General features: G+C 47.6%; 1 long non-coding RNA gene across 1 annotated transcript; it reads left to right on the top strand.

Moving 5' to 3' along the window:
- Nucleotides 1-2167: 2167 nt before the first annotated feature.
- LOC132251161 (uncharacterized) lies at nucleotides 2168-105068 on the top strand. Its single transcript, XR_009463032.1, has 4 exons — nucleotides 2168-2298; nucleotides 94195-94278; nucleotides 95813-100771; nucleotides 101877-105068. It is a non-coding gene; the product is annotated as an uncharacterized LOC132251161 (long non-coding RNA).
- Nucleotides 105069-121195: the final 16127 nt, after the last annotated feature.

Genomic DNA, 121195 nt, shown 5'->3' with positions numbered 1-121195 from the left:
CAAGATTTGGGTTTTCAGCTTCAGATCACTAACCAGTTCTTCCGTACTTTTACTTTCCTTTTGTGCCTCAAATTCAACATATACTGCTCTTATGTTTTCCTTGTACATGGAAAACAACACTCTTTAATGTCTCTAATGTGGTTTTGCTGTTAGCATCTTCTATTCAGATTAACTAGGAACTATTAAAAACGTCAAGTTCTTGTGAAATGGCCTTTTTAAAAAAACAGATGACTTTCTGTATATGTTGTTTTTAATGGCACCTATTGCAAAGAAGTGCTGTTTAAACATTCTCCTGTTGTCTTCCACAATTATAGAAAGTTTCAGCTGCAGCATTATCTTCTCTATTCTTCTGTTCAGGTTTATATACATGATCATTTATTTCTTCTGTTGCTGGTACTATCTGGTATGTAGTTGTTAGGGTGACAATATTTGGATCTTAGAGAGCACTGGATTTGTAACTAAATACAAAGCATGACCTGTGGCCTAGCAAAGCTGCTAACCACAAGGCAGAATGATATATTAAAAATATATTGCAAGATGATTAGGCAACCACATTTTGCTTTTGAATGTTTATGCTAAGCCAGCCATTTGCTTATGCTAAGTAACCATTTTAATGGTGTCAATCATTTTCTGAGGGAAAAGCAGCAAGTAAATCTGTGTGAGTCTGTGTGCTGTGAACCAGCTACAGTAAGGAATGAGAGAAGATATAGGGGACCCAAAAAGGTGGAAGATGGTACAACCTGAAACGGAAAAACAGACTAGAATGTGAAAAAAACAACATGTCATTGGTAACAGAATCCGAGATGAACATATGCAAAAAGGTGAATGGTGAAGAAGCCTCCAGAAGATTCTGGATTTTGGTCAAAGTCCACCCATTGACCAAAGAAGAAAAGTCAAGGTCTTAGACATGTGCTCATAGCAAAAAGACATGTAAATGAAGGAAATGCATAAGCAATTCCATGCTAATGAAACAAACAGTAAACAGAGACAGAGCTTGAGAAGGGAGAAGAAATGGGTGGAACAGAAGGCAGGACAGAGAGTAGAGTGAATGTTAATGAGTATAAACCAAATTGTATAAATATGGCAAAAAACTATTGTTTGTTGCTGTTCCCTGTCTTCATAGACTGGGTGTTTGTGAGGGAGCTTGCCCTAAGCTGTCTCCATTCTGAATAAAGGTGTTGCGAGCAGTGTGTGCTGGTGTTTGCTCCCTGCTTGCTCTGGCTAATGAGTACCAGGATCCATAAGCAATTGGACAGTTGTCTCCCTAGTCATTGGGCACTGCATGGAGTCAGGGTCTAGCAGTAGTGATCATGTTGAAGCAATGGACTTGACAGATCTATTTAAATGACTATGTCAGTTCCAAATACTCTTGCATTATACATGAGTTTATGCATAATATAACACAAACCTATTAAATGTATAGTTCCCAACAAGACAGACAGATCACCTTTGGGACCCTATCAATTGTTGTTTATAAGTAAATAATTTTAGTTAGTGAATAAATACAAAACTAGATTATTAGTAATGGAGTAGGAATTTTTGCTATCAAAGCTCTCCTGGAAAGGAGATTTCATTTTTTGTTTCTATAATACTTTAATAGCCTCACTGAAACGCATGTATTTTTCCTTTGTTATAATCAACTTGATCATAAGGTATGAATCCAAAATAAACATTTAGAAGAATTTTCCATTTTTTTTAATGTAGCCTTTGTTTCACACTTGAAACAACTGTGACTTATTGGCCTGAGTATAATAGACCAGAACAACATGAGATCCATGGTCAAATGATTCCATTGTTTCATTAGTCCAAATTATTTATGTTAGGATGGTAAACCCTTGCTTTTTCCCGCTCTTTTTTCCCACTCTTTTCCCTGGCTGATTTATGGTGAGCCTGAGCACTGAAAGAATTGGTCTTGTAGCTGATGCATTAGTTACCTATGCCCAAGTTAAAGTTTTAACTGGGCATAAGACTTAAGATGCTAAAGTCAGCAGAAGTGTAATGATTATTTTAACTAACATCAGCAAAATGCAAAATTGCTGGACGTAGTGGAATGCAGGGCTTTAAATGGTTAATCATTTGTCTCATCATTTGACTGTTTGTTTAGTTGTGGAATAGAGGTACTCAAACCAGACAGGGGAGGACCCCAGTGGTATATCAAGAGGGAAAATGCAAAAGTAGGCTTTTAAGATGAGTAACCACAAGTGACCGAAGGTAGTAGGGGTGACGGCCTCATGCAGGTGCAGAGTGGAAATTTTCAAGATAATGGGCTAATGCATAGCCAATTCAATGGAAATGAAGGTAGGGGAGGAGTCATGGGCATAACGGTCTGGGGAGAAGACTGGAAATGGTTTAATGCTAATGAGTATGGACTGGAAGAATGCAATAATGTTCTGGGCTGCTCCCTGGCTTGGTGGGGACCCACCCAAAGTTGCCTCCACTTCAATAAAGTTGTTGAATGCAGTGTGTGATTGTGTTTGCTCCATGAGTGATTGTGCTTGTGATTCCATGGGCAATTGATTCATCTCTACTTAGTCGTTGGTCCTCATGAGGAGCTGAGGTTTAACATCTTGGTGTAGTTGGCAGGATTGACACACATTTGGAGAGACTGATCATCTCATCCTACCAGGGTAAGGTCTAGGAGGAATTCCTAGATTCTCTTGGGCTTTCCTCAGCTATCATTCCCCAATCCATCTCCCTTTTCTCAGTAGCATGGCAATGGGTAAAAAGGCTTTTCCTCTGCTGGTTTGGGGTCAGGGTGATCTCCGTGAGTTTGTGGAGTCTTGGGTGAGTTGGAATGGAGGTCGATTGCAGGGGCCCCTGGAGTGTCCATCTAACCCATCTTGGGTGTCAACCCGAGAGTGGGCTGAGGGTAGTTTAAAGGAGAAACAGCAGAAGCCAGACTTCCATAAAGCTGCTGCCCTCCAGGCATTGTCCTGGGGTGTTCAATCTCTATGGCAAGAGTGCCAGGGTAGGGAAACTCTTTGTCAAGAGAAAGATGATCTTATTTGTTAACTTAAGGATGTTGTTGCTGGGCAATTAAAAGTCGCCCATGCATCGGTGCTTGCTGTTGAGATAAAAGAAAGGGATTCAGAGGACTTGTGTAGTGTCAGGAGGGAAATTGAGTCTCCCAAATCTCTTATTGATAAGTTGCATCAGGAGTGTGAGACCCTGGGAAAGGCAGCTGATTCTCGGGGTGTTGCCCTTTTGAGTGGCAAAGCGCTGCCGGCAGTAACTCCTTCTGCACCCCTTTCTTATCCTGCTTTGATCCCTAAAACCCCACCTTCCCATCCTCCCAGTGAACCTCCTGACTATTCAACAGAAGTGCTCCCTGTTGAATGAGTCATAACTTTTGTTCCCTGCCCCGGAGAGGAGGCACTGCTGACCAGAGATTACTCCGTAGAACTGGTGTAGAGATGCCAGAGGGAATCACCCAAATGCAGCAGGTTAGAATCATCTCACCATTCCCTCAGGAGAAAGAGGCACTGAAAGCCTAATTGGGTCTCATGCCTTTGGAGTGGAATTGTTGCCCTGTGGGGTCAGGCCAACTCTCAGGATCTCAATATTGCACTGTTAGACAGGAGGGTGTAACACAATTGCACATATACAAACACATAAATCAATTAGGTGCATACACATGTACCAGCTCAGGTACATACACATTCAAACCAGCCTAGGCACATGAATACCTATTATCAATTCAAGCACATACACTATACACCTCAAAAGTTAGACACAGATCACTAATTCATATATCATGCACACAATGCCATACACACACACTCACACTAGCAACTCAAATACACACACTTTCAAAATAACTAGTCTAGGTTCATGCACACCTATCACCTGTTTAAGCCATACATGCTACACACACCAAATTTAGACAAAACCAGTTACCAGTTACCAACACCTGCACATCCAATACACATATGTGGATTACTAATTCATATACCATACACACATACACAATGATATTTATATATGTATATATGTGTGTATTCAGTAATTTACACACATACCACCCAACTACACATACGCACAAGTGAGTTCCTAAGTTGCGTGTTGTGATGTGTATGTACATATGTGCTTGATGTACTTGGGATACGTGGGGAAAGGTTAAGGTAAGAAACTAGAAGTGTAGGGAGTTAAAGTTACCAGGGCTGGGATTAGAATCAATAGACTAGAGGGGCCTGGGATGAAGAACTGAGGCTTGGGGGATAACTTTGGGTTAATTGATCTTAATTGATTAAAAGATAATGCCCAAAGCCTGCAGAACAGGGAAGCAATGCTGGCACAGAAGCTGGGACTGGAGCCAGAGCTATGGGGGAGCTGAAAAGGTAGGTGGGGAGAGGGAAAATAGGACTAAGGGGAAGTGTGGGTGGTAAGGAGGGGCTCTGGATGTGGGGAGCTAGAGGATGGCTCCAGGGCAGGTAGAGAAGTTGCAGGGAGTGGCAATAGGTACTGAGAGCTGGAGAAAGGCTCCAGCTGCTGGAGAAAACTGCAGGACAGCCACGAGGAGATGGGAAGCTGCAGGGGGTGGTGGTGGATGACTACAGAAGATGCAGGGGAAGCCTGAAAACAGAGAGACAGACAGCAGAAAATCACAGGAAAAGCAGCAGGTGAGACTGAAAGGCAGCAGGGGCAGCAGGAAAGCAGAGAAAGGCAGCAGAAAGTCACAGATAAAAGACAGTAGGAATTGAGAGGAGATCGGGAAACTAGTGGAGAGGGGTGGGCCTGGAGCAGAGAGAGAGAGAGAGAGAATGAGGCTGGAATTTAAGATAAGGAAGGGACTGGGATTCAGTAAAACATGACACACCTTGGGGTTGCAAATGACAGTGGTTTTATTGAACAGGGGAGATGGTGACACAATGTCTTATTGGTTCCCTTGCACCCACCCACCCACCCACCCACCCACACACACACACACACACACACAATGGCAGCAGGGGTTAGAGAGGCTTGGTGCAGGGGCTGAAGTCCACTGAAGTCCAGGAGGAGGAGAGAGAGAGAGAGAGAGTCCAAATTGTAGGAGGAGGTGTTCAGGTAATATCTACCTATCCTAGGCTGGAAAGGGGTCCTTGTCTAGTAGATGTTGTCCAGAGGTGGGTCACCAACAGGGCCTCTGGATGGATAGGTGGTGTGCCATGGTGCTGGTCCAGATGGAGAGGGCATCCCACTGGGTCTGTCTTCACTGACCCTTTTTATAGGAGCAGACCTTGTGTGACCCTAGTGACAGGAGGCATGCCCAGGCAAGGGTCTGCCTCGGTGTACTGAGCATGTGCTCCATGCAGGGATGTGCAGTTTCAGCTGCCTGTAATGGTGAGAGTTGCTGGTTTTGCAGGGTCTTTTGTCTATCAAATGCTGGTCTTGTCTCTGTTCCTGGGTGAGGTCTGTGGTTCCTGGATGAATCAATGTGAGACGATGGCCCAGTCATTACAGGCCATTTAGTAGAGGCCTGCTCCCATTGTATTTCAATCATTCCCAATCATTCTTATTTATTGGGAAACCAATTTACATGGGTATAATGAATCATATTGTTGCAACATGGGATGCCCAGGCACAGGACACAAGATGGAGGTTTTGACATATAAAATGGAAACTTGACATGACTTTGGTTCGCTTACAAACACAGGCCTAAACCATACAATATCCATATGAAACAATAAAAATCAATACGAAAATGATAATAATACAACATACAACAGTAAAAATCAATACAGAACTAATAATTAAACAAGATAAAATGGTGGATCTCCAAAACCAAAAACTTGCTACCAAAATAAAAAAGTTTAAAGCTTATCCTAAGTCTGAGCTCATTTATCTATAGGGAATAGAGAGGGAGAGAAAAATCAGAAATGTTTGAGGAAGGGGAGGGAATGCATGTTAAAATAAATTTTAAAAAGAAAAACTTTGGGTTTTGCTACAGAATAACTGGACTCACTGGTTGGCAGCAGCAGAGAAAGGTCTCGGTTTGTTATTGGAGAATGAACTGACCGATGTTTTGCTAGTATTGATTAAAGGTGTTAGCCCTGCTATGTTGGGAGGTGGTGAGTGGCAGGTTCGAAAATCAATGATCGCCCTAGCCTTTTTGGTATTTATACCCTAGATCAGGGCATTAGGCAAATGCGACTGCTTCCAGGGGAACATCTCCATGCTGTCATTGAGAGGGTGCAAGTGTGGGGCCAAGTTTGGGAAGATCCTTTGCCAGCACAATGGTTTCTACCACCCAATGCTGGAGCCAACCGGGCAACTCACCTTTTTGCATGTTGACTGCAGCTGGTCCCTCCTGAATTACTCCTGATGTTAGAAATGCAGTTGGGAGCATTGCAGGTGGACAATCTGCATCACTATTTTGAAAAGGCAGAGGCTTGGTGGTGATTGCAGCAGACAGGCCATAGCAGGCAGGTTCAGGAAGCAGCTGAGTCTAGACAACATTTGAAATATCTAGAGCAGATGATGGAAAGCCTGGCTGCCAGATTTGCAGGTTCTCTAGCTAAGGGGTCTTATGATCACTCCCACGGCTGAAACAATGTGCAGGGAGGGGATCAAATCAAGAAGGGTCCTCAGCCATACCTCCCAGGGGACTGTGGGGACCAAGGGGTGTGCACAGCTCTGAATTTTGCACGCCGAGAAACCTGTTTCAAGTGTGGCACTCCCTGGCCTGCCCCACGGGTGCTTACCCTCACTTCTGAACCTACACCCCCATCCCCATCCATTTTAGACTGAGGCTGCGCCTCCCACGGTCTCAGCCACTGTTTCCCATTTCAGTTTAACCAGGACGGGAGACCATGGGTCCGGGGCTGGGTAGAAGGAGGGGCACTTGAAGCTTTTCTATTAGATACCTGAAGGTAAAGTTGTATAAGCATAAGTCTAATCAGTCCAAAGAAAAGGACAACTTTGTTTTGCAGAATTTGGAGAAACATGGTCACGACGGAAAAGACAGTGACAATATTGGGCTTAAATGTCTGCTGGATCATCAGTTGCAACCTTCTGCCAATTGAAGACTATGTTAGATTTGCATTTTTTCCAAATCATTTGTTTGCAGGTGATGACACCGATCAGCCAGAGTATGATATTAGAGAGCCCTTTTATCCCAATGGCCCTGAACCCACTATTGAGCAGCGTAAATTGCCAACTGTGCCACCTGCAGCCTCCATTCCAAGTAGTCACAAGTTAATGGCTGTTCAGGCTAATTCCCCCTCTTACAAGTGTTTTTTTGGGGCTTATGGATGTCACCTCATGGATTCTAAATGCTAAATTCCTGGATTCCACTGGGCACTATGTAACAACAGATCAAATTGCAAATTGGCCCTGGTGGAAAAGGTGAACTATCCCTTGGTGGCAGGGAGGCACTTGTAATGGAAAAAGTGGATAGGGCTATTACTGGGGATTCATTTCCTACACATGGGATGCCCCTTATGGAAATGCAAATGGGTGCTCTGGAGTTTTGCCATTGGCACCCAAGGATTTCCCTCAACCAAACCCCACAGTTTATAGATTTCATAGACATTAGGGCTGGAAGGGACCTCAGAAGATAGTTGAGTCCAGCCCCCTACCCAAAGGGCAGGAAGTCAGCTGGGGTCATAGGATCCCAGCAAGATAAGCATCCAATTTTTTTTTAAGGTGTTCCATGTAGGTGCTTGAACCACCTCCGATGGCAGGCTATTCCAGACCAGCCTGAAATGGTCTTGCAGTAGTTTATAACCATTCGACCTCATCATCCCTTGGGGCGCTCTGGTGAACAAACATTCCCCCAGATCCTGGTGGTCACCCCTGGCAAACTTATAGGTGGCCATCAGATCACCCCTGAGCCTGCACTTTTCCAGGCTAAAGAGCCCCATAGCTCTCAGCCTGTCATCATAAGGTCTGTTTTCCTGACCTCTGGTCATGTATGTGGCTCTTCTCTGGACTCTCTCAAGCTTCTCCACATCCTTTTTGAATTGTGCGGCACAAAACTGGATGCAGTACTCCAGCTGCGGCCCCACCAAGGCCGAGTACAAGGGGAGAATGACGTCCCGGGTGTGGAAGAAATCAAACTTTGCATTGTGGTTGTATTAGAATTGGCAGAGCCATCTAGGTTTATTTAAAGCTATACAAGTGATGACAGGGAGAGTTCTCAAAGGAACTCTGATCTCTACAAGTGTACAAGCGTATTTATACTTTAGACAGCGAGAAAAGATGCAGGGTTTAGACAAAGCAACCTTGAGAGAAACAGAAGGATGTTGATTGTTTGTTTGTCACATGTAAGCAGTTTACTTATTCAGGAAAGAAAACACTATGTTTTGGGAACAGTTATCAGCTTCTAGTTGGAAGGAGAGGAGGAGGTTAAAATCTGCACACAAAGCTTAATATATCAAGACAAAACAAGGCATGAAGGATTTTTCTTATCTTAGAACATTTTGAAACACATACCATCAGCATCTTTTTCTCTTCTCTTTCTTTCTCTTTGTCTCTCCTCTTAGTCAAGTAAGAGGCCTGGTTAATCTGATTTCCACATGGGATTTGCTTGAGAAGCATCTATGGATGCAAGCCAGCATTTTGGTCGCTTTACTAGCTGCAGCATCGCATTGCAGGCTCATGTTCATCTTGTGGTCAATGATGACCTCCAAGTCCCTTTCCTCCATAGTGCTAGCCAGCATAGCACTGCTGAGCCTATAAGGATGCTGCAGGTTTTTCCTCCCAAGGTGGAGAACCTTGCATTTTTCAGTGTTAAGCACCATCAGGTTCTCATGTGCCCATTTCCTGAGCCTGTCTACGTCAGCCTGGATCACCCTCCTGTCTTCAGGTGTGGATGCTTTGCCCCAAAGTTTGGTGTCATCAGTGAACTTGGTCAGTCTGCTTCTGACTCCAATGTCCAAATCATTAATGAAGATGTTGAACAATATGGGTCCAAGGAGAAAGCCTTGGGGGACCCCACTGGTCACAGGGCACCATGACAAATGACTTACATCAATTACCACCCTCTGGGTCCGACCATAGAGTCAATTTCCCAGCCATCAGATCGTGGTGGACCCAAGGCCACAATTGGCCAGTTTTACTAAGAGGTGATCATGGGATACCAAATAGAAGGCTTTTTTGAAGTCAAGATATATGACATTAATCTCTTCTCCCTTGTCCAGGTGATAGGTCACCTGGTTGTAAATGGAAATGAGATTGGTCAAGCAAGACCTACCTACAACAAACCTGTGCTGGCTATCCCTCAGGATGTTGGTGTCAGCCAGTCCATTAAGGATGGCCTCTTTAATAAACTTTTCTAAGATATTCCCTGGGATAGAGGTCAGGCTGACGGCCCTATAGTTTGCCAGATCCACTTTCCTCCCTTTCTTGAAGATAGGCACCACATTGGCCTTTTTCCAGTCTTTGGGCACTCCACCAGAGCACCAGGAGTTCTCAAACATCCATGGCAGAGGCTGGGCTATGATGTTCGCCAGCTCCTTGAGTACCCTGGGATGTAGATTGTCAGGGCCAGCTGACTTGAAAGTATCCAGCCTCTCAAGGTGTTCCTTCATGAGGTCAGCATTGATGGAGGGCAGGGTATCTCCCTCACCCGGACCTCCCTGTCCTGTAGTGGGCATGGGCGTCCCATGGGACAGATGAAAGACCGACACAAAGTACCCATTTAATGTGTTGGCTTTTTCCTGGGCATCAGTTGTCAGTTGTCCCATCTGCTTTAGCAAGGGTCCAATGTTGCCCTTGCTTTTCCTCCAGCTCCCCACATATCTGAAAAAGGACTTTTTATTGTCCTTGATACTCGAAGCTAGTTGGAGTTCAGTTGTAGCCTTGGCTTTCCTGATTTGCTCCCTCCAGGACCAGACCAGTACAGAATATTTCTCCTTGGAGGTGAATCCCATTCTCCATCCTTTGTAGGCCTTTCATTTTAGCCACAGGAGGTCTGCTAGATTGCTGGAGAGCCAGGGGGGCTGCTGTGCCCTCTTGCTGCCTTTCCCCCAAGATGGAATAGAATTAGCTTGTGCATTGAGGATCGCTTCCTTGAGGAGCAACCACTCTTCCTGAACTCCCCTCCCCCTGAGGTCGTGGTCCCTTAGGGCCTCACTGACAAGCCTCCTGAGCTTGTCAAAGTCAGCTTTTCTGAAGTCTAGGACTTCAGTGTTGCTGACTGACTTGCCAGCTTTACGGCAGATGGTAAAGGTGATCAGCTCATGGTCACTGTCAGCCAGCTTCCCATCAATCACTAGGTCACCAATTAGGTCATCACTACTGGCCAGTACCACGTCGAGCAGTGCTTTACCTCTTGTTGGCCCATAGACTTCTTGAGTCAAATAGAGGTCATCCACACACCCATTGATTTGCGGGATGGAACAAATTAGAACAGGAATTAAAGGAAGTTGAAAAGGAGTGGAGATGGGGTGCTCAGCTCGGTGCTGCTGCAGCTGAGGCCTTGGGAAAATATAAATTGGCCATGGATGCAGTGGAAAGTTGTAGAATGGGAGATGTTATCTGCCTAATTAACCAGAGTTCACCTCAGGTGCATGCCAGTGCCTGGACCATGATTAGCGTTTTTGCATTTTTTTGTTTTATTGTTCCTATAACTTGCTTTTGCATATGTCGTGTTCACAAAAGAAGAAAATTGATTCAGCTGCAGATCAATGCTAAAGGAAGAACAGGGGATAGTTCCATGGTCCCCTTATCAAGAGTCCGTCAGCGCATTTTTTAGCTCAAGACCCGGTGGTGATCACCCAACCTCAGCGCTCTTTCACTCATCAATTATCATAAGGCAGAAGGGTCAGTCTTTTGTCCGAGTTACACAAAAGCACCACACACCTTGCCAGGCCCAAGTGGTGTATTGTGTGGAGGAAGAGATGACTCCTGGAGATATGGCTGGGTTTCTCTCTTGCTGCTTATTCTCATTCTGCGAAGGAGTGTTAGGATGGTAAACCCTTGCTTTTCCCCGCTATTTTGCCTTGCATTTTCCAGCTCTTTCCCCTTGCATTTTCAAACTTTTTTTTCCCCACTCTTTTCCCTTGCTGATTTATGGTGAGCCTGAACACTAAAAGGATTGGTCTTGTAGCTGATACATTGCTTACCTATGCCCAAGTAAGAGTTTTGACTGGGCATAAGACTTGAGACGCTGAAGTCAGCAGAAGTGTAAAGCTTATTTTAACTAACATCAGCAAAATGCAAAATTGCTGGACTTAGTGGAATGTAGGGCTTTAAATGGTTAATCATTTGTCCCATCATTTGACTGTTTGTTTAGTTGTGAAATAGAGGTACTCAAACCAGACAGGAGGAAACCAATGGTATATCAAGAGGGAAAATGCAAAAGTAAGCTTTTAAGATGAATAATCGCAAGTGACCAAAGGTAGTCCAGGTGATGACCTCATGCAGGTGCAAAGTGGAAATTTTCAAGGTAATAGGCTAATGCATAGTCAATTCAATGGAAATGAAGGCGGGGTGGGGCCATGGGTGTAACAGTCGGGGGAGGACATTGGGCATGGTTTAATGCTAACGAGTGTGGACTGGAAGGTATAAATATATGAATGCAATGATGTTCTGGGCCGCTCCCCAGCTTGGTGGGGACCCGCCTGAAGTTGCCTCCACTTCAATACATTTGTTGAATGCAGTGTGTGCTTGTGTTTGCTCCATGAGTGATTGTGCTTGTGATTCCATGGGCAATTGGTTTGTCGCTCCCTAGTCATTGGGCCTCATGTGAAGCTGAGGTTTAACAATTTATATTGCATGAGAGGAGATCCTCCCACGTGTCCAAAGACAGCTATAGAATAAAAGTTATGGATGATGTGTGTCATTATGTGCTGGTGAAGTCTGATTCTTGTATAATAGTAGAAAAAAACACAACCTAGAATATCATTGAATTCTTACTTTTGCTACTGCACAAGGAGCCCTGCAATACAAAGCTGGACAGAGCTTGTTGAAAAATGTAGAAATCTTAGAAAAAAAATAATTTCCAAACAAGTCATAGCATGCCAGATCTGCAGCCAGGGAGCAGAGGGGAAAGGCCAACCCTGCTGTGGAGCAGAGAGCCCCGCCCAGCCCAGATTGCATGCTGGGATGCTGGGGGACTCTGATTTAGCTTAAACCAGGAAGGGATCTGGGACAGAAGTTGCGTAAACCGATTTGACCCGAATCGGTTAAGTCTGATACTACGTTCAGCCAGGTTTATCTCAAACTGGTTTCAGGTGGTTTATGTGCACTGAACATCTTTTCTGTTACAGGCTTAAACCAGTTTCTGATCACTTAAACCAGTTTATGTTTAATGTCTGTCCCTAGCCAAGAACTTCTATTTACAAAGTCAGAGCATAGGTAGGTACATCTTGCCCAGTATTCTGTCACACAGTGGCAGAGGGTGGATGCTGAAAAGGAGATTGAACTGGATATGACCAGGGGTTTTCTCTTTTTCCTCTCCAACTTGCAGCCTCCAGAATTTAAGGTTGAGGAAGTTCTGATTCAAAGGCTGTACCTCTAACTCCCATATCCCATAGATACTGATGCATTTTTTCTCCAAGAATTTGCCCAATCCCTTTTTGAATCTGGCTAAACTGTCAGCTTCTGTAACATCTTATAGCAATGAGTTCCACACTTTAATTATTCACTGTGGGTGCTGACAGTTATGGGGCCGGGGGGAAGGGGGAAATGTGTTTTACCAGAAGCAGCAGCACATTACTTTGACCCAGCTCTTCAACATCTGTATAGATTGGGCACTTCAGTGGGGTTTTTTTGATGCTTTTATCTAAAGCTGATTCAATCAGCTATTAGTTAACAGCACCAAAAAAGCCCCCGTAAAGTGCCCTATCTGTACAGACATGTAGAGAGTGGGCTGGGTCAAACTAATATGGTATCTCCTCTAGGCATGTGCTGGGCACAGAAGTGCACTGAGTTTAAAGTAAAGTGCCATTTTGTTCCCCCAAATCTGGAAGCAACCTGTGTGGGAAAAAAACCCTTCCTTTTGTTACTTTTAATCTTACTGCTTACTACTTTCATTTTATGACCCCTATTTCATGTATTGTTAGAGAAATTAAATAATAAATTCCTATTTACTTTCTTTTTACAAGTTAGTATTTTGTAAACAGAAAGTAAGTGGAGGAGAAGCCAAAACAAGGAAAGCCAACAGAAAATCTTTAAAGAACTTCTCAACTGAATCTAGCTTTTGTAAACAATGGGTGCCTCTACACATGCTATTAAGGTGATATGATAAATTTTGGCGCAGTCTGTGCTGGAGTCAGCTACTCCTGGGTGTAGAGTCTTTTTGTGTGCCCAGGACAGCAGCAGTTTGAGCTGGGGCAGAGCAGCCCTGAGCTGGCAAGAGGTCCTGGGGTTCAGAGTTGGGTGGTCACATTGGGTGGTGGAGAGGCTGGCTGGGGCACAAGAGTGCTAAAGTGCAGAGGCATGTGGCAGGCAGCCTTTACACTTTAGCACCCATGTGCTCCAGCCAGCCCCTGTCACTGTCTGCACTTGAGTTTTGTTGCACCTAATTACTCTACCATAAGATAGTATTGTCCCCAACAATATTATCTTACTGCGGAGTTAATTAATTTACTGTGCCCTAACACCAACACATGTGCAGACAGTGATGCTTTATGGTGGACCTAATTAGTCAACTCCACAGTAAAGCACATATGTAGATGCACCCTGGGAGACATAATAAACAGCCAAAAGCCAATTCAATTTTTCTTAGTGGAGAGGTGAAAGAATCCATTTTTTAGAATGTCTGTGCCCTTACTAAAGATCTTCTACCTAAAGGATTTAACAGCTCTTTCTATAAGAGCGCAACAGTTTCTGCAGATCTGCAAGGGTATCTAGAACTCATTTTGCTTGGCATAATTCAAGATCAAATTGGATACTCCATTCAGAAAACAGTGTTTTCTTACTTTTTGCTTAGCATGCTCCATGTACTAGGGTCTGTTAGTACTATCTCATCTCTCTTAGTCATATCAGGATGTTACTTGCCAAATTAATTTCTGATCTCCAAATAGATTATCATGTCTGATATGTGTAGATCTGATCCTTGTTCCCTTTCTCTAGTGGAATTAAGGGTTATATATTGAGTCATGGAGGTTCTGAGGGGCAGCAGGAATGCTGGGGTTCTTTGCATGCTAAGTTCTAAGTACTTATTGAAAGTGGGGTGCATACATGTGCTCTTGCAATAGCTACCTGCTTTGACTGGGCTGTGGAAAAGGGCACTGTCCTCACTTTGAGGCAGTATGTTCACAGAAGTAGTGTTACTTTGGTAAGTAAATTCTTTGTTCCTACCTTATAAATATCTTGTACATCAAGATATGTTATATGTTTTAATTCCAAAGCTTCCTACACTCAGCCTGAATTTGGTGCATGCTGAACAAGTGGTGAAAAAAATATTTGTATGGAATTGAATTTAATAAAATAGAAACGAATCCCATATAGATTTAATGTTCCAATATGAATAAACTTATCCCTCATGTGGACCTGTCTCATGTTGCACACCCAGGTTGAAATGTATGTTTTATTAATAACTTATTATGGTGTAACCCTCCACCCCATACAAAGATCTATTTTGAGTCAAACGGGTGCATGGCATGAGATTTTATATTCTGAACCATTGATCATAATTAAAGGATACTTTTCCTATTTTGTAAGCAAAGCTTTTAGTAATTTAGATATATATTGAACATATTTTCTGTGTATTTTTCCCTAACCTGTCCTCCTAATGTGTGGATCAAGCCCTGTGTTAACTCAGCTTTAATGTTGTATACTTAGAAAAAATTCCCACCCTTCCTTTGAAAAGTTGTAACATCTCTGTGGCTTGCAGCAGGGGCATAGTGCCGGGATGAAGAGGCTGTTTTTTGCTGTCCCCATAAAAATCTTTTGAGACCTATGCATGCAAATAAAGTGCATGTTTTCATGCATGTAAGGACATGTAGGACAAGATAAAATTTTCCCAAGTGCCAAATAAGCTAGGCCAGGTCTACATTTCAAATTTACTGTGCCCAGCAGCAGCACCTTCAAACACTTTGTACACATGTTGTTTCTTGAATTGGAAGTGCTGTTGCCACATTTGCAGGGTCCTTCAGGCAGACTGGCTAGCACGTGTGTGGGTTAATTGCCCCTGTAGCACAGTAGTACTAATTAGTTTGCTCGCAGCACTGTGTAGGGCTAGCTACACTACTTGTGGTTCAGCAGGCAGCCTATGTGGAGCCTTGTGGTGTGTATGAAAGCATCATTGTTTGATACAGCAAGTTTTTAGAATAGGTGGGGGCCTCAGACATGTAAATTTTGTTTTCAAAGGTGACAGGCACATTTTATTTAAAATACTTCTCACTGACACTGAATGGGATTTAGGCTACTCTATCATTCAAGCAGTTCTGTAAATTGTACCATCATTTCTGGTAATTATAAAGGGAATTTGAGCCCTGGAAAAACAATAGTTATGACTATCCTTGCCTGTCTAGAATTGAAGTGTTTGTCTTGCCTGCATCCTGTTGAGGTGAATGATCAGCTGCTGCTTCCTTTCTTGGATGTGAGAAAGAAAGGGAAAATAAGAATTCTCACCTGCTAGTTGAACAGGTTGTCTTATTATTGCCTTTCCACATTAAGCATGGTGGGATAAAGCTGAGACATTGAAGAGTGGTGTCTTTAGTGAATAGAATTTTGCAAGAGCAAGCAGATCCCACCACTTTTTGGCTGGGGCAAGCTGGGTCACGGCTGGAGTGAACTTGCTAATTAAATCTTGGTGGAGCAGAGAAGCTGTTTCCACTCATGTTCATGCATTCATTGAAAACCTCATTATTAATGCTGGGGGAGGGTCAAACAATCATGGATTTTGTCAGTCTCATCTCCATTCTGCAGTGAGGAGCACAAAGTTTCTTTTCACAACTTTTTCAGTGCCCTCAGCCTTCACTCCATGCTTCTGTGAAGGGCCAGAAAGGCCGTATGGCTCCATTGATAATTATACTTGCATTTCTCATGCGTATGAGCTACTTTTATTCTAACCTTTGGGTGCATGGCTTTACAACAGCAATGATGTTCTTATAACATGTTTATTTTTAATGAACTGTAAGTGAACATATATATATAACATGTGACAGCTACATTATTAAGGTTTCAATATCAAGTACTCAAAAATTAGGGTTGCCTATGCAACCCTAATTCGGTCCCTTTGCAGCATCCATGATGATTTAGTCTTTTGTTATATGATTGCATACTACTTTTTTTCCCCCCAGAACCCTGCTTGACAGAAGATGTGGCGGTCACTGAATAGTGATATTCAGTATTTCTTGTAATACTCGTCATTCAATGCCTAGCCCATTATTTGATTAACTGCACACTGTCTAAGCCCTACTCTGAATACAGAATAATTACCTCATGGGCTTTCTTATGGAACTTATTACTCTGTGCTTACAAACATTAATTTATATTCACAGTAACTGAGTTAAGTGAAGGTGAACTTACTGGGAACCACATCATAAAGAGATCCAGGTGAAAAATGTCCAGTAATTTTGGGCATCCAAGATGATTATGCTTAGAAATTGATTCCCCCCTGCCCCAGAATTCTTAGCATTATGTCTGCTAAGCAGAATTCTTAGCATTAAGTCCCACCGCTCACGCAGGTTTCTAACCTGTGTACAGGACCTCCACCTGAAACAGGAGGTACATGGTCCCACTAGGGGGAATGCCATACTGGATCTGGTATTGGCAACGGGGGATGACATGGTAGGGGACCTAGAGATCGGTGGCCATCTGGGGGACAGTGTTCACATAATAATAGAATTCACCATAAGACGTCGAGTGGGTAAGGTAACTAGTAGGGTGAAAGTACTAGACTTTAGGAAAGCTGATTTAAATGAACTCAGCCGTTTAGTCAAGGATGCACTGAAGAGTAGGAGTTTTGAAATGATGGGAGCCCAAGAAGGGTGGCTGTGCCTTAAGGAAACGATCCTTCGGGCACAAAGCAAGACAATCCCCGTGCGAGGTAAAAGAGGGAAAGGGGCCAGGAGTCTTCCCTGGCTGACCGCAGAAATCCAGGGCAGCCTAAGGGCCAACAGGGGAGCAAACAAAAAGTGGAAACAAGGAGAGATCACCAAAGACGAATATACCTCCTCTGCTCATGCTTGTAGGGAGGCAGTTAAATGGGCCAAAGCTACCATGGAGCTGAGGATGGCATCCCAAGTAAAGGACAACAAGATATTGTTTTTTAGATATATAGGGAGTAAAAGGAAGGCCCAGGGAGAAATAGGACCCCTGCTAAATGGGCAGAAACAATTGGTGACGGACAGGGGGGACAAGGCTGAACTCCTCAATGAGTTCTTTGCCTCAGTGTTCCTAAGTGAGGGGCAGGACAAGTCTCTCACTGGGGTTGTAGAGAGGCAGCAGCAAGGCACCAGACTTCCATGCGTAGACCCTGAGATGGTGCAGAGTCACTTGGAAGAACTGGATGCCTTTCAGTCGGCAGGCCCGGATGAGCTCCATCCGAGGGTGCTGAAGGCACTGGCTGCCATCATTGCAGAGCCACTGCCGGGAATATTCGAATGCTCGTGGCGCACTGGCCAAGTCCCGGAGGACTGGAAAAGGGCCAATGTGGTCCCCATTTTCAAAAAGGGGAGGAAGGAGGACCCGGGCAACTATAGGCCGGTCAGTCTCACCTCCATCCTTGGTAAAGTCTTTGAAAAAATTATCAAGGCTCACATTTGTGAGAGCCCGGCAGGACAAATTATGCTGAGGGGAAACCAGCATGGGTTTGTGGCGGGCAGATCATGCCTGACCAATCTAGTATCTTTCTATGACCAGGTTACGAAATACCTGGACACAGGAGGAGGGGTGGATGTCGTATACTTAGACTTCAGGAAGGCCTTCGATACGGTATCCCACCCCATACTGGTGAACAAGTTAAGAGGCTGTGACTTGGATGACTACACAGTCTGGTGGGTGGCGAATTGGCTGGAGGGTTGCACCCAGAGAGTCGTGGTGGATGGGTCGGTTTTGACCCGGAAGGGTGTGGGCAGTGGGGTCCCGCAGGGCTCGGTCCTTGGACCGATACTCTTTAATGTCTTCATCAGTGACTTGGACGAGGGAGTCAAATGTACTCTGTCCAAGTTTGCGGATGACACGAAACTATGGGGAGAAGTGGACACGCCGGAGGGCAGGGAACAGCTGCAAGAAGACCTGGACAGGTTAGACAAGTGGGCAGAAAACAACAGAATGCAGTTCAACAAGGAGAAATGCAAAGTGCTGCACCTAGGGAGGAAAAATGTCCAGCACACCTACAGCCTAGGGAATGACCTGCTGGGTGGCACGGAAGTGGAAAGGGATCTTGGAGTCCTAGTGGACTCTAAGATGAACATGAGTCGGCAGTGTGACGAAGCCATCAGAAAAGCCAATGGCACTTTATCGTGCATCAGCAGATGCATGACGAATAGGTCCAAGAAGGTGATACTTCCCCTCTATCGGGCTCTGGTCAGATCGCAGTTGGAGTACTGCGTGCAATTCTGGGCGCCGCAATTCAAGAGGGATGCGGATAACCTGGAGAGGGTCCAGAGAAGGGCCACTTGTATGGTTAAGGGCCTGCAGACCAAGCCCTACGAGGAGAGACTAGAGAAACTGGACCTTTTCAGCCTCCTCAAGAGAAGGTTGAGAGGCGACCTTGTGGCTGCCTATAAGTTCATCACTGGGGCACAGAAGGGAATTCGTGAGTATTTATTCACCAAGGCGCCCCCGGGGGTTACAAGAAATAATGGCCACAAGCTAGCAGAGAGCAGATTTAGATTGGACATCAGGAGGAACTTCTTCACAGTTCGAGTGGCCAGGTTCTGGAACGGGCTCCCAAGGGAGGTGGTGCTCTCCCCTACCCTGGGGGTCTTCAAGAGGAGGTTAGATAACCATCTAGCTGGGGTCATCTAGACCCAGCCCTCTTTCCTGCCTATGCAGGGGGTCGGACTCAATGATCTATTGAGGTCCCTTCCGACCCTAACATCTATGAATCTATGCTTCAAGCACAACTCCCATATATTTCAGGTGCCATCCTTAGTGCTCAGCATTTCTTCAAATCAGAGTCAAGGGTCTTAAGTCAGGCACCCAGAAAATGAGGAGCATGCACTTAGTAACTGCCTCTGAAAAGTATAAATGATTTTTTTTTCTCACAATATCACAAAGACAAGCTGTAGCAGAGGCAGGAATAAAAGTCAGTCCTCCAGGGCCTATGATGTTAAAAACAAATGTGATGGAATAGATGTAATATGCCTGCTGACACCTATATAGCCAAATGGCATTTTGTTTTGTGTGGGCGTGAATGAGGGTGGCAAGACCATCTGGTCACCCGAAATAGGAGCATCCACTGAGAATATCAGTATTTATAGAAATGAAGTAAATCTATTATGTCATTCTCTACATTCTAATGTCTTTAGTTGTTGGTAGTCCAAAGAATGCTCTGCTGTGGTTTCCTTTGTCTGTCAGGTCACAGTTACAACCCCAGGTTGGAATCTGATCTCTCTGTCAATGATAATATCAGTTACATCTATTTGTGTGCATGATAAGTATTTGTGAATTATATCCAACTAAGGAAGTAGTACCCCTTTATTTCCAAAACGTTCAGGATGCATAACAGCAGTACAAATACTTCACTTAACTCAGTCAGTGTGTCTTGATTCTGAAGGGCCCTGTAAAGCAGATGTTGAATCCAAGCATATTCAGGTCTTGGCCTGTAATGATACTGCAAGTTCTTGGTGTGTAGTGTTTTGGGGAATTTTCTTTTTTCTTCCTTGGAAGCATTGGATTTCAGCTACACTTTGAGATGTAATTTTTTCCTGCTGTGTGCTTGTGACCCTGGTGGTATATAAAACCACCGAAGGACTTGCTCATGTACAGTGTCAAACTGCTCACCAGATTTGGGATCAGGAAGGGATGTTTTCCCTAGGTCAGATTATCAAAGTTTTTGGCCTTCTTCTGTTGTATAAGACATAGTCTTGTGCTCTGGTCTTCTTCATTGGCTGAATTCATGCTCAAATACAGACCTTGTCATTATAGTGGCAAAACACCAGTATTGGTCCTATCTCCTTGGCACCTTGTGGCTCTGGTGCGTGATGAGGGAATGATTTTGTGGACTCTTTCAACAAAAAGTTACCTGTGATCACAGAGGACTGGACTTGATGGCCAAGAGGCTTCTTCTAGTTTTACGTTCAAGTATGTGCTGAAACTGTTGGGGTGATGATGATGGTTCCCATACTCATATGTTGGAAGCATGAAGGCCAGAAAGCCAGCAATAGGTAGAATGAACAATGTCAATAAGGTCGTAAGTGCCTGAAGGAGGACCATAAGGGCATTTGTAGATGATGTGGTCAGTCATCTGAGCTTGAGCACTACAGCTGCAGCTGGCATCATTGAAGAGGCCCCAAAAGTACATGCTTGCCTTGAACCATCCAATGTCTGTTCTAAGATAATTAATAGTAAATCAGGCCCCACAGGGTAGCTGCCATTCTGAGGGGCAGAAGCTGGTGTTGGGATGAAGTTCTTTAGCTGCAGTTCTTGTGCAGCATATTTCCTGCTCCCCGATGACATGCCATCTACAGGTTCGATGAGCTTACTGGCCTGAGTGGAGAATGGGTTCCGAGACTTCAGGTGCTAATTGGTTTTCTGACTTGTGGCTACTGGGCTGGAGTGCACAGAATGGTCTGGACTTTGGGCTTTGAGGCCAAAGCTAGGGTAGCAGCTTGTCTTCAGATGTCGGGGGAGGGGAGGAGTGCCTGAGAGGACTGGTAAGTAGTCAATGGGGTTGGCATAAGACATCCAGTAATGGTCCTCATGACACTGTTCAGGTTGGAATCCACTTAGTGTGTGTGCTCTGGCCCCATACTGGTGCATAGTGCTCAGCAGAAACATACACAAATGCCAAAGCGGAGGTGCCAGCAAGACGATGGATAAAAGCTCCTCTGCTGTTAGAGGAGCAGAGGTTCGTTGGGGTTATTCATAGTTATTATTCAGGGCTATCTTCATCTTTGGCCTGTTCATTGCTTCCTTAAGGCCATTTTCTTTCTGGGCTTTACCTGTTTAGGTTATTCAAAAGTAGGGTGGGGTTAAAGCAGTGGTTTCCAACCTTTTTGTGGTGAAGATCACTTTTTGTAAGTAAAGGGCACCCCAGGATCTACCACCCCTACCCTGCCTCACTCCCCATGTCCCAGACAAGCTACCTGGGCTCTGACCCCACTCACCCAGCCTGGCCTGGCCTTGTGTGTCCTGCCACTCCCGATCAGGGAGCCTCTGACATAAACTGTCAGAGGCTCCACAATCAACCACTGGGTTAAAGGGTTGCATTCAGTTTGCAACTCAGTGCAATTTTTTCCACAAGGAGTGAGTTATGTTTAGCACCCATTGAGATCTGTTTTCTCTTAGAGACAATGTCCAAATTAATCAGTGACTGGTTTGGTTTCACAAAGCACAGTAGGATCTGTTTATATGAAAAATATAAAAGCATTACAGATATAATGCATTATAAAATAGTAAACAGTTTACATATATGTGATGCCTACCTGGTATTACCCATTATCTACATATATGCCTGGCAGGTAAAATACATAAGTTTGTCAGTGTTTTATTGTAGAGTAAGTAAGTTGAATAGCTGTTGCCTCAACAGTCCTCTTGAACCAAAACAAAGTAGTAGGTATTATTTTTCCTAGGAGATTAGACATCTTCCTTCCTTTAATGATTTGTGTTAGTTATCCTCCAGTGACTTTAGTTTCCATAGGGAAACTATCCATTTATCCAGATATATTTAACACTTCTTACCTTGATATGACTGTGTTTTCAAAGGTTCCATGTGTCCATTGCACATGTCATATCTCAATATAACTGTCTATGCTTTCAAAGCATCACATCTGTCACAACACCTATTCAGAGGTCAGCAGGAGAGCTGTATGAAGTACGTGTCTCAAAGCTTTTTCAATACAAAATGCCTGTTAAGTGGGTTGGATGAATTGGAAGCTATTTTGCTTTTAACAAAATTCTGATGGAAATTTGCAAAGGAATTTTCATTTGCTGTTAGGACAATGTTGATTTTTTTCTTATTTTTGCCTAACTGTTTTTTAATTTCAAGATAAAATGATTAAGAGTGATTAGCTGCATGGGTTTGATTCAGGTTTCCTAAATGACTCTGCCATCCTTGTGCAATCAAGAAGATTGGCAAGAGCAATCTAGCTTTATTTTCTCAATGAGGGTAGAAATACATGTGTGCTTTCTAGGTCAATGAGGAAAACTATGAAGATCCCTGCTGTGTGCCTGTTCCAAAAGTTGACCTGATTTCCACTCTCCCTCCCCAACACTGGGATCTTTGAATCTGCCTAGAAAGCAATATTGTATGATAATTATCAAAATGAAACAGTGACAAAGTTTTATGTGAGATTTCACAAAAATGTTAGCTCACTTGAGTTAGGAATTTGCTTCTTAGAAGTGCTGACAAGTCAGTGACTGTTTCTGTATTATTGTGCAGCTCAGTGATAGTTTGGACAGAGACTATTATGGGGACTGGGGAGCAACAGAGATGAGTTGCAATAAGAACTGTCATTAGCTAAACTTTCTGCTTGTCTTACTAGTAGTGTAAAACTAGCAAAAGTTGAAAAAGCACTTATTCAAATTTGATTTTGGACTATTAAAGCATTCCAAGTATAAAATTAATGATAATAGAGAGTTCTCTCTCTCAGTACAATAGACCCAAACAGGGACATCCTATTTGTTCCACAGTTCTCCTAAAATAGAATGATGTTTAGGTAGAATGGTCAATAGCTGGATTACCATTTTCCTTATTTCTCCCCAACAGCTTCCTCATTCTACCTACATATGTGCTACCAGTTGCAACATTTATAATCAGGGGCTTATGTCCACACCATGATTTTTGCCTTTTCATGCATTGCAACTGCATGTCTATTTGCACGAGTGGGACTTCCTGTTGCTTTAAACACCTTGTGCATTAAACTAAAACTTCTCGGACGTAGTTTAGTTTGGCTCACCAGAAATTAAAGCGTCAGATCCATGGATTCATTGTGTGCAAACACAAAGGCACTCAAAGATGTGTAATGAGCCTCTTTGTCCACCAGATGACATTGCAAGTTCTTTGTAGTTCACCCCTTTGAATTGCTTCCACTTTTTTTTTCCTTGTATGGTTTGCTGCCTTCCTGATTCCACAACTGTGTGGCAGGGCATGGGCATGTGGTGGATACGAGGCCCGAGGTTGGGGGGGGGAGGGGCGTGCTGGACTTGTCCCACTCTTCTGTGGTGCTGGCCAAAGATCTGGCTTAATTTGTTAAAAAATGTATTGTGTGTAAACACAAATGTGATGCTCCAAGGCTTAATTTGTTTGAAAACCTAATGCGTGTAACCACAAATGCAATGCCTCAAAATAAACAAGTTTAAATCAGATGGCTCAAAACTGTGGTTTAAGTACTCTGATTAAGGCAAGGGAAGTCATTAATACAAACCTTTTTAAGTGTGGATTAATGTCTTCTCCAAGCTTAATCCAGGTAATTAAGTCTCTGTTTTGGGCCATCCCTAAGTGGGAAGGGTAGAAGTAGCTGCAATGGGGTCCCAGGCTAGATTTGACAGAGCTCTGGCCTGGTTCATTGCTGACAGCAGGTACAGTGCAGCCCCAGCCCTTTCCCTGCCACCTGCCTTGAGGTGCATGTACACCCGCCACCAGTAGTGAGCCAGGCCAGGGCTCCGTGGACCCTAGTGCAGCCACTTGAAGCCTCCCTGCTGCCTGCCAAGGTTGGCCTGGACTCTGGCTGGCAGCAGGGGCCTACCCATAGCTCAGGCCCAGGTTGGCTGTGGCAGGAAGTTGGCAGGCTGCAAGCAGCTGTACTGAGGTCCATAGGGCCCCAGCCTGGCTCATTACTGGAGGCAGGTGCATGCCTGCAATGAGCTGAGGCAGGGCTCCATGAGCTCTGGTGTAGCTGCTTGCAGCCTCCCTGCCTCATATGCAGATGAGATGCAGAGCAACCTGGTCCAGCTCCATTTCATGGAACATGGAGCCACATTAATCATATGCAACAGGTTGAGAGACGGGGCGACAGAGGGATTCTGGATGAATTGCTTGGGGTCCCATTTGGTGATGTTTGCCAAGCATTTAAGGTTTCCTGTAAAGAAACAAGAATAAATGGAAATGAGGAAAGGAAGGCAAAAATCAGCTGTGAGAAGGAATAGGAAATCAAAATGTATGCATGTAGTTTACCTTTTAAAAAGAGTTGGCAGTGAGAGGGACCGGGCTTAATGGGCACTACCATATATCTTATTCAGATGGGCTTCCTATCCTTGTAGTAGACTCCCATCAGTATGTTTGTGTTGGGGCTTAAAGCCCACTTTATGGAAATGGGAGTCTCCTTCCTTGCTTGCTCCTGCAGCTGAGAGCAGGTGAAACTTGGGGGCATCCGAACTCCAAGTCTCTGGGTTTGCACTTGTATGTAGGATGCCCACCAAAAGATTTTGGAAATATCTGAAGCCCTTGGTGGGTGTGGAGGATGTTTGCTGGTTGTAGGGCCACTCATGGTTCTGGACTGACTCACGGATTTGGACTTGATTTGGCTTGAAACACGAAAAATGTCTTTAAAAAAAAAAGACTCCCATCAGTATGTTTGCCAAATATAGTCCATGTGTTTTATAGTTATTCCCAGTGTTACCTGTATTTAATCAGCTTCATAGTTGGTTCCCATTACTGAGTACATACTACTTTTGGCAGCCATTTGATGATAGACAGTGTATTTAATTAGGCTTCCTTGTATGCAAATGTAAGATGAGGAGCTTTTTGCCCCAGTATGGATTATCTTGTATTCAAGCAAATATGGTAAACAGATAAGCTATTTTACTGTCAGGCATGGTCTGTAAATATAGCTTATAATAATACATTATGAACCTGTGCCTGAGACTTTCCAGGAATGCAGTACCACCACCAAGTGTTGCCTCACTGCTTAATCTTGGCAGAACTGTACTGCTACCCAGTGCTTCCATAGGTGGTAGATAATGGAATGACCTTCAGAGAAGGTTAGCTGTGAGATAAGTAGGGGTAACTCTGACAAATAAGCATCCACAGACCAAGCTACTCCAGTACCACCATGATATAGGGGGGGGGGGTAACAGATGGCAATGCTTTCCCTCCTGAAAAACCACATATATCCTTTGACAGTGCTGTGACATGGTGAGTACAGGTCACCAATATAAGCCTGCACAGCCCCCAGCCACGAGTTTCCAAGTCCTCAACAGCAAAGCAGGTAGAAGAAAATGTTAGAATATCAATAGCTGCAAAGACAGACAAAGGCTGCAGTGGAATGAGTTCTCCAGGAGAAGATCCCCCACATCTCAGAAGATCTCCCCTGGGATCCAGTGTGTGGGGCTTCCCTCTCATGTCCAGCGAATGTGGGGAGCACCGGTGATGCAGACTGCCTGGTGGAAGATGCACCTCTCGCTGTGATGTGCAGCACTGGCTGGAGCTACACTCCACTGGGCACCCTGAGCACCTACTGCTGCACCATGGGAAGAGTGCAAGGGGTCCCCACACACCCCCTCCCTCCCTCACACCGCACAAACCCCACACACCCACACCCTGCGCCCACAGCTACCAACGTACCCTATGCTCCCACACACACATAGTCACACCCCCTTACAACTCCTCCCACACCCTACCATACACACACATCCACACACCCTCCACACCCTGAAAATGTCCCATAAACATAGCTTGGCTACTTTTTCCCTGATAGGATAACAACGTCCAGTGGGATCACCTTTACTGCAGTCAAAATCAGTGAAGACACAATCAATTCTGGGACCTGGAACTTCAGGACCCTCATAGACAACCCTAACAATGAACATAATTGTTGCTCAAGAACTTAGGCAACAGAACATCAACATCACTGCACTGAGACCTGGTGAATGGGAAATGGGCAGCTGAAAGAACAAGGAACCTTCTTCTGGAAAGGTAAACACGATGGCTTTACCATCAAGAATTAACTCAGAAATGAACTCAGTGAGTTCCCTATTGGAATTAATGTGCACTTCAGGCTTCTCCATCTTATACACCACTATAATCAGTGCATGTGCCCTGACTTTTGAGGTTGCTGATGAAACCAAGGAGGAATTATATGCCAGCCTTGACCAAGTCCTTTATGGCACTCCAGAGGGAGACAGTCTTATTCTTCTCTGCAATTTCAGTGCCAGAGTCAGAAGGGACTTGAACCTCTGGAACAGAACCACTGGCAAAGAAGTAGGAAAGATCAACTCCAACAGCACCTTCCTCTTTACCAAATGTGCAGAATATTGGGCTCACTGGTACAAACACCTGTTCTGGCAAAAAAGAGGTACAGGACATCATGGCAACACTCATGATCTAAGCATTGGCACCTGCTTGACTGCATCCTAGGACAATATAATAGGACAATAAAATTAATATAAGCCAACAGTGTGCCCTTGCTGCGAAGAAGGCTAACAGCATACTGGGCTGCGTTAGTAGGATTGTTCCAAGCAGATCAAGGGACATAATTATTCCCTTCTATTCAGCATTGGTGAGGCAACATCAGGAGTACTGTGTCCAGTTTTGCATGCTCCTCACCAAGCACACAGGGACCAACCCCTTTGAGACCTAAAGAGGGAGGAGACCTAACCAAGGAAAGGGGACCATCAATGTCCATTGGAAAAAGTACTTTGAAGACCTTTTCAATCAAAACTCTGCTGTTGACAAGGGTGTTCTCAACTGCATCCCACAGCACCCAGTCAGAAATGATCTTGGAGTTTCTCCAACCATTGACAAGGCATGTGGTGCTGATAGAATCCCTGCTGAAATCTTCAAGCAGGAAGGAGAGGAGCTCACATCACAACTCCATACCCTTGTCTTAAGGATATGGAATGAGGAGGAAATCCCAGATGACTTCAGGGGTGCCATGATCATGACAATCTTCAAAAAAAGGAGACAAGTTCAACTGTGGAAATTACAGAAGGATAGCCTCGCTGTCTACCACAGGGAAGATGATTATGAGAACTCTCCAGAACTGTCTCCTTCCACCTGCTGAAGAGCTTCTCCAAGAATCTCAGTATGTGTTTAGGGCATTATAGAAAGACACTGGGGTATGCCAGCTCCTTTAAGGGAGCTAGCAGCCTGCAAGGCTGCTTGCAGGTGGTGCAAGGAGCTAATGAGAGGCTCACCTGACCAGAAGAGGGCTCAGGCTGGAGATATATAAGCCCAGAGCCTGAGGCAGTCAGGGAGTCTGTCCTTGGCACCCACAAGGTGAGGATCTCTGGGCAGCAGGGTTCCTAAAGGGACTGCAACTTATAAACAACTCTGTATGTCTGGGAGCAGAGGCAAGACTCTTGAGCAGAGAAGGACTGAGTTTTTACAAGTAAGTAGCCTTTGTTTTATATTGAGTCCACAGAGGGTCCTGAAGCCCAGCAAAGGGCTAAGCTGGACCAGAGAGTTTCTGAGCTCAGGGAAGGGCTGCAAGGTGCATCAGGCATCTGGGAGTACAGAGAAGGTGTGGCACACAGGACCAAGGGGTCCAGGATCCCAGAAGGAGACTGCCTAAGGGACATGGGGAAGGCCCAAGGGAACCGAGTGTATGAATAGACAACATCATAGAGAGAATATCCATGAGACTTGGGGCATGGTATAGGGAAGGTAAGGAGCCACATAAGAAGCTCTTAAGGTGACCAGTGTCCGGCAGGGGTACAGACAGGCTGAGGGGGCCTACTAGTCTGGGAGCATTAGACTGTGACTGAGGGGACCCAGAAGAGGCCCAGCAAAGATCAACACAGGCCCAGGCTCACACAGAGCTCATAGGCAGCCTCCCTTTTATAACCTTCATTAAGAGCAAGGCATGGCAGGAAAGATTCAAGGGAAGGGCTGCAGCTGAGCCTGAGCTGGGCAGGGGCTGCATAGACACCAGGAGGCATCATGGCCATCCTATGGCCACGGACCTGCTACAGGTATCAAGAGGCACAGTTGACATGATCTCCACTGCTCACCAGCTGCAGGAAAAATGCTAAGAGCTACATAAACCTCTCTACATGGCTTTCTTTGAACTCATGACAGCCTTTCACTCTATAAACTGAGAAATGCTGTGGAGGATCCTTCTGAAGTAAGGATGCCCTCCAAAATTCATCACCATTCTTCTTCCACATCATGACAGTATGCAAATGATGATTCTCAATAAAAGATAAATTGCAGATCCCTTTGAGGATAAGATGGGAGATAAGCAAGGCTGTGTCATCGCTTGATATTCTTTACCACAATGCTACATCTGACCACCAACAAGCTTCCAGTTAGGGTGGAGTTAAACTACTGAATGGATGGTAAGCTGTTTATTCTCAAACAAAGACCACCCTGACCTCAATCATTGTGCTCCAGTATTCTGATGATGCTGTACTTTGTGCTCACTTAAAAGAAGACTTTCAGGCAATCGTCAACTTCTTTACTGAGGCATGGAAGAAAATGGGCCTGGTGCTTAACATTTAGAAGACTAATGTCCTCCATCAACAAGCTCTTAATGAGCAGTCCCCAGCTCTGGTAATTTAGATTCATGGTGAGACTCTGGACAACCTTGACTACTTCCTGTACCTTGGAAGCTCTCTCTCACAGAAGGATGATATTAACAAAAAAATCCAGCATTGCCTGAAACATGCAAGTGCAGCCTTTGGACACTGGAGGCAGCAGGTGTTTTAAGATTGTGACATCAGATCCAAAACCAAACTCATGGTTTATCAAGTAGTCATGATCCCTTACTGTACAGAGCTGAGACACAGACAACATACAAAAGACACCTCAAGTTGCTGGAGAAGTACCATCAACACTGCCTGTGGATGATCCTTTGAATCCAGTGGGTAGACAGATGCACCAACATTAGTGACCTCTCTCAAGCAAACACCACAAGCATTGAGGGAATGATCATCCAACATCAACTTCACTGAGCTGGCCACATGGTTTGGATGTCAGATTCCATATTCCTGAAGCAAGTTTATTCTCCCAGCTCAGTCAAGGCTTATGCTCAAGAGGACATCAAGAGGGCAGAGAAAGCACTTCAAGGACAACCTCAAGACCAACTTGAAAAAATGCAACATCGATATAAACTCATGGGGGACTATTGCCCAGAACTGCCCCAAATGGAGGAAGTCTGTTGCAAGGATCTCAGTACTTTGAAACCTTATGACTACTACAGGAGCCAGAACAATAGAAACAGCAGAAAAGTGCCACAGACCAAACCAAGAACCCAGAGCCACCCTCCCCTCTGAACATAAGATCAAACTGCAAAAGAGTCTGTTGATCCCAGATATGCCTTGCCAGCCATCTTTGGACCCACAAATAAGACAGTCATGGAAGACAGTCATCCTTGACTACAAGGGATTGCCATTGATAATTATGATGACCATGTATATGTATTGAGGAGGCAGGGAATATAACTATAAATTCAGCCTTCTCTGTGAGTCCTTTCATGTTGTGTGACATTGTGTTTCACTGGTTGTCTTAGAAGTGGGTACTGGACAGCACACATGGTTATAACCATATTGTGATCAAAAGCACGAAGCAGTGAACTTGATAGATTCTGGTTGTTTTTCCCAGACTGTTGTATGCAAGACCACTGTAAATATAATTAACATCTGGAAGAGGAATTTAAAATAAAAAGGGAAATGATCTTTAACCAGGCCAAAGGAATAGTTGAGGTGGATAAGGAAACAGTGGAAAGATTCTGAGAGAGCAAGAATTTAGAAAAAAGACATTACCAGCAGTCACATTTTCACATTTCTGAGATAATGACGTTGTTGGAATGAGATGTCACATTTCTGGAATTTAAGAAGAGTTGAATCTAAAGAAATCTGCCCCTGCTCTTCTTTGACCCTGTGAAGAAGAAACTCTGGAGGGCCTTTGTCAAGATACCAGTTTCATAGCTTTTGTCAGCTTATCAGCTGACAGTAATATTTTGAGGATACACTCTGTCTTGGCACCTATACAGTTGGTTTCACAGGGAGAACAAGTGCAAAAATGCCTGATGCAGTGGGTAACAAGCTAAAAAGAACAAATTAATCTGTCTTGAAGAACAAAGGGGACAAAGGCTTTAGATGGGTCAGTGACTTTTTCCAGGTCTGGTAAACCATCTGTATGTCAGAATTGAGATCTCGTAGCCAAGCATGAAGAAGAGGCTCCAACTATCCCACTTTGATTATCCTTCAGCTGCTGTCTGTAGCAGTCAGACTTCACTTTGCTCCTTCCCTCTCTTCACTATTGACAGATAACAGCTCTGTTTGGACAGAGACACAGAAACATTAGCTGGTAGCTTTCAAAGGCGTTTACAGGGATTTTGACTGCACAGTTCCTGCTGACTGTAATGGGAGACATGCAGCTAAATTCTCAACTTGACAACCTTAAAATGTCAGACAAGTTAAATTCCAGGCATGTGTTTTCCTGGGATTTTCCCAGTGCACAACAAAGAAAAACAATGACAGTGAGTTAAGCACATGAATATTGCTTCCATGGAACCTTGCCTTAAATTCTTCTGCCATTTCGCCATAGAAATACTTCCTTTGTTGTAGCAATGGTTGCTTCATATATGTTGGTACAACTGGTGGAGCTGCAGCAGTGATTGTGCTAGGGAGGACAATTTTGCAAAGTTCTATAAAGACACAGCCATGGCAATTATAATTAAGGCTCTGGGGTGGCAGAGGGTGCCTGAGATTCAGATTCAGCATGCTTGCTCATACCAGTTGTGTCTTGCTTGTCAGTGAATCAAAGAAAAGGATCTCAAGGAGAATGCTTTGCACCCAAAGACATTGTTATGGGATTCCCCAACTCAAACTCCCATTGTTTCCCTTTCATATGTTTGTATATAGTGGTTTGTATATAGTGGTGGGAGATGATGAACCCAACTTCTGTTTATCTTGTTAAAAAATACTGCAGAATTTTTCCTCAGATTATCAGCAGTTCAGAAGATTTGTTCAAATTGCTGTTTAGATGCCTTTAATCTGAGAGGATTTTCTAGCCATCATTTCCCCCAGTTTTTTCCCTGCCTCATCTAGTGAGCTACAGATGTTTCTCTTTAAGCACAGGTGCTCTCTCTGGGCTTGTGTCATGAAATATTTAATCATAAAACAAACTGGAAGAAATTAGTGGTAAACTGGACCCTTACTTGAGGTCTACTCCCTTGAATGCAATCACATTTTAATTAATACAAATAAAAAGAATTCAATGTTTATTATTATTTATGTACACAATTTAATTTTCAAGCACTTAGACCTTGCATTTTATTTAATGGGAGACAACATCCAGCCTCCAGGCTCAACCTACTTTTCAGTCTCCTTATGTATAGGCCACTTGATTATTTTCCTATGAGTAGAATACACTTCTATTTCTTTTAAGATAAGGGCCTATGAATGTGTCTGAAATGAGGGGAAGCTGCTCTCTGGGAAGCTGTATTTGAAAGGATAGTGATGGGGTCTGGCTTCTGCAGAATTGGACATTGTCAGGACTAGAAAACTAGAGGCATTCTGTTAGCATGACCCTGAAACTGTAAAACCAGTTTTGGTTTTTGTATTAGTTGATTTTTACTGAGCATCTGGCAGGTGCTGAACCTTCATTGCATGTAATTGGTTTCACTTGGGGCTCAATAACCACAAAAAGAAAACCCATCTCAACAGCTACCTTTAAAGGCAAACATCCAGACAGTTTTTCAGACACAGAAAAATCAATGAAGCTGATGTAAATTAACATCTAGCCAATGTATAAAGGAAAATTATAAAATGAGTGAACTCGGTCAGGTAAGATAGACTGGTTCAAATTTTCCTGTCTCTCAAACTGATTTTCAGTCCTCTTCCTAGATAAGGAATGACTAGAGTAAATACTATTCTCCTGAACTGTGATTATCTCTCTTTGTAGACACTGGTATAGCACTGAGAGAACTTTCTCCCATTCTTCTCAAAATGAGTATAATTGTATTCACAGGAAAGATGTTATCTTTTTACTAAACTTTAATGCGCAGTTCCATGAAGTCTTCTCTGGCCAGTTCATTTAACAAACATGAGATTTCTTGGAGAGGTACTGAAATGCCCCAATAGGTAAAATCCATGCATGACAGGGGGCTGTCTTGTGGCTGGTTTAATCATTGGTCTGCCCACCTGCCTCTCCTGCCACGCCGTTGATGTAACCAAAATAGATGTTTACAAGGCAGGAAGCTGCCCAATGCCAAGGGCATAATACACAGCTCTGTACCATTCCTACACCATGTCCTGTGCCTTGCAGATGGCATCACTATGTGGCTCTGGCCCCGCACTGGGCCCCATTACAGTCCTGTCTGATAAGTTAGACCCCAACCTGGATCCCTCCTAATCAGGCGACCTAACCTCTGATGTTATGTGGGGTTGCAAACTCTTTCATAGTAGCTAGAAGGGTAGGGGCCCCTTTCCTTCTTGGCAGTGGCCCCCTCTGGGACCTTTGGCCACACAGGCTCTGGCCTCCCCTCTAGGCCAGTCAGAACTCCAGGCCCCTGGCTCTGGCCGTCCCTTGCTGTAGGCACTCTGGCCCTTTGACCATTCCGGTCCTGGTCCCAACATTGACCAGTGAAGGTTTCCTGGCTAAGTTCCTGAGCAGCTAGCCCACTCCCTCTCATACAGGTATGCTTTATCAGGTCCCTCCAAACCCAGATCACTCAATCTGTAGGTTGGCCTATGCACAGTCCTTCAGCCCTGCCCACATGGACCCTACTCTATGCAGCCACCTCACTTCTCACACTCCCCATCACTGGGCCCACTACCTACCTCCTCACTGGCTCTTGACCTTATGCCCCTTGGGTCTCAGGCCTGATGGCATGCCTGGACCTCTTGCATGTCCCCTATGTAGTTTTAGGTCATTCCCCAGGATCAAGAACCTCCTCCATCCCCATAGTTCCTACCCTTAACCTCCAGGTGTTTTGGTATCAGTAGCTGTAGCTGGCAATGTTATTGCTCTGGCCCCCTGCAGCAACTGACTGCTTAGCTCTGAGAACCTGAGTTTATACTGAGGCTGGCCAGTCCCATCCTCCGATCGAGGATCCCTTTTGCAGTCATGTGACCACCTCATAAGGCATTTGCCAGCTGCTTCACAGCCTGCTCAAATCTGTTAAGTGGCAGGCACCAAAGGTGTCCTGCCACACCATGTCATTCCATTCTGCCAAAGATGTGCAGCTGTTGCATACTTTAAACATGCCAAGAAAGAGCACTTAACTTCAGATCAGGACAGGACAGTTAAAGTATCTGGAATAATGAAGGAAATATTCTGAGAAGATAATTGTATCTTAAAATTATCTTTCTGAGCAGAAACCCGATTTCTTCTTGTACTTTTGATCATTTGAATAAGTAAAACAAGCAAAAGTTAATCCATGCAAGCGGTACTGTTCAATATTAGTTGAAAATGTATCCTCTTTGGTTAACCATAATTAGAGTTTTATGTTATGCAATTGCCTACACTGAATGTTTTATGAAATCCTAAGCAAGGTGATGCTCTTGACAGGAACAAGTTTTTGGTTTGTTTTTTTCCCCCCAGAGTAGATATGCAACTAACTGCTTGTTTTTTTAATAAAATGTTTGGATGGTGTGGGACAAGGGGGCAATCATATGGTTTTTATGGTTCTGAAAAGGAAATGTGTTTTAAAGCATAACATGGAGTCTGTGCTGGGCCCTATATAATGCCTATTTCCAGTGTGTTAATCTAATTGCCCTGGAAGTCTTCACCTTCAGCTCCTAGCTATTTCCTGGCAATGCCACTGGCTATTTTTATTCTGTTTTAATGTGTAGTTTTTTAAAATATTTATTTTTAATGGTAAGCAACAGATACAGACATTTTTCATAGTCAGGATATAGTTTAACTTCATAGTCTAATATTCAGCAATGACCTAATGCTCACAGCTAAGCCATACTATACTACAAGGACCATAGTTTATCAAAAGTATTGGCATCTAAAAGTGATGCAGATATCAAATTTATGCTCAAGTCAGTGTAAGTCACAATATTTACTGTGCAGTTTGGGTGTGCACGTGTAGGCGTGTGTCCATACTGTGCAGTAATTTCAGTTACTGTGCAGTAAATGCACATGTGTAGATGCAGCTACAGTGTTTCAAAGCAAGACATATAAGAATTAAATATATCAGATAATGCATGGAGTGTCCATTTTCCATATCCTCAGCTAACCACAAGTCAAGATGTAAGAGGCTAGGATTTTTTGGGTTAGTAGCTTTTATTGGACCAACTTAATGGTTGAAATAAAGGTAGACAAGCTTTCAAAAGCTCATCTAACTTCATTCCAACCATTGAGTTAGTCCAATAAATCCCTCCAAAATCCTTGCTTCTTGTATAATTCCTGAACTGTCAAAATGACATCATTCCAACACTCTCAGTTCAAGAGTAACATATTGTAGAAAAAGCCTTCTGTGTCCTCTGTTATAAACCAGGAATTATTACTGAGTCTTCCATGAAGGGGAGAGGAGGTTAGGATCTGAGTATCCTCAGTAAAGGAGTCAGAGCATCTGTATATGAATGAAACTTGATTGAATAAGCCCTCTGAGGAAGCAGCAATCATAACTTCCTTGCCCACATGCTGCCTATTACTCTTCTGACCTTTTTGACTCCATTATACAACCCCGGTGAGAGGAAAGTTTCAGCTGTAATACTGGGCCATTGTCACATTAGTAAAACTGTAAATCAAAGCTGAGAGCAGATATGTGCAGTGCCAGATGAACCCCTTAAGGAGCTTCATGAAGAGATCTGTGCTTTTCTTCTTCAGGGGGTTATTTTTGTTTGCTTTTAGTTAAAGTTTATTTAGTGTTTTGTTTTACTCTCCTCCTTCCTCACTCCCTTTGCTTATCTATGTTGCAATTGATTATGTTAAGCCAGGGGACCTGGGCATATAAATTTAGCATCAGTTGATATGGTCAGCTAAGTGTGACTAAAAGAAAACAACTTGGCTGGTGAATAAAAGCCTTACAGCACTTCTGCCACAACTTCAAAATTTAAATTTGGCCTGCAACTGGATGGCACAGAGGGCTCCTCCTGGAATACATGAACTTTTACCACTACATCACTGTCATGAACTCCCCAGCCAATGTCAGGAGTGCCTATAATTATGTGATAACAGCTCAGCTTACCATTGTGAGCCATGCTGGTGGTCTGAGCCTGTACTCTAGTTGACTAGTGTCTGCATTTGAGAAACTACTTTTCTATTAACACCACTGTGTGACTTTGGCTTATGGTTTCTTTGCCTCCTCGGCCTTGGGCAGGCCTTCAACTTTAGTGGTGGAAATTTTTGAAAATGCATAGCAAAGCCTGGCATGACATCCATCACTGATAATTTGATGCATGAACTTTTAAACAGTTTAAACAAGTCTGTCTTCCATTGTACATCCTGACTTTTGCAAGGTATCTGCTTATAGAAACTTGACTGGGACCCTTCACCAGGACTTTTTGCCTGGTAAAAATTGGAATTGTAGTTTTCACTCTCCTTTCGGAGGAGTATGAACAATATTAGCAGTTGTGTTTTAGAAGTACTGCACGTTTCAGAGGTCCGCCTTCCCTTCCCCTTCAAACAGAACTAGAGAATGGCTACTTTGAGCACTCATGGTGCTCCAGCCAGATCCCTGAGGGCTGGAAAAGGGCCAACATGGTGCCCATTTTTAAGAAGGGGAGAAGGGATGAGCTGGGTAACTAAGCCAGTCAGTCTTACCTCTATCCTTGGGAAAACACTGGAAAAAATCATTAAAGAACACATTTGTGAAGGCCCATCAGGGGAAACAATGCTGAAAGGAAAGCAGCATGGGTTCATCACAGGTAGATTCTGCCTGACAAACCTCATAGCCTTTTACGACCAGGTAACACACTGCCTTGACACTGGAGCTGAGGCAGATGTTACCTACCTGGACTTTAAGAAGGCCTTTGATACAGTTTCACATCCTCTTCTAATAAGGAAGCTATCAGGCTGTGGAGTAGATGCTTACACAGTCAGGTGGGTGGCAAACTGGTTTAGGAACTGCACCCAGAGAGTGGTGGTGGATGGGTCATCTTTGACCTGGAAGGAGGTGGGCAGTGGGGTCCCACAGGGTTTGGTTCTTGGACCAGTGTTATTTAATATCTTCATCAGCGATTTGGAAGAGGGTGTGGAGAGAACCCTGTCCAAGTTCACAGATGACACCAAGTTATGGGGCAAAGTTAACATACCGGAGGGCAGGGATCAGATACAGGCCAATCTGGACAGGTTGGAGAAATGGCCAGAATGAAACAGGATGCAATTCAAGAAAAACAAATGCAATGTACTCCACCTAGGGAGGAGGAATCCCCAGCACAATTACAGGTTGGGGGGTGACCTCCTCAGAAGCTCAGCGCCTGAAAGGGATCTTGGAGTCATAATTGATTCTAGGATGAACATGAGCCAACAGTGTAATGAAGCCATCAACAAAGCCAATCACACCTTATCATGCATTAGCAGATGCATGAACAACAGTTCAAGGGAGGTGATGCTCCCCCTCTATGTGGCATTGTTCAGGCCACAGTTGGAGTACTGTGTCCAGTTCTGGGTGCTGCACTTAAAGAAGGATGAAGAGAATCTGGAGATGGTCCAGAGGAGGGCCACTCATATGATTACTGGCCTCCATGTAAGATCCTATGAGGGGAGGTTGAGGTATCTGGATCTCTTCAGTCTTCACAAGAGACATCTGAGGGGAGACCTTGTAGCAGCCTGTAAGTTTATCAAGGGAGGACAACAGAGAATTGGAGATGTGCTATTTACCAGGGCACCCCTAGGAGTTACTAGGAATAACAGGTACAAATTAGTGGAGAGTAGATTCAGGTTAGACATTAGGAAGAAATTTTTTACAGTAAGGCCACAATCTGGAATGGGCTGCCAAGAGAGGTGGTACTATCACCTAATTTGGAGGTCTTCAAGAGAAGGCTAGATAGGCACCTGGCTGGGGTCATCTGACCTCGGTCCTTTTCCTGCCAGGGGCAGGGTGTCGCACATAATGATCCTTTGGGGTCCCTTCCGACTCTACTATCTATGAATCTATGAAAAACTAGAGAAAGGGCACATTAAGAGCTGGTGTGTACATCAAACACTTTCATAAAAATCATTTCACAGTAGCTTTGCCCTTCGGGATAGAAGAACAGAGTGGACTATAGAAAAATATGGAAGTTAATGTTTATTTAAAAAAAAGCAGCTTGACTGAAGATCAGTTTTTAAAGGAAAATTGGCAATGGGTCTTTGATCAACTCCCTCTAATGTCCTCCAAGCTTTGTAGGTCATTCAGTGTATATGAATTACCAAGACACAGTCTCTGAACTAAGTACTGTTTTTGTTGTTTTGCTTTAGAGCCCTTATTTGTTATTGTAGATTGTGACAATGGTTGATATGCACATCACTGCTGCAGAGTGGAATTAGAAGGGCTTTTTATTGTTTTCCTCTTGTATGAGTTAATACTCTGTAAGAAGGGTATTTAGAAGTGTGCACTCATGTTTTTATTTGTTTGCTTGATGCTTAATTTTGTTTGTTAATTGTGAAGTCAACTTATTTTTCAGTACAACATATATAACGTTAATGGACAACTTTACTTAATAATAAGTATATCAGAGGTTGTCCAGAAGTTAAACAATAGAAACTGGACTCAAAGCTTATTTATAAATACTTTCTGCACCAACCTGAGTAAGTAGGAACTGGAAAAACATAAGAATTCTTTTAGATAGATCGATACATTCCTCTCCCCCCACTCCACCATTTACTTGCTGTCAAAGGCCAGCTGGGCACTGTGAGTGTATCAATTTTATCACAGGCCAACTGGGCTGTTTGATTCAGTTTCGGATCAAGGAGGGAAAGTTGGCAGTGAAGCAAGGGCAAATTTATTATAGCTTACCCACACAACAGGTAAAAGAAAGATAAATGCGATAAGCAGATAATGCAGTATTATAGAGCTAATAGTAAATAATAATAACAGATAATAACAACAGATAGATCAGTTCTGTTGCAAGCCAACTGGGCACTGCGAGGGTATTAGCCACTGGGATGTTCAAAACAACATATAGGCAGACATGGGTTGGCAATTTATTGATAATCCCTCAATGCCAGGTACGCATCAAGTGATTCCAGCAAAGACAGGTGCCCCCAATCGACGCTGTCACAGGGTTGCCTGGGAAGTTCCCTTGATCAGGATCCGATCCTCACTCACACCAGGAGTCCAGGTGTGGAACAGAAATGACCATTCTGTTCCCTCCTTCCTGCTTGTTACCTGATGCACGTGGCTTTTATACCTAGTCTTATGTTAATCTGTTGGCCTCAGAGCCACTCACAATGTTGCCCTGTAGCTGGTACCCTATGGGATTGAAAGGTATTAAAAATTATTATAAAAGGTTACTATCCAAACTCAGGTTTATCCAATAAGCAAATTATGATGCAGCACCTTTAGGTTTGAAATTGACATTGCTCCGCCTAAGCCCCAACCCCTTTTAGGTTTCGTTTGAATATGCTTTCTTGGGACATTTTTTCCTAGAACGTGCTGGGTGTGCCAGGCAGTTGGATCCAGTTTTTATCGCTAAAGCTGAACCTGAGCAGAAACCGTTAGGTCAGCTAATCTTACAGGTACAGCTTTGCCTATGGGGCCCAGTCAGTTCCACGAACAGTTAATTTATCATTTTGGTTAAACTTATGACAGACAAGTTACATTTGCAGTTTACAAACTTACAACCTTATATTAACTAATATTACCTGTTTAGGCAAAATACCAAATGCCTCCAAGAAGCACATATTTATTGCTTATTAATCCCTCTGGTTCTGGCTGTCACAATCCACCCCTTGCTTCTTTGGAGCATTTGGTAAGGCCTACAAATATGATTTCTGCCAGGTGGTATATACATGGTTGGCAGAAGCAACAACATTTACTTTGGCATAAGTATTAGACTGAATTTTATAATAATAACATTTAAAGATTATATTGAATAATATTTTTATGATTAAACTTATTACTACCACAAACCAAAGAAAAGGAGCACCTGTAGTAAAGGTATATATTTGTACAATACAGACCACTTTATACTACTTACACAGTGGAGGAATATTAATAGTGCGTTTAATAATTTTACCTCCCTCTTGAGTTACGAGAGCAAGTTGTTTTCCTTTTTGGGCATTTTCAAACAGACCTTTAATGTAGGTTGCTACTTCACCCCATCTCTTTAGCTGGAACATGTTTACATCTTTAATCCAGGATTTTGGAAGACTTAGGTTGAGGGTGACAATTTCTAATTGGGTTTTTGGCCACATTAAGGTGGTTTTCAGGTCTTGGACATATAGGGTAGCTGATGCCCCTTGGAAATCTTGAGCCTCTGTACTGTTAGGATGATATAAGTGGCCAGGACTTTCCCAGCAAACTCGTTGGGCTAAGGTAATATAGGGAGTTGCTGGTAGGGGTATTACACAATCCATGTTGGGGGGACTAACAGGCCACCCTTTTCATGAAGTTCCCAAGTTTATTACAAAGCCATTTACAGGGTACACCAGGGATTGGGCCAAATACTTGGGATCTTCGGGGTTTACAATTTCCCAAATGGGACAATGTAAGTCCCAGTCCCACATGCACCCCCCTCTAAGTCCTGTTGTCAAGAGATGGGCAGTGGACCATGTGCCATTTGCTACCCCATGTACTACAAAAAAGCATTTTGTCTTGCTACACCCCTCCCAGCCTGTGCTCCATGTGTCTCTGTAAACTAACTGTTGAGCTAAAGCTGGGGGTAGTCCATGGTGCTCTAAGCCAGCAGGCCATTCTTTGTGTCTGAGATCACTCATTACCTGGGAAAAATGAAGGTTACGTGAAAGCTGCACTTGGGCACAAGCAGTGCTCCAGGTTTGATTAGCAGCGGCTTGGAAGGCTGCATGCATCAAAAGATGACTTATTTGTGCTGCTTTTTGGCCAATGGTTGCCACTAGCTCATCAGTGTATTCAAAAGCCAAGTTATTAATTATACCTCCCTGAGTGAGAAAACCTATGGCTCGCCATATATCCATGATTCTTTGGGTGTTTTTTTCTGGGATTTATCTATGTTCCAAACTCCCATGGCTGAGTTGAGCCCATTTCACACACGGTCTAGGGTATCCCTCTTTTTCCGGGAGATTGAAGGCTGGGTGGTGGGTTGGAAAACAGTTGGCTAGGCCCAGCACAGCATATTTTCTGCCAACCAAGCACCGGAAGAGCAGTTAGGAAATGCTGTTCTACAAACTATTGCTTGGGGTTAAATGTGATACGGCATTGAACAAGGAGGCATTAAGGAGGACCAGAGCCCTGGTTCGGGACCTTCACCAGGGAGTGACGTTAGATAAGAGAGGTAGCGGATACACCTTTGGAGACGCCTTTTCGATTAATAAGGTACATCCTTGCTTAATGCAAAAAACGGCTAGGGGTTCTCCTGTTCTGGTGTTTAACCATCTTCCGTCTTCCTTTTGGGATTGGTAAATTTCCCAATCGGGTTGGTCGAAGGAGCGCATTCGCTCAGGTGTGTCCCCATCTGTACACTTAAATGCACACTCCCCAGGTACGACTATGGCTTTGGTATCTTGCAGAAATGATTCTGGCACAGTGCCCCACATGGGCTCGCCCAGTTGTTCTGGACTGACCAGGGCTGTGCCCTGCAGATTTTCCCAGACTGATTGGCAATATGCAACTATTGTTTATTCAATTCTGTGAGCGAGCCCCCCTTCATTCATATGGTGGAACCACAAAATAGCCGGAACGTGGGACACATTTGCCTCCCATTCCATGGACCACCACTTGACAGCATAAGAGCCATTTTTTAAACTACCACAGTACCTTGCTGTATCTGGAGGACTGGTGTATTTGGTGAGCTGAACACCATTGTTCCAAAGTGTCATCGGGCAGGGGAACTGCTGGAGCTATAGTCTCCCATGGAGGTGGGGTTGGAAGTTTTAGTCATCTCCTTGGGCTTCAGGTGGTTGTAGAATTTCGAGCTGCAGGTGGGGTTGCTGCAGTGGTCACATTGGGACCCAGGGTGAGCAGTGCACCTACAGGCAGATTATTACAGCACCAGGGCTATTGGAAGAAACCACAACAACCTCCCCCTGTTTCACATTCATTTTTCCTGATCCTGGCATATGGGAGGAAACGGAGAAACCACCCTGTCCCACAGTAACATTGACAGATTCCTCCTTGCCAGTCCACAATCCACCGTCGCCAACTCAAAGGCCGTTTTGCACTTCTTCAATTGTGGCTGGGCACTCCCAGTATCCCAGCATGTCTGAGGCTTTGGGAGTGGGTGCGATCTGGGACGTAGGAGCACGTGAATGCCCCACAGTAATCAAACAGTAGCAAATGACCAGAAGTCCCGTCATAATGGCATTCCACCCCTTGATTGTCAGGTGAGGGTGGTGCCATCGCTCTGCAGCAGGGTGATGATTCCAGTCTGCCTTGGGGCCACTATGGCTGTGCCCGCGGATGGACCCAATCTGTAGGAACAAGAAAAAATGGAGTCTGGCTCCCGTTAGATGGATCCAACCTTGACACCCACCATGAGTTATCTATGTCCCCTGCCATTAGCACCCCTTCCCATTTTTCCCCCTCTGGATGTTTAACTACTACCTGGTCCCCCACCTGGAGTTTCCCCCAACCACCCCTTGGCCATTCCGCTGCCAGCTCGCGGGGTCCGGCCTGACTGAAGGCTTGCTGTATGGGGCTTCCTCTGGGGCAGGGCTGATTGTTGGCCCAGTTGACTGAGCAACTCAGGTGCAAGTCCCAGTCCTTGAGGGCTGGGCCAGCAGTCATTCACAGGTTGCACTTTAGGATACCGTTGGCCCGTTCTACCAGACCATTAGATTGCGGGTGAAAGGGAATGTGATAGGTCCACAGCACATGATGTCTTGCAGCTCATTCATAGACAAGATGATTATTAAAATGTGAACCGTTGTCACTTTCCAGTTCTATGGGAGGTGGGTAGGTGTCTAGCAGGTCTCCTAGTGCTGCACAGGTGTCCTGCACAGTGAACTCTGTGGAGGCCCAGGCAAACATCATTTTGGTGATTGTTTCTATGGCTACAAACACATACTGTCACTTTCTGGGAGTGTGGGGAAGCAGGCCTATAAAGTCATATAGACAAACTTGCCATATTACCTTTCCATCGTGCAGCAACAAAGGGGTAGTCAAGGCAGGGTTTAGTCAAGCTTTGACCACCTGGCGGGTGATGCTAGAGTTGACTAATTCCTGTGCTTCCCTTTTAATTAGGTGAATGCCCCAGGTGGCTGCTAGGCGAGCAGTGCCATCGCGGCCAGGGTGCCCATGCTGCCGATGCAGCCACTCTGTGGCTAGCACTCCAGGGGTCTGGTGGGAGGGGCTGGGCAGTTTTCCTGGGGGTGACTGAACCTCTGCTTCAGCAACGAGGGCTTCTGTGTTGCCTCTGGCTAGCTCATCCACTTGCCTGTTCCACTTTGCCTCAGGCCCCTCAGCCTTTCTGCTCCCATGCGCTGCACTGACGTGCCGTATGTATAAGGGAAGGCCTCCCTGTGCCGTTTCCCACAAAGCTTCCCACTATTCATGGCTCAGATGTCTCTTCCCTGCCTTTTGAAGATTTCCTTCTTCCACAAGGGTAGCCACTTGGTGAAACTCTCCACTACCATCCATGAATCGCAGTAAATATAAATGGGCCTTGTTGGGTGGCCTGGTACCTCTACCAGTTCATACTTGGCCACATTGACTACAGCGGCTAGCTCAGCATATTGTGCACTTTGACAATCTCCCCCCAGGGTGAGTTGCTTACTATCTTGGATTTGTATGGCAGCCCCCCTCCAGGTACGACCTTTGGCTGAGCTGTCGGTAAACCAGATCTCTATGTCCTCTGACATTTCCATGTTGAATGAAAAGGGGGGTGCTTCCTTGATGGGAGACGGCTTGTCTGGGCTGGCTGTGTCTGAGTATATGTTAATTATGCTCTTTGTGACCTTTTCTACTAATGCTAGACGTCCGTTTGGGGTCACCCGCTGAGCTTGACTTCAGATATAATAGACCCATTTTTGCAGTGTGGTTTCTTAGGCTCAACCCCCTGGCGGGAGGTGTCTGTTGGACAATGCCATTCCTAGGATGGGCACCGGAGTGGTTATGACAGTGGGAAGCTCCCCTCTCAGGGCCTCTGTGACTGTTAAAGCTGTGGCTGCTGCACACAGCATTTGTTCCAGCAGGGTGTATCGGGCTTCAGCCCCTTTCCAGCCTCAGCTCCAGAAGCCAAGGGGTTTTACTTCTGTCTCAGGTGTGTCCCTTTGCCACAAGCTCCAACGGGGCCCCCCTTCAGACATGTTTACATGGAGCCAGAGCGCCCCTACTGGGCACCGTGCTGCTAGGGAGAGTGGGTGATCACTGCCTCCTTGAGGGCCCGCATAGCATGTTGGTGCTCGGGGCCCCATTCCCACTCTGTTTTTTTCTTGCATGGATTATACAGAGGCCGGGCCAACACAGTAAACTCAGGGACTTGCAGGTGCCAGAAGTTAAGCGCACCCAGCTGGGCTTGCAGCTCTTTTACAGTGTTGGGGGCAGGGGTATCTACCAGACTCTGCAGCTCTTTGTCCGGTACGGTGGGTCCACCTCGCTGCCATTGGATTCCCAGGAATTCACACTGGGGCCTGCCTTCTTGGATCTTTTTGCTGGACAGCGTGAACCCAAATGCTTGCACCTTTTCCTTTAGGGAGTCAAAACCAGAAATGGTTAATTCCCAGCCTTGACATCATCAACGTATTGCCAGACACGTACCTCTGGATGACTCAACTGGACTTTATGGACCACCACAGCTAGCACTTTGATGGCCAGGGTGGGGCTGTGCACCCAGACATGGGGTAGGACTGTATAGGTGTACTGCTGTCCCAACCATGTGAAGGCAAACAAAGGCCAGTGATTTTCATGGATGGGAATAACAAAGAACATGTCCTTAATGTCTATGGATCCCATCCACTGTGGGCCATAGCACCTCATGCTTTCCGTCAGTGCAGACATGGATGGGACTGAGGCCGTGAGATGGTCAGTATTGGCATTCAAAGCCCTAAAATCAACAGTCAATCCCCATTTGGTTTACGTACTGGCCACACCGGGTTGTTGTACGGGGGAATGAGTTTGAATGATGGTTCCATCCTCCAGCTCTCGGTTGATGATGTCCTTGATGGGTTGCGTTGCCTCGGGGCGTATGCGGTATTGAGGTCAGTGTACCCCCTTCATGGCTGGAAGGGCGAGTGGGGTCATGGAACATCAGGCTACTGCCGTCATTATATGTCCTTCTGTTTGCCTTCCTGAACCGTGGCACATCCAAACTGCCAACTTTCCTGTTTAAGGATAATCCGCTGCTCCTGCAACATGCTTAGTCCCATTAGGTTCAGACCTCCCCAGAGCATGACAGCACCTGCTGTTACTATGGAGCCATTAGGCAAGGTGAAAGTGGGCTGGACCAAATGTCCTGATCGTCTGGCACCTCCAACTCCTACTACCTGTTAGGGAGTTCCCTGTGCCCCTTTCCATTCTGCACAGTCCAAAACACATAGCTGGGCACCAGTGTCTAGTAGCATATTAATTGACTTTTCCCTTCCATTGAGAGAAATCTTTATAGGTACTTGAATTAAGGGGCCAATATTATTCTGTGTTACCGGTCCCGATACTCTACTGCCTCCACGATGGCCCCTTGCTCTGGGGGTTGGGTTGGCCGGGACTCCTACTGCTGGAGGTCGGGGGGTTCTGAGGGCTCTGTCTTCTTCCCTTTCCCATCCTCATAGTGTTTGGCCCATAACACTTGCAGGACCGGGGTGGGCAGCCCATCAATTTGCTCTTTATTGAACCCTCCTGCCAGTAACTCCCTCCACATCTGTGTCCGCAGGGGTTTAGATTTTCCATTCCCCACTTTCCTGGACTTGTGGGGCCCTGCTGGATCGTCTTTCTCAGCGGCCACTGCCATGGCCTTGGCAGTTCTTATTAGTTTGGGAAGCCCCAGCTTCTGCAAGATGGACAGAAGCTGTACCAACCGCCGGATTGGATTTCATAGACAGATTTAATAGATTTCATAGACATTAGGGCTGGAAGGGACCTCGGAAGATCATCGAGTCCAGTCCCCTGCCCAAAGGGCAGGAAGTCAGCCGGGGTCACAGGATCCCAGCAAGATAAGCATCCAGTTTGCTCTTGAAGGTGTTCAATGTAGGCGCTTGAACCACGTCCGGTGGCAGGCTGTTCCAGACCTTGGGGGCTCGGACAGTAAAGAAATTCTTCCTTATGTCCAGCCTGAAACGGTCTTGTAGTAGTTTATGACCGTTCGACCTAGTTGTCATCCCTTGGGGCGCTCTGGTGAACAAACGTTCCCCCAGATACTGGTGGTCACCCCTGATAAACTTATAGGTGGCCATCGGATCACCCCTGAGCCTGCGCTTTTCCAGGCTAAAAAGCCCCAGGGCTCTCAGCCTGTCATCGTAGGGTCTGCTTCCCTGACCTCTGATCATGCGCGTGGCTCTTCTCTGGACTCTCTCAAGCTTCTCCACATCCCTTTTGAATTGTGGAGGCCAAAACTTACCAGGTGAGTTACTAACTCTTGTTGTAAAGCCAGCAGAACTGAAGCACATTCCATCGGTGCTTGCCGGCAGAACTTCCTCCACATGGCTTCTGTCACCAGTTCTTCATCTAGCGTTCCTCCAGTTCCCTGCTCGAATGATTTCAATTAACGCTAGTTAATACAGACAGTGGATAGATTCCTCTAAGTTAGGCCATACCCGGGGGGGAAGGTTAAGCTCTTCTTCCATGTTATTGTAACCCACAGCAACCACCTGCATTGCAGCAGAAAACAGAGTAATGTTGTCATCCTGCCTGACCCACTGACCCAACTGGATTTTGGGGTGGAGAACTAATTGTGCTGCCTTGGTGCGACTCACAGATACTGCTGAGGCCCCTTCACCATACATTCAAACTAACCAGTCTATTATTTGCTCCCCTGGTTTGGCCTTATGTTGTTTTTGTAATTCTTGGATTTCTGTGCGAGTAAAGGACCGTGTCTCTGTCCAGAGATTGCCCCCTTGTGGCCCTGTATGAGTCACCACTACTGGGAAGGTTTGGGCTAACTCTCCTCCTAAATTCTCTTGGGCTGGTGGGGCATAAGGAAGTGGGATCTCACAGGCTTCTTCTGTAAGCCTCACATACTCATCATCTCCTGGCTTACTTACTGCAATTTCACCATACAGATCCTCGCTCTCTGGGTCATCCCACAGCTCAGTTTTTGGAATTCTGCCATGAAGACACTGCCGAACCTTTTCAGGGGAAGGTTCGACTGATCGTGCCACTTGCACCTTCTGCTCAAGGGAGGTGATTGCCTGTGTGACTAGTATCTTTCCCTCCCGATGCTCTAGTATCTCTAGTTGGTCTTGAGCAGCTCTAACAGCCACGCACGTGACACTGCTAGAATCTTTTTCTTCCCTTAAGTCCCTCTCAAGCTGGGTCACTTGGTCTTTTAAGGATTGGTTCTCTTCATGGAGTTGAGTGCCTTCCTCTGCTCCCAGTCTTAGGCAGGTTGCCAGCAGCCAAGACAGGCATCCATTCTTAGGTCTCCCCCTCTGCATGGCAGTGAATACAGCCCACTGACAGGGTATTGTGGTGGGATCGCTCCAGGCGGGTCTTAACGTCTCTTTATCTCACCCCGGATTCTTAATACCCGTAACCTCTTCTATTAAAGCAATCAATGGGGTCCAACCCTCTGCCTCCTCTGCACCATTCTTTCCCTCTGAACTCTCCATCCTTGATCCTGTTCATGAATGCCAATTTTATCACAGCCCAGTTGGCCTGTGATAAAATTGATATACTCACAGTGCCCAGCTGGCCTGTGACAACTTGCTTATAAGACATTCCCCAATAATTAGATTCTATATATGGAAAAATGATAAATGTGTTAAAAATTTCCAGGTATAGTTTCTAAATATTGGAGGGTTGCTTTGAATCTCCTCTGCCCCCATTGCTACAGCAGAGAAAGCAATGGCTCTGAGGGGTGATCAGGTTGCCCCCTTGCTCTTTACCCTACCCAATTCTTCCCCTTGCAGCCTTCCTGCTCCCCTTTCACCTGCATCCCTCACACCCCCAGCTCCAAACAGACCCTTTCCACCAAATTCCTCCCAGTCTCCGCCCCTTCCCCCCTCAACTCCCCAGTCTTTGCGTCCTCTCCCACCTAACTCCCCAAGTCTCTTCCCCTTATTGTCAGGTGCTGCTCTGGCTGCTCCATCTCAAAGCACAGCACATGGAAGCTCAGCTCTTGCCTGGTATGCAGCAGTGTGGGTGCTTCTGATTGTCTGGGCAGGGGAAGGAGTTTCCATATGCTCCATGCCTAGGAGAGACCCCAGTCCTACCAGGACCCAGGCTATGCCTGACAGGAAGGGGAAGGGAAGGAGGTGGGAGCAGGAGAGAAGTGGCAAAGGGAAAGGGGATGGTTGGGGTGGAGGGGGCTGTGGGTTGCTGTGGGTCTGACCCTGGCCTTGATCTGGGCAAACTCAGGACCAGAGGCAGAGATGCAGCAGCCCCTTGTGCCCCTCTCTGCTTGATATACAAATATAAGGTTGAGAGGCTTTTTCCCTCATGCTGTTGGGAGGAAAAATGTCATCTTATACAGTATTTGAGTAAATACAGTAGGTGAGTAGGTTGGTAGATCTAAATCAAGGGTACTGAATCTCCAGTCCATGAGCCAAAAGCAGTCGACAGAGCTTTGGACTCTGGCCCCTGGACTTGGTAGACTTTAGAACAGAACTCTTGTCATCTGCATCAAGAGTCAGGATTCATACACTGATGATTGTTATATGTTGCCTATTAGTCTGTCAAGGACAAAGGGTCATGATGAACTCATTGATGCCACCTAGACATTTTGACATCTAAGTAACAATCTTGGTCTTAATAGCAAAATCAACACTACAGATGCTTTTTCAGGTTTTCCTTTCCAAAAAAGGTATAGCCACCACACCACCACCACATCTGCTGTGAGATGCCCCTCTCTCACATGTCTGGTCTCACTAAGTGCAGCAATGTCAGTATCAAGTTGTGCGCTGTCCTTTGCTCCAGTCGATTACTGATAGGCTTGTCTGTCAGGATGCAGACATTCCAGGTTGCAAACTTTATTATTTGATTTAGGCTGTAGATAGTGATCCCACTGGATGCAGTTTTCCAGTCCCATGAAATGAGAGACTACATTCAGGACACCTTTTCTAGCCCACTGCCTATATGGGTTGAGCAGAGTGGATCTGAAGTAGGTCTACTCAGTCATGGTGACAGCTGCTAAACTGCACACCTGTCTGAGTTCCAAGTACAAAATGACCATCAGATAGTCATAGCCTCTATATAGGTCAGCAACCACACAATACGTAATGGGAATGAAACCCTAGTTCCCCTGTAGCTTTTATCTGATTTTCCAATCATTGTGAAATGCATTGTACAAGGACACAGTGAGATATGGGCCAAAAGCCCATTGCTCAAGAGGAGTGCAATCACACAGGGGCCAGGAGCCCAGCAGACAAGGTCCGGAGGTCTGGTGATCAGAGGGGATAGATTGAAGCTAATGCCTCAAATTCAGGTCCGACGCAATGGGCCGAGGCTAGAAGGCCTAGTGAAATTAAAGGGGTGGAGGCCAAGGAGGCCAAAGCCGCAGCACAGGAAACAGCTTTATAGTAACATCCATGAGGCTTAGGGTGTGGTGTAGGGGGAAAAGAAACCATGCAGTTTGCCCATAAGGCTATGAGTGCTCTACAGGGGCCTATTCAAGCCAAGAGGTATCTATCAGGCCTGAGGCCTGGATTGAGACCTAGTGGGGATTTATTAGGATTAAGATTCACTCTAAAGCCTCCCTTAATTAACCTTTACAATTAAGAATAAGGTGTGATTGGTGAGCAATATAGGGAGAGTGACATTAGAGTCTGAGATAGACAGGAGCTACAGGGTTGCTAGGGAGTGTCAAGGCTGCCCCTGTGGCCATGAGACTGTCACAATGGTATCTAGCTTTTTTGTTCTCTTGGGAGTGAATAGAGTCACAAAAGGATTAAAGATAATCTGCACAGATCATGACTCTTCTGGTAATTACTCAGTACAATATTTTCCATCATGACATTTTACTTTCAGACTAAAGTATTATTGTCCTTAATTGTTATAGATGTCTAAAAAGAGGAAGTAAGCTCTCCACTGATGTCTTAATTTAGGAGACTTCTACTGAAGTACAAGCACTGAGTAAAATCAGGTTATGAAAATGTAGCAAAATCTGTGAGGGTAGAGGCTGGTAGCACTGGAAATGTGTTCTCAAACTGTTATAGCGGAGGCCTTTAATATTGTAACTGAGGGATAAAGAGTATCAGGCAGTGCTTTATAATACAATACTGTATATTGAACTTTAATGCACTTTAAATTTAGCACTCTCTGATTATTGCACTTATTTAAGGCTGCTAGTTTAGTACCTCTTCAAACAGCTAGCAACTACAATAGTTAACAGGGACATTTTCTGATATGTTCTTACAGTATATTCAGCTAATTAGGCTACAGGGCCTCACCTAAAACTTTGGCCCAATAGGGCTAAGCTGACATTTCATTCAAATGACCACATTTCAAATTTCTCATTTCAACTTTCCTTTTTTCAGGTGGTAGAGTGGGCACTTTTTCTTGAGAGTATAAAACAATTTCTGGCTATACATTTTTAATAAATATTTATCACGGTCTGAACTTTATATCTAATTTATAAATGGAAAATGTGTGAAAGTCATATATCAGCTTAAATTATTATCACTCTAAAATTAAACTAGTTCCCCTTCCCCCCATGACTAGACATGTCTTCTTTTTCTATGCATTGATTTGTTTCTGTTAGGGGTAATCCATGATTTCCTAGGACTCTCATATACTACCAAGCTCATTCTTCCTTCCTCCTACTTTGTAGCTTTAGGTTTTTACAGAGGCATGTCCTATGTTACTGGCAGCATTTCATTTTCCTCACCCCAAAAATTCAATGGCCCTCAGGGGGATCTCATAATGTGTGAAATGAAAGATGTTCTCTCTACATTTTTTTGTTTAATTTCCATCATAGATCATAGTTAGCCCTCTCATTCAGTTGTACCATCTTTGTAGCTATGGGGTTGTTAGCATCATTCCCAGAGAAATCAGCCATTTAATCAGCATATGAGGAAGCTGTGGGATTCTAACTTTTTGGAAAGGATGCAATTAATTGAAAAATTGCAGAAATGTTACTTTTTTTTTAATTAAACAAACCCAAGGATAACAGAAACATAATGCTAAAGGACAGAGCTACAAGGTGCAAATTGGCCTGAAGATCAGAGCCGCTGAGTGTTTAACACTGAAAAATAGATTTAGGGCCAGACCGAGAGACCAAGTGGGCTCTTTACAAAAGGCTGATGCAGCAGCTGTGTGCCAGGCTGCTGGTGGCAGATATCAAATGATAGCATTTATCAAGGGAAATTGTCTGTTCATTCTGTCCCCTCCCTAAGTCATTTTGAGCAAATATGCTGCACATTTAAAAGTATTAATGAGGGCCTTCTTGTCCCACGAGCTATCTTTGGGAAGGTGTAGAGGAGGCAGACCTATAATATTTATCTGTGTTTGAATCTGATGCATTTCCTTTTAGAAATGACTTACAGATACAAACCCAAAGCTATCATTGTAAAATCTTCCTGTAGGGAAGGTAGATGTATCTTACTGAAATCCTTAGCAAAACTCCTGATGACTTCAATGGAAACTTCAATGACTTCAATAGGGTTGACTGAAAATAGTGCTTTCTATTTTTGTGTTTAAATCTACTAGGGTTATGTCTGTGTTATCCCCTCTAATTACAGATTAGTGTTACCTGAGCCCTCTAGAGAGCTGTTGCTCTATTTTTAACAGATACAAAGTTAAGATGATGATAGTCAGATATTAACTTTAATGAAATTTAATGTGACCTCTTTTTTTATTTGTTTTGTGCCCTCTTCCAAGAAAACAACAGTAGGAGTTTCTGCCACTCCAGGGTGAATGAAATGAAGTATTCTTCTTCCTGTAAGCATCTTGGATGTCACAATACTTGCTTATTATATAAATCAGAACTTGGGCTAGATCTGAAATATCCCTAATGCATTCATGAACTCAAAAGTCATTTTGTGGAATTGAACCAGTCCGTAGGACATTGCAAAGGCAGTTTTCTTTTTTATCTTTTCAGTTTGGCAGTTCTTATTTTTGTATTTGGATATAAATAAAGTATTTTATTCCTAAGATTTGATCCAGGTGTTTAATGTGAGGCATTGGGTAGCTTTCTTGAACTTTGTGAATTAAGTGCCCTGTAATCAGCACATACCTCAAGTGTCCATTTGTTGGCTACAAAGGACAAACTCGCACAATCATAATAAATTCTAATTTATTGTACAGGATGTGAAGTTACCAATAAAATCATAAATACAAACTTTGAATTATGAGGGGTATTGGTCACCTTAGCATGCATGCATGCACGCACGCACTCACTCATTCAAACCCATGTAATTTAAACCCATATAGTATATTGTATAGTAGCTGCTGTAGTGATTGTGAGAGCACTGGTGTCAGTATATCTACCTGTCCAAGGCCCTGGAGTCTGCTGTCGATGATCAGCTTCCTTCAAGGTGATGTCTTCTCTAGAAGGGGGTTGCTTGCTTGTTGTTCTGTCTCGGTAGGTCAGGTGCTGGATGGGAGGGTGCCACTGAGTGTCATGCTTCACTGCCTTTTATCCCTTCTCTGGCAGACTTGTATGATCCCCCAGCATCATCTTGGCTGCCCAATCTGGAGGTCACTGTCTCACACGGGTCTTGAGTAGTGCATGACAGCTGTTAGTCACAGTCACTGGGGGTTTTGCCCAGTGGTACAGTTTTGGGAGTCCACCCTTGACTTGATTGATTCAATGATGTGGGCTCCAGGTGGCTTGATTAGCTTAAAATGACTTGTAGAGTTTTGTGATGATAAGTTCCTCTGGCTAGGCTATTGTCAATCAATAGCCAGAGGCTCTTGCTTTGTCCTACTGACTTATACATACTTGCATTCACTCAAAGGACCAGCCCAGTATAGCACATTTTATCACTTTACAATTACAATTTCAATGCAGTTTTTAACAACGGTCCAGGGTGTGACTTCATTCTACAGGGAGTACATTCCTTAAGGGTTTAAAAGCATAAAATATAAAATACAAAATGCCATGGCAAAGATGAGACAGATGAAATATAAAAATGCACCATGAGAAATATATAAAAATACAATGTGAGGTAGTGAGGATCAAAGGCTACTGGGGACAGTGAGCTAGGTTAGCACCATGATATATTTACAGTCCTTGAAGTAGATATTTTAGTTCTTTTGTTTTCTTTAGTGCCACTTAGTTCAATGGATATGTAGATGTAGTTTGTAGGTTTCTCCTACAGAAAGCCACTTCAACTTTCTGGCTTGCTCTGAGTCTTCCCACACTTGTGCAATGAGTGTGCTAGGTCTGTCAATACTCAGAAGCAAAAAGAAATGCACAAAATGGGTGGCGCAGGCAAGAAGAGGCTTCTTGTTACATATTAGGTTTTCTTTTTCTTTCTTTCTCTCTCTCTTTTTCCATTAGGGATGCCCAAAGTAATGAAGATTTCTCAAGCAAGCTAGCTGCAAAACATGCGATGCTTTTACTGCTATCAGAAATGCTAGGGGAATCTGAATTGTGTGCTGTCTTATAAGAATACTCTCTGCCTCAAAAACAGCCCACAGGCTGGGTTGGGCCCGCTGACCTTAGTCATCCTTCCTTTGGACTGTTGCTCTGGCTCTGGACTAGTAGTGGGGCTTCCTGCAGCAGCTACCAGCACCCTGGAGAGAGCAGTGCCAAGCAATTCTGTTGAGAAAAGCCCTTTTTCTGTGGACAGAGTGTGGGCAAAAGACCTGGCTCAGGGGCCGCTGGTTGCTCTGGCAGAGCTTCTGACCATGGTACTTCTGGATCTGCCTGTCTCCTGGAGAAAGCCAGGGCTCTGACTGCCACTGCAGCAAGCCCTACAACCATGGCCAGAGTTGATGCTCTGGGGTTTGCCCGTGTTGCTGCTGGGGCTGCCAGTGTCTAGCTCTTGCTGAGGTACTGGATGCTGCTGTAGAAAGCCTCATCACCATGCCTAGAGAAACCTCTTTCATTCTGCTCACAATCTCTGGGAGCAGAGCAGAGGGAGCAATGGGGCAAAGCCCCCAGTCCCTTCCCCAAATCTGGCAGTGCCTGGCTTGGGTAAGGGGCTGGAGGGTGTGCTTTGGTGTTCTTTCCCCTTCCTGACCCATCTAGGAGGAAGGAGGAGCAGCAGGTCAAATTCTCCTCATACAGCAGCTGCTCCTTTACTCTGCTGCTCGTCTCAGGGAGCAGTAGGGCAACCTCCTGCCTGCTTCTCACTCCAGAAGTAGGCAGGGGGCTCATAGGACTGCTCTTTCTGCTCAGCTCCTGGTGCTGGGAAGCAGAGGGGACAGAGACGTGGGACAAAACTTCCACCAGCTTAGCATACCTGGGATACCCCTGTGACAAGGGGGGGGGGGGAGGCTTTGCCCCATTACCTCAGGGACAGCCTCCTGCAGTCTGGTTCTTTGCTGACTGGCTTCTTCTTCCCCCACCTCCACCTGAAGCTGAGCAGTGAGGAGGACAGAGGGCAGCCAGCAGTGGACAGCATTGGTCCCTGCCCTAAGTGCCCAGGAGCTGAGCAGAGGGACAATGTTATTGTCTTCTTCTTAAGCAGAGAACTCTGTGCAAGAAGTAGGCAGGGGGCTGGCAGCTGACTGGATGAAGCAATGCAACAAAACTTCTCATGCTGGCTGCTCCCTCTTCCTGACCCCCTCCCTCCCCCCATCTTCTCTAGACTGTGACCCTGGTCTCAAGATATTCCCACTCCCACCAACACATACACACACACACACTTTCTATTAGGCCTGTGTAAAGCAGCCAATATTCGCTTCAGATTCAGCAGATCTGGGAGACAGTGATTCGATTCACTGAGCTGAATCACTGTCCTGAATCAATTCAGCTGAATCTGATTTGAAGATTCGGCTGCTGTTGAATCTCTGAATCACCCAGGCCAGGCCCATCCCTTGCCTGCTCTCCCAGCCTGGCCACTCTGAAAAAAAAGCCCCAACTCACCTGATGCTGCTGGGTGGGGGGTGTGATCCCTGTTGCCCCCATGCACGGGCCCCTGATTTCTCCCCCCATTCCCCCAGCCTCTCCCCTATGGCTGCCCTGCCTGCCCCAGCTCTGGCCATATGAGAAAAAAAAAACAAACCCCAAACCCCCAGACTCACAAAACCTGCTGGGCAGGGGGGTGATCGCCGCTGCCCCCAACTACCCCTCTGGTGCCCTGCACCATGTGGGGGGCTCTGCACAAGCCCCCCAAAGCCCTGAGGCTGCTGCAGGAGTGGTGAGTCCTGGGGTTTGTCTTTTTAATAAAGGACTGGAGCTGGGGTGGGCGGGGCAGCCATGGGGGGCTGGGGGACTGAGCACAGGGGTCAGGGGGGCTCGTGCATAGCCCCATGTGCAGCATGGGGAAATGCAGGGCAGCAGGGATTACTCCCCCATCCGGCAGCACCCAGTGAGTGGGGCTTTTTATTTTAAAGCACTGGGAACTGGGGCGGGCAGGGCAGCCATGGAGAGGGGGCTGGGAGAGCAGGGGAGTGTTGGGGGGCTTGTGCAGAGCCCCCCATGCTGTGGGGGGCAGCAGGGGTTGCCTCCCCTGCCCGGCAGCACCTGGTGAGTCAGGGCTTTTTTTTATAGCACCGGCAGCTGGGGCAGGCAGGGCAGCCATGGGTGGGGCTGAGAGAGTGGGCAGGGGTTGGGAGGGCTGGGGGCACAGGCAGGGGCTGGGGGCGGGCAGGGGTCCCCTCATGGTCTCTTCCCCCCATCTCCAGCCTGCCAACCCCTGCCCCCTACTTCCCAGGTCGGAGTCCAGCTGTAGCTCCCTGCTGCAGCCACCAGGGACTGTCTGAATCATCGAAGCTCTCCAAATCTTTTCTTTTTAGAATAGGAGAGCTTCGAATCAATTTGGACCATTTAATTGGTCCCCTGATTCAATTCAGAGATTTGGCCACCAAATTGGGCTGAATCTCCTCTGAGTTGAATCACCACCCAAAGCTTCACATGGCCCTACTCTCTTTCCCTGCAGGGTTGGGGGCTGCTTTCATGGGAAGCTCCAGCACTTCTGACAGAGCACATGGTGCTGCTGGGCCTGCCAGCATGAGAGTTGTGCAGCCCACTGGACGCTGAAAGAGGAAATGCAGTCTTCCAGTCAATTGAGTTTGATACCCTTGTTCTAGCTCTTCATCATTCACAGAGAACATAAAATAGCAGTTGTTATTTCCACTGCATTCTACAGATGCTACTGATTGGGGCTACTTTATACACCTGTGATCAGCTGCCAGGGGACTGCTCCCCTTCCTAAGCAAAACCTTAAGTATTAACCTTTAACTGTACCTCAAAATGGATCAGTCACAGTCAGTGCCAAACCAACTTGGGGAGCTCCCTCCTAGCCAAGTCACTTTGGAAGGGAGTCTCAACCACGACTGCCATCCAGGGATTGTACCACCTGCAGTCTAAAAGAAATTCCTTATTTGAGCCAGTATACTTAGTGCAGTGGGCATGGGGGCTGCCAGTTAGCAGCCTGGCATGAAGAAACCACACTCTGGGCAAGGTCATCCAGGAGAGTGACCCAGTGCCACAGAGGCATGGTGCGGGTGGCTCAAAAAGGATGTGCAATCATAATCTCAGGCCAAACCCCAGTTCCCTTTTTCAAGCCACTATACTTAGTACTAGCACACTGCCCATCAAGAATGATGGGGGGATGAGGGCCAACAGTTACGCAGCCCTGTGCCCCTCCTTCCCCCATCCCAGTCTACCCCCACCTCCCTCCCACCACTTCAAGTCTGACCCCAAGCCACACCCCCTACCACTTTAGGTCCAGCCGTGTTACCCCTCCCCACTTCGGATCCGACCCCCCTCCCCTCCTTCCTCCCGCCACTTCAGTCCAGTCCTGCTCCCACCCCCTGCCCACCACTTCAGGTCCAACCCTGCTCCCCTCCTTCCCCCCACAGATGCTTCAGGTCTGCCTGGCCCATGTCTGCCTGCCTTCCCTCCCTTCCCTTCCTCCCTGCCCCACATCTCCCCCTCTCTGCTGGTTGTTCTGGGGGGCATCCAGGACAGGTGGCCATCATGATGGCCCCATTTGCCCTCAGACAGGGAGGGAGGGGGCAGCCCGGCTGCTTGCACAGCTGGGGCATGTTCCCCACTGCCAAAATTCCCCGACAGTGGTGCAAACTTGGGCCCATGCCGCACATGCCGCCCAGCCAATCACCACTTGCCCTCTTAGAGGTGTATGCGCAGTTGGCTAGAAGCAATGCAGACAGACATACAGGCAGTCATACTAAGCCTTTTATTACATTAGTGGGCATGGGGTGGCTGCACTTAGCAGCATGGCATGAAGAAACTGCACTCTGGGCTGGGCAAGACTCTGGTCAGAAATGTCTGGGGGAGTCAACCAGTGCCACAGAGTGATAGTGTGGTGTGGCCAAGAAGGATTTGCAGCTCTAATCCCAGCTCCAGTAAACTGGAATTATTCAAGCCATTGTATTTAGTACCGTTGCTAAAGGGATTGGGGGGTGGGCTCTGAGTTGATAGCATGGCAGAGCCAAACTGCTTTGGCCTGGACAATACTCTGGTCAGGGATGCCTGGGAGAGTCGTCCAGTACCACAGAATCATAGAATGGGGTGGCCAAACAAGGATTTCCATCTCTAATCCCAGCCCAAACAACAGTTCATTATTCAAGCCATTATATTTAGAACAGTGGCTGGGGTGCTGGCAGATAGTAGCTGGGCATGGCAAAACCGCATTTTAGGCCAGGCAAGTCTCTGGCCAAAGATGTCCATGAGAGTCCTCTGGTGGCACAGAGGTATGCCATGGGGTGGCCTAAGAAGGAATTCTTGCTGTAATCCTAGCCCAGAAGCCAGTTCCTAATTCAAGCCCATATATTTACCACAGTGGCTGGGGTGCAGTCAACTGTCAGCCTGGCATGGCCAAACAGTACTTTGGGATGGGGAAGTCTCTTGTCAGAGATGTCCAGGAGAGCTCCCTTTTGGTACAGAGGTATGCTATGGGGTGGCCCAAGGAGGAGTTCTAGCTATATTCCCAGCCCAAAATCCAGTTCTTTATTCAGGTCCATACACTTTGCACAGAGGTGCAAAGCATTGGGGTGCTGTCTGTTGGAAGCCTAGCACGGCCAAATGGCGCTTTGGGTCAGGGAAGTGTCTGGTCGGAGATATCCAGGAGAGTCCCCCAGTGGCAAAGAGATATGGTCTGGCATGCCCCAAGAAGGATTTCTGGGTATAATCCCAGCCCAAAATCCAGTTCCTTATTCAGGTCTATGTATTTAGCACAGTGGCTTGGGTGCTGTCAATTGGAAGGCCGGCGTGGCTAAACTACATTTTTGGCTGGGCAAGTCTCTGATCAGAGATATCCAGGATAGTCCCCTGGTACCACAGAGGCATGGCATGGGGTGGACCAAGAAGGATTTTTAGCTATAATCCCAGCCCAAATTCCAGTTCCTTATTTGGGTCCATATACTTAGCACAGTGGCAAGGGTGCTGTCAGTTGGTAGCCTGGCAGGGCCAAACAGCACTTTAGGCAGGCAAGACTCTGGTCAGATGCATCTAGTAGAGTCCCCCAGTGGTGCAAAGGTATGTCAGTCCTTTATTTGAGCCAGTATGCTTAGCATTAGTTGGCAGCCTGGCATGGCCAAACCCTGCTTTGGCTGGGCAGGACTGTGGTCAGACTTCTTTGGGACAGTCCCCCAGTGGCATTGACAGGAATTTTGGCATGGGCCAAGAAGTATTTTGCCTCATAATCCTATCCAAATCTGATCTTCTTTTAGGGCTCTGTACTTGATGTGGGATATTATTTTACATATTAAGTAGTACATATGCATAGCTAATGAAATTCTCTCTCTTTAGGATGTGTAATTCATTAATAACAAGCTTTTATTGGGTATATTATAGCATTGAAAAAGGAACCAGGAATAAGGAATAAAGAACTGGGAATAAGGAATAGAGAACCGAAGAAGGAACTGGGAGTAAGAAACCAACTTCAGCCACATGGTAATAGGCTTCTTTTCTTTAGTTTCCTTCTGAAAAATACACCTCCTGAAAACAGTAAGGGTGTAACAGGGAACCCTAGCTCTGTTATCAGGAAGCAGGGTGGCCTCTTTAAATCCAGAACCTTCTGGATGCAACCATCCAGTTGAGCAAGGGTTAAGGATTGAGCCCTGCCAACAGGTTAGGTGACAGGAAGGGAAAAGCCAGAACCGTATAAACTTCAAGTGGAGTAGGCCAAGGAGGCAGCAGAGTGGGAGACTCCTGGTGATTACGGAGCAGTTGAGTCAGCCTCCTTAGGAAGAATGAGCCATACTGTGAGACAGAAGCACAAGCACATGCGAGTGAACACTTTGCCTTTTTTTTTATTTTTTTATTTCATTATATAGCCATAGGGGCCTATGGTTTACGTTTAATGTTAAATTTTGGTAGCATGTTGCTGAGGCTGCAGCGGAGGAGGCAGCCTCATTAGTGCCGAGGGGCACCGTGATAGAGTGCTCAAGAAGCTGTGCTGTACTAGGGGTGGACTCTGGCCATGAGCCCAGAGTCACTTGAAGGGAAGATAGGAGTATTGAAGCCAGGTCCTAGTGGGTGGACCTAGGTGAACAGCCCTAATTATAGAAAGAGAGAGAATGCCAGAAGGGCTGAGGCCTCAACAGCCTGGCACTGCAGGGGCACAGTGTAGAAGAGCCAGTAGGCCTGGTGTCATGGACAGTATGGAACGGAGGGCCTTGAGCTCGAGAGAGCTAGAGCCTTAGAGTCAAGCCCTGCTTAGTGGTTTTTTGACTGACAGGCCTAGCTAGAGAAAGAGGAGGTAAACCCACAGCTGCAGAGACCCCAACATAAAGAGAAAATTATAAAACATCTGCAAGGCATCTGCATGTCAAGGAGAGGTAAAAGCATGCATTTTGCCCTTACAGTGGTGAGCCTAGAGCCTGTCTGAGAACCTGTGGATCAGCCTCCTGCCTTTTTAAGAATCAAGTAACATCATGTCATGGCAGATGAGTAAAAGGGGGGAAAGCTGATCCCCAAGGGAGGAAAATTCAGGAAGACTTGAAGGGTGCACATGCACTGGCTTATAGAAAAAAAATGCAGCTGAGGATGGTGCACTGCCACAAGGGGGTTGAGTGTCCCCTCACACACCCATGTAGATTTGGGATTCTCACAGCCCGTTCCCCCTCTGAGCTGTTCCTCTCCACCAGCACCTCCACATGCAGACAGGGGATTCCCTCTGCAGGCCTCTGTCCCTGCAGTACAAGCCTTTCCAGCTCAAACAGAGGACTTTCCTCTTCAGGTCCTTGACCAGGAAGTTTCTCCCAGCTCCCAGCTAGCTGACCTACCCCTCCCCACTCTTTCTCTGGGTACCTGTGTCCCTGACTGCACAGCTGCGACCCTGGGTAGGGAATCAGCTTCTCCTGGGATGACTCGGGCTCTCCTCTGCCCTGAAGTCTGCTCCCCAGCAAGCCTCAGTTCTGTTCCGTCTGCCTCTGTGGGAAAAGAGGGGGTGAGTCTCTTCCCCTCTCTACAGGCTGGTGTAGCTGTCGTGGAAACACACACAGAGTACTTTGGGGTCAGGTCAGCAGAAGCTTTTATTCAAAAGAAACTACAGCTGTAGGGGGAGTTCCAAAGTGACATGGATTTCCCAAGCACTTGGAAGGGGTCCCCCCCCAAGAGCAAAATCAGGAGGCTTATATACTTTTTAACAGTCACTTACAACTCACGTGATCATATAGTGAAATTAGCATGAAAAGCGGCTATAATATTACTTCATTATTTCTTTGCTGTAATCAGGATGGGAATTATGAGGGAGGTGAGGTTAGTTCACAAACCTCCTTCTTGCACCTGGAAATCTACTTTGTACATACTTTTTTTTTCTACCTTCAAGGCCACGGTGAGCGAAGCATTTGCAGAAGAGTTACAAAGAACAAACACTTGCCCTTATCTGTTCTACTGTACAGAGCCAGCAATTCTACACAAAGCGGTTATGTCATCTTATAACTAAAATAATCAAAGTTTAAGGCATATATTTTTTCTGATTCCACATAGCTTTCCTGCCACTTCTCTCTCCAGCTCTGGGGGCTTCGGTTACAGTTCAAATCCTCCAGTAAAAAGCAGGCATTGTGCACAGCATACCCTCTGTTTGGAAAAGCTATTGCACCCTCTGCAAACTTTTTGCCTCCATTCTTGCAAAGGTCTTAGGCACAGCTCACCCACTCAGCTTTCAGGCAAGCAAGCCTGTGCAGCTGTTACATTATAGCCAGGATAATCTGTTGAATCTTCTATCAGATACACTTTTCTTTTTCTTACTACACCCTTCTTATATTCTTCTGTTTGTGTAAGATTAGTGAAGCATAGAGAATGTTTAATAAAGTTTAATTGCATGACAGCTTAAAAGTGGGAAGGTAATTATGCATTTAATTATTGTGCTGCTTGGTGCTTAAAGTATGCATATAATTGCTCTTTTTATAAGGACACTCCACTTTGCAAGCTTGCATGAAATGATAACAACCTCATACCTTTTTCTTATGTTTTAAGTGAAACTAAGCAAGTAAGGTCAATAAAGACAACAGAAACCTAATTTTATATTGTTCTTAATTCCCCCTGGTTTTCATTTTGAAGAGGAGAATTTTCTCCTAGGAATAACTTTAAAACTAATAATCTTTAAACACACAATTACTTTTACATTATTTTTCCTTAATTAATATTTGTAGAACACAATTGAAATCCAGAAGTTACACATGGAAGTATAAATTATTATTTCCCATACTGTGCTTGTTAATTATATTAACAGGGCAGCCTGCCACATGCCAGTAAGCAACTGCCTAAGGCAGCCAAAGGTTAAGTGACTCACCCTGTCTGACAAGGGGACATTCCTAGTCTGCATAGGAGCTATCCATGGTCAAAAACAAAAGTGATCCTTTTTACAGCAGTTCATTTCTCTTCCCTTCTTGCTTCTTCCTGCAGTGAGGCTGTGCTACTGAATTTTTTGACAATCAATTAACTTTCCAGAGTAACTTAGATTTTCTAAAGATGAGTTCTCTATAGGAGTCTATGGGGAGGGGAGCTGAGTTGTGAGGAAGAAAACTAGCATTTGAAACAGAAATTGCAACTTCAATTAAATTATTTTTATAATTAGATGCATTCTAGGTAAAGTTGTCACAAAGATTAAAGTCCCTCTCTAAAAGGCAGGCAAACTAAAGGACTTCCCTCAAGTCTCCTAAGTTTATTATAGAATTGATTTATGTATGAGTAGTTTCTCTTGCATTTCTTATGGAAGGTGTGGATGGACATATGTTCAATGGTGCCTAATACTAGGAACCAAATATTGATTTTAATTTGGAAAATTTGATGCAACACCACTGAACTGAACTAACTCTGAGCATATCTGTGTATAACTGTGGGCATAGTGCATACTTTTGTAGTGGATGTACTTTATTCAGGGTACTAAGAGACATTGTAGGTTTGTAAGTTCTCCCTCATAGATGGTTTTTAGGAGCGGGTTAGATAAACATCTGTTAGGAATGGTCTTGTCATGCTGCAGCTGCTCATCCTGGACTTCTAGCCCTGTGGGGAGCCCTTTGGACTGGATCTGGAGCACGAAGCCATGCTATCTGACCCATGGGACTATCTGCAGGGCCAGAAATCTGGTGGTGGGAGGAGTGGAAGTAGCCATGACTATAGAAGAAACTGTAAATAATGCAGCCACCACCACATTTCCAGCCCTGTAGGAAGCCCCACAAGCCAGAGGACATGCTCTGGATTCAGCTTGCAGACCAGCTTGGAGGGATGAATGATTTTGACCACCCCAGTTCCAGGTATACTTGATCCTGTCTCAGAACAGAAACTTATGATGTTCTGAGGTCCCTTCTAGCCCCATGTTTCTATAATTCTCTTGAGACGTTTGAAATGAGCCTGTAGTGGAGATTTATGCTTAATATTTTTGCACCCTTCAACTTTGAAGTGGTGCTGTTGCAGGGCACTAAGGTGCCTGCTCCTTTAAGAGCAGAAGCTGCCTAAGGAGAGGGCTCTAAGAGGCAGCCAGAAACTCTGCAGGTGCAGGTTACCATGGTAACAGGTTAACTAGGGAATTAGCCTGCACCTACGCCAGGTCAGGTGATAGGAAGGCAAGGCTCTGGGCACATATAAACCCCAGGCATAAGACCAGCAGGAGTTAGTTCTCTGGCAGCAGCCAGGAGAAGGTGATTCCAGGGAAGAATTGTCCAGGGATGCAGTGGCTGTCTGATATGCTGCATATGGGGGTAATGGGGCTCCAGGAGCTCAACAGGCACCTTGGTCTAAAAGGCACTTAGTGCTGCAGGGGTGCTTTAATAATAATAATAATATATATATATATATATATTTTTTTTTTTCTTTTAAGGGACAGAGCACACCCTGAGCTGTTTATATTATGTTATAACCCAGGTTGGGTCATATTTTAGTTGCTGTTTTCCAGTGGATTGGGCTGAAGGTATTGGGGAAGGAGGAGGCTTCAATGGGGGCCCACTATAATGCGGGTAGCCTAGTGCCAGTGTGGGCACAGAGACAGGGCTGTGGGGAGCCCAGTGATGACTGGTGGCCTAGCTAGTCCAGGGCCTCAGAGAGACCATGTGTTAATGCTATATGTGAGGCTTGGTGCATGGTAAAGGGGCGATTTTATTTTATTTTATTCTTTTTTTGGAGCCACACATCTAGCCCATAAGGCTGAGGGTGCCCCATGAGGCAACCATTTTGTGTAGGACCCAAAGGGGGTCTAAGAGCCCACAGGGTTCAGTGGGGTCTATCAGGACCGTGTCCAAACTAACTCAAGGGCAGCCTCCCTATTTATGATAATTGCCAACAAGACATGGCAGATGAGAAAAAAAGTGCCTATTGGGCAAGATTGGCATGCCCATGGAGCCCTAAGGGAGTCACGGACATCCCTGGGTACCCCAACCTGTGACAGGTGCTCAAAAGGCTGATGGCTGTGTATTCTTTATTTTTAATTGCTATAACTATGGGAAAGGGTAGGTGGGAAGAACCAAACAGAAACCTTGTAAAATTCATTTGCAAGATTGATGAAAAGATCCATTAAAATATGTTGCACCCAATGAAAGGCACTGTTTATCAATATCTGACAAGCCATGCAAGAACACAGGATAGCTGCTAAGGAGCTGGAATATTGTTTTCTTAGGACATACAACATGCCAAGTGTACACAAACCCAGCATTTGCTGAGTCAGATTAAATGTTTGTTTACCCAGATCAATCTGAACAGCAACAGAAAAAAATTAGAATATATATCTCCTGTTATATTTTGCCTTGGAGGTGTTCACACCAATAATGTGGACACAATTTTGATAATTTCCACACTAGTGACTTCCTTCCACTGGAAATGTGGTGCGGCAGGACTGAAAATACCAAGGTAAAGTAACTTAAACAGTAGTTAACAGATTCTTTCATCATCATCATTATAAATGGATTCTTCAAGAATGGGGGAATGGGTGTGGGGAAAGGAGATGATTGGGGAGAACATATATTAGAACTCTGTAGAGATGAAGTAAAGTTGGAACTTGCAGTACTATGTAGTGCTTTGATTCAGTTGCCTACAGGATCTGAAATAGCATGAGACAGTAAAAACATGAGACCTGAGGTCTAACCCTCTGCTGAGAGGATTTATTTTGTGTCATTGCACACAGATGTTTTATACTGTTTCCCAGACTTGGATTAAGTTAATCATTTTCTGCTCTTGTTTGCATCTCTGCTATGAGAATTCTCATGGGCTTTCAGTGACTGGTGTACAGTAGTTGTACAAAGTACATTTTAAAACATTTGGTTAATTGGTTATTCTGTGTGTAGGATTGCTGAAACAAACTGGTTTCTTCTCAAAGAGGCTGGTCATAATTTGGGAAAACAAAACTAAATAACACAGGAACTTGTAATGATTAAATGTGAATAGATGTTAATTGTTTGAGATGCTGTTTGCAATTCCAGATCTGAATCCCCTTGAGTGAAAATTCACCACTCAGTTTGAAGCTGTGACTCTTTTTTGTGCATGGCCATATGTTGTACAATTCCAGTTGGATGGGATTATGTAACAACCAAAGCAGCACTCAGCTCAAACTTTCTCTATTAAGGAAGTATATGTCAATGGCTATTCTCTCTTGGATGGAAAGGCTCACTGTTTTTTACCCCCATTCCTCCACCCTTCTTAATTACTAGTAATTTACATTTCAGTTATTCCAATTTACAGTTTAAGGGCTTTATTTAGAGTCTGTACCTGCAGACAGTTACCTTCTGGAGTCCTGCTGTGGACTGAGGGCAATGAAATAGCAATACAGCAAGATTCTGCTTTTGATACATTATGTAACTGAGGGATAAACGACTCAGTCACACAGAGAGTAAGTAGGCAGACAAATACAGTACATCTCAAGATTGTGGTCATAAAGGAGTCAGGAATAACAAGTGATTAAACTTCATGAAGTGGGTGCAATTTGTAAATGCCTTTTGAAATAACCAATCCAATAACAAACCCATCAGCTGTGGTAGAAGCACAACCTTCTTTCCTAGCCTCTTTTGCAATCTAACTCTCTTGGGATTCTTCCAGCACCTATGTGGACTTTGAAGATGGCTTCTTATTTACATGGTACACAAAGTTAGGTTTTGGGCAAATATGGTCACTTATTTATTTGGTTTTCCAAAATTCGCAATGTTGTTTTTATCTAGCTTCTGGGGTTGATATCTGTCCCGTACTCAGGAAGGGTAAGAAGGAAGTGAAGCTGGAAGGTCAGCTTAAAGAAAAAAAGCAAGATTGCCTAAGTCAGCAGCTGATACTGCTGCCCTTATTCATATATCTATATAGTCACTTGTCTTCAGCTAGATTAGTCATATTTGTCAAGGCTGCAGGATGAAGCCTAGCAGGCCTTTGGCGTATAAGGCAAGATCCCAGACAACGTGTATGCTAAGTTCTATTTTTAATATTTGTTATGCCAGTAAGTGAATTCAGTCTCTTTGTCAATTAATATTGTAAGAAGAGCATGATAAATTATCACAGGTCTTACCAGCCTTTTCTGTAGTGTAAGTCTCTGTGGGAGGCATCTGGTTACTGATTCCCTTTTCATTACTTTAAAGATAGCATTATCCTGGAAGGTATTGAGAGATGGAGAGAGAATCTACATGTTTTCCTCTGTTAGAAACAGGTCCTGTGGACCTTTCTGCCCAGAGTGTCCCTTCCAACCGTCCATTTACTCCTCACTGTGGTTGCAGCCCACTTTGAGAGACAGCCCCTTAGGTTTTATGTGAACACTTAAGTAAGTAACCATTAGGGGTTTGCGAAGTGGGCCATATTTGATTCAGGTCAAATCAGAATCAGGGACAGTTATTCAATTCATTGATTTGGATCACTGTCCCTGATTCAATTCAGCCAAATCTGAATCTGAGGATTTAATGCTGATTCAGAGAATCTGTGATTTGACATAGACACAGCTTTAAAAGTTTTTTCTACATACCTTAAGGTAGCAGGCATGGTTTGTGATAGCTGTGATGCTTTGGTGCATGGAGTGTCCCACAGGAGTGTGGGGGGGACCCTCCACATACTTGGTGGTGAACCCAGAAGTGGACTGGAAGTATTTTTAGTCCACTTCCGGGTCTGCCAGGGAGTATGCTGGGGGGGCTCCCCCATTTCCCCTGGCTTGGTAATTGGCTTCAGGGGGACCCTGGGTGCCCCCCCCCCCCCAGACCCAGGAGGCACTATCCACTGAGCCAGGGGAGTGCAGGGGGGCCCCACAGAATGCTTCCTGGCAGACCTGGAAGTGGACCAGAAGTGCTTCTGGTCTACTTCTGGGTTTGCTGCTGAGCGCACTGAGGACCCCCCCCATGATTCTGTAGAACACTCTATATGCCCCAGCATCACAGTGTTCATAAGCCCCTGCTACTTAGACGTATGTAGAAAAAACATTTAAAGCTAGCTCTCTTTCTGAATCTCTAAATCAATTTGGAGGGTTTCAATTCTATTCGGAGAATTAAAGGGCCCTCTGACTTGATTTAGAAAGTTGGCCACCGAATCTGGTTGAATCTCTACTGAATCAAATCAGGGACCGAAGCTTCGCGTAGCCCTAGTAACCATGTGTGGCTGTCTCTTACAAGCAAGTTATTCCATGTGCACTCATTAAGATTCCCAGCCTCTTGGACTCCCTTTCAGAGTCATAGGTTTTCTGACCACTTTCTATTTAAGCCATCCCACCTGTTATATATTCCCTCCCCTGCAATGACTGGGTAGGGACAGACATTTGGAAAGCCTGAACCTGAATTGATTCAATCTTTGTAGGTTAGTCTAACCTGGCTAGGCTGAATCAGTATGTAACTGTACAGACATCCCAGAAATGCAGGCACATGCCTGCAGTGGCTCAGGCTAGAAGCCATGGGGTGCTAGACCAGCTCTCCCTTCCTTTCTATAGTGCTGAGCTGAGGTGGGGTGGCATGGCCAGACCCTGGAAGGATGCTCTGATTAGGGATAGGTCCCCCCACTTCTGATGAGCCCAGCAGGGAAGTGTTTATCACCCCATTAAGAAAACAACAGGGGGACATTACCAGCTACCTGTTGATTCTGCCTTTGTCCTGTCTGCCACAGTGCAGACTAGCCAGCATGTGGTCTGCTGGCTAATGCTGAGGGGTGTTTAAGGCAGAGGGGAGGCAGGATTCCTGCTTAGCAGGGAGTGGTGAAAGGAGAGGGGGAGCAGGGGAGCTGCAGCCAGGGAGCAGACAGGCCCACCCAGCCCAGAGAGCATGCCAGGATGCTGGGGGAGTCTGGTTTAACTTAAATTAGCAAGGGATCTGGGACAGACGTTGCATAAACCAGTTTGAGCCAAATCAGTTAAGTCTGATACTACATACAACCAGGCTTATCTCAAACGAGTTTCAGTCATTTTCAAACTAGTTTATGTGCACTGAATGTCTGTTCTGTTACAGGTTTAAACCAGTTTCTGATCACTTAAACTGGCTTATGTGTAATGTCTGTCTGTAGCCACTATCCACAACCCATTGCTGAGTTCCCGCAGCAAAACATCTGATCAGTCCTTTGCCCTCTATTACCCCCCAGTAATTAGAGTTTCCCTTAGTTCCTTTAGCTGGAGGATGGACTTCTTTCCATCCCACAAGGAGAATCATCCTATAAATGCAGATTTATGGAGAAAGTTGACATGGGTAATTGCTGTCTATTTCCTGGATTCAAAGAATGGATACTGTAAGGGAATCAGGATTTCATTTAGAACTAAATCCTGCAAGATGTTGACCACCCTCAGCTGCCTCTGACTCCAGTGCGAATTGATGGAGCTTTGTAACACAGAGGATTAAGTATTTACATTAGGGTTCCACTGATAAAGACTTTCTGGGCTGATAACGATAGCCAATTTTTAAGGAGCCATATTGGCTGATACTGATCCAATTCTGATATGCAGCCAGGCAGCTTGGAGACCGGCATTGGACTGGTAAGTCTAGTGTGGGGGATGGAGTGAGGGGAGGAAAGAAGCGTGGGGGGCAGGTTGAGGTCCCCACCATGAGGGAGGGAGTGGGGCTGGGGCAGGGGTTGCTCAGCCAGGGTGGGGCAGGGTGCAGGACGAAGCCATGTGTGGGACGGAGGGGGGCAGCTCCCACCACTGTGTGCACCCTGGGAGGATATGGGGGGCATGTGCCCCCAGATCTGTGCATGGAGAGGGGCAGGCTGCCACTGAGGGCTGGAGCTGGGGCTGGGCCTTTCCTGGCAGGAATTTGGGCCGGGCTTTGCTCTGCCATGGTGGCAGTGGCGCTGGGAGGGAGGCTACGGTGGGGGGGCTGTAGCCCCCTGCAGTCCCCTCCCAGTACTGCTGTTCACCCTGAGCCCAGCCTAGCCCTTCTACTAGAAAGAGCTGACCACTGCCCTGGGCCCAGCCCGGCCCACCCCAGCAGCCTGTCCCACCCCATGCACAGATCCACAGATCCAGGGGCACACGCTCCCCATGCCCTCCTGGGGTGCGTGCACTAGCAGGAGCTGCACCCCACTCCCCATGCCCCCCAGGTGAGCTGCTCACAGCTGCGTCCCTATAAAGTATGTTTCTTTTCCGTTAGATTACACTTGGAAGTAATGTTTTGGGTGTCTTCTGTTTATCTAGGAATATCTATATTAAGCAAATGTTCCTTCCTTCTAGTGGAAGAATACTCATCGTCAAAATAACTGAAGCTGTATGTCTTCATGGAGCAGTGGTTCTATTAGTTTGCTCAGATGAAATCAGTTGAAAACAGTGAATTCTTATTGTACTGCTATAAAAATGGGCATGCTCAATATGCCCTTTGAAGTTCGAATTCTGGTTATGGCATGTTAAAATGCTGTAATGATCTAGCCTCAAGCTTGCTTGGAGCAGTTTTAAAAACTACACACATTTTTACCTAGGGGTATGAGAGAAGTAAATAATTTAATTATGCAGTCACAGAATGTCAAATCCACTTACTCTGGACACTATCTCTTTTAGGCCCATAAAAGGTGAGATACATAGAAATACCAAAGACGGTGGAAGCTTGCTGGTGAATGGCTTTGTTCCCTGTTCAATAGTTAATCCAGGGAAAGCAGTCTGAATAAAAAATGTTGTGAAGTGAAGGATTTTTAGAACTTTTTTTTTAAATTTTTTTTTATTATTCCTTAGCTTTTCAAGAGCATCTCTTTACAGCAGCAACCAGCAACCTTTTTCAAGTCATGGACCAGAGCAACCTGGCTCTAATCTGATATTGGCTGGGTGGCTTCTTCAATACGTGAGCATCATGGAGCTTTTCCTGTGCAGATGTCATCACCATTTCTCCCAGGTTCCCTTTCCATGGCTGCATAACAGGTGCATCTTCCAGCTGATGGGGAGCTGCACTGGGACTGGCAGCTGGAAGCTGTGTCCAAACTGCTGCTGCTTCTGCATCACAACTGGGAGGTGGGTAAGAGGGAAGGACAGGGGGGGAAGGAGAAGCAGCAGCAGTGTAAACATGGCTTCCAGCTGCTAGGCCTACCAGCTGGAAACTGTATTGACACCACAGCCTGGGAGAGGCTATGGTGCAGCGGGGGACAAAGCAGTGACAGCAAGGGTGCAAATGGAAGTTGCCTAGCCCTGGTGCAACTCTTTGTTGCTTAGCCCTAGTATGGGAGCATGCATAAGAAAAACCCTCAGGCTCTGCAGGCCAGCTGCAATGCCTCCACAAACTGTATGTTTCTGACCCCTGATTTGCAAACTCTCAACTAGGTGGTGTTTGCAATGCTTGCTTGTTCTCTCCTTGTTTTCTAGTTAGCATTTACTCTTATTTCCTGCACAGTTTCCCCACTCAATGTTCTAAGTCCACGTAGTAGCTAAACCTCAGGAAGTCTGCCTGCTATTATGGATGTGAGGTGCCACTGCATTATATTGTGTAATGTGGATATTCTTCAACAAAAAGGTATTAATTAAATTAAGTTATGCTGGGTCTTGTAAGGTTGATAAATCTCCACTTAATGTTCTATTGATACATCTGTATTTTTTTTTTTTAATGTTATCAGAGACTTAAATTATTGCCCCTCTTTACATTGGTGAATTGACCAGTTATTCATATGATCAGTTATTTGTGCATAAAATAATAATCCTTTTTCCCTTTTTTTTTTTTTCTTTTTACCCTTACATTTCAAAGTAATGTGCAAAGAACGCTAATTTTCAATATCCCCACTGCACAGATAAAGAAACAGAGACTGCTCTGAAGTGACATGCTCAAGAAGATATAGAATATCATTAGTAAATCCAGGAACAGAAATCATATGCCCTTTTGCCTTTCTTTAGGACAGCCTTACCACAACTTTCTAGGTTATGCCCCATGGCAGTATACATTCAGCCATTCTGCACCCACTTCAGTCACTTTCTCTCTACTGCTGATTTCTCTAGCTACAGATTTGCTGCTGTCATGGAGGGTTGGGGGAGCATGGCAATCCTTTGGGAGTCTTTTGTGCCCTTTGCCCCCCTAAAAGGGTCCTTGTTTCACAGTTTGGGAAATGCTGCTCTAGAGCTTTCTCCTTCTGTGGGAAAGGCTGATGGGAAAGAAGGAAGGGACAGGAGTACAAATAAATTCATTGCAAAACTCTGCTGAAGGAGCAATTTCCAGGATAGTGCATGAGCAATATTTTGGGAGACATCTCCCCCTCTTCCTGGTGAAAGTACAAGTACTAGCATGTGTTGAAATAAATAGTATTTGGCAGTGGAATTGGGTGCCCTCTTTAGGATTCATGTGAATACATCTATGCCTCTGAAACACATTGAGCTGATGAGGCATTTTCTACTGACAAAAGCTACATTTGAGCCATCTGCAGTATGCAGTGCTCCTATAATAAAAATATATTGATTTATATGCCCGTGCATTATTTACTGATTATGGCTGCATACATTATTTACAGAGATATACTTAAGTAACCCCTAGTTCAGGCAATCACTTGTATTTGCATTTATTTTGCAATCTGGTTTAGGTAAAGAAGAAAAAAAAAATTTTCCTTGATGCCTGACTAGAAAACATGATTTATTTTTCTGGTGTCATTGGCACATTGCCTTATACAGAGAACTACCCACAAATGTTTTGGAGGGAAGAAATAAATTTTATGCAGAGTTCTTTCTTCAGTTTGTTCCTCAGAATTGCTATATCATTTCTTTTCTTACTGAAAACCCTCATGATTAAATGTGGACTAAAACTGGGGCCCTAAGAACTTCCCTTTAACTAAGTTATGACTCTGTGGAAGAAATCAAACTTCGCCTTGTGGTTGTATCAGAATTGGCAGAGCCATCTTGGTTTATTTAAAGCTGTACAAGTGATCACAAAGAGGGTTCTCAAAGGAACTCTGACCTCTACAAGTTTTCAAGCATATTTATACTTTAGACAGTGAGAAAAGATGCAGGGTTCAGACAAAGCAACTTTGAGAGAAACAGAAAGATGTTGATCATTCGTTTGTCACACTAAGCAGTTTACTTATTTAGAAAAAAACACTATGTTTTGGGAACAGTTATCAGCTTCTGGTTCGGGGGAAAGGAGGAGGTTAACATCTGCATGCAGAGCTTAATATATCAAGACAAAATAAGGCATGAAGGTTTTTTCTTATCTTAGAACGTTTTGAAACACATACCATCAGCATATTTGTCTCTTCTCTTTCTCTTTGTCTCTCCTCTTAGTCAAGTAAGAGGCCTGGTTAAACTTATTTTCACAACTCTGAGCAGTACCACTCTTAGTATACACATAACCTACAGCTGCTTACTAATTCCACAGGACAAAAGGTTGCCGAGACAGAAAAATTGCAACTACATAATGTAGCAGTCAAATAGAGGCCTTGTAAGTATCATGCAACAGATCCAGCTTGTCTCCACGTATTTTATGCCTTGCAGGCTGCTGTAACACAATAATTAAAGAGTTAATGAAGTCTGGAATCACACATACATGGGCTCCGCTGTAGTTTATGTAAATTGATGTGATCTAGTTGGCTCACTATGCCTAGAGGGTAACTTCCTTCCACCGTGGTAGTTAGATCTTGTTATCTAATCAAGTGATGGTTTATTAAATCTAGGTGATGCTTAGTTTGTTTTTATCTGGAAGGAAGGCAACTTGAGAATGATCGTCATGACTTTTATAGTGTATTGTATGGTCAGACTAACATAGCTAGCCACCTTCAGGAAGAGGACTTGCCAGAAACAACTGGTGGGAGATGTCTCTGCAAAATGGGCAGAAGGAAGGAAGTAAGCAGGTGAAATGAAGCAAGGATGTCAAAGGGCAAGTACTTACAAAGTACATAGGTTACATAGGTTGGGTTTGCAGCTGGTAAACAGGAAAATGCCAGGGTGATATTTCTGATGGAAAAGCCTCTGCAGATTAACAGTAATTAAAGCTAAGATTAATCTTCCCTCAGTGTGTTCTTTTCCTTTTTGGTCTACATGTTTACCCATGACTGTTAAGAGTAAATAACTTTCTTCTTTTAACCAAGACCTAGTAGATTATGGACAAAGCTTGTGCCAAGCAACCCTAAGTTGATTTTTGTTGCACTCACATACATTCCTCTGAGTATTATAAAAACCTCACTTTCAAAAATTTTCATTTCATATCCAAACAACTTGCACAGTGAAAGAACTCATGTATGGTATTGAAAGAGAAAAGTCAATTCAGTCCCCCAGCAAAGATAATACAGGCATATACCTATAAAAGGACTAAAGACTGAAAGAAACTTGTGAAGATCTTTCTTTTTGGATATAAATTCTGGTTATGGGACTTTTTTTTTCTTTGTAATTTTTCCTTAACTTTGATTTTGTAGGTTGTTTGTCTGTTTGTTAAATTATTAAGGACAGTTTATCTTTTCTTTTTTTTTTTTAAAGGGGGGAGGTGGGGAGCGGGGTCTGTAGTTTATAGGGAGAGTTGTATTTTTATACAGTTGCAGGTACTCCAGGGAGCAGTAGTAGGATCTAGAATGGCTTCAACAGGGTGGAGAAATTGTCTACAATCAATCAGATAAGATTCAATAAGGACAAGTACAAAGTCTTCCACTTGGGCTGGAATAACTAAGTGCACAAATACAGACTAGGGAATGACTGGCTATGTGGCCATATTGAAGAGAAGGACCTGGGGCTTACAGTGCACCGTAAGATGAATATAAGCTATCAGTGTGCTCTTTTTGCAAAAGAAGTCAACATCATGCTGAGCTGTATCGCTAGCAGTGTCATTTATAAACCAATGGAAGAAATTCTCTATTCAGCATTGGTGAGGCATCACCTGAAGTACTGTGTCCAATTTTGGGCCCCATATTTCAAGAAAGATTTAGATAGTTTGCAAGACCAGTGCAGGCAACAAAAATTATTGGGGGCCTGAGAGACAAGACTTACAAGAAAAGGCTAAGAGACCTAGGAGCATTTAGTTTCATAGAATCATAGAAGTAGGGTTGGAAGGGACCTTGTAGATCTTCACGTCTGACCCCCTGCCTGGGCAGGAAGAAAACTGGGGTCAAATGAAAGAGGGAAATTTAGGTCAGAGATTAGGAGGAACTTCCTGACTGAGAATGGTCAAGCATTGGAACAGGCTGCCTCGGAAAGTTGTGCTATCTCTATCCTTGGAAGTTTTCAAACGTAGGTTAGAGAGACACTTGGCTGAGATGGTTTAATCAGGGATGATCCTGCCTTGAGCAGAGGGCTGGACTAGATGACAATTGTTCCGTTTCATAGAAATGTTTTGCCGTTTCAACCCTGTTTCAATGTTTGACCCATAGGATATAATGGGGAAGGTTGAAACAGGCTATAAGTTTGTCATTTCTGGCCAGATCTGGATGAACATTTGCAGGAATGGTATCCCCTTCTGAGGGCATGAAGCATGCTAAGTTTCAAGAAGATAGATGCATGGGGTTCGGAGAAACTGCACCCAAAAATCTTGAGAGCAAAACTCACATCATGTGTATGTGTTAAGCCACAGTGGGGTCAAAACTGCTGGAGTGGTAGCCCCTCCTGAGGCAACAAAGGCTGCCAAGGTTCAAGGAGATAGGTGCAAGGGGGTTGGGGAAACTGTACCTCAAATCTTGAAAGCAAAACTCATGTCACATGTATGTTTCAAGCCAAAGTGGGGTTAAAACTGCAGGTCTGTCTGCCCCTGATAAGGCCATGAAGCCTGCCAAAAGGAGATAGGTGTAGGTGTTTGGGTAAACTGCACCTCAAGCTGCAGACAAGCAAAACTTGTGACATGGTTGACACTGTGTGTTAAAGGTGCAGCAGGGTAAAAGCTGCAGGCCTGCTAGCCCCCGCTGAGGCCACGAAGCCTGCCAGCTGTTAAGGAGATAACTGCAGCGGTTCTGGGGCCCTGCATCTCTGGCCACAGGCAGGCAAAACTTGTGTCATGGGTGCTTGTGCAACTGTGTCTGTCTTGGTGCATGGGTGGGGGGGGGAAGGGGAAACTACTGCAGGCCTGGCTGCTAGGCCCTGCTGTGGCCACAAAGCCTGCCAGCTGTTAAGGGGATAGGTGCAGGGGGTTTCTGGGGCCCTGCAACCCTAGCCAATGACAGGCAAAACTCGTGACATGGGTGCTTGTGCAACTTCTGCCTCTCATCAGGCAGCAAGACTGAAGATCCCCCATCACTTGTCACCAAGACCTGGGGGTAATAATTGACCACAGTATGAATATGAGCTGGCAGTGCGATGCTGTAGCCAGCAGGGCCAACAATACGCTGGCAGGCATCAATTGAAGCATCTCTAGCAAACCCATTGCAAAGAAGTGATTCTCCTGCTCTACTCAGCACTGGTGAAACCACAGCTGGAGTACTTCATCAAGTTCTGGGCTCTGCATCTTAACAAGGATGTGGTGGTAAAGCTTGAGAGAATCCAGAGAAGGGCTACCCATATGATCAGAGACTTGCACAGCAAGCCATATGACAAAAGACTGAGGAACCTGGGACTCTTCAGCCTGAAAAAGAGAAGGCTGAGAGGGGACTTGGTAGCAGCTTACCACATCAGAAGCGTACATCTAGGGCTTGGTGAACAACTGTTCACCAGGGCACCCTAGGAAAAAAACTAGGAATAATGGTCACAAACTCCTGGAAAATCTTTACAGGGTCATTTCAGGCTCAACATTAAGAGAAACTATTTTACAACTAAGGTGTCCAGACTGTGACCATTACTCCGTTTTCCCCAAGGATGCCCTGGTGAACAGTTGTTCACTGTGCCCTAGATGTACAGCCCAGAACCCTTGCGCCTATCTCCTTAACAGCTGGCAGGCTTCGTGGCCTCAGCAGGGGCTAGCATGCCTGCAGTTTGGACCCCATTGTGGCTTAACACATACATGCGACATGAGTTTTGCTTTCAAGATTTTGGGGTGCAGTTTCTCTGAACCCCTATACCTATCTCCTTGAAACTTGGCAGCATTTGTTGCCTCAGCAGGGGCTAGCATTCCTGCAGTTTTGACCCCACTGTGGCTTAACATATACACATGGCACAAGTTTGGCTCTCAAGAATTTAGGGTGCAGTTTCTCTGAACCTGCTGCACCTATCTTCCTGACACTTGGCACACTTCATGCCCTCAGAAGGGGATACTATTCCTGTAAGTTTCCTCCAAATATGACCAGAAATTACAAAGTTATAGGCTGTTTTGACCTTCCCCATTATAGCCTATGAGCAAAACATCCAAACAGCGTCAAAACGGCAAAATGTTTCGACTTGCCTCTTTTTGTTTCAAGGCTGTTTTGACCATATCTGTTTCATTTTGATTTTGCTTTTTCAACCTCAAAATGGGTCAAAACAGCATCAAGACAAAACTGGTGGTGAAAGTTCACACAGCCCTACTGCCTAGCCCTGTACTTTAGCACCGTTGTGTTCCACCCAACCCCTCTGCTTGCCTAATGCCATCACCCAGAGCATAGGGCTTATTTCCTGAGCCTGATGTCAGTCTGAGGCTGCTATTCCCCAGCTCAAAGTGCTGTAGTCCTGGGTGCATGTGTAGACACTTTGTCTGGGAGCAGCTGACTGTGGCAGAAACTGCTCTGGAGTTTCTTTCTTTAACTTAATAGAATGTATAGATGCACCCACAGTGACCCTTTGCTATCTACATTGGACAGATAGGTTGATCCCTACATGTAAGAATGAATGAGCACTGATCTGACATCAGCTCCAGAAAGACAGAAAGGGCTGTGGCAGAACACTTTATCCTCCCTGCACATGCTATGGCTGACCTTGGGGTAGTTGTTTTTAGGCAGCAAAACTTTAAAAAGTAACTTGAATTAGAATTTGCAAAACCAGAAATCATCCTTAGACTGGATGGTATTAAGTCTGGTTTAAACAGGGACTTCATATCCTTATCTCATTACCTAGATTAGCTTTCATAACCCCTTTGTTCTTTGGGTTCTTTGCTTGCTTGTTGGCCTCTCTAGGCACTATCCTCCCCCCATGTTTTTGTATTTCAATCACTCTCTTGATTGTAGCTGAGTTTTTGGTTCTAGCTGTGTTAGCCTAAAGACATAGGCAAGCAAGGTTCTTTGAGTAGATGTGATATCTTTTCTTAGACCAATTGAGTAGTTGGAAAAAGGCTGAGAAGAAGGGTGACTGCGCCTGATAGCTTGTTAAGAACTTTTTCCCAACTACTCAGTTGGTCTAATAAAAAATATCACATCTACTCAAAGAACCTTGCCTGCCTCTCTTCATTGTATACACTGCATATCCCTTCACAGTGTGTGATGAAGTAAACTTGGGTTCACAAAAGTTTCTGTTGTATCTCTCTCTGATTTATTTAGATTTGCACCTTTATAGACTATCTTGCCTGTAGCAAAAAAGATGTGAAACAGCATGGAGGAGTTTTTCCTAGTTTCTTCCACGATAAACTGCATTTCATACCACTGATTTGCACCTGTTTCAGGGGAGCCTTGGTGTATTTGGCCTTTGAAAGGACAGGCCATTGCTTGCTTCTCTGTTTCATAATAAAAGGAATTAGAAATATGTTTAAACTCTGTCTGAAATCCTTTCCTGTCACAGACATTTTTTAAATTGGTAGGATTGTGCCAGCAACAAGGTTTGACAAGCACATGTGCACAGGTAAAGATCTATTCTGGTTAGCTAAATGGCTGGCTTATAACATACTTTTTTGTTTGCTGCACAAAGGTATGGTCATTGTATCATGGTAATGAAGCTGTTGCTTGAACTGAAAAAGAACTTGAACCCTCAATCCTAGGCTTTGACAGCTTCTAGATTATGTTCTGGTGCATTTTGACTAAAAATGAAGATATTTAAGCCTGGTTGATGATGATTTCACTGTTTCATTTATACAGATTAATTACAACACTGGACACACATTCTGTGCTGTCTGCATATATGGGTGGGAATATTGAAATGTATTCATTAGCGCTGCACAGAAATAAGAAGCAAACTGACTTCTGGAAGTAACATATGTTTTCCTGCCTTTCATAGATTCATAGTTTCATAGTTTGTAAGGTCAGAAACGACCTTGACAGATCATCAAGTCCGACCCCATGCCATGGCAGGAAAGAGCACTGGGGTCAAACAATCCCAGCAAGGTATTCATCTAGCCTCTTCTTAAAGACCCCCAGGGTAGGAGCCAGCACCACTTCTCTTGGAAGTTGGTTCCAGATCCTAGCTGCCCTGACTGTGAAGTAGCACCTTCTGATGTCTAGTCTAAATCTACCCTCTGCCAGCTTGTGACCGCTATTTCTAGTCACTCCTGGTAGTGCTCAGGGGAACAGGAACTCCCCTAATGCCTGTTGGTCCCCCCTGACTAGTTTGTAACAGGCCACTAGATCCCCCTTCAGCCTTCTCTTGTGGAGGCTGAACAGGTTCAGGTCCCTTCGCCTCTCCTCATAGGGCCTGCCCTGCTGCCCCCTGATCATGCAGGTGGCCCTCCTCTGTCCACATCCCTCCTGAAGTGTGGTGCCCAGAACTGGATGCAGTACTCCAACTACAGCCTGGCCAGTGCCATGTAGAAGGGGAGGATCACCTCCTTGGACCTGCTTAAGTTGCATCTATGGATGCATGACAAAGTGCAGTTGGCCTTCCTGACCGCGTCCCCACACTGTCAGCCCATGCTCATTTTGGCTTTTCAGACTGCTTTCCAAAAAGTTAATATCAAGAGGATAATTAAGAGATTCATGGACCTTGAAGTATCCAGAATAATTGAAGTGTCAGGGCCACTATACCAACACTTGGACAGCAGTTAACAGGGTCTCCAGAAGCAAACTCAAATATTCCTGGACAATATAAGTCCCAGAAAAATAAGTGCAGTTTTTTCAGTACATGACTTACCTGGGTACTTATATGGGTTAAAGGAAATTATTCAAGTCTGCTTTTTAATTTTTTTTTTCATATTTTCCAACTGTATTGATAAGACAGGGAAAATATTGTTACACTGTGCTTCATACCATGCCCAAAAGCACTGTACCTTGAAACTTCTAAAAAATATCGCAGACCCAAAAATAAGAAACAAAAATGACCAGACATATCTATCTAGCCCAGGGTGCAGAAATGAAGATTCTTGGAGGCAACCTTGGGAAGGGGATAAACAAACCTCTAAAAGATTATAAAGGTCCCTTAAAGAAGAGTTCAAGGTTTTTTTAGCTGGAAACTTTATTTGGTAGTACTACAACATGGGGATCTTCTCAGCATCAGAAACAGGCTGATGCAGTAAATGCTCATCGTCAAGGATGTGACCACCTAACACAAACTGTGTGCATGGTAAAATCTTCCTAATTTCCAGTAGGAATTAGGAACCTAATTCTACTTAATTCAAAGGATGCTACTGAACCTATGTCCTCTCAAATGTTGAGTAAATATTTGGCTGATCCTCTAGTATAGAAAACGGGTATAGTCACAGCTCAGTGTGGTTAAGAGTAATTGTATTCTATATACCTCATAACCAGTTTCCTGATGCTTTTATGTCAGTGACCTGCATACAAAAACATTTGTTCTGAATTTGCTCAGCTCAGCTCACTGCTAATTCCTGTACTGCTGGCGGAGGAGTCTTGGAGGAAACATATTTGAACCACTTCACTGTACATCTCTCTTCACCCAGCTTTAGTTGGTGGTTGGAAGGAAGGCAAGGTAAAGTCTTTGAGATGAGGAGTACACAGTTTCTCCTATTGGACATATGTTAATAATTATGATCTCTGAACCTTGGTGGACTTTTGGTCCCATGACCACTTCCTGCCATCAAAATAATTCCTTTTTCAGGTTCTAGGTGGACTTGAGGGAAGAAAAAAATAGGGGTAAATGTATGCAAATACCATAACTGGAAAAAAATAACACCTTCTGTAGCATGTTGAAGCATGGCTTTCAATTAAAAGGGCATGTTTGAAAAGTAGCAATTAGGTCTAATGTGTCTTTGTGACAGACTTCCTCAGAACAGGAAGGCTGAACAATATCTGAACTATTCGAGTGGGGGGTTAGGGACAGACATTATACATAAACCAAAGGGGGAAAGGGGCCAAGAGGCTTCATTGGCTGACCAGAGAAATCCAGAGCAGCCTACAGGCAAAAAGGGGGGGGGGGGGGCATATAAAAAGTAGAAACGGGGAGAGATTACTAAAGAGGAATATACCTCCTCTGCTCGCGCTTGTAGGGAGACAGTTAGACAGGCCAAAGCTACCATGGAGCTGAGGATGGCATCCCAAGTTAAGGATAACAAAAATTTGTTCTTTAGATATATAGGGAGTAAAAGGAAGGCCCAGGGTGGAATAGGACCTCTACTAAATGGGCATAAGCAATTGGTGACGGACAGGGGGGACAAGGCTGAACTCCTCAATGAGTTCTTTGCCACAGTTTTCCTAAGCGAGGGACAAGACAAGTCTCTCACTGGGATTGTAGAGAGGCAGCAGCAGGGCACCAGACTACCAAGTGTAGACCCTGAGATGGTGCAGAGGCACTTGGAGGAACTGGATGCATTTAAGTCGGCAGGCCCGGATGAGCTCCATCTGAGGGTACTGAAGGCACTGGCTGATGTCATTGCACAGTCACTGCCGGGAATATTTGAACACTCATGATGCATGTGCCAGGTCCTGGAGGACTGGAAAAGGGCCAATGCGGTCCCCATTTTCAGGAAGGGGAGGAAGGAGGACCCAGGCAACTATAGGCCAGTCAGTCTCACCTCCATCCTTGGCAAAGTCTTTGAAAAAATTATCAAGGCTCACATTTGCGAGAGCCCAGCAGGAAAAATTATGCTGAGGGGAAACCAGCATGGGTTCATAGCAGGTAGATCATTCCTGACTAATCTAGTCTTTTTTTATGACCAGGTTACAAAACACCTGGGTGCAGGAGTAGGGGTTGACGTTGTTTACTTAGACTTCAGGAAGGCCTTGGATACGGTATCCCACACCATATTGGTGAACAAGTTAAGAGGCTGTGACTTGGATGACTGCACGGTCCGGTGGGTGGCGAATTGGCTAGGGGGTCATATCCAGAGAGTCATAGTGGATGGGTCAGTATCGACGTGGAAGGGTGTGGGCAGTTGGGTCCCGCAGGGCACGGTCCTTGGACCGATACTCTTCAATGTCTTCATCAGCGACTTGGACGAGGGAGTGAAGTGTACTCTGTCCAAGTTTGTGGAAGACACAAAACTGTGGGGAGAAGTGGACACACTGGAGGGCAGGGAACAACTACAAGCAGATCTGGACAGGTTGGACATATGGGTGGAAAACAACAGAATGCAATTCAACAAGGAGAAATGCAAAGTGCTGCACCTAGGGAGGAAAAATGTCCAGCATACCTACTGCCTAGGAAATTACCTGCTTTGTGGCACAGAAGCAGAAAGGGATCTTGGAGTCCTAATAGACTCCAAGATGAACATGGGTCGTCAGTGTGATGAAGTCATCAGGAAAGCTAATGGCACTTTATCGTGCATCAGCAGCTGCATGACGAACAGAACCAAGGAGGTGATAATTCCCCTCTATCGGGCGCTGGTCAGACCACAGTTGGAATACTGTGTGCAATTTTGGGCGCTGCACTTCAAGAGGGATGTGGATAACCTGGAGAGGGTCCAGAGAAGGGCCACTCATATGGTTAAGGGCTTACAGGCCAAGCCCTATGAGGAGAGACTAGGGCACCTGGACCTCTTCAGCCTCCGCAAGAGAAGGTTGAGAGGTGACCTTGTGGCAACCTATAAGTTCATCACGGGGGCACAGAAGGGAATTGGTGAGGCTTTGCTCACCAAGGTGCCCCTGTGGGTTACAAGAAATAATGGCCACAAGCTAGCAGAGAGCAGATTTAGACTAGACATTAGGAAGAACTTCTTCACAGTTCGAGTGGCCAAGGTCTGGAACGGGCTCCCAAGGGAGGTGGTGCTCTCCCCTACCCTGGGTGTCTTCAAGAGGAGGTTACATAGGTTCCATCTAGCTGAGGTCATATAAACCCAGCACGCTTTCCTGCCTATGCAGGGGGTCGGACTCGATGATCTATTGAGGTCCCTTCCGACCCTAACATCTATGAATCAGAAACTGGGTTAAGCCTGTAACAGAACAGATGTTCATTGCTCATAAACCAGTTTGAAAATGGCTGAAAATGGTTTGAGATCAATCTGATTGAATGTAGTATCAGACTTAACTGATTTGGCTCAAACTGGTTTATGCAGTGTCTGTCCCATACCCCTTGCTAGTTTAAATTAGATCGTACTCCCCCAGCATCCCAGCATGCTCTCTGGGCTGGACAGGGCTCTCTGTTCCACAGCAGAGCTGGCCCCTCTCCTTTGTTCCGTGGCTACAGTAGACACTTTCAGGGAAGTATCTGTGTATTAGCTAGCATACCTAATCTGTGTATTAGGTAGCTGACTCCGGTGAGTGCTATGACAAAGGCAGAATCAAGAGGTAGCTGGTAATGACCCTCTGTTTTCTTAATGAGGTGATAAACACTTTTATTAATTCCCTGCTGGACTAATCAGAGTGCCCTGCTGGGGCCTGGTCATGCCTGCCCCCCCTCCCCCCCCACCCCATCAGCTTAGCACTGTGAAGTGAAGGGAGGGTTGCTCTCATGTCCCCTGGCTTCTAGCCTGAACCACTGCAGACATGTGCCTGCATTTCTGGAATGAAAAAGAAATGTCCATCCACCTCCAAATCAGTTCAAGTTTTGCAGGTGAGACTACCCTGCAAAGTTTGAATCAATCCAGGCTCAGACTTTTTGAATGTCTGTCCCTAGTTGGTGACAATATTCAAGTTGTATTTGTACTCTGGGTATACAGATTTAGATCTTACATATGACAAAAATCACTTTCACTGTCCACTAATATCTGCTTCTATGGGAGGCATCCAACACATTGTCTACTTTCAGACTTTATGGCTAAGTACAATCAAAAAGCCTGAGGCTGAATTGATTCAATCTCTGCAGGTTAGCCTAGACTGTGTGGATTGAACTGATGGGCAAGTGAATGGACATTCACTTGTGATTCTGGAAATGCAAGCACATGCCTGCAGTGGCCCAGGCCAGAAGCCAGGGGACACTAGAGCACACCTCCCTGCTTGGCTGCAGGAGACAGCTTGAGCCAAGGCTAGCCCGCCTACCCTGTGGCAGGGGGTGGGAGGTGCTTGCAGGGGAGGTGCAAAGCATCCTGGGATGCTAGGGGACTGAGAGTTAACTTGAATCTGGAAGGGATCTTGGGACAATTTCAATAAACTGAGTTAACCTAAATTAGTTAAATCTGATACTACATCCATCCAGGTTTACCTTAAACTGATTTTGGCCATTTTGAAAGTGGCTTATATGCACTGAAATTCTGTTGTGTTACAGATTTGAACCAGTTTCGAATCATGCATACTGGTTTATGTGTAATCTCTGTCCCTGGTCTATAAGAGGGTTTTATAAATGAGATCAGTTTATGCTTACTCAAGGCATTTTCCACATCCAGGTTGGAACTCTGGAAATTCACTCCTCCTTACACCTCCATGCACTAACTTGCTTTCACTTATATACTCTGCTGCATGAATGCAGTGCCCTGCAGGTGGTGGCGGTCCTGTTAGTGGTGGGTGTGTGACAGCAACAAGTGGTGAGCCCCTGCAGGTGGCCACAGCACTCCCGGCAACGGGGGTGGGGTAGTGGCGAGCCCCAACCAGCAGTCGGCGACCACCCGCAGACACCATCAGCAGTGGGCAGTGGCCATTGGAGACTGCCCACAGACACTGCCAGTGGTATTAGCAGCCGAGGGGGTGGGGGAGTGGTGAATGGTGACCACCTACAGGTGCCACTGGCAGTGTCAGTGGCACTTTTTGCAGGGGATACACTGCCAATCTCAGGGGGTGCATGTGCACCTGCATGCATCCCCTACATGTCAACAATGCTTCTCTGTCAAAGTTCTGTGATGCAACTTATCTTTCTTCCTGTGGCAGGTCACTTGCAGAACCTGCCACTTTAAGGGTTGAGTCAAGCAGCCAGCAGGTGCTTGATTGTGACAGCCATTTTAGAACCCTGGCTGCCTATATAAACCCAGCAGTTTGCTGCTGGCAGCTGAAGCAGAAACACTGCCTGGCTGAGCTGTATGAAACATCTAGCAGGTAGGAGCTGGAGGTTCTGTGAGAGGGGAGGTGGTATGGATGTGTGTGTGTGGAGCCCAACTTTGGACTCAGTTGCTCTGGTCTCAGACTGGGAGTAATATTAACCTGGGTGCCATCTGCAAGGCATGGGCTGTGGTGTAGGGGAGGTTTAGAGATAGTGCCCCCTGGTATTGGGGCATGTAATGGGTAGTCTCCCATATTTACCATCAGTTTGTAGGAACAGCAAAGTCATGGCAGGTGAGACTGGGTGGATTGTCCTGTCAAGAGAGATGGGTGGGCCCACATGAGATGTGGCCTTGAGAGTAAGTCCCCTGTCACACTTCCAAATAGAGAGAGGCTGAGATTTCAGTAAGTGTATATTTTTCCAGTGCTCAAACCCTATTTTACTTGTATTCAAACTGATGTACAGGGTGTGCTCCTGCATTAAGCCACCCACCTCACTATGCCTGACCACCGTCCAGGCTCCACATGCCTCCCTGAGGCACCTCACATCCAATCAACCCCCTTCCTGGAGCACACCCATTAGCCTGGGGGTAATGCTGCCACAACCCAGAGTCTGGACTGATTGTGGGACCTGTGCCCCCTGGGAAACACAGGCCCAGTAGTCCTTGAGGATACTTGACCTACTGCAAGAACTTGGGGTGCTTCCCTCAGTCTGAAGCACAAATAGTGGTCTCCCTTAGCTGAACCAAAGGGACTCCAAGGCATAATTTAAACCCTCTCCCAATACATCTCCCATGCTAGGTACAAAGGAGAACTTGATTGGTTACAAGGAGTAGGTTTGGAATAGGGTACAGGGTAGAGCAATATCAGAGAAATTCCTTAGAGCAAACAGTGGCATGGTAGTTTTTGATTATGTATCTGTGTTACTGCAAGCTATATATCTAGTTAGATCTCAGGTAGCTTACTCATGAGTATCATCCAGAGGCAGGTGGAGATTTTCTTTAGAGGCAAGCAGTTCATTGATCATGAGTTTCAAGAGAGAGAGTTGCAGATGGTCCAGCTTCTCTCTGAGTTTTCATCATGGCTACTGCCCCTCCTCCTGGCCAGTCCTTTACTTATATAGCCTTTATGACCTCATTTACCTGATCCAATGTAGGCCAGGAACTGTTCACTGCCAGCCAATCAATATGAAATGCATCACTGGTTGCCAGGTAGACTGGCAGGGTCTTTAGCCCCCTCCAAATCATGTTGGCGTTGCTTAGAACAATAGGGAGTTTGAGCCCCCCCACCCAGGTATGTGATGCCAGTCGTGTAGGCAGAGGAAGCAGGTTTACCCCCTCCCTCAGGAATGTATCCAGCTCAGGTTACAACTCGGAGTTACCTGAAGAGATGGGGCAGAGATGTCTGCCCTTTGCAGTGACCATGGTAACCAAATTGTCAGATAGCAGAGTTTGGGGAGAAACAGAAATGTTATTCCGCCACACCAGGTTATTTACCAGTGTTGAAATGGGAAATACAATCTTTTTCTACCCTGCACTTCTTCCCACCATAGCAACTCTAAAGAAATTAGGTAGACATGGATGATTAGAAGATTAAACAAAGTAATACGAATCAGCGTGCCTCCTGGTGGCTGGAGCTAATGTCAGTGAGTAAAGCTATAGGTTGTCTCTCTGGAATGAGGCATTTTGTCAGATTTTGTAGCTCTATCTAACCACTACCTTTTTACTCAGTTCCTGAACTTGCTGCATGGTTACAATCTGCCATACATATGCTTAGCTGTCTCTAGAGGGGGCTTGTAATAACTGGCTTAGTGAAAAGGAAGGACAGGAGAGTCACTGGCCCAGTGGTAACTCTGACAGGTTGTGTTGTTGACACTGTTACACCTGTATTAAGCATATAAGTGTACGCATGACTTCATGCAATGGGAAGATAAGGGTGTACACTGGAGCAGAAGTGTTCAAGCACTATCAGGAGAGAACAGAGATGTGTTACCCAAACAATGGCTTACCATGAAAGCCACCTTTTTTCAGGTAATTAACAAGGTCATAAAAATGAGGCAGGGAGGTTATATTTTTCCATAACTGACTGAATTCACAATTAAAATAAGCAAAGGTGGGTATAACTACTGACCTGTCATTTGAAGATTCTCTGGAGGCTTAAGGCTCTGGTATGGTATAGCACTTAGGGGATAAGTAATAGGAGTTAAACAGAAAATGCAGAGGGTGCTAACAAATGAGTGAGTCAATCACTGTAAAGGATAGCCATTGTTAATTCATACTTTAAAATGGGATTAAAATACAAGAAATGCATGTAATGGCCAATATATCCTATCTCCAGCTTGTGGCTAAGTGCCATCTCATAATCACCTGCTGAACTGATGTGAAAGGATCCATGTATATGCTGCTTTTGAGGAACATTTATAAGAATAGTTGCTGTAAAACTGCACAGATGGTTTAGGAAGATACTAGGTTTCCAGGTGGAAGTTTTGCTTGTACTTTTTAGAAAATAGGAGTTTAATGCTATTTAACTAATTTGCTTTTAATTCACACCTTTTTACTTAATTTGGATTAGCACTCCTGAGTCTTGCTGGATAGATAAGCCAAATATCCTAAACAGTCATAGTAGACCAGTGTTGATGGTTAATGTGTTTCTAACATTGTACAGTTTTCTCAAACACCCATGACAAAATATTTTATGAAAACATTCACTGTAACTGTGTATGAACTTTCCAAGAAAAGTGGTTAAAGTAATATTTTCAGCATATGTCTATATGAATGATGCATTTTAAAGGCTGTGATGAATGCTTAGGAGAGAAGAGGCTGGGTGAGAAGCTAGTTTATCAAAGAAGTGGCATTGAAACAAATAACAGTATTACCTCAGGTCTGTGTGAAGCGGCTAGTATTTGCTTTGGGTTCAGATTCAGCCAATTCACAGGATGGTGATTCGATTCAATGATTCAAATCACTGTCCTGATTTAATTTGGCCAAATCTCTAAATCAGCCATGCCAGGCCCATTCCCCGCCCCTCTCCCAGTCTGGCAATGGCTGCCTCAGCTCCCGTCACTTGTTTAAAAATAAAAAAAAGCCCCAGGTCACCAGGTGCTGCCAGGCAGGGGGTGATTCCTGCTGCCCCCCACTGCCCCATGCTGCATGTGGGGCTCTGCCTGAGCCACCAACCCCCGCTCGCTCCCCCAGCCCCACCATGGGTACCCCACATGGGCCAGCTCTGACCCTTTAAGAAGAAAAAAATGAAAAAACCCTGGGACTTGCCACTCCTGCCAGCAAGGGATGATCCCTGCTGTCCTGCACCATGGGGGGGGAGGGGGGGAGGGGAGGGCTCTGCACAAGCCTGCGAAGACCCAAGGCCACTGCAGGAGTGGTGAATGTGGGACTTTTCTCAGCTTTTTTTTTTTTTCTTAAAAGGCCTGGGTAGGGCATCCATGGGGGGGCTGGGGGAGTGGGGGGGGAGATGGGGGGCTCGTGGCAGAGCACCCCATGCAGCGTGGGGGGGAGTGGGAATCACCGCTTTAGCCCGGCAGCACCCGGTGAGCACCAGGGCTTTTCTTTAAAGTACCCGGAGCTGGGGTGAGCAGGGTAGCAGTCATAACTTTGCTCTCATGAACACCAACTCTGTGGTACATCTAGGGCCTGATACTCTGAAGTCAATGGAAAAGCTCCAACTGACTTCAGTTAATCAGGTCAGACATAAGGAAAGTTAAGGGAATTAAAGATATTTAACTTTTAGGATTTCAGTATTGTGTAGTTATATTATAAGTGAAAAGAAAGCAAAATGTTCTGACTTTCACATTCCCCCCAAAGTTCCAATTTATTATAAGAAAGAATAAAAATAAATAAATCCTTGAGTGATTTAAAGACAACAGTTTTTGTACAGTTTTTTTTATGCCAGCTGCCTTTCTGGAGTGTTACCAAATGGATAAGTAGACAAACAATAGAAAAAGCTGAATCCAATGAATGTTCTTCTTTCTTCAAATTCTTCTGAGAGCAAATAAGTCCTCCTGCCATTGCTAGCCAGGTTGGCAAATGCTATCTTTAGTGGAGCAGAGATTACTGTTTCATAAATTCAAGCTCAGAATTAAAACCTGAATAGTCAATTTCTCACATCTAACCCACAAGGGAGAGGAATTCTGTTCAGTGTTCAGGAAAAATCTCTTTATGAAAGTGTAGCTAATCTGAAATACAATAAGCTGTATTATTTCCCATTGCCTGGTCTGCTGCCAGCCATTTTGCTGGATTGTCCATCCTTTTTACATTAGCACTGTGAGGAAAAAAAAGTTTAATTATACAAGAGAGATCACTTTCGCACAATCACTTCCTACAAGAAAAGAAAATTATTCCTATTCTTGCTCATCTATTTTTTCAAGCACATTTTCCTTTGCACAAAAACCGTTTTTTCCTATATAAGTTACTCAATTTGAATTCTCCAGTCATTGAAGTTTGAGGGAGTTTGAGGTCAATGACCACAGGAAATGGAGTTTTCAGCCCATTGCCACTAGATGTGAGTGAATGGCCAAACAGAACTAGCCCCTTTATGGACCCAAAAGCATTACTTCTTCTTTCAGAACTAATTAATTATTTAACTAAAGGTTTTCTTATAATCAGTGCTAGTATGCTTATCATCAATGCTGCTTCCCAAGATTGAACATGGAAAGCAATTTCTGATGGAGGTAGAATAGGAAGATGGACTATAAGCAAATAGAAATATTTGCCAAAAAAAAATATCTTTAATGATCACAGTGCTCACATTACTTTCTTAATTACATTTGCATAATTCAAGTTAACCCTAATGATGGCAGTGACTCACTTTTTATTTCATCAGTACTTCTGAGGAAGGCAGGACATGATTTTTTTTCTGGAACTCAACAATGTGAATTTGCTAAATGACAGTAGAAATCACTTCCAACCACCTCAAAACTGGGCATTTATTTCTTGTAGCCTGATGCTTTAGGCACAATAGGAAGACAATAAAACTAATTCCTGGACCTAATTCTCCATTTTCTGACATCTTGGATGTTCATTTATTTACTTCAATGCAAAGTAGCAATAAAGCACTGCCAGTTTGTATTGGTCAACAGGACTTGCACAAAGGGTCAATTCCAGGGGGGCGTAGTGGTGCAGTTGTACCTTCTTTGATACCGGTTCCACCTAAATGTTAACACCAACTGCCTCGGAGGGGCAGCAGCATTTCTATTCAGGCTACACTGAAGATGTCAATTGACTTCATCTGTCTGATTCCTACCAATCTCTCTCTACTCTACAGGTGTTTACAACCCTTTCTCCTTTTAATGGACTTGAATATTCCATTATTCAAAATATCCTTTCTTCTTCAATTTTATTATCTATTACCTGTTCCTGGAAATGCCCCTTTTCTATTTCACAGCTCTACAGACTGGTTTTAGCTCTGGCTAAAAACCTTGAGTCATAGTATTAACTCAGGTGCAAAAATGACTGACCATGAAGTACTGGAGGCACTGTCAAGATGCTAAAAAAGATTATATTTTGTTTTATCGACCTGAATAAGACACATACATTTAACTGCGATGACTACTTCTTCAGCATTTTCTTGCAGTGGAGTCCTTGCAGTTATTGTCTTTTATGATTGTCTTATCTGTGTGTCCAAAGATGGCTGATGAGGCCTATCCAGGATCAACAGACTCTACTGCAGCTCAGATGTGTATTTCTCCTGTTGTTATTGTGAGGCTTCAAAGTACTGAGATCCCTTCAGCAGACTTTTCCTCCATTTGGGATGGTTCTGGCCAATAGTCTCCTATGAGTTGTCATTGATGCTGCATTTTTTTAAGTTGGCTGTGAGGATGTCTCTGTAGTACTTTCTCTGCCCTCCTCTTGAGCATCTGCCTTAACAGAGCCAAGAGAATAAAACTTGATTTGGGAGTCTGAAGTTGGATATCTGATGATATGGCTGGCCCAACAAAGTTGATGTCAGATGATCATTACCTAAGTACTCTTAGTGTTTGCTAGCAGGAAGGTGGTAAAGTTAGTGTGTCTGTCTTCCCACTGGATTTGGAGGAACTTCCACAGGCAGTGTCGATAGTACTGCTCCAAGAGCTTTGGATGCATCTTGTATGTTGTCCGTGACTCAGCTCTGTACAGCAAGGTGAGGATCATGAATATTTGATACATCATGAGCTTGATTCTGGATCTGGATATTTAAACACCTGTTTCTTCTGGCATCTAAATCCTATATTGGATTTCTTCATTGATGTCAGCCTTCTGCAAGAGAGAGCTTGTGAGGTATGGGAAATACTCAACATTATCCAGCGTCCAACCATGGAAACTACAAAAGGATTACCTTGCTGTCCACCACAGGAAAGATCATTGTGAGAACTCTTCTGAACCATCTCATCCCACTTGCTGAAGACCTTTACAGGATATCAGTGTGCATTTAGAGCATCGAGATTTCATAGACATTAGGGCTGGAAGGGACCTTGAGAGATCATCAAGTCCAGTCCCCTGCCCCAGGGGCAGAAAGTCAGCTAGGGTCAAAGGATCCCAGCAAGACAAGCATCCAAATGTTCCTTGAATGAGTCCAAAGTGGGTGCCTGTGCTACTTCTGGAGGGAATCTATTCCAGGCCTTATGGGCTCGTACAGTAAAGAAGTTTTTCCTTATGTCCAGCCTAAAATGGTCATGGAGGAGTTTATGACTGTTGGTCCCTGTTATCCCTTGGGGTGCTCTGGTGAAAAGTTGTTCCCCCAGATCCTGATGAATACCCCTTATACACTTATAGGCAGGCACCAGGGAGCTCACCCCTGAGTCTTTGCTTTTCTAGGCTGAAGAATCCTATGGCTCTCAGCCTCTAATCATAAGGCCTATTTTCCTTCCCTCTGATCATGTACATGGCTCTCCTCTGGACTCTCTCAAGCTTCTTGACATCCTTCTTGAATTGTGGAGCCCAGAACTGGATGCAGTACTCCAGCTGTGGTCTTACCAAGGCTGAGTACAGTGGGAGGATGATATCCTGAGATTTACTTGAGAAACGTCTATGGATGCAAGCCAGTTTTACTTGCTTTACCAGCTGTGACATCACATTTGGTGGCTCATGTTCATCTTGTGGTCAATCATGACCCCCAAGTCTCTTTCAGCCATGGTGCTAGTGAGCATAGCACTGCCAAGCCTATAAAGGTGCTGCCTTTTTTCCCCCGAGGTGGAGTACCTTGCATTTTTTGGTACTGAACATCATCAGATTTATATCTGCCCTCTTACTAAGCTTATCCAAGTCAGCCTGGATAACTAGCCTATCCTCAGGTGTGGACACTATGCCCCAAATTTTAGTGTCATTGGCGAATTGGACAGTGCACTTCTGACACCAATGTCCACATCATTGGTAAAGATGTTGAAGATAAGTGGTCCAAGGACAGAGCCTTGGGGGACACCACTGGTCACAGAGCACCACAGTGATTCTCTTCCACTGACTACTACTCTCTGGGTCTGACCTTGGAGCCAATTTCCCAGCCATTGGACTAGTGTAGCCAAGACCACAATTGGCCAATTTTTCCATGAGGCGTTCATAGCACACCAAATCAAAGGCTTTTTAAGGTCCAGATATATGATGTCAATTTCTTCTCCCTTGTCCACGTGATATGTCACCTGATCATAGAAGGAGATGAGATTGGTCAGGCAAGACCTACCCATGACAAACCCATGCTAGTTGTCCCTCAGGATGTTGCCATCAGCCAGCTCATCAAGTAGAGTCTCTTTGATAATTTTCTCCAGAATCTTACTTGAGATCAAGCTGATTGGCCTGTAATTCCCAGGATCTACTTTCCTCCCTTTCTTGAAGATGGGTACCACATTGCCCTTCTTCCAGTCTTCAAGTACTTCACCTGAGTGCCACAAGTTTTTGAATATTTTTAAGAGACACAACTGATACGATCTTCACTGCTTGCCAGCTGCAGGAGAAATGCCAGTAACAAGGTAAGCCTCTCTACGTGGCCTTTTCTGACCTAACAAAAGCTTTCGACTCTGTCAGCTAAGAAGTGTTGTGGAGGATCCTTTTGAAGTAAGGATGCCCACCAAAATTTGTCACCATTCTCTGCCTGTTCCCTGATGGTATGTGAGTGGAGGTTCTCAGTGATGGATCTATCACAGATCCCTTTGGCTGCATCAAGACAAGTGCAACTATGTGTTGTATGGTGCCACAGACATGTCAGTGGTGCTGCATACTGCACATTCTATCGTTCTCCACACTGGAAGGGGGTAGCATGCAAGGGAGCAGCATGAATATCCAGGGATTGAAAAACCATGGGGGAAAAAACTGAAGTGGCGCATGTGGCAGCAGTGTGTGCCACCCAAAACTGGAGCCTGGTTGACCAGAGCCACAATCCTCTGCTGGCCAGGTTTTGTGCAGCAGGATCACTACTGCTGGCCCCAGCCTCCCCTACCCTACCAGGGGTAACTTGCTGCATGCCAGAGTGTGAGACACATTCCCTGGGGACAACTAGTGTTGGCATAATGTGAGCCACTGTTAGTTGTCCCCAGGGAACCAAATGTTCATGCACATCTGGATGTGGCCTTAGGTTAAAATGGCAGTTAAGCAAGGCTTGTCATCATTCTAGTGCTCTTCTTAATATTCCTTGCCATGATGCTACATCTGATCACTAGGGATCCGGGTTTTCCATTTCCCATGGAAAAATGGAGAAAACCATGGATTCCCTGTTTTTATTGGAGAAAATGTGGATTTCCCTTTTTAGCAGAGAAGTGAGTGGATTCTCTGCTTTTGCAAAGAGCTATTGCAGGCTGGAACAAGCCTGCAAGAGCTGATTGCAGAAAGGGTGGGAAATCCCCACCACTACCCAGAGGGGGAAGGGTGGCACCTGAGATTCTGGGTCAGCCAAGGTTGGGCTCAGGCTCAGACTTGCCCTTCACCCCTGGATCCTAGAGGTAAGTGGAGCTTGGGGGCTGTGGAGCGGGGCTGAGGGCATGGGGGATGCTGCCGGCTCCAGGTGGCACACTGCTGCCAGGTGCAGGGGTGAGGGCAGGGGTGCCCCTATGCAGGGGGCTTTGCAGGTAAGCGATGTGAGGCATGCATGCCATCTGTCCAGCCACCTAGGGGAGGGGCACACTGGCATGCAGCCAGTTGCACAGCTCCTTGGCCGGCTCAGCAGTGGCGGTGAGAGATGGGGGTGGGACAGGGCTCATATGTGGCGACTGGTGCCGCTTCCCTGTGGGGCCATGCCAGCAAAGACAGCCGCTGTGTAAAAAAAACCTCCCCATGCCGCTGCGGAGCCATGCCCGAAGTTGTGCAGTCAGCCGCAGGGCAGCAGCAGCTGTGTGGTGGTGGCTGGGTGGCAAGCAGCCATCCCTACTACCATCCTGCGCTGCACCGCACTGTGGCTGCCACCACACTGCTGCTGCTGCCGTACAGCCGGACACATAGCTCCATGCAGGATGGTGGTGGGGATGGCTGCGTGCTGCTCGGCCACCACCACGCTGCTGCTGCCATCCTGCGGCTGGCCGCCCAGGTCCAGGCATGGCTCTGTGGAGAATGCAGGGAGGTTTTGTATACAGCGGCCATCACTGTGGGCATGGCCCTACAGGTAAGAAGCAGTGGCTGCCACACATGAGCCTTCCCCACCCCTCCAGCCACCATTCCTTGCCACTGCCACTGCAGAGATGGCCATGGAGCTGTGCAGCTGGCTGCATGCTAGCCTCCCCCTCCCCTAGGCAGCTGGCCGGGCAGCATGCTTACCTGCATCGCTTACCCACAAAGCCCTCCAGAGAGAGGCAACCCTGCCCTCATCCCCTGGCCATGCACCTGGCTGCGGTGTGCCACCTGGGGCCAGCAGCACCCCGCAGCTCCCAAGCCCCACTTACCTCTAGGGTCCAGGGGCAAAAGGCATGGCTCCACAGTGGCAGTGCTTGCCCACAAAGTCCCCCTCCATCCCCCCAGCCAGCACGCAGCTGCCACCACCCTGCACTACCACAGACCCATGCAGCTGGTTGTGGGGCATAAGCAGTGGTGCAGTGGCGGCTTCTGCATGCAAGCCCCACTTTCCACTCCCTGGCTGGGCGGCACATATGTGGCCCACCCATGGTGATTGCCACCGCACTGCCACTGCCATGCCCTGCGCAACTTGCCCACACAACCATGCAGGTGGCCATGGGATGGTAGCGCAGGGTGCAGTGGCACAGTTGTGGTGGTGGCCTCTGTGTGCAAACCCTCTGTCAAGCCGGCCGGTGCATGTGTGGCCTGCAGAGTGGCACTCCTGCCCTCACCCCCTGGCCCTGCTCCTGGGAGTGGGCACAGGCCACGCTTCCCCCCTTTCTTGATCTACCCCCCCCCCAGCACCTTCCCTTTCCCCTGCCCTTCCCTGCCCCAACACATACTTACCTGCTGGGGTGGGTGTCAGTGTCTGTGTGTACCTCTGTGTCTTCATGTCTGTGGCTGTGTGTCTGGGGGGCTGTTGTGAGGGGTGTCATGAGGGCTTTTGAGGTGGGAGGAGGGAGTGCAGGGCACCAGCAGTGCTGAGGGGGCGGTTTGGGGGGATTTTAATTTTTATGATGGATTTTGGGTTTTTAATCAGAGAATTTGTTATTTTTAATTGGAGAAAACTAGGATCCTTGCCAATCACCAACAAACTTCCAGCCAACCTGGAGCTAAACTACCAAATGTTACACTGTTTAACTTCAGTCAATACTGAACCAAAACCAAGAGCTTTCTGACCTCAGTTATTGAGCTCCAGTATTTTAATGATGCTGTAGTGTATGCTCACTTGGAAGCAGACATTTGTCAATGTCAGGAAATTGTCAATGTCTTTACCAAGGCATACAAGAAAATGAGACTGACACTTAACATTCAGAAGATTAAAGTCCTCCACCAGCAAGCTCCTTATGAACTGTCCCCAGCTGCATTAATCGAAAGGCACTGTACAATGACTACAGGACTACTGACACCATATATTTTGAATATTTGTTGCTTAATTTGTTGTATTTTTTAAACACAATATATAATCTATCCAATTAATGTACATTCCAATATTTAGTTATATTAGTTTTTGCTTGGGTCTTAAACTTAATAATATAATGCTAGGCTCTTAGCATGTTAGTATAACTTCTAGTTTCTCTTTAATTGGATAAAATTGTGCATTGTGTTATACGTGATGATGCGCCACATGACCTGACCTTCACTCCCTTTTCAGAATTCTAGGTCTGCCCATGCTTACACATTTGCTTTGTTTTAGGTATGTGTGTAAGTGCTTTCCTAAATTTCTTTGCACATCTGCAAGCATTTTCCAAGATACAATGGTGCTTGAAAACCTGTTCAGGTAAGCCTGCTACACATTTCACCTAATGTACCTTTCTTTTTCTTTAGTTTTCTTTGTAACTTCCCTTTTATTATATCTTACTCAATTTCCTCCCTAAATTTTCTTGGGAAGCTGCTTTCCAACTGTATGTACTTCTCCACAACAACTTCTGAAAAAAAATTAAGGGGTTTTTTTGTGTGTGTGTGGGTTTTTTTAACCAAAGAAGGAAGGATTGATTTACTTAATCAATTAGGCTGACTACATGTTAAAATGCAACAAAAAACTAAGTTAAGTGGAGCTGCTAAAGTGGATACTTTCCTTTCCATTTTTTTTCCCCCTCTTAGTGCTCATCAGCACTTTCCTTGACTGCAAGGGTAATTATTTCTTTGTTTGTCAGGAACATTAAAATTGTTATGGTTTCTAAAGAAAATGTGCTTAAACTACTTAAAAGTAACATGCACAATGGGCTATCACAGCTGACTTTTCTAGCAGAGTTATTTTAAGAAATAGTAGTACAGAGTAATACAGGAATTAACTCTTTGTGCTTTAGGAAGAATATCATAATTCTAAAAATGGGTTCTTTGAATAATTAAGGGACAGGGAATGAACAGTCTCCAAAATGCATTTCTGAAATTTGTCTAGCTGTACTACCAGGAACTTTGATAATAGTCATCTTTCAAAACTATATTGGATTTACTTGTCCATAGCCTCCTGCTTTCTGTCAATAAATGTCTTGTTTGTTTTTTTCTTTTTTTGAAAAAGCATGGTTGAAGTTAGCAATTAGAAAATTGGGAAACTGATGGTGTGGGTTAACACTAAGATATTAGTGTGCAGGTGTTGACAAACAGACCCCATCCCCCTCCAGCTCTCCCAGCCCCATCAATGGCTGCCTTGCCTGGCCTCAACATCCCAGATCTTAAAAAAAAAAAAAAAAAAAAAGCCCCGTACTCACTGGATCCTACCAGGTGGTGGGGCAATATGTTCTGTCCCCCCACTGCCCTGTGCTGCATGGGGACTCTGCTATGAGCCCCATTCCCCAGCCCCACCTGTCCCCAGCATCTCAGACCTTTTTTTTTTATTATTTTTAAAGCCCCACATTCACTGCTTCCTGCCAGGTGGGGGGGGGGTCAATCCTCACTGCCCTGCACTGCATGGGGGGGCACTCTTCCATCAGCTCCCAGAAGCCCCAACAGCTGCTGAAGCAGCCAGTGAGTGTGGGTCTTTTTTTTTTTTTTTTTTTTTTTTTTTTTTTTTTTTTTTTAAAGAGCTGGGATGCTGGGGCTGGGCGGAGCAGTCATTGATGGGGCTGGTATGACAGCCAGAACCAGAGACATTAATAAGCAATAAATATGTGCTTCTTGGAGGCATTTGGTATTTTGCCTAAACAGGTAACATTAGATAATATAAGATTGTAAGTTTGTAAACTGCAAATGTAACTTGTCTGTCATAAGTTTAACCAAAATGATGAAATTAAATGTTTGTGGAACTGACTGGGTCTCATATGCGAAGCTGTAGCTGTAAGATTAGGAAACCCAATCTTTTTTTTTTTTCTCAGGGTTCAGCCTTGATGATAAACCTGGATCTAACTGCCTGGCACACCCAACACATTCCAGGAAAGCACATCCTGAGAAAGCATATTCAAATGAAACCTAAAAGGGGTTGGAGTCAAGGCGGAGCAATGTCAATTTCTAACCTAAAGGTGCTGCATCATAATTTGCTTATTGGATAAACCCAAGCTTGGGTAGTAACCTTTTATGATAATTTTTAACACCTTTCAATCCCATAGGGTAACAGCTATAGGGCAACATTGTGAGTGGCTCTGAGGCCAACAGATTAACATAAGACTAGGTATAAAAAGCACGTGCATGAGGTAACCAGCAGGAAGGAGGGAACAGAACGGTCATTTCTGGTCCACTCCCGGACCCCAGACTCCTGGTGTGAGTGAGGATCAGATCCTGATCAAGGGATCTTCCCTGGCAACCCTGTGACAGCATTGATCGGGGAAGCCTGACTTCGCTGGAATCACTTGACGTGTACCTGGCATTGAGGGACTATCGATAAGTTGCCAACCCATGTCTGTCTATCTGTTGTTTTAAACAGCCCGGTGACTAATACCCTCGCAGTGCACAGTTGGCCTGCGATAGAATTGACCTGTTGTTATTATCTGTTGTTATTATTTACTATTAGCTCTTTAATACTGCATTATCTGCTTATCGCATATAACTTTCTGTTAACTGCTGTGTGTGTAAGCTATAATAAATTTGCCTTTATTTCACTCCCAACTTTGCCTCCTCAAGCTGAAACTGAATCAAACAGCCCAGTTGGCCTGTGATAAAATTGATACACTCACAGTGCCCAGCTGGCCTGTGACAAAATTGGCATTCATGAACAGGATCAAGGATGGAGAGTTCGGAGGGAAAGAATGGTGCAGAGGGGGCAGAGGGTTGGACCCCACTGATTGCTTTAATAGAAGAGGTTATGAGTATTAAGAATCCAGGGTGGGATAAAGAGAGGTTAAGACCCACCTGGAGCGATCCCACCACAATACCCTGTCAGTGGGCTATGTTCATTGCTGTGCAGAGGGGGAGACCTAAGAAAGGATGCCTGTCTTGGCTGCTGGCAACCTGCCTAAGACTGGGAGCAGAGGAAGGCACTCAACTCCATGAAGAGAACCAATCCTTAAAAGACCAAGTGACCCAGCTTGAGAGGGACTTAAGGGAAGAAAAGGATTCTAGCAGTTTCACGTGCGTGGCTGTTAGAGCTGCTCAAGACCAACTAGAGATACTAGAGCATCGGGAGGGAAAAATACTAGTCACACAGGCAATCACCTCCCTTGAGCAGAAGGTACAAGTGGCATGATCAGTCGAAACTTCCCCTGAAAAGGTTTGGCAGTGTCTTCATGGCAGAATTCCAAAAACTGAGCTGTGGGATGACCCAGAGAGCGAGGATCTGTATGGTGAAATTGCAGTAAGCAAGCCAGGAGATGATGAGCATGTGAGGCTTACAGAAGAAGCCTGTGAGATCCCACTTCCTTATGCCCCACCAGCCCAAGAGAATTTAGGAGGAGAGTTAGCCCAAACCTTCCCAGTAGTGGTGACTCATACAGGGCCACAAGGGGGCAATCTCCGGACAGAGACACAGTCCTTTACTCGCACAGAAATCCAAGAATTACAAAAACAACATAAGGCCAAACCAGGGGAGCAAATAATAGACTGGTTAGTTTGAATGTATGGTGAAGGGGCCTCGGCAGTATATGTGAGTCGCACCAAGGCAGCACAATTGGTTCTCCACCCTGAAATCCAGTTGGGTCAGTGGGTCAGGCAGGATAACATTACTCTGTTTTCTGCTGCAGTGAAGGTGGTTGCTGTGGGTTATAATAACATGGAAGAAGAGCTTAACCTTTCCCCCTGGGCATGGGCTAACTTAGAGGCATCTAATAATGTCTGTATTAACTAGCATTAATTGAAATCATTCGAGCAGGGAACTGGAGGAACACTAGATGAAGAACTGGTGACAGAAGCCATGTGGAGGAAGTTCTGTCGGCAAGCACCGACGGAATGTGCTTCAGTTCTGCTGGCTTTACAACAATAGTTAGTAACTCACCCATTAAGAAATGCAATCCGGCAGTTGATACAGCTTCTGCCAATCTTGCAGGAGCTGGGGCTTCCCAAACTAATAAGAACTGCCAAGGCCATGGCAGTGGCCGCTGAGAAAGACAATCCAGCAGGGCCCCACAAGTCCAGAAAAGTGGGGAATGGAAAATCTAAACCCCTGCAGACACAGATGTGGAGGGAGTTACTGGCAGGAGGGTTCAATAAAGAGCAAATTGATGGGCTGCCCACCCCGGTCCTGCAAGTATTATGGGCCAAACACTGTGAGGATGGGAAAGGGAAGAAGACAGAGCCTTCAGAACCCCCTGACCTCCAGCAGTAGGAGTCCCGGCCAACCCAACCCCCAGAGCAAGGGGCCATCGTGGGGCAGTAGAGTATCGGGACCGGTAACACAGAATAATATTGGCCCCTTAATTCAAGTACCTATAAAGATTTGTCTCAATGGAAGGGAAAAGTCAATTAATATGCTACTAGACACTGGTGCCCAGCTATGTGTTTTGGACTGTGCAGAATGGAAAGGGGCACAGGGAACTCCCTAACAGGTAGTAGGAGTTGGAGGTGCCAGACGATCAGGACATTTGGTCCAGCCCACTTTCACCTTGCCTAATGGCTCCATAGTAACAGCAGCTGCTGTCAGGCTCTGGGGAGGGCCGAACCTTATGGGACTAAACATGTTGCAGGAGCAGCGGTTTATCCTTAAACAGGAAACTTGGCAGTTTGGATGTGCCACGGTTCAGGAAGGCAAGCAGAAGGACATATAATGACGGCAGTAGCCTGATGTTCCATGACCCCACTTGCTCTGCCAGCCATGAAGGGGGTACACTGACCTCAATACCGCATACCCCCCAAGGGAACGCAACCCATCAAGGACATCATCAACCGAGAGCTGGAGGATGGAACTATCATTCGAACTCATTCCCTGTACAACAACCCAGTGTGGCCAGTACGTAAACCAAATGGGGATTGGCGATTGACTATTGATTTTAGGGCTTTGAATGCCAACACTGACCATCTGATAGCCTCAGTCCCATCCATGTCTGCACTGATGGAAAGCATGAGGTGCTATGGCCCACAGTGGATGGGATTCATAGACATTAAGGACATGTTCTTTGTTATTCCCATCCATGAAAATCACTGGCCTTTGTTTGCCTTCACACGGTTGGGACAGCAGTACACCTATACAGTCCTACCCCATGTCTGGGTGCACAGCCCCACCTTGGCTATCAAAGAGCAAGCTGTGGTGGTCCATAAAGTCCAGTTGAGTCATCCAGAGGTACGTGTCTGGCAATACGTCGATGATGTCAAGGCTGGGAATTAACCATTTCTGGTTTTGACTCCCTAAAGGAAAAGGTGCAAGCATTTGGGTTCACGCTGTTCAGCAAAAAGATCCAAGAAGTCGGGCCCCAGTGTGAATTCCTGGAAATCCAATGGTAGCAAGGTGGACCCAGTGTACCAGCCAAAGAGCTGCAGAGTCTGGTAGATACCCCTGCCCCCAACACTGTAAAAGAGCTGCAAGCCCAGCTGGGTGCACTTAACTTCTGGCACCTGCATGTCCCTGAGTTTACTGTGTTGGCCTGGCCTCTGTATAATCCATGCAAGAAAAAAAAAACAGAGTGGGAATGGGGCCCCGAGCCCCAACATGTTATGCGGGCCCTCAAGGAAGCAGTGATCACCCACTCTCCCTAGCAGCACGGCACCCAGTAGGGGCGCTCTGGCTCCATGTAAACGTGTCTGAAGGGGGGCCCCATTGGAGCTTGTAGCAAAGGGACACACCTGAGACAGAGGTAAAACCCCTTGGCTTCTGGAGCTGAGGCTGGAAAGAGGCCGAAGCCCGATACACCCTTCTGGAACAAATGCTGTGTGCAGCAGCCACAGCTTTAACAGTCACAGAGGCCCTGAGAGGGGAGCTTCTCACTGTCATAATGACTCCGGTGCCCATCCTAAGAATGCTATTGTCCGACAGACACCTCCCTCCAGGGGGTTGAGCCCAAGAAACCACACTGCAAAAATGGATCTATTATATCTTAAGTCAAGCTCAGCAGGTGACCCCAAACGGACATCTAGTATTAGTAGCAAAGGTCACAGAGAGCACAATTAACATATACCCAGACACGGCCAGCCCAGACAAGCCGTCTCCCATCAAGGAAGCACCCCCCTTTTCACTCAACATGGAAACGTCAGAGGACATAGTGATCTGGTTTACCGACGGCTCAGCCAAAGGTCATACCTGGAGGGGGGCTGCCATACGAATCCAGGATAATAAGCAACTCACCCTGGGGGGGAAATTGTCAAAGTGCACAATATGCTGAGCTAGCTGCTGTAGTCACTGTGGCCAAGTATGAACTGGTAGAGGTAACAGGCTACCCGACAAGGCCCATTTATATTTACTGCGATTCATGGATGGTAGTGGAGAGTTTCACCAAGTGGCTACTCCTGTGGAAGAAGGAAATCTTCAAAAGGCAGGGAAGAGACATCTAAGCCATGAATAGTGGGAAGCTTTGTGGGAAATGGCACAGGGAGGCCTTCCCTTATACATACGGCACATCAGTGCAGCGCATGGGAGCAGAAAGGCTGAGGGGCCTGAGGCAAAGTGGAACAGGCAAGTGGATGAGCTAGCCAGAGGCAACACAGAAGCCCTCGTTGCTGAAGCAGAGGCTCAGTCACCCCCAGGAAAACTGCCCAGCCCCTCCCACCAGACCCCTGGAGTGCTAGCCACAGAGTGGCTGCATCGGCAGCATGGGCACCCTGGCTGCAATGGCACTGCTCGCCTAGCAGCCACCTGGGGCATTCACTTAACTAAAAGGGAAGAACAGGAATTAGTCAACTCTTGCATCACCTGCCAGGAGGTCAAAGGTCGACTAACCCCTGCCTCGACTACCCCTTTGTCGCTGCACGATGGAAAGGTAATATGGCAAGTTTGGCAATGTGACTTTATAGGCCTGCTTCCCCGCACTCCCAGAAAGTGACAGTATGTGTTTGTAGCCGTAGAAACAGTCACCAAAATGGTGTTCGCTTGGGCCTCCGCCGAGGCCACTGTGCAAGACACCTGTGCAGCACTAGGAGACCTGCTAGACACCTACCCACCTCCCATAGAACTGCAAAGTGACAATGGTTCACATTTTCGTAATCATCTTGTCTATGAATGGGCCGCAAGACATCATGTGCTGTGAACCTATCACATTCCCTATCGCCCACAATCTAATGGGCTAGTAGAACGGGCCAATGGTATCCTAAAATGCAACCTGTGAATGACTGCTGGCCCAGCCCTCAAGGACTGGGACTTGCACCTGAGTTGTTCAGTCAACTGGGCCAACAATCGGCCCTGCCCCGGAGGAAGCCCCATACAGCAAGCCTTCAGTCAGGCCAGACTCTACAAGCCGGCAATAGAACGGCCAAGGGGTGGTTGGGAGAAACTGCAAGCGGTGGACCAGGTAGTAGTTAAACATCCAGAGGGGGAAAAATGGGAAGGGGTGCTAATGGCACGGGACATAGATAGCTCATGGTGAGTGTCAAGGTTGGATCCATCTAATGGGAGCCAGACTCCATTTTTTCTTGTTCCTTTAGATTGGGTCCATCCACAGGCACAGCCATAGTGGCCCCGAGGCAGCCTGGAATCATCAGCCTGCTCCAGAGCGATGGCACCACCCTCACCTAATAATGAAGGGGTGGAATGCCATTATGATGGGACTTCTGGTCATTTGCTACTGTTTGATTACTGTGGGGCATTCACATGCTCCCACGCCCTGGATCGCACCCACTCCCAAAGCCTCAGACATGCTGGGATACTGGGAGTGCCCAGCCACAATTGAAGAAGTGCGAAACTTTGGCCTTTGAGTTGCCGACGGTGGATTGTGGACTGGCAAGGAGGAATCTGTCAATGTTACTGTGGGACAGGGTAGTTGCTTGGTTTCCTCCCATATGCCAGGATCGGGAAAAACAAATGTGGAACAGGGGGAGGTTCTTGTGGTTTCTTCCAATGGCCCTGATGCTGTTATATTCTGCCTGCAGGTGCGCTGCCCACCCTGGGTCCCAACATGACCACTGCTGCAACCCCACCTGCAGATCGAAATTCTACAACTACCTGGAGCCCAAGGAGGTGACCAAAACCTCCAACCCCACCTCCATGGGAGACTATAGCTCCAGCAGTTCCCCTGCCCGTTGACACTTTGGAATAATGGTGTTCAGCTCACCAAATACACCAGTCCTCCAGATACAGCAAGGTACTGTGGTAGTTTAAAAAATGGCTCTTATGCTGTCAAGTGGTGGTCCACGGAATGGGAGGCCAACATGTCCCACATTCCAGCTATTTTGTGGTTCCACCATATGAATGAAGGGGGGCTCGCTCACAGAATTGAATAAACAATAGCTGCATATTGCCAATCAGTCTGGGAAAATCTTCAGGACACAGCCCTGGTCAGCCCAGAAGAACTGGCTGAGCCCATGTGGGGCACCGTGCCAGAATAATTTCTGCAAGATACCAAAGCCATAGTCGCACCTGGGAAGTGTGCATTTAAGAGTACAAATGGGGACACACCCGAGTGAATGAGCTCCTTTGACCAACCCGATTGGGAAATTTACCAATCCCAAAAGGAAGATGGAAGATGGATAAACACCCGAACAGGAGAACCCCGAGCCGTTTTTTGCATTAAGCAAGGATGTACCTTGTTAATCCTAAAGGAGTCACCACAGCTGTATCCGCTACTTTGCTTATCTAACGTCACTCCCTGGTGGAGGTTCCAAACCAGGACTTCGGTCCTCCTTAATGCCTCCTTGTTCAATGCCGTATCACATTTAACCCCAAGCAATAGTTTGTAGAACAGCATTTCCTAACTGCTCTTCCGGTGCTTGGTTGGCAGAAAATATGCTGTGCTGGGCCTAGCCAACTGTTTTCCAACCCACCGCCCAGCCTTCAATCTCCCGGAAAAAGAGGGATACCCTAGACCGTGTGTGAAATGGGCTCAACTCAGCCATGGGAGTTTGGAACATAGATAAATCCCAGAAAAAACACCCAAGGAATCATGGATATATGGCGAGCCATAGGTTTTCTCATTCAGGGAGGTATAATTGATAACTTGGCTTTAGAATATGCTGATGAGTTAGTGGCAACCATTGGCCAAAAAGCAGCAGAAAGAAGTCACCTTTTGATGCATGCAGCCTTCCAAGCCGCTGCTAATCAAACCTGGAGCACTGCTTGTGCCCAAGTACAGCTTTTACTTTACTCAATACCTGGGGAAAATGAAGGTTATCTCAGGCACAAAGAATGGCTGCTGGCTTAGAGCACCATGGACTACCCCCAGCTTTAGCTCAACGGTTAGTTTACTGAGACACATGGAGCACAGGCTGGGAGGGGTGTAGCAAGACAAAATGCTTTTTTGTAGTACATGGGGTAGCAAATGGCACATGGTCCACTGCCCATCTCTTGACTACAGGACTTAGAGGGGGGTGCATGTGGGACTGGGACTTGCATTGTTCCATTTTGGAAATTGTAAACCCTGAAGATCCCAAGTATTTGGCCCAATCCCTGGTGTACCCTGTAAATGGCATTGTAATAAACTTGGGAACTTCATGAAGAGGGTGGCCTGATAGTCCCTCCAACATGGATTGTGTAACACCCCTACCAGCAACTCCCTATATTACCTTAGCCCAACGAGTTTGCTGGGAAAGTCCTGGCCACTTATATCATCCTAACAGTACAGAGGCTCAAGATTTCCAAGGGGCATCAGCTACCCTATATGTCCAAGACCAGAAAACCACCTTAATGTGGCCAAAAACCCAATTAGAAATTGTTACCCTCAACCTAAGTCTTCCAAAATCCTGGATTAAAGATGTAAACATGTTCCAGCTAAAGAGATGGGGTGAAGTAGCAACCTACATTAAAGGTCTGTTTGAAAATGCCCAAAAAGGAAAACAACTTGCTCTCGTAACTCAAGAGGGAGGTAAAATTATTAAACGCACTATTAATATTCCTCCACTGTGTAAGTAGTATAAAGTGGTCTGTATTGTACAAATATATACCTTTACTACAGGTGCTCCTTTTCCTTGGTTTGTGGTAGTAATACGTTTAATCATAAAAATAATATTATTCAATATAATCTTTAAATGTTATTATTATAAAATTCAGTCTAATACTTATGCCAAAGTAAATGTTGTTGCTTCTGCCAACCATGTATATACCACCTGGCAGAAATCATATTTGTAGGCCTTACCAAATGCTCCAAAGCAGCAAGGGGTGGATTGTGACAGCCAGAACCAGAGGGATTAATAAGCAATAAATATGTGCTTCTTGGAGGCATTTGGTATTTTGCCTAAACAGGTAATATTAGTTAATATAAGGTTGTAAGTTTGTAAACTGCAAATGTGACTTGTCTGTCATAAGTTTAACCAAAATGAAAAATTAACTGTTCGTGGAACTGACTGCGCCCCATAGGCAAAGCTGTACCTGTGAGATTAGCTGACCTAACGGTTTCTGCTCAGGTTCAGCTTTAGTGATAAAAACTGTATCCAATTGCCTGGCACACACAACACATTCCAGGAAAAAATGTCCCAAGAAAGCATATTCAAATGAAACCTAAAAGGGGTTGAGGCTTAGGCAGAGCAATGTCAATTTCAAACCTAAAGGTGCTGCATCATAATTTGCTTATGGGAAAAACCCGAGTTTGGATAGTAACCTTTTATAATAATTTTTAACACCTTTCAATCCCATAGGGTACCAGCTACAGGGCAACATTGTGAGTGGCTCTGAGGCCAACAGATTAACATAAGACTAGGTATAAAAGCCATGTGCATCAGGTAACGAGCAGGAAGGATGGAACAGAATGGTCATTTCTGTTCCACACCTGGACCCCAGACTCCTGGTGTGAGTGAGGATTAGATCCTGATCAAGGGAACTTCCCTGGCAACCCTGTGACAGCGTTGATTGGGGATGCCTGACTTCACTGGAATCACTTGACGCATACCTGGCATTGAGGGATTATCAATAAATTGCAAACCCATGTCTGCCTCTGTGTTGTTTTGAACAGAGTAGTGGCTAATTAGCTTACAGTGCCCAGTTAGCCTGTGAAAGAATTGATCTATCTGTTGTTATGATCTGTTGTTATTATTTACTATTAGCTCTTTAATACAGCATTATCTGCTTATTGCATTTATCTTTCTGTTAACTGTTGTGTGTGTGTAAGCTGTAATAAATTTGCCTTTGCCTCACTCCCAACTGTTACCAGATTTGCCCATTACTTTGGGGTGTGCTCATTTATTAGTGATAGTTTCTAGGGTCTTGGTAATTCTGTCAATGTGCTGCTTGTGTTACTTGTGTTTCTATACGGAGCTGTATCTCCCCCTTCTGCAAGCCGTCACCCCCAATGGAGCTATCTTGCAGGACTCAGTTTTAATGGGACTGGGTTCCTCCAGTCACCAAATCAGTCATACACACACAAATTAATGTGACACGCCTGACCCGGCCAGGTTGATCAGCATGGACAGGCTGACACCCTCATATGCCAAGAATCAGTTAATCAGAGCAACAATAAACTGCAGTCAGACACAAGCACACAGGTAAACAGCATCCCTCTGAATCCGTCTGAGTGTCCAGCTGACACCCTCATGGGCCAGCATTCAGTTCATGGGGCACGTCTGTGTCAAACTGGGTCAATCAGCCTGTACAAGCTGATCCCCTTATGGGTTTCAAACTCAGCACGTCCCAATCTTTGACCTCTTGATGAGCAGACCCCACAATATTTTTGGGCTTCACAGGGATCTTTAGCTTAGGTAAAAGAAGCATTGCTGCAGAGCACGGGAGGAAAGGGAAGAAGAGAAGGAAAAATATACCCAATTACTACCAGTTTTACTCTAAAAGTTATTTATTGCTAAGCATATGAAATATATAATGGTACTAGTAGTAATAGCCATGGAAAAGGAAAATAAACACAAACAGTTTCAATACTACCCTGGTTTCACTAAGTATTTGGGGAAACTTAGCTCAAGCTTAACTAATACAATTCAGGTTCAGAAATGTATGCCTAGAGAGAAAAGAGAGAGAGAGAAAGAGAGCTGGCATCTCACCAGTCCAAGGTACTCAGGCTGCAGAGCTGACAGGCACAGTCCTTGAAGGGAGATGATCTGTTCTTCCAGCGTCCCCAGACCAACAGGAGTTTTTCTTCTTTTCTTTCTTTCTTTCTTCCTTTCTTTCAAGATGGCCGCTGACAGGTGAAGCCCTTCTGAGCTCCTGCAGCTCGGGTGCCTTTTGTGCGTTCCCTGCACTCCGTGCCCCCTTTTCCTGTCCCCACCATCCCAAAAACCTTGCCTCTACCCACCCTGTCCCTGGGGACCCCCTTCCCCCCCCGCTTTCTGAGCATTTATCCCCTGGGCTCTGGTAGCCTCGGTTGCCTCTGCCCCTCCCCCACCCCCGCCTGAGTTCTCCCTAAGATTCCTGCTGCCTCTCTCCCCCAGGGCCCCTTACCTTGGTCCCTGCCATCTCCCCCTGCCTTGGGGCTTGCCCTGAGCCCCTGCAGGGTTGCTTTGCCCCCCCTCAGGCTGATTTTGGGGCGTTTTGAGCCCCCTCCCAGTCCCAGTCCCCCGTGTCAGCCTGAGGCTTTTTTTTTTTAATTAATTAATTAATTTATTTATTTTCCCCCTTCCCGGGAGAGAGTTAACTCTCTCCTGCCGGGATGCCGCCAGAAGCCAAGGCACTTGGCATGGGGATGTCTCTGAGGACCTTCCTCTCAGCCATGGCATGCGGGTGCACATCCCTCTCCACGTCACAGTGGAGGACTGCGCTGGAGCTCTGGTGGACCTGCTGGGATGCCGGAGCGTCTGGTATGCCTCCCGGGTCAATTCGGTGCCCATTATCTATCTGAGCTCTCCCAACCTGGTGAGGGAGGTGTGTGCGGCGGGGCTGGAAGTCTCGGGGGTCCACCACTTGGTCACGCCCCTAGAGACCCTGGCAGTGTGGGTGGTGGTCTCCAACGTGCCCCTGCACCTGTCAGACTGGGACCTCACCAACGCGGTCGAGCGCTACGGTGTCCTCACCAGCCCCTGGTGCAGGCTGACCATAGGGAGTAGGAACCCCAAGCTGAGGCAGATCCTGTCCTTCCGGAGGCAGGCGTTCATGCTCCTCAAGGGGGACACTCAGGAACTGCCTCCCTCCTTGACTTTTTCCTTGCAAGGGAGGTCCTACGTGGTGTATTTCTCCCTGGGTGGGAATTCCTGCTGCCGCTGCGGCTGCAGTTCCCACCTAGCTACCCAGTGCCCGTTTGGGCAGTCAGCTGAGGCACTAGCTGCTGCGCCTGCCCAGGAGGATGGCGCATCTACCTTGGGTGCGGGACCCTCATCAAAGGGTGGGGTTGGGAGACCTGCCAGGCCCCCCTCTGTCCCTTCTCCATCAGAGGGGCTCGACCCCTTTGGCAGTGGCATGCCACCCGGGGGGGGGGGGGGCTGGGACATCCTCCCAGGTTTCTCCTGCCCCTGTCGTAGCGGATGCCCCTTCCAGTGGAGGGGCTGGGGAGTCCTCCCAGTCCCTTCCTGCCCCAGTTCTCCCCTGGGTGGCTAGAGTCTCGGGCGCTGGGGCCCCATCAGGTGAAGCACCCGAGACCCCCCCCTCCACCTCCCTCCACCCCTGCCCCAACTGAGGTGGTGGACCTGGAGGTGGCAACACCCAAGCAGCCTAGCCTGCCCCCTACGGGGGAGGTGCCAGCTACTCCCCAAAAAGCAAAGAACAAGAAGAATAATAAAGTAGTGTCTAAAGGAGCTCCTGCCCCTTCGGGGCCTGTCTTGGACAGTACCGGGGAAAAGGCAGCCAGGGAACCTGAGCCCGCTCTGCCTGCCCCCACCGGAAACCCTGCCACCTCCGGCCATGACTGAGGGTGTCCCAGAGAGGTCTGGCAACCCCTCGCCCCCATCCCAGCCAGTGGGGCCTGTGAACGGCAAGGCAGGGGGAGAGTGCCTGCCTCCAGAGCAGTGGAGGGCAGGAGAGACGGCAGAGGGTTTTGCCACCCCACCGCCCGCTCCCCTGCCTGCCGGGGCTGATGAGGAGGAGGAGATGGAGTGCCTGCCCTCTGAGCGCCGCAAGCAGCCCCGGGAGTGGGATGACATCTGCCCCCCAAAGCGGATGGGGATCTATCTCCCTGAGACGGTCCTTGACCCAGATAGAGAGGGGGGCCTGCTAGGGAGCCTGGCCATTGAGGGCACTTTCACTGGTCTCACCAGGAAGTCCCCTCCCAGGGTACAGCCCCGCCGGTTCTCGGTCGGCAGTATCCACCTCCTGCTGGAGAAACCCCCCTGGGTGGCCCCCAGCTATGGAGGTCTCCTCAACCTCTTGGACCAGACCAAGGGCCAGAGGAATGTGGCCTAGAGTATCCGGCAATGGTGCCTGGACCCCGCGCGGTTTGTCCGCGCCGCTAGCAACGCGGCGAGGCTTATGCGCCAGGACCCGGGCACGCGTCAGCATGCCTTCTGGCTCGAGAAGCTGGTGACCCGGGTGAGGGAGGTGTGGGGCTGAGGCGGGCCCACAGAATATGGCAGGGCAACGCTAGGCCTTTCCCCTGTCTCCGCGGTTTTTCTGCCCGGCGTCCGTCACCTTCTCTCCCACCGGTACCCTGCCTACCCTTCCTCCCTCTCCTGTTCATGGTGGTTACCACAATTGCCTCACTCAACACCAACGGCTGCAGAGACCCGGTGAAGTGGACGGCCGTCCTGGAGGGCCTGCAGCAGAAGCGTCTGGCGATCGCCTTCCTCCAGGAGACGCACAGTGACGCGTACGTTCAAGCCGACTGGCACGCCTCCTGGAGAGGCTGCTTGTTCTTGAGCCACGGCACCAACCTCAGTGCGGGAGTGGCGACCCTCCTCTCGCCGCAGCTGCGGTACTACTCGGCGGTGGCATGAGAGGTCAGCCCCGGCCGGCTGCTGACCGTCCACGTCACCCTGGCACACCAGAGCCTGCTCCTTGTCAACATCTATGCGCCCACCAACGGGAGAGAGCGGGTCGCCTTCCTAGAGATCCTGGGCAACCTCCTGCGTGATGCCAGTGAGAAGGATGACCTGCTCCTCGTGGGCAGGGATTTCAACTGTACCATCGACGCACTGCTAGACCGGACGGGGCTGGAGCCGCACCTGCCTTTGGCCTGCAAGCTGCAGACTGTGCTAGAGGCAGCGGAGCTCGTCGACACCTGGCGTGTCCTCCATGCTGACGCGCGACAGTACACCTGGGCAAAGATGAGTGCCAGCGGGCTCACCATGGCCTGCCTCGACCACCTCTACATTGGCCACCACCACCTGCCGTTGCTGCGCGGCTGCCACATCGTTCCATCAGGGCTTTCGGACCATGCCTTGGTCTGCTGTGAGCTGAGTCTGCCTGGCAGAGCACGCACACGGGCCCCTTACTGGTGCCTCAACGTCAGCCTGCTGCAGGACACCCGCTTCAGGGACTGCTTCACCCACCTCTGGAGGAGCTGGGAGGCGGCGCGAGCAGACCACCCCTCCTGGCGCCTGTGGTGGGACGTGGGGAAGGTCCAGATCCGGGCGTTCTGCCAGCAGTACAGCCAGCTGGCGGCGAGCGAGCTCCGCTGCCGCACCCAGGAGCTGGAGGAGGACGTGGCAGAGCTCGAGGCGGCCCTGCTACGCGTGGGCAATGACGCGACACTCCTCGAGAGCCTCCGCTCCCACAAGAAATGCCTGCAAGAGCTGGCGGAGGGCACGGCCCACGGCACGCGGGTCCGTGCCCGCTGCGAGGAGCTGGCAGAGGCCAACGCCCCGACCGGCTTTTTCTTTGGCCTAGAGAGGCGGCGGGCTGTGGCGAAGACGCTGGACCACCTCAAGACCCCGGAGGGCCGGCTGCTCATGGACCCGGGGGAAGTGCGGGACCATGCCGTCACCTTCTACCGGGACTTGTTTGTGGCTGAGCCCGTCTGTCCGCGGGCCGCCCAAGAGCTTCATCGGGACCTGCCACGCCTGGGCGCTTCTCAGGCCAAGGCCCTGGAGCGCGAACTCTCCCTGGCGGAGCTGGAGGCTGCGGTGGGGGGGCTTGCCTTGGGCAGGGCCCCGGGCCTGGACGGCCTGCCCGCAGAATTTTACAGAGCCTTCTGGCCCCTCCTTGGACCCAGCCTCCTCCGCGTCTTCCGCGAGAGCCTCGCCGACGGGACCCTGCCGACCAGCTGCTGCCAGGCCGTGCTCACCCTGCTGCCCAAGAAGGGGGACCTCGGCTGCCTGAAGAACTGGCGGCCCGTCTCCCTCCTGTGCGCTGACTACAAGATCCTGGCCAAGGCGCTGGCGAACCATCTCCGCACCATCATGGCCTCCGTCATTGGGCCCGAGCAGAGCTACTGCGTGCCGGGCAGGACCATCCAGGACAACTTGTTCCTGCTGCGTGACCTGCTCATGGCCATGGAGCTTTTTGGCCTGGACATCGGCGTGCTCTCCCTGGACCAGGAGAAGGCCTTTGACCGCGTTGACCACTGGTACCTGCTCGGCACCCTCGAGGCCTTTGGCTTCAGGCCGCTCTTCACTGCGGCGCTCCGGGTCCTGTACTACGATGCCTCCGGCCTGCTCAAGGTGAACGGTGCTCTGTGCTCCCCGTTCCCCGTGCGTCGCGGCATATTCCAGGGCTGCCCCCTGTCGGGCATGCTGTACGCCCTGGCCATTGAACCGCTGCTGCACGATCTGTGACGTTGCCTGACCAGCCTCGCCCTGGCACCGGTGCCAGGCCCTGCCACCTGCCCCCCACTCTGGCTGACGGCGTACACGGACGATGTGACCGTCTTCCTGGGCAGCCAGGAGGACGTGCGGGCCCTGGTGGACTGCAAACGCGCCTACGAGCTAGCCGCCTCGGCCCGCACCAACTGGGGCAAGAGCGACGCCTTCCTGCTGGGGATGTGGGCCAGCACGCTGCCTCCGGACCTGCCAGGAGGCCTCGCCTGGCACTGGGAAGGCCTCAAAGCCCTGGGCGTGTTCCTGGGGCCGCCAGCCTTTGCGGCCCGCAACTGGGAGGACCTGGCGGATGGAGTGGAGGCCCGCTTGCAGCGCTGGCGCCTTCCCGCCCTCTCTTACCGTGGGCGGGTCCTCGTCACCAACAACCCGGCGGCGGCCACCCTGTGGCACTGCTGCACAGTGCTGGACCCTCCGCCGGAGCTCCTGGAGAGAGTGCAGCGGCTCCTGGTCAACTTCCTGTGGGACGGATGCCGCCACTGGTTGCCCCAAGCTACCCTCTACCTGCCCACCGGGGAAGGGGGCCAAGGCCCGATCGACCTGGCCAGCCGGGTGGCCGCCTACCGGCTGCAGGCCCTCCAGCGGCTCCTGTACGCCAAAGGCCACCTCCCATGGCAGCAGCTGGTGTACCAGTTCCTGCGGCGAGTGGGGGGCCTCGGCTTTGACCGGGAGCTGTTTCTGCTGGACCTCACTTTCCTGAACAGGGCAGTCCTTCCCCCGTTCTACCGCAGCATAGTGCGGGCCTGGCAGGCGGCCTTCCATCTCTGCCCCCAGTCCAGGCGCCTGCGGTTCCCGCACCTGCTTCGGGAGCCCCTGATCTACAACCCGGCCCTGCAGCGTGTCACACCGAGCCTGGCCTCCACCAGCCTCGCGGCAGCCCTCATCAAGGCGCGCACCACCCACCTGGAGCATCTCCTGGACCCTGCTCGGTCGGCGTGGCTGTCCCCCGAAGCCCTGGCTGCCCGGCTGGTGCTGCACTCAGTCCACACCGCGGGCCGGCTTCTGCGGACTGTCAGGGGCGCCCTCCCGGCGGAAGCAGCAACCGCCCTGGAAGTCCATCTCCAGGCTCGCCGGACCCTCCCCGCCGTGGCCGCCACAGCCTTCCCACTGCTGCCCGTCATCCCAGCGGTACCCGGTGAGCTGGCGGAGCGGCCCGACATGCTGCTCAGGCTCCCGGTGCCCCCCAGCAGCAATACGGGCTGCCCTTTTCGCACCCTGCCCCGCAAGGGCCTCTACATGTGGGTGGTGTGCACCCGGCATGCCCAGGTGCTGGCTGGCCACCCTGACACCGCGTGGTGGCAGCGCCTGGCGTGGCCCGGGACCCCAGCATGGCGAACGCTGTATAAGGTGCCCATCGCCAAGAAGACCGGCGACCTGCAGTGGTGGCTTGTGCATGGCATCCTGGCCACCACCGCCTTTGTACGCCACCTGGACCCGGTGGCCTCGGCGGCCTGCCCCTTCTGCCCGGGGGTGCCGGACGAGGACATTTTCCACGCGTTCCTCAACTGCCCCCAGCTGCAGCTGCTCTTTGCCACCCTGGGCGTGCTGCTTCGGGCGCTGGACTGGGACTTCTCTGAGGACGTCTACGTCCACTCCTTCCCCTACCGGGCAGCTGAGAGGGCCGTGGTAAGCCTGGCCAACTTCCTGCTGGGCCAGGCCAAGATAGCCACCCTGAAGAGCCGGCAAAACCGGCTCGCTGGCACCGGGATGGTCGATGCCCTGCAGCTCTTCCGTCTGCTGGTGTGGGCCCGCCTCTTGCTCGAGTTTGAGCACGCGGTCCTGCAGCAGACGGTGCCCAACTTCAAGGAACGCTGGGCCCTCGAGGGGGCGCTCTGCCGAGTCGAGTCAGGGTGACTGCTCCTCGCCCTGTAACACCCCCGGCTGGTAAAGCTGCGGCGATGTGTCCAGCAGGCCGAGGCCTTGGACTTTGCTTCACGCAGGTCGGGCCCTGAGGCCCCCTGTGGGTGTCCCCGCTGGCAAAAATGTAAATATGTAAATAGTCCTTTGACTCACTATGGTTCTTTAGTCTAGAGTGTATGGGGAGGCCTTGCAGGCCATGAGCCCAGGACCATGTCCGTGAGGCCCAGGTGTTCGGGCCAACCTGTACATACTCTTTACTGGCCCCGATTTTTCACCCTCCCTGGAATAAACACCTCTTAAAAGTCAAAAGTCCTTCCTTCCTTCCTTCCTTCCTTCCTTCCGCTTTGCACGCTTCGGACCAGGCTCGCTTGGAGCTGCGTGGGGCGATCCCGAGCGTAAGACTCCCCGGCTTCCTATCTCTTTTCTTGCTTCACTCCCACCTCTCTAAAGGTCTCTAGCCTCTGTTTATTTCGCTTTCTGACTCTTTTCTTGCTTTTTTGCAGCTTTTACCCCCACTTTTCTCTCCTCTCTCTTCCCTCCCCCTCTGCTTCCGGTTTCTTTGTCTGTGAGACGCTTCTCGCAGCCTTCTCTTTTACTGTCTCTTTCCCTCTCTTCTCTTTTTTCTGTCTGCTTGTTACGGGGAGTTACCTTTTCCATTAGCCTGCCTTCCAGAGGTGCTCTTAATTAACCCTCCATCCCCCCCTCACCCTTTAGTTTTCCTTTTCTTTTTTCTTTTTGCTGTTTTAACCCCCCCCCCTCCTTCCCCTGCCGCTTTTTTCCCCCCCCACCCTCCTCCCCCTTTGTGGGGAGCTCTCTATTATCATTTGCCGCTTGAGGGGTGCATTTCCCCCCCCCCTCTTATTTTGTTCTATCCACGCTTTTTTTTTTTCTTCACCCCCCAAATCCCTCCCTCCCTTTCAGTGGCTTATCTTCACTTTCTGTTTTGGCCGCATTCCCGGGAGCTTGGCCTTGAGCTCCTGTGTTTAAGTTTTCTTTTCATTCCCTTAGTTTTTTTTGCTTTGCAGTTTAACCCTGTCCTAGTGAGGATGGCTGCTCCTACACCTGGCAGTTGGCATGAGGATGTCTCTCGGGACCTCCCGCTGACGCATGGCCTGAGGGTTCATGCCCCTCTCCATGTGGGGCTTGAGGTTTGCATGGAGGCTCTGGCTGCGCTCCTGGGATGGCGTACCATCCGCTATGCGGGTCGTGTGAACACGGTCCCGATGATTTATTTGAGCACGCCTGCCTTGGTTGACAGGGTGTGTGCTGAGGGCCTAGACATTGCGGGCATCCACTACCCTGTCACGCCCCTAGAGACTCAGGCAGTGAGGGTGGTGATCTCTAACATCCCACCACATGTTTCTGATCGGGAGCTGGCCAGGGGACTCGAGGCCTATGGAGTTCTTACGAGTCCTTTTCGCCGGCTGCCGATGGGAAGCAAGGACCCTCAGCGGAAGCACGTCCTGTCTTTTCGGAGGCAGGTCTTTATGCTCCTCAAGGAGGGCCCCCAGTCTCTACCTCGCTCCCTGAGCTTCACGCTCGAGGGTCGGAGGTATATTATCTATTTGTCTGTGGGAGAGACTACGTGTTTTAAGTGCGGCGGCTCCTCCCACCTGGCTGCTCAGTGCCCTCAGGGCAAGGCGGCCGGACCATCGCCACCTGCGGCAGAGCCGAGAGACGGCGTGTCGACTTCTGAGACACGCGGCAGGCCCAGGGAAGCAGGGAGCTCTTCCTCCCAGCGTCCTTCCACCCCTACTCCATCTCAGGGGACGGGGGGCTCTGCTGTGAAACCATCGTCCAGTGGAGAGGCTGGTGCTACTACCCAGGCCCCGCCGCCGCCTCCCCCGTCTGTGGCGCCCCCTGCCGTCAGTGCGGGGGCCCCGCCGGCTGGGGGGGCAGGGCAGTCTGGCCCGTCCCCAGCACAGGGGCAGCTGCCCACTACCACCAAGAAGAAGAAGAAGGAGGACAAAGAGAGGAAGATGAAGGGGGCCTCTCAGGATGCCCTGCCCTCCTCGGCCAGTGCCGAGGGACCCCCCACTAGAGAGCCTGGCCCCGCTCTGGCTGCCATACCACCCACCCCGTTGGATGTAGCTGTCGGCGGGGCAGACTTAGCGGAGGGGGAGGGGGCTTCAGGGGTCCCTCTCCCCTCGCCTGTCCCCCAGCCTCCGGAGTCGGGCGGCGGCGGGGATGGTGGCGAATGCCTCTCTTCTGGTGGCCTAGCCTCGGGGGTGGCGGGAGAGTCTGCTACCCCCTTGGTCATGCCCCAGCCTGGTGGATTAGATGGAGAAGTTGACGAGATGGAGGTCCAGCTCACTGAGTCTCGCAAGAGGCGTCGTGAGCGGGATGGCCTCTCCCCCCCCAGGAAGACAGGGAATGCCCTCGTGGAGCCGGTCCTTGACTCGGACGATGAGAGGCGGCTGATGTGTCTAGACATCGAGGGTGTCGATGCTGCGGTTGCGGACGAGCTCCCGCCGGGGGTGCGGACTCGACGCTCTTCCTTAGGCAACATCCACCCCAAGCTGGCGGAGCCCCCCTGGGTCCCTCCAGACTATGGGGGACTCCTGTCCTTCTTGAAGTTAACTAAGGGGCAGAGGAACGTAGCAGGACGCATCACTCAGTGGTGCACAGACCCCAAAGTGTTCGTAAAGGGTGCCAGGGCAGCTGCCAAGCTCATGCAGCGGGATCTGGGCACACGCCAGATGGCTTACCGTTTGGAGAAGCTTGCCCAGAGGGTGAGAGCTGAGTGGGACTTGGGCGGGTCCCTCGACTAGAGTAGGGCACAGTAGGCCTTCCTTGACCTGTCTGTACTGCCTTGCTCTGCTCTTGGGTGCTCGTTCTTCCACCCGTACCTTGCTTTGCTCTTCCTCTCCCACACCCACATCCATGGCAGACACAATCATTGGCACCTTCAACATCAACGGCTGTCGAGACTCGGTGAAGCGCGAAGCCGTCCTGGAGCTCCTGCGACAGAAGAGGCTGGCCGTCGCCTTCCTTCAAGAGACGCACTCTGACAGATTCAACCAGGCGGCCTGGCGGGCTGCCTGGCGAGGACAGGTGTTCCTGAGCCATGGCACCAACCTTAGCGCTGGGGTCGCGACTCTCTTATCACCACAGCTGCAGCTTGACGCGGCGGTGCCGCGGGAGGTCATCCCCGGCCGCCTGCTGACCGTCCGCGTCACCCTCGCACAACACCGCCTGCTGCTCATCAACGTCTACGCGCCTTCCGATGGTCAGGAGAGGGTCGTTTTCTTCGAGACCTTGGCTGCCCTCCTGCGCGACGCTAGCGAGGATGATGACCTGCTCCTCCTCGGTGGGGATTTCAACTGCACCACTGCCCCGCGCCTCGACCGCACAGGGCCTGAACCCCACCTGCCCTCCGCTCGCAAGCTGCAATCTGCCTTGGAGGGGGCAGACCTCGTGGACATCTGGCGAGCCCTGCATCCTGATGCGCGCCAGTACACCTGGGCCAGGATGGGTGCCGGCGGTGTCACCATGGCTCGCCTCGACCGCCTTTATGTCACCAGGCACCACCTGCCACTCCTGCGCAGCAGCTGCATCGCTCCCTCGGGTCTGTCAGATCATGACCTAGCCTTCAGTGAACTGAGCCTGCCGGGGAGAGCCTGTGCGCGGGCACCTTATTGGTGTTTCAACGTCAGCCTGCTTCAGGACTCCTATTTCCGGGACTGCTTTGCCCACTTCTGGAGGAGCTGGGAGGCTGCGAGATCGAGCCACTCCTCCTGGAAGCTGTGGTGGGACGTGGGCAAGGTACAGATCCGAGCCTTTTGCCAGCAGTACACCCAGCTGGCCGCGAACGAGACGCGCCGACGTATCCGGGAGTTGGAGGAGGACGTGGCGGAGCTCGAGGCTGCTCTGCTGGCCGCTGGCAGCGACGCGGCACTGAGCGAGAGCCTCCGGTTCCGCAGGAGATGTCTGCGCGACCTGGCGGAGAGCGCGGCCCGCGGCGCGAGGATCCGCGCCCGTTGCCAGGAACTGGCGGAAACTGACGCCCCGACCCGCTTCTTTTTCAACCTGGAGCGGCGGAGGGCAGCGAGCAAAGTCTTGGACCATCTCAAGACTCCTGAGGGCCGGGTCATTACAGAGCCCGGCGAAATACGCGAACATGCCGTCGCCTTCTATCGTGACCTGTTTGCGGCCGAGCCGTCGTGCCCCGAGGCCACGCGGGAACTCCACGAGGGCCTACCACGTCTCGATGCCCTGGAGGCCGGAGAGCTTGAGCGGGACTTGTCCCTGGAAGAGCTGGCGGCCGCCACGGCCGGCCTCGCCTCCGGCAAAGCCCCGGGCCTCGATGGGTTGCCTGCTGAGTTTTACAAGACCTTCTGGCCTCTCCTCGGCCCCAGCCTCCTGCGCGTTTTCCAGGAGAGCCTCGCCGACAAGGTCTTGCCGATCAGCTGCCGCCGAGCGGTGCTGACCCTGCTGCCCAAGAAGGGAGACCTGGGCTACATGAAGAACTGGCGGCCGGTCTCCCTGCTGTGCGCGGACTATAAGATCCTGGCCAAAGCGTTGGCCACCCGCCTCCGCACGGTCATGGCCTCTCTCACCGGGCCCGAGCAGAGCTACTGCGTGCCGGGCAGGACCATTCAAGACAACCTGTTCCTGCTGCGGGACCTACTCACGGCTAGCGAGCTCTTTGGCCTCGACATCGGCCTCATCTCTCTAGACCAGGAGAAGGCCTTTGACCGGGTGGGCCACGCCTATCTCTTCCGGACTCTGGAGGCCTTTGGTTTTGGGCCCCTCTTCACCGGGGCCCTCCGGGTCTTGTACCGAGACATTTCCAGCCTGCTCAAGGTGAACGGTGTGCTGTGTGCTCCGTTCCCCGCACGCAGGGGCATTCGTCAGGGGTGTCCGCTGTCGGGCATGCTCTACTCCCTGGCCATCGAGCCGCTGCTGCACACGCTGCGACGCCGCCTGAGTGGTGTGGCCCTGCCAGTGGCCACCGGCCCGTCCGCTAGGCCTCGTCTCCGGCTGTCGGCATATGCGGATGATGTCACCGTCTTCCTCAACACTCAGGAAGACGTGCGGGCCCTGGCGGATTGCCAGCGTGCCTATGAGCGCGCCTCCTCCGCCCGCATCAACTGGGCCAAGAGCGATACTTTGTTGCTTGGCGCATGGACTGGCACGCTCCCCCCGGACTTGCCGGGGGGGCTCACATGGCGCCGCGAGGGCCTCAAGATCTTGGGCGTGTTCCTGGGGCCACCGGCCTTCATGGCGCGTAACTGGGACGACCTCGAGGAGGGGGTGGAGGCCCGCCTGCAGCGGTGGCGCTGGCGCCTGCCCAGCCTTTCCTACCGGGGGCGCGTCCTTGTCATCAACAACCTGGCGGCAGCGACCTTGTGGCACCGGTGCGCCGTGCTCGACCCCCCACCGGATCTCCTGGAGAGACTCCAGCGCAACCTGGTGGACTTCTTCTGGGATGGGCGCCACTGGCTCCCACGAGCCGTCCTTCACCTGCCTGTTGCCGAGGGGGGCCAGGGTCTGGTTGACCTGGCCAGCAGGGTGGCGGCCTTCCGCCTGCAGGCCCTTCAGCGACTGCTTTACAGCGAGGAGCAGCTGCCATGGCAACAACTGGCGTGCCGGTTCCTACAGAGGGTCGGCGCCCTTGGCTTTGACCGGGAGCTCTTTTTGTTGACACCCACGCTCCTGAACTGGGCGGTGCTTCCGGCCTTTTATCGCAGCGTGGTACGAGCCTGGCAGGTCGCCTTCCGCCTCCAGCCTCGAGCCCGGACACTGTGTTTCCCGCAGCTGCTGAGGGAGCCTCTGGTGCACAACTCAGCCCTGTGGGGCTCCGTGCCGAGCCTGGCCTCTGCCAGCCTCACGGCCACCCTCATCCAGGCGCGTGTCCTCCGCCTGCACCATCTCCTGGACCCCGCTCGGTCAGCCTGGCTCTCGCCCGAGGCGCTGGCCACACGGCTGGGCGTGCGCTCCATCCGCACCATGGGTCATCTCCTGCGTGACATCCGCGCCGCCCTCCCGCCGGTGGCGGCGGCCGCCTTGGACGAACATCTCCGTGCGCGCCAGATCCCGCGGGCCGCGGATGCCGCGAGCGAGGCTTTCCCTTCGCTGCCGGTCACCCCGGCTGTGGCCGCGGAGTTGGCCGGTGGGCCGGGCACTCTGTTGCGGCTCCCCATGCCTCCCGATAGTGACACGGGTTGCCCCTTTGCTTCTCTATCGCGTAGAAGCTTGTATGCCTGGGTGGTCTGTGTCCGCCATGCTCAGGTGCTGGCGGGACGCCCTGATACACCGTGGCGACGGCGCCTGGGGCCACCGGCTTCCCCACCGGCCCACCCGGCGTGGCGCACGTTGTATAAGCCGCCGACCGCCAAGAAGACTGGCGACCTGCAGTGGCGGTTGCTGCACGGCATCCTAGCCACTGGCTCGTTTGCGTCCCACTTTGACCCAGCCGCTTCGACGGCCTGCCCCTTCTGCCCTGGGGGCGTGGAGGAGGATCTCTTTCACGCCTTCCTGGACTGTCCCCGCCTGCGGCCGCTCTTTGCCACCCTCGAGCTGCCGCTGCGGGCGCTGGGCAGGAGCCTCTCAGAGACCACCTACATATGCTCCTACCCGTACCGGGCGGCCGAGCGGGGCGCCATCTGCCTGGCCAACTTTTTGCTGGGCCAGGCCAAGATGGCCGTCCTCAAGAGCCGCCGTAACCGGCTTGCCGGCACCGGCTCAGACGATGCCCCGCGGCTCTTTGGCCTCCTAGTGCGGGCGCGCCTCTCGCTGGAGTTTGAGCACGCTGTGCTCCGGCGGGGGGTGCCCGCCTTTGAGGCACTCTGGGCCCTTGAGGGAGCGCTGTGCCACGTGGAGGACGGCCGTCTCAAATACGCGCTCTGATGTCGTGACCGGTCTGGGCGACCGGGCAGGTGCGGTGGCGGACTGTGGCTTCCGGCTTGTGCCGTGCCCTGGGCCCTCACCAGGCTGCTGTTGTTTATTTTCTCGGGGTGAGAAGTTGAAGGGTTTTGTACGTGTACTATGGGACAGGGAAGGGTGGAATTGTTCGTTTCTCGAGGGCTATATACATAAATAGCATGTTAGACACGATGTGTATTACTGCGAAGGTGTTTGTCACGGTGTGATGTTCTGAATGTCCTGGAATGGTTTCTCTTTGGTGTGGTTTGATGGTTTTTTTGCTTTCTGTACCTGATCTTTTGTGAAATAAAGTTGTCAAAAGTCAAAAGTCCTTCCTTCCTTCCTTCCTTCCTTCCTTCCTTCCGCTTTGGACGCTTCGGACCAGGCTCGCTTGGAGCTGCGTGGGGCGATCCCGAGCGTAAGACTCCCCGGCTTCCTATCTCTTTTCTTGCTTCACTCCCACCTCTCTAAAGGTCTCTAGCCTCTGTTTATTTCGCTTTCTGACTCTTTTCTTGCTTTTTTGCAGCTTTTACCCCCACTTTTCTCTCCTCTCTCTTCCCTCCCCCTCTGCTTCCGGTTTCTTTGTCTGTGAGACGCTTCTCGCAGCCTTCTCTTTTACTGTCTCTTTCCCTCTCTTTCTCTTTTTTCTGTCTGCTCGTTACGGGGAGTTACCTTTTCCATTAGCCTGCCTTCAGAGGTGCTCTTAATTAACCCTCCATCCCCCCCTCACCCTTTAGTTTTCCTTTTCTTTTTTCATTTTGCTGTTTTAACCCCCCCCCCTCCTTCCCCTGCCGCTTTTTTCCCCCCCCACCCTCCTCCCCCTTTGTGGGAGCTCTCTATTATCATTTGCCGCTTGAGGGGTGCATTATCCCCCCCCTCTTATTTTGTTCTATCCACGCTTTTTTTTTTCTTCACCCCCCAAATCCCTCCCTCCCTTTCAGTGGCTTATCTTCACTTTCTGTTTTGGCCGCATTCCCGGGAGCTTGGCCTTGAGCTCTGTGTTTAAGTTTTCTTTTCATTCCCTTAGTTTTTTTGCTTTGCAGTTTAACCCTGTCCCTAGTGAGGATGGCTGCTCCTACACCTGGCAGTTGGCATGAGGATGTCTCTCGGGACCTCCCGCTGACGCATGGCCTGAGGGTTCATGCCCCTCTCCATGTGGGGCTTGAGGTTTGCATGGAGGCTCTGGCTGCGCTCCTGGGATGGCGTACGATCCGCTATGCGGGTCGTGTGAACACGGTCCCGATGATTTATTTGAGCACGCCTGCCTTGGTTGACAGGGTGTGTGCTGAGGGCCTAGACATTGCGGGCATCACTACCCTGTCACGCCCCTAGAGACTCAGGCAGTGAGGGTGGTGATCTCTAACATCCCACCACATGTTTCTGATCGGGAGCTGGCCAGGGGACTCGAGGCCTATGGAGTTCTTACGAGTCCTTTTCGCCGGCTGCCGATGGGAAGCAAGGACCCTCAGCGGAAGCACGTCCTGTCTTTTCGGAGGCAGGTCTTTATGCTCCTCAAGGAGGGCCCCCAGTCTCTACCTCGCTCCCTGAGCTTCACGCTCGAGGGTCGGAGGTATATTATCTATTTGTCTGTGGGAGAGACTACGTGTTTTAAGTGCGGCGGCTCCTCCCACCTGGCTGCTCAGTGCCCTCAGGGCAAGGCGGCCGGACCATCGCCACCTGCGGCAGAGCCGAGAGACGGCGCGTCGACTTCTGGGACATGCGGCAGGCCCAGGGAAGCAGGGAGCTCTTTCTCCCAGCCTCCTTCCACCCCTACTCCATCTCAGGGGACGGGGGCTCTGGTGTGAAACCATCGTCCAGTGGAGAGGCTGGTGCTACTACCCAGGCCCCGCCGCCGCCTCCCCCGTCTGTGGCGCCCCCTGCCTCAGTGCTGGGACGGCCACGCCGGCCCT

Source organism: Alligator mississippiensis, chromosome 6 (genome assembly GCF_030867095.1).
Source record: "Alligator mississippiensis isolate rAllMis1 chromosome 6, rAllMis1, whole genome shotgun sequence".
NCBI classification, from domain to species: domain Eukaryota; kingdom Metazoa; phylum Chordata; order Crocodylia; family Alligatoridae; genus Alligator; species Alligator mississippiensis.
This window is presented reverse-complemented; position numbering and strand designations above follow the sequence as displayed.